Consider the following 144,179-nt stretch of genomic DNA (forward strand, 5'->3'; position numbering starts at 1 on the left):
AGATTTTTTCCACGGTGTGTGGCAATGGAAAACATCAGATGTGATGTTGATGAAAATCTTTGGCCTGACCAACGTGAGTGACAAGATGTCCACCAAGAATAATTTGTTTTTGTTTTTTTTCCCCATGAAAGTTATTTGTTGTTTGTATTTGTGGTAATACACAAATATGAAATGTAAAGTGAAATCTTGTTACTCTAGTCAGTTACTTTACATGTACAGTAAATACACTTGTATTGTGTATATACACATGAAGTACAAAAATAAACACTGTAAAAATACAAATGTTCATAGACTTTTTTTCTACATACTATTGACTTTTCTCAACAAATATGAGATTTTTGTTTAAACCCTTAATTTTCATGGTTGACTGTTGTGGTGAAAAAACAACTAAACATTTTACCAGTGTGGGTCACAAAATGAAAAAAATACTTTAGATTTTGGTGGCCTTGGCCAAATTATTGACACAATAACTAGGTTTTGAAGAATGAATTAAATGTTTTGGGTGAGTAACTACATTTTGCAGACATGCTATAAAGTTTTGAAGTTCCTGCAAACAGTTGTGACATTTGCACTCACAGTTTAGAGAATGTTAAGACTGTTTCGAAAAATGTGCCAAAGCAATTGAGAAAAACTGTAAACTACATCTTCCTATATGGTCTGACTTGTTAAAAAGATCAAACATCCTTTTGACCAGTAAATTAACTTTCAGCTAACCTCTCTCTCACAGGTCTATGTCATAAAGTTGAAATTGTCACCCTTTGATCACTGAAACACAATTTTTTTTTTACTTTAGCTGACCTGCAGCACCCCCATTTACAACGCCAGAACCCCGGCAAAACTAATTCATTTTCAGTTGAGTTGCAAACCCCGAAAACATTTAGATGTTTTACAATCTTCGCTGACATGGTCGTAACAGTAAACACAAAGACATCAGATGCCAGACACCAGACCCGTTTCTATGGACGATTTGAGATGAAATATTTAGCCTTTAGTGCAATGTTGTAAAAGTTTCTTTGGCAAGAAAATCCCATTTTGACTTACCACATTCATTCCTGTTTAATATTTGTATGCGTCTACAGGGTTTAAACTGATATAGCAATGCCAGAAGTTAATATTGACAACATAAAATACATTAGGATTTAGACTACTAAAGTATGTGTGAGTGACTTATTAAAATAAAATAAAACAACACTTTTTTCCAACAAGGACTTTTAAAAAAGAAAAATCGTATAGGTTAACCTAATTTTAAAGTAAAAACATTGGTTGCTTTGAACATTAACACAGAAAGGCATACATTACTGGTAGATTTACAAATACGGTCTGAGATTACACTCAATTTTCATTCACACTCTATGCATAAAACAAAATAAATGTAAAATAAATAAATAAAACAACACTTAAGAAAAAATAAAATATATATAAAGATAAAGAAAAAGTAGGGGAGTAACAGATTTTCACATTAAGAAACCAAAGTCCTCTAATGAAGAATACAAAAATCTTGCTTTGGGACCTTTCATCCCTTTTAACGTCTCCAAATACATCACAAATTCCTCTTTAAACACGACTAAACGTGGGGGAGTTTTGAAAAACATACATTTATGAATGTAAAATTTCATGTCAGAAGTTAATATTGACAAAATAAGACATATTAAAGGATTTAGGCTACTAAAGTAAGTGTGAGTGGCTTATTTAAATAACTTTTAATAAGTTTAATAAGACTTTTGTTTAGATTAAAAATAAAAATCATATAGGCTAACCTAGTTTTAAAGTAACTCATATACACATATGGATCTAACGATCCTGAAACAGGACACATATGTTCCAAGGGTTAGGTATAGTATAGCAAAAAGAACATCTAATTATCTGTCAGTTTATACTACAGAAATGATTGCCATACTTTTGGCTCTTCAGTGGGTTGAACACATTAATATACCTAAAGTAGTAATATGTTCAGACTCATTTTCAGCACTATCAAGTTTAAAGAGTGCCGAATCTTCAACTAGACAAGACATTTTGTCAGTCATTTTACAGAGTTTGTTCATAATACAAACAAAAACAAATATTTATTTTGTATGGATACCTGCACATATAGGAATAGAAGGTAATGAAGTAGTGGATCAGATAAAAACTTAAAATGTCAGACATCGAATTTTATACTCCAATGAGTAAATTAGAAATAAAAAGGGCTAATAAAAATAAATAAATAAATAAATAAAGATATGTGGCAAAAAAAATGGGGTGGTGAGAATAAAGGACGGCATTTATATAATATTCAAAGAACAGTTGGAAAGGAAGATCTCGCCATAGAATTGGACACATTGCACTTAATCAGTCATTATTTATAAGAGGAAATACATGTGTCTGGACTTTGTGTTAAATGTGATCTTCCTGAAACAGGTGAACCTATTTTAATAAAATGTAAAAGATATGACAACGAAAGATTACAACTTACAGAAGCACTTAATATAGAAACAAATCAGATCTCATTTTAGAAATTGTTAAATAAAGATGTGACTATAGAAATGTTCCACAGATTAAGAATCTCAAAGAGTTGATAAACAGGTTTTAAAGAATCACTACTAAGTTTATTATTTGTTTTATTTTTGTATTTCTTTTATCTCTTATTAGATTTATTAGTTAGTTATCTTATTAGTTAGATTTCATTAACGTCAATGCTCCACACTCCCGCCCTGTAGATTGGCGGTAAATGCACCTAAAGCTTTGCATCCAAGAGGAAGAAGTGGTTGGAGTGGGACCGGACGTAAGCATTTTGAGTGTGTCAGCGGTGCTGTGAGGTCGATCCAACGGAGACTTTGCAAACTGCCGGGAGATGTTTTTTTCTTTTGTTTAACTCTCTGTCAGTAACAGTCTCGATTTTTAAAAGTGTAGTTAGAGTACAGCTGGTGCTGGTGTTTTAAAGATGGGGTCTGATGTATTTTTTTTCGGACGTAAATGCATAGCTCTTTTTTCTTTTGTTTTAACTTTTCACCCGGCGTGACAAATGCCAACTTTCTTCGTTTGTAACATTGCTTTACGTTAGCTTCTTTTTTTTTTAGTTTGAGTCGATCTACTTGAGACATCGTAACACCTTTTTTTTCTTTTGTTTAACTCTCTGTCAGTAACAGTCTCAATTTTTAAAATTGTAGTTAGTGGTAGAGTACAGCATAGTTTTGAGTAAGTATCTTGTGCTGGTGTTTTAAAGACAGTGTCTGATGTATTTTCTTCGAGATCAGCGTAAATGCCTACCATCTTTTTTCTTTTGTTTTAACTTTTTCTAACATCGTGACAAACGCCAACTTTTGGTGTGTATCGTTGCTTTACATTCGCTTTTTTTTGTTTTAGTTTGAGGTAAGGTACAAATTTTTATAAAACTCTGTAAACCTAGTTTTCTAATTGGTAATAAACCTTAAAAGTTTTTAAATTGTAATGCTACAAGCTTTGACTTTCATGTGTTGTTTTATCTGATAGTTTTTGACTTTAGTTGTTTTAGATAAATAACTAGTAACCTATTTTCTTTTTATTTAATTTGTAACTTTAACACCTTTTTTAGTATTTTCCAAGTACAAAAACGATCATTACATTGGTTCCATTTTGGCTAGGTTTATAACCTTTTTCTTGAAATGCACTGTGTATTTAAAACCTTAATAAAAACTTCCCTTATATCATTTTCACGATTTCACATTTTAATGTTTAAAAAAAGCACATAGTTCCCAACGCACAAAAACACTTTTCCCTCCCACCGAAATTCCTTCTTAGGTTCATATCGAGGTCACTGGGCTGTACAGGGAGGAGAGGGTCGTCCAAACAGGTGTCCAGAACAGATGGCTTTTATGACCCTCATCAATCAAATTTTTCGAGACAAGCCACCCAGGACTCTCTCTGTACAGATACTTGCATGAAAATATAAGGAGTAGAAGTAAAAAGTCGGCTGAAAAATAATTACTCAGGTAAAATATAGATACTCCAAATTTCTACTTAAGTAAGGTAACGAAGTATCTGTACTTCGTTACTTGACACCTTTGTCCAATTCAAAGGAGATATTTTATTTAACAAGAATTACTTTTCAAAAAATATAATGGATTACTTGTTTGGACTACAACACATATTTTACAGGATTTGTGATATCAGAAATATTGACGAATTGGACGAGACTAGGTTGAACTGCAATTGAGAAGGCAATGAGTGTTGCTGGAGACAGGCTATCTTTTCCAAGACAAACAAATTTAGAGTGGTTACAATCATCCGTGTGTAAATCATGCTCAAATTGATTTGATTTTGACGCAATATTTACAATTGAAGCTCGCAGCAGGTGACTATGGTAAGGGGCATGACATTTCCTGACCAGCTCACAACACACACTGGCTCAGCTAACCAATCACAACACATTTCGTATTTCAGAAGGCGGGCCTTTATTTGATACAGGAACTATTCCAGCCATTCATGCCAGACTGGGGAGAGAGGTGTTGTAAAAGTGTAAAATATGTGAAAAATAATGTTTTTGGAACAACCTAGTATGAGAGCCTGTTCTAGTACACCATCAAAACAAAATCAAGACCTTGTAAAAGAATATAATAGGACCCCTGAAGTCAACCCTCTGGAGTCGATTAACGTGTATAAGCGTTATGAGGCATTTTCTCCTGATAACCCTGAAAGGAACTTAAATGACACCATCAGTTTTGATCGTACAGATAAGAGCAATACATCAATCGAATCTGGGTCTACTTATTTTATACAGACATAATATTAACAACATTTGGTGCACCTATAAAGACAACAAACAAGGTGTGCTGTCTGCAGCCTTTGTCTGCGCTGATTTTCATTTACAAATGCGTCATTAAAATGAACTGTAACTCCGTGAATACTCAACGAAGAGACATGAGAGATATCTATAGAAAGCCTGACATGTCTACTTCAAATATTATGTGATAAAGTTATCCATATGAAAATGCGATGTCTGTTTTTCACGTCTCCCTTCATTATCTTCTAATGTGACCACGCCCCCGCGCTGAACGCTCTATTCAGATTCTAATGTTTCTCTGAAGCGCGCGGCTTGAATACGCCAACACAACAGGAGACAACGCAGCGAGACTGTTCAAGTTTTTTATTTTACTGTTTGCTTCGCGATGAGAGGAATAAGACATAATTCACCCCAAAAAGATGTGATGTGGTTGAGGATTTGAGATTTGGATTTTCTCAGAAAAAAAGAATGAAGCACTTTACCCAGCAGAGATCATAAACATGAGTAAGGCCCAATTCAAATTCTATTTTATACCCCTTCCCCTACCTCTCCGCCTACCCCTTCCCCTTGTCCCTTGAAACAGAGTGTCAAGGGGTAGGGGAGAAAATATTCCCCTAAGGATTGGGACACCACTACTATGCCGTCACACGTCATCATTCGCCGTCTAGCTCTTACAATACACACATATACTGGTGTGCATTAATGCCAATTAATTATCGTTCTGGATTAATGAGCTTCTACTGACACACACACCTATCGGAAATTGCGCAGCTCACATATCCAGGAGAAAATAAACTTGTCAACACTGCCCCAGGACTTTTATTAAATACAGTTTAAATACTGAATAACTACATTATATTTTCCAGCAACGAGAGGATACAATCACTGTTTTAAGTAAACTCACTCTAAAAAGATAAACGCACAGACCCGAATACACGCAACTTCCATTTCTTTCTCTCTCTCTCTCGAATAGGCAGTAATGTATTGGAGAAAATGGTTTAGCAATTTCTCCTTGGATTTGGAGAGAATTGGGGGGATCCCATCAATGTCTATGGCAGTTATCGCTCTGATCATACATATGCTGTGGCACTATCATGCAGTCTGTAATGATCTGACGTTAGCAAATATTAGCGATTTTTTGCATACATTTCTTTGAGTAACATGACCGTTAATATGAACTCACAATTGAATGTAACATGTACAAATTATTAATATTCGTTAAAATCTTTATTTATGCCAAAAAAGCTTACATTTATGTGTCTTTTTGTTCGCTGTAGCAGCCATGTTTCCGAGATAATTCATACACCTTCGTTTGAAGTGTGGTCGCGAAAAATCTTTGTTTGAAGGGCTATCTGGCCCTTCCCCTTACCCCTACCCCTCCAACCAAAAGAGTTGTTTTCGAATTCGAAATCCATCTGTAAAAAAAAAAAAAAAACTTGTTCTTTGTGGTCAAGTTGTGGTTTTTTTTTATAAGAGGCTTAATAGCACCCAGTTTGAAGGTTTTGGGGACATATCCTATTGACAATGAGGAATTAATAATAGTCAGAAGAGGATCTATGACTTCTGGAAGCACCTCTTTTAGGAGCTTAGATGGTATAGGTTCTAACATACATGTTGTTGGTTTAGATGATTTAACAATTTTATACTTGGTGTTTTGAGCTGATTAGCTGATTGGCATGTCACCATTTTCTAATTTGTTGAGATATTGCATTGGTTGGTCTGCCCTCGGTCCAGATTTCTTCCAAGGGGAGGGGTGTGCGATATGACGATTTTTGATCCTGGATGATAAAAATGTCTCCACGATCTGCTTTTGAAGAAATGTCGTTGTATTGAGCTGCAGCACACATTCTATCAGTTCTGGCGCCGCAGAGTTAATATACTGCTACATACATGCAGTACCGCTGCTCCCTATACACAGAGTACACAGTTTGCATAGGGCACCATCTCCCAGATGGCACCATCCCAGTTGCTAAAAAATAAATAAAATTATGTTTTATATGTATCTGAACATATACGTAGGCGTATACGGAAATAAAAAAGTTTCACGATGAAGGCAGTAGACAGGCGAAGCACACGACGCACCACTCCTGCAGCTGCGCACGCTCACTCTCACCTTATGTGTGTGGCTGTCTGCTGACGGCATATTATCATAACTGATGGACAAATTTGCCCTGGAAAAGACAACAGTAGTCCGGGCCATGATCTAAAAAGGCATCACAATGTTTTGTGATTTGTGCAATGTAGCTCACATTTCAGACAAATAGGACTACATAGGAATAAAGATGTGCCTATTATTTTCTCATAACTAATAACTAAAATATGCCCTACACTACTGTAAGTGTGCTGTACAAAAACATTTGAATTCCCAATGTGATGTTTCTGTACTGTAAGTTAAAGATTACTGGATCCACTGTGATGTTTCCTGTTATAACGGTTCTGTAGATTCTTGAAGCCAGTTTTCTTTTACACAGACTTGCAAGATTCAGCTTCTTTGTTCCTTTCACATTATTGAACTGGCGGATACTTCTTTGGCGGATACTACTCCCCTCTATCCTGAGTGGTTAGTGTGGGTGTGTCTCACTCACACTCATCACAGTCTTCTGTTAGAGGAAGGATGCTGTCTTGTAGTTGATTTAGAATATTTAATGTCCTTCCATCATTTATGTCCTGGGCTCAAGACTGTGTGAGAGCTCAAACAGAGTCTGTTGATTGTCAATGACGTGCAGGTAATTGATGTACATTCTCACTTCTATGCTGTCCTTCTGGGACAACATTTTCTGATGGACAAAAATCATTATTATACCGTATAGAAACCAACACAACAGTAGTGAGGATGACTTTTAGTCTACTTGAAACCACTGAACTGGGACAAAACTATTTCTTTAAGTGTAGAGACAGATCTGGGTTATGCAACAATATATGGTCTATGTGTTCATATTTAGGTGCAAGTGTGTTATAGTTTTAAATGCTAAAATACTTTTTGCTCTCCAGGCTTAAAATGAAGAGAGAAATTTGTGGGCCAGGTGGAAACAGTTATTTCTTTGCGTTATTTGGATGTTCTAGTTGGCCCAAGATTATACACCTTATTATAGCAAGGTAAGAAAAACATTTTTACATTTTTCAGTTATTATCTGTGTAACATGTATCCAGACCAGGTGGTGGATCAGCACCTAGAAAGGACCTCTACATCCCTGAAAGAAAGCGGAGACCAGGACAACTAGAGCCCCAGATACAGATCCCCTGTAAAGACCTTGTCTCAGAGGACCACCAGGACAAGACCACAGGAAACAGATGATTCTTCTGCACAATCTGACTTTGCTGCAGCCTGGAATTGAACTACTGGTTTCGTCTGGTCAGAGGAGAACTGGCCCCCCAACTGAGCCTGGTTTCTCCCAAGGTTTTTTTCTCCATTCTGTCACCGATGGAGTTTCGGTTCCTTGCCGCTGTCGCCTCTGGCTTGCTTAGTTGGGGTCACTTCATCTACAGCGATATCGTTGACTTGATTGCAAATTATTATACAGATACTGTTTAAACTGAAATGATGACATCACTGAATTCAATGATGAACTGCCTTTAACTGTCATTTTGCATTATTGACACTGTTTTCCTAATGAATGTTGTTCAGTTGCTTTGACACAATCTGTTTTGTTTAAAGCGCTATATAAATAAAAGGTGACTTAACTAATGCCAGAGGACGAAAAACATTTTTCCATCTGAAGTCAGCTAATTGAAGATTCATTGATGTGATCATCTTCCAGAGCTCCCCCTCAAATGGCAAATAAAAGTGCAAATCTGTGTTTAATTTAATATTTATTCAAGTCTCATCTGATTGGAAATGCATTCATGCAAGAAATTGCTCATAACACGATTACACTTTTCACCAAAATATTTTCAGTAGATCTGGTTGCAAATCCAAAAAGAAATGTCATTTTCATTGTTCATTTGAGGAAATACCACAAAAGTATTTTATAAAGTGAGATCATGCAAGATTTTCTATAAGAAATAATTAAATGCATCTGTAAAAAAAATAAAAATAAAAAAACTTACCGAAAACATTATAGACATGCATTATTTAAACATTAAGGTCTATTGGAATGGGAAACATTCTGTAATAAATCACTATAGTTAGCTAAGATGGATATATTAATATGTGATCAGTACATGTCCCTTAGTGTAATGTCCTAAAATCCATTACTGTCTGGAAGGTCCCCTAACTCCCTGACATTAGGCCTTATCTTTCAATAAAAAGAGACTTATTAAAAAAATAATAATAATTTTTTAGAGATGAATGGCTTCAGGAATATCAGCATTTAGATGAAAAAACTCCATTCCTACATTGCCTGTGAAGTATTTTGCTTGTTCTAAAATCCACAACAGTTATATAAAATATAATTATATACATACGCTAACCATACTGACTAGTCATGAGTTTCCCTAACAGAATACTGGGATGTCACAAATTGCAGGACTCAATTCCATCAACACCACAAATCCAGATTTTCAGTGCTGGCAAATCCTGGATTTTCTCGAATCTTCCAGTAAGTTCCATTTGTCACCCACACCTCTCTTCCAGCACGATCTTTGGTTTTTCTGATGAAATATTTGTACATGGTTTTAAATTAAGTATTTACAATTACACTTTATTAGTTCATGAATAATTATGTTGATTCACTCTAAATATGGAGAAATTCACAGCGATTTTTAAATATTTATATCTTTTGCAGATTATTTCATTAACATACAGGTGCATCTCAAATTAGAATGTCGTTGGAAAAGTTAATTTAAGTAATAAACTTCTCAACAAATTGCAATTAAAAAAATTTTTTTAGTGAATTGTTGGCCTTCTGGAAAGTTGTACTCAATACTTGGTAGGGGCTCCTTTTGCTTTAATTACTGCCTCAATTCAGCGTGTCATGGAGGTGATCAGATTGTGGCACTGCTGAGGTGGTCTGGAAGCCCAGGTTTCTTTTACAGTGACCTCCAGCTCATCTGGATTGTTTGGTCTCTTGTTTCTCATCTTCCTCTTGACAATAGCCCATAGATTCTCTCTGGGGTTCAGGTCTGGTGAGTTTGCAGACCAGTCAAGCACACCAACACCATGGTCATTTAACCAACTTTTGGTGCTTTTGGCAGTGTGGGCAGGAGCCAAATCCTGCTGGAAAATGAAATCAGCATCTTCAAAAAGCTGGTCAGCAGAAGGAAGCAAGAAGTGCTCCAAAATTTCTCTGTAAACTGGTACTGTGACTTTGGTTTTAAAAAAACACAATGGACCAACACCAGCAGATGGCACTGCACCCCAAATCATCACAGACTGTGGAAAACTTAACACTGGACTTCAAGCAGCTTGAGCTATGAGCTTCTCCACCCTTCCTCCAGACTCTAGGACAGGGATAGGCAACTCCGGTCCTGGAGGGCCACTATCCTGCAGAGTTTGGCTTCAGCCCTCATAAAAACTAACCTGCCTGTATCTATCTAGTAATCCCGAAAGCACTGATTTCCTTGTTCAGGTGTGTTTACTTAGGGTTGGAGCTAAACTCTGCAGGACAGTGGCCCTCCAGGACCGAAGTTGCCTATCCCTGCTCTAGGACCTTGGTTTCCAAATGAAATACAAAACTTGTTCTCTTGTGAAAAGAGGATTTTGGACAACTGGGCAACAGTCCAGTTCTTCTTCTTACCCCAGGTAAGATGCCTCTGACGTTGTCTGTGGTTCAGCAAAGTCCTTGACACGTCTGTGTGTGGTGGCTCTTGATGTCTTGACCCCAGCCTCAGTCCATTCCTTGTGAAGTTCACTCAAATTCTTGAATAAATTTGGCTTGACAATCCTCATAAGGCTGCGGTTCTCTCGGTTGGTTGTGCATCTTTTTCTTATACACTTTTTCCTTTGACTCAACTTTGTTAATATGCTTGAATACAGCACTCTGTGAACAGCCGGCTTCTTTGGCAATTCATATTTTTGGCTTACACTCCCTGTGAATCGCATGCGATTTATCGTGCAGCCCTATTGTGAGCCTTAATCATCACAATTAAAATAAGCAAAGACTTAAACTACTTCAGTTTGTGTGCATTGAATTTAATACACAAGTTTCAAAATTTTAGTTGAATTATTGAAATTAACTTTTCCACGACATTCTAATTTACTGAGATGAACCTGTATGTGGTCCTCTGACATATTTGATTATACATCTGACGATGTATTTTCTTCAGATTACCAGCAGATTTTAGAAACAGAAATATAGAATAAATATTGGGACTCACATAAAGAAACGTGGAACATGCTCTTCACCCATCTGGGTCATTTCCTTACATCTTTCACGTTGTTTCTCCTCTATTTCATCCTTATGTTTTTCGGCTTCTGCCACTTTGCCATCTTCAAGAAGCCTACAAGTAAAAAAAAAAAAAAAAAATAGCTAACTCAAATACATAAATATCTTCACTTGCTATGTTATATGAACGAAAACAATGACATTCAGGTAAATTTGACCAAAATGGCAAATAACCAAGCTTTGATAACTGAAATGAGGATACCAACTATAATGAATAAAACCTTATAGGTATACTCCACCCAAAAATGCAAATTGTCTTATTTTCTCATCCACATGCTGTCTCACACAAGTCTCACAACATGCTTTGTAGAAACAAAGTCATGTACATCTGGTGATGACATGAGGAGAGAATTAGAATTTTAGGGTGGAGTTTCTCTTTAAGTATATAATATTGTAAAGTATTGTAAACCTGCAATACAAATTAGTATAACTGTTAGAGAAAGGTGATGCTGACACCAATGTTTACAAATGATTTACAGGGCAATGATGCTTTAGCATTAACTTTAGGAGTAGTTACATGTTATCTGTGTTCAGAGCATCTTACAAACTTAGTTTGATTCAGTGACAAAATCAATTTAACATTTGCTTTAAATAAATAATAAATTTGATGGGTTTTGTTCCAACCAATGTTTTGAAAGTACAAATTACAGTGCAAAATATAAGATTTTTTCATCTCTAATTAGTGGCTGTTGCCACATACCTTTGGTCTGGACGGAAACGAGTGTCTGTCGGGGGCAATTTATCAATTATATCAGGTGTCAGTTCATTCAGTTCATTCTCTGGCATATTGGGAGAAGCCATAGTAGTCAAAGTAATCATCTGGCTGAGGATCTGTGAATTATGATATGAACAATTTAATTCAATATCCATCTAAACAATGTAAATTAGTTAAGACTATTGTGTGCATGGTCACTTACTGGGCTTCCAAATGCATTGTGGGTTGGAAAGTGTATTACAGAAGATGCCTTCATGCCATGATCCCCCGAAGCGGTGACGCACTCTACCAGCATGGTCAAGGACTGTGCCTTGCACTTCATTCTTGCTGTTTTCGTCACCCCAGTAACGCGACTGGACAAATGAGAATTACATTAGGTTTATATACACGTGTGAAGATTTTATGTAAAGCTGGAAATCTAGTCTTAATTGTAGAATGATTCTTGGTTTTACAGTGTCCTCCACAAATATTGGCACTGCCAAACAACTCCTTTTTTACTGCCTCCACATTGTGATGTCACTTGCACCTGATCACCTCCACAACAACACATCAGTTCTTACTTTACCTTCGAAAAGAAGGCAGCAACACTATTTTTAAACATAAGTAGGTCTTTTAGCAAAATCAGTATCACTTTATAATAAGGTTCATTAGTTAACATTATTTAACTACTTTAATTCACAAACTAAGCATTAACAATACTTCTACATTTACTAATTTTAGTTAGTTAATTTCAACATTTACAGTACTAATGCATTGTTAAAATCAAATGTGATAGATCAAATGTGTGTTTTTACAAGTGTTCTGAAGGATCAAAAGTTTGGTAAAAAAAAAAAAAAATACAATTATATTAACCTAAATGTATTTTATATTAATTCTTTAGCAAACATTTCAAATTAATTTAGAAAAAATCCTGACCTTGGCCGATATTCTTTGAATGAGACCATTATAGCGCAGAAATCAAGATTATTTAATCTTGCTTCAATCATTTGATTTAAACAGTTTGAGAAATTAAGTCAAAATGTGACTCACAGCTCCCAGAAATGTATGCATTACTTTATTCTCTAATAAATATCTCTGTTGTTGCAACAGCAAAGATCTAACATTCACATTTGTCAACTGAGAGCCGGAATTCTAGTATGGAGATATTTACATTGGAGAAGAAAGTAAACTTATTTTCACAAACTTAAATGCTTTTGGGGGTTTTCTGGGTGTCATGTTTTATGTTTTTTTTTTTTTAGATAAATCTAGATTACTAAAAGCTGTGCACTTTGCTAATATGAATGTTAAGTCACATACAATGGTACAACAGCCCAGGCCTACAACCAAATCCTATCAAATGCCCAACACTTATGGCACAAATTGTATGCGATTATTCTGATACTTTTGCATTTTTTTGTTAACGCTTGAAGCTGGTCACTATTAACTTCCATGACATGCACCTTTTGTGGTCTGAGAAAGAAAGAAAGAAGGTCCTACAGCATTGAAACATCACCAGAGTGAGTAAATAAATGACTGAATAATTAGTTTAAGTGAAGAAATAAAAAAACAACTAAAACATACTTTGACAAATGTGATCTTGCAGGTGCACTCATCGTTGTTAAAATTACGAATGACAATGTCACCGTAGTGCTCGAGCCATCTCTGTTGACTGAACACATTGTGTATGCAAGTGACTGCTTTATTCCATTCATAATGACCACCATAGCTGAAGAGGAAAGAACAATCAGAAAAATTCATCAGATGCACAGTGACCAGTTTATTTTGCTCAATTTATGGAATATAGTACACAACTTTTTAATATTTTTTTTTTTTAAATAACAGTTTCCTTGGATTTCTTTGGGTCTTGGATGATACAGATGTGGCCTTTGAGAATGCACATTTTTACAAACTGCAGCACTCAATTTTTCAATAAAATATCTTGATTTACTTTAATTGTTCTACTTTAACATTATCCAATAATGCACAAATGGAATGCGTTACATGAACTGACATGTAGTTTAAGCTTGGCATTGAGAAATAGAGATTCAAGGAGACTTATGTAATCCATAGACATGTCCCAAAGATGTAACTTTACATGAATTAAATAAGATGGTCTTAAATAAGTGCATGTTGGAAACAAAACAGCTTACTTTAATGCTCTCTATCATTATGCAATATTCTCTTGTAAAGCTGCCGTTTATGAGTCCCGTTCACTTATTGGGTTGCTCAAGCATGTTGCAGTTCAGCCACCATATGTAGCTTTTAATCAGATCCACTCACTCAAGACTCCCTTAATGACATTAACATGTACTAAATAACCTTTATTTTGTTAACAAGGACCCAAGTACTATGTAAAGGCATAATTAAAAACAGCACCCTGTCAGCCAGTATTTCATAATCTAGATAGACTGAAAATAGTTTTAATATTTCTGAAAACATTACAGTCGGACGACTGGAAGCAGACTGTATCAATTTCCTTAAAGTCCCCATGAAATCAAAATTAAATATTTTTGGTGTTAACAAACATGTTCGAGATTAAGGTTATCTATAAGGCAGTGTACTCTAAAACAGTGTCAAAATGTGCATTTAGAAGATAAGCATTCAAAGCTGGCAGTTCATCTCTTCCACCAAAACAGCTCAACGATTTTTCACGATTTTTCATATGTTTCACCTTCTCATCAAATCTTCTGACCAATCAAATACTCTCTAGAACTTTGTAAATCCATTTTGTGTATTGTTAATATATTATTGCTAGAGATGTAGAACTAGGAGTTGTTTTGTATGCAAAGAGAGAATTACAGTGTTATATACAAATGCTTGTACTAATTGTCAAAAACAGAAGTGAAAAAAATAAATCAGTTCGCGGCCATTTAAACATGCAAAAATAAAATAAATTTGGTCAATCTCTTGTACTTTATTTGATTATCTTCTCAGAGTACATGGTATAGACTGTTTCAACGGCAACAAGATAAACAAACGTTACTGGGCATGTGCGCTTTTTTGGACCTAACTTAACTTCCGGTAGACTTCCAAATAGAATCAGTAACAACAGCCAAGTCCCTCTAGAGTAGATATTTTTTGATAAAATATGTTTGCCGCGTGGATCAGGCGGACTTAATGAAAATGCAAATTCATTCTTTGCCAGCAGGAGATGTTTTAAAGCATAGACATAAAGCGCGAGAAATAGAGGCTTCCCCAGTAACAGCTGTAAACAAAGCAGAGCTGGTACGCTCACACGCTGCTTTATCAGGCATACAACATGCAAGTCTTCCTTCAGAAATACAGCCATATAAAAACACCTGTGCCTCGTTTTGATATTTAAACATGTAAATGTAAGGAATTATTATTATTAAACGTGCAGTACGTAACGTTACTCATGTTTATTCAACGAAGCCTTTTTGAAAATCGATCAGTTTTACAAATGTGGCGAGTCTCCAAAAATGAATAAATGTATGGGAAACACATCCCGCAGCACAACCACCTGACCCCAACTTCAGTCTACTCATCAACTTGACTTTAACTGCTTTTGTAGAAGGCACTGCAGCCAGACCGATATACACAACACAGACCGGAAGTTAACTTAGGTCCAGGCGCGTGCACCCGATGAAACCGTCTATATAATGATCGGAATGGAATAAAGGTGAAAAACTGGTTTCTAGAATCTACAGTGATCAGACTCCGTCCTGCATTTGGGTAGACTACTGCCCAGACTGGCTCCAAATGACAGCAGCCATACTGAGATCTTTTGGCTTCACTTTTCTGTAGTGGAAGAAAGTGGAAATACATCGTCCATCTTTTTTTACAGTCTATGGTAACTACTGTAAAGCGTGGCAAGACATTCATTGGTCAATGTTTCTGCGAAAAAGACTAATGAAGAGATTTAGGATTAAAACGCTGAAGATGAAGCAGATGAAAACATTGCATTTTACAGTATCACTGTACTGTACTTGCAAAAAACGCAGACCATGTGTCTATTTTATTTTATTTAGATGTATTTATTTAGCCCGCACCCTGTAGCTAGAATGCATATTGCTTGTCTGTCAAGATCGGGAAAAAACAATTGATTGATTGGGATATTTGCACTTAGTTATGCATTTTTTAATAATTGGAAGTTTCGTGACATGCACTTATGATAATATGATTTTTACTTTAAAATTGCTATAATTTCGAAATAAGAACATTTTCTAAAGTGATTTTAGCCCTGTGATTTGACAACTCTGTTGGAAAGGGTGTGACTTTTTTAGGCTTCAATGGAAAGCCCTTTGCTATGACTGGCTAAAATCTTTTCATATAAGTATTACACATGGGCCCCTCTCAAAAACTTATGCAGATATAGGACTTGCAAAAGGGAGCAGAATTTCAACAGCCTTCTGACCTATAAGTTGGAACTTCCTCTCCACACCAAACCAGAATTCACAAAGTGTCAGTAATGAGAACTTTTGCCTCATGCTTGAGTCATCTGAAGCAGTGAATGGATCTCTCACCCAGTCAAACTGCAAACTTTTGTTGGAAAAAGTTGTTAAGACTTTCAGAAGACTCTGTATTTCCTTGCTTGAGTTTCCTGCCCCACATCTCCAGTTTTCAGATGAATGAGATAACTAGGTCTGCCATATGTGGTAGGTATTTGTCTTTTGCCCTGCAGCTAGCTGGAGGTATAGTTGATTCAACTTGGAGAAAATGTCACTGAGATAAGTTGTGAAACTGTGTGTGCGGAGAAACAGCACAGCAGTGCAATCGTTGCCAGTCTGCTCACAGAACGCCAATGTCATGATTTCAATGGTCTTGTTTTGATGTAGTTGACGATGATCACTTCAGACAAAACATTTTTTAATGTAGGGCTCAACTGCCATGATCAAGTGCTTATCAATGTATAATGCAGTATGTCCACTGCACTTTCAGTGAGAGACTGTTGAGGAGTGCCTGTAATCCTCCTAGTCCATGCAAATTCCCAAGCAGTCCTCCCATTTACTCCCAGCCTCTGTTGAGTATGAATCTATAATCTTAAAAAGTTAAATCAGCCATTGCTCTTTTTGGGATGTATTTGCAAAACAGTAAATCCTCATTCAGTGACTCAAAAATCAACAAATCGTGCACACGCTATTAACCAACTGTCCTTGTTGCTGTCAGTGGATTCATTACATTTACATTTATTCATTTAGCAGACGCTTTTATCCAAAGCGACTTACAGATGAGGACAGTGGAAGCAATCAAAAACAACAAAAAGAGCAATGATATATAATTGCTATAACAAGTCTCAGTTAGGTTAACAGTACACATAGCATGGGATTTTAAATAATATAATATAAAGAAAACAGAATAAAAAAAATAGAGCAAGCTCGTGTTAGAGGTCTTTACACATACACACATACAATTGCATAATTAATGAAAAGAAAATATAATACAAAAGATTAGAAATGTAGTTAGATTTTTTTTAAAAGTTTTAATAGAATTAGAATAGTGAGTGTTAAAGTTAGAGGGTCAAATAAAGATGGAAGAGATGTGTTTTAAGCCGATTCTTGAAGATGGCTAAGGACTAAGCTGTCCGGATTGAGTTGGGGAGGTCATTTCACCAGGAGGGAACATTTAATTAAAAAGAACGCAAGCTTCTAGAGGGCACATAAGTCTGAAGTAACAAATTTAGGTAAATGGGTGCAGAGCCAGTGGTAGTTTTGTAGGCAAACATCAATGCCTTGAATTTTATACGAGCAGCTATTGGAAGCCAGTGCAAATTGATAAACAGAGGTGTGACATGTATTCTTATTGGCTCATTAAAAATTAATCTTGCTGCCGCATTTTGAATTAATTGTAAAGGTTTGATAGAATTGGCTGGATGACCTGCCAAGAGGGCATTGCAATAGTCCAGCCTGGACAGAACAAGAGCTTGAACAAGGAGTTGTGAAGCATGTTCCGAAAGAAAGGGCTTGATCTTCTTGATGTTGAATAAAGCAAATCTGCAGGATCGGACAGTTTTAGCAATGTGGTCTGAGAAAGTCAGCTCATCATCAATCATAACTCCAAGGCTTCTAGCTGTTTTTGAAGGAGTTATGGTTGATGTGCCTAACTTGATGGTGAAATTGTGATGAAACGATGCGTTTGCTGGAATCACAAACAATTCTGTCTTGGCAAGGTTGAGTTGAAGGTGATGGTCCATCATCCAGAAAGAAATGTCTGTTAGACAAGCTGAGATGCGAATAGCTACTGTCGGATCATCAGGATGGAATGAGAGGAAGAGTTGAGTGTCATCAGCATAGCAGTGGTATGAAAAGCCATGTTTCTGAATGACAGAACCTAATGATGCCATATAGACAGAAGAGAAGTGGTCCAAGAACTGAGCCCTGAGGCACCCCAGTAGTTAGATGTTGTGACTTGGACACCTCAACTCTCCAAGATACTTTGAAGGACCTATCTGATAGGTAAGACTCAAACCATTGAAGTGTGGTTCCTGAGATGCCTTTTGCCAGTTGGGTTGATAGGAGGATCTGGTGGTTAACCATGTCAAAAGCAGCGGACAGATCAAGCACGATAAGTACTGAAGATTTGGATTCTGCTCTTGCCAGTCTTAGAGCTTCAACAACTGAGAGGAAGGCAGTCTCAGTTGAATGTCCACTTCTGAAGCCAGATTGGTTGAGGTCAAGGAGGTTGTTGTGTGTGAGAAATGTAGAGACTTGGTTGAACACAGCTCGTCCAAGTGTTTTTGCAATGAAAGGAAGAAGGGAAACTGGTCTGTAGTTCTCTAAAAGAGATGGGTTGAGGTTGGGTTTCTTAAGTACTGGAGTTATACTTGACTGTCTAAATGATGAGGGAAAAACACCAGTGTGGAGGGATGTGTTGATGATGTGAGTGAGGGCAGGTACAACTGCAGGAGAAATGGCTTGAAGGAGATGAGATGGAATAGGATCAAGCAAGCAAGTTGTAGGGTGATTAGAAAGGATGAGTTTTGAGACTTCTGCCTCAATTCATTAACTTGAATCCCTTTCCTCTCATTTTCTTAATGCGCTGCTCCTCAATGTCATTTGCAATATCACAAATTACTCTTTATTATGGTGTCATTAGACACTGGGATGGTCTTATTTTATGACGCTCGTCTCATCAAGCATAACTAGCACCTTATCTATGGCAACGGGAAGAATAAACTCCGACAATCCAGTGAGATTTTTTGCATTGTGCAATTTGATTCAAGCCAGTTGCGCTATCGCTGTTGCTGCCCATGATACTGATTAAGTTTTCTTTTGAAAAACTCAAGTGGCATTTGAACAATTCAGATGCATGCTCTCAATGTGTCTTCTTAATTTTGTGGATTCATGGTGTATGTTTTAAGACATAGGACACATATAGCCCTTTCCTGACATTAACAGTGAAGCCGAGAGCAAGATATTGTAAATCTGTCATTTTCTGCACTTAGCTTTTGAATGACCAGCATCTGCCTGGGTCTGTGCAACTTCATCTATGGCTTTTCTCTTACCTTTTACAAACCAATTCATTTCCCATTCTACATCTGTTGGCTGTTTACGGTTGTATTTCTTTTTCTGTTGATAGCCCGTGCCCCCCACTTTGATAACCACTGATATTATTTAATTCTAACACTCCAGCGGCTGAGGCCAAAGACACGATGCAGAAATAGGCATTAATCTGATTCTGCAGAAGTGGGCTTTCGTCTCACTATTACGTCATAATGTGAAAATCTGGAACGAGTGGATTTCTGATCTTGGTAAAAAAAAAAAAAAAAAAAAAAAAGGAAAAAAAGCTGTTTTTGAACTAACAAGGAAGTTTTAAGCTCTGAAATTTACAGGACATTTTTATAGTACAATGACATCTTTCTTACATGTCAAAACATGAAGACAAATTTAATTTCTAAATTTCTGACCCCTTTAAATTACACTGAATGTACATTTAAATTAAATTTAATATAATGCTTGATGCACTTATTTTAGATTATGGGCTATTCGGTTTATCAGTTTTTCATATTCTATAGAGAAGAAAAAGCTTGAAGGAAAAATATTTTTCTCGTTTTGGTAGTAAATTGAGCATAAGACAGGATAAAAACTTGTAGTTTTCTGTTCGTTGTTTTTAAATCACACCATCCCATGTTTTAGATGATCTAGAATATATAGCAGTGCATAACTTAATTCTCACGCGGCAGCAAGATTAATTTTTAATAAGCCAAAAAGAATACGTCAAACCTCTGTTTGTCAATTTGCACTGGCTTCCAATAGCTGCTCGTATAAAATTCAAGGCATTGATGTTTGCCTACAAAACTACCACTGGCTCTGCACCCATTTACCTAAATTTGTTACTTCAGACTTATGTGCCCTCTAGAAGCTTGCGTTCTGCAAGTGAACGTCGCTTGATTGTGCCATCCCAAAGAAGCACAAAGTCACTTTTACAGACTTTTTAATTAAATGTTCCCTCCTGGTGAAATGACCTCCCCAACTCAATCCCAGCAGCTGAGTCCTTAGCCATCTTCAAGAATCTGCTTAAAACACATCTCTTCCATCTTTATTTGACCCTCTAACTTTAGCACTTACTATTCTAATTATATTCTTAAAAAAATGTAACTACCTCTCTAATCTTTTTGTATTCCATTTTTTTTTCATTTATTATGCAATTGTGTGTGTGTGTGTGTGTGTGTGTGTGTGTATATAAAGACCTCTAACACTAGCTTACTCTATTCTTTTTTTATTCTATCTGTTTTCTTTTTATAATATTTAAAAGCCCATGCTACGTGTACTGTGTTAAGCTAACTGAGACTTGTTATGACACTTATACAGGTCCTTCTCAAAAATTTAGCATATTGTGATAAAGTTCATTATTTTCCATAATGTAATGATAGAAATTAAACTTATATATATTTTAGATTCATTGCACACCAACTGAAATATTTCATGTCATTTATTGTTTTAATACTGACGATTTTGGCATACAGCTCATGAAAACCCAAAATTCCCATCTCAAAAAATTAGCACATCATGAAAAGGTTCTCTAAACGAGCTATTAACCTAATCATCTGAATCAACTAATTAACTCTAAACACCTGCAAAAGATTCCTGAGGCTTTTAAAAACTCCCAGCCTGGTTCATTACTCAAAACCGCAATCATGGGTAAGACTGCAGACCTGACTGCTGTCCAGAAGGCCATCATTGACACCCTCAAGCAAGAGGGTAAGACACAAAGAAATTTATGAATGAATAGGCTGTTCCCAGAGTGCTGTATCAAGGCACCTCAGTGGGAAGTCTGTGGGAAGGAAAAAGTGTGGCAAAAAACGCTGCACAACGAGAAGAGGTGACCGGACCCTGAGGAAGATTGTGGAGAAGGACCGATTCCAGACCTTGGGGGACCTGCGGAAGCAGTGGACTGAGTCTGGAGTAGAAACATCCAGAGCCACCGTGCACAGGCGTGTGCAGGAAATGGGCTACAGGTGCCGCATTCCCCAGGTCAAGCCACTTTTGAACCAGAAACAGTGGCAGAAACGCCTGACCTGGGCAACAGAGAAGCAGCACTGGACTTTTGGACAAATTTTGCATGTCATTCAGAAATCAAGGTGCCAGAGTCTGGAGGAAGACTGGGGAGAAGGAAATGCCAAAATACCTGAAGTCCAGTGTCAAGTACCCACAGTCAGTGATGGTCTGGGGTGCCATGTCAGCTGCTGGTGTTGGTCCACTGTGTTTTATCAAGGGCAGGGTCAATGCAGCTAGCTATCAGGAGATTTTGGAGCACTTCATGCTTCCATCTGCTGAAAAGCTTTATGGAGATGAAGATTTCATTTTTCAGCACGACCTGGCACCTTGTCACAGTGCCAAAACCACTGGTAAATGGTTTACTGACCATGGTATTACTGTGCTCAATTGGCCTGCCAACTCTCCTGACCTGAACCCCATAGAGAATCTGTGGGATATTGTGAAGAGAAAGTTGAGAGACGCAAGACCCAACACTCTGGATGAGCTTAAGGCCGCTATCGAAGCATCCTGGGCCTCCATAACACCTCAGCAGTGCCACAGGCTGATTGCCTCCATGCCACGCCGCATTGAAGCAGTCATTTCTGCAAAAGGATTCCCGACCAAGTATTGAGTGCATAACTGAACAATTATTTGAAGGTTGCCTTTCTTTGTATTAAAAACACTTTTCTTTTATTGGTCAGATGAAATATGCTAATTTTTTGAGACAGGCATTTTGGGTTTTCATGAGCTGTATGCCAAAATCATCAGGATTAAAACAATAAAAGACCTGATATATTTCAGTTGGTGTGCAATGAATTAAAATATATGAAAGTTTAATTTTTATCATTACATTATGGAAAATAATGAACTTTATTACAATATGCTAATTTTTTGAGAAGGACCTGTTTTTCATAGCTCTTTGTTGTTTTTGATTGCTTCCACTGTCTTTATTTGTAAGTCGCTTTGGATAAAAGCGTCTGCTAAATGAATAAATGTAATGTAATAAATGTAAATGTATTTCCTGTACCAGAGCATTCATAGTGGCCCTGCGTGCTACTGTGACCATGTCATGTGTGACCCTTTCCCTTCGATGTGCATTCTCAATGGCCACAACTATATATAAACCTCAAAACTGAATGAAAACGAATATCCAAAGAATAACATTTTAAATTCAAATAAAATTATTTGCTTCTCAGCTGTGTAGAGAGCTCAGTTGAACCATACTCACTTTGGCAAAGTTACATTAACCATTCCGGTTGAAACAATTTCCACTGACTTCCCCCAGAACTTATACTTCCATCTCTGGTCTGAAAATGAAGAAGGACTGAATGAATGACCAAATGAATCAACAAATAAAATAAAAATGTGTATGAAGAGTTTGGTTCCAAAACACAATAAATCAATTGATTAAGTAAAAATGTGTTTTCTTTACCAAGAAGGTGGCATGATGAAAACCACTACTGTCCATTTCAAACTTTCACATAACATCTTTAGGTTATAATTGACAATCAAAACCTGGATTTTAATTTTTGATGCTAAGATTTATAAAATTGTATTATTTTTGTTCCCAACATGCAATAAATCCATTGAATTAATATGAAAGTTATTTTTCATATTGAAACTAATGAAAATACACAACATAGTAAGTTGATCCAAATATGACAGCCTCTGAACTTGGTCAATATGAATTATATTATAATCATAATATTTATATAAAGGCACTGGACTAAAAATACATTCAGTTATCGCTTCTAGAATGAATTCAACGGTTCTTGTTAACGCTATTAATTAATTCCAGCAATAAAAGAACATTTCACCATGAACAAGAACATGAAAAACTATCACATTAGACCACAGAAATTCCAAATTGACATTTCCCTTCCATTCAACTTCCAAAAGTGCATTCATCTTTGCAAAATGTGTTACATTCATTCAGTTGACTAGTGCTTCAAATAAAAATCACTAACACTGACAAGCTACGCAAAATACCAAAAACTACGACTTTATTCAGCATTGTCTTCTCTTCTCTTTTTGCACCAGTTCACCAAATCGAACTGAATCGTTTGAAACTATTTGAGTCTTCAATAAGCATTAATCCACAAATTGGTTCAGACGCTCTGTGTGTCATTCTGCTTCACACAGAATCACACATGCGCAGTATCATCAGCTCCTCAGTTCTCGAATCGGACGCGTCTGACAGAAACGGTTCTATACTCGAGAATGAGTCATCATCTGGCTGGGCTCGGTGTTCATCTTCAGTTCTCTCTTCACAGCAGTTCAGTCAGTGTACTGTTTGAGTAAATGAATTACTCCGGGATATTGGTTTGTTTGAACTCAGAGGGAGTGTCAGACACATTAAAAATGTTAACAGCTTAAGTCATTTGTGGATTAATGCGTATTGGAGACGCGAACCATTTAAAATGATTCAGTTCGATTTGGTGAACTGGTTCAAGAAGATCCAGTTATCGAATGATTTGTTCATGAACCGGATATCACAAACTGCTTTGTTTTGAACTCTCTCACAACAGACACGGAAGAGAAGACAATGCTGAACAAAGTCGTAGTTTTTGCTATTTTTGGACCAAAATGTATTTTCAATGCTTCAAAATATTCTAACTGACCCTCTAATGTCACATGGACTACTTTGATGATGTTTTTCTTATCTTTCTGGACATGGAGAGTAGACCGTACACAGTTTCATCTACAGCGATATCGTTGACTTGATTGCAAATAAATGCACAGACACTATTTAACTAAACAGAGATGACATCACTGAATTCAATGATGAACTGCCTTTAACTATCATTTTTGCATTATTGACACACTGTTTTTCTAATGAATGTTGTTCAGTTGCTTTGACGCAATGTATTTTGTTTAAAGCGCTATATAAATAAAGGTGACTTGACAGTTTCAATTGAGGACTGAGAGCTCTCGGACTAAATCTAAAATATCTTAAACTATGTTCCGAAGATAAACGGAGGTCTCACGGAGTTATTGATGATATATTTATTAATGATATATTTTTGATTATTGGGTGAACTAACCTGTTAACATTAAACTTCAGCGAAACTATTCACAATTTCTTTGTAATAGTGCTCTCATTATAATGTTCTGTATATAACAGTAGTTATGTTCTGCATTTCTGTTTTGAGCTGCGCGCGCTGAAGAAGACCAGTAGAATGAAGTATTTGATAGCAGGTTTTTAATCAATGGGATTTGACTCCAAGCGTATTCTAAATGAGATAAATGTTAATACAACATAACGTTAATATTATGAAGTATAGGCTATCTGCACAAAATGCCCTGAATACATGAATATGTCTGTGCAGCTATGAATGAACTGCTTTTTGTAGACTGTTTCTTCACGCAACAAAGTGCAGAAACATGGCAGCTAAACTAAAAATTCACAGCGTTTTATAATAGTGTTCTCATTATAATGTTATATACATGAGAGTCCCAGTCATAGTTCTTAATATGTGTTGTTGCTTGTTTTGTTCACACTGCGTGCTGAAGAGATCACTGTAGTACAATGAACGAAGCTCTCTACTGCAGCGCAACTTATACGAGATAAAAAATATATAGACAATATATATATAAACCTGCTGAAATATTTTGAAATTATTTATGCCCTACCTTGTAGAAAAATAATTAAAGTCACTCTGCCTATGTCAATCTGAGTCTTGTTAAAGATTTAAATCTCTGCCTCCAAGATGCTCATCTTTTGGTCACGGACTATAGAAAGTGAAACTTCAATCTATGGGGTGGTTGGATTTAACGCACATATATTAATATTAGCATAATATTAACATTAACAATATAATATTTATTTAAAGCTTTTTTTCAAATTCTAATTTACAGCATTATCTCAATAGGCTGTATATTAACTTCAGGAGAAAACCGGTCTTTTTTCTTTTATTCTTTTCTATAAAGTCTTCATTTTTAAAGTAAGGATTTGCTCATCTGCAAAAACATTCCTTGTCGATTTTAGAATGACATTGTACTGTCAAATGATGTTGAATTTACTGTACTATTATTTTACATTTAATTTGGGTTGAAATTCTCCTTGTGGATTTGACGCTGCAAAACACTAGTACATTGTGTCGGCATTTCAACTATACATGAGACTGCATGGCCTTGTAAGATGATGCTGTCATTTATGCTTGATCATTCATGCCAGGACATGGCGCTAGCCTGTGACAGTTGCAAGAAATCATGTACAGTTGTTGACAGAACCAATAACCATGGGGAAAGTCATGCAATACCCTTGAATTCTTGCCCCACAGAAACACTCACTGTATATGTAAAGATTGAAGTTCAGCATAGTCTGACACAAACTCCAGTCCAAAAGAGGAACCAGTATTTAAAATCGAAAGACCTCCAGTCAGTCATAACTCCACAGGTTCAAGTTTCCATGACCTCTTGCAAGATCTTGGCAAAAAAGGCTCATAATTTAGTTCAACAACATGGCGCATGATGGGATACACTATGCCTCGAATACCGCTCTGGAGATAGAGAAACTCAAATTACAATGAATGGACAAGACTGACGGCATTTTCACATCAATTTATTAAAAGTTTTACAAAAATTACATATCTATGGACCTATGAAATGATTTATTTTATTGTTCCCTCTTTCTGTGTTTTAGCATGTCTAATTATTTAAATGCATAAAAACAACTTACATTTATTAATTTTTTTCCTAAAATAGCCTTATGAAATGTTTTCTGTTTTTCTCAGAAATTCCGTTGTGTATTTGCATTTTTTTTGTTATCAAATGAAGGCTTAAAACATTCATTTAATTTATCTTTTAAATATTGAAAATTAAGCAAACTGTATTTTTTGGTAAACAAAGTGGATTTACTACTAAAAATAAAACATGGAAGAAATGTTGTGTGATTTAAACCTTTAAAAAAATAATGTTTGATTATTTGTACTAGTAGTAGTCGTAGTAGGCTATGTACGCTCTGCTGAACATTTATGGCAAACATTAAACCAGACTTTTATTTTGACGGGTTGACGTGAATACCTTTACAGTTGTGTGTATGTGATGATGCTAGTTTTACTCAAACCAAACGGTCAAATGCTCATGAAGTGACTCTCAGAACAGTTCTGGAGATGTTCTTCATGTGTTCACATCCTCATTTAGTGAGACAACAGAAGCTGAAATCACCGAGAGCGTCACGCGCGCTTCCGTGTGTGTAATGAATGAAGTTGCGCTTCAGTGCCATTCGTTAACAGACATGCAGAACATGCAGGATTCATATTTAAATAGACTTTTCCGGCTTAATATTTACAGATATTAGTCCATATTGCGATTTGATGCAAGTGCAATGACCAACTTAATTCAAAATTTGGCAAATCCTGTGACATTCCACGTTAAACTGCAAATTCTGTTTTTATGACTGGATTCTGCGATTCCGTCTGCATTTTCTGCATCACGGAAATCATAGGTCCCTACGTATTATAGTATGCAGACTGCTCTCACAAAGTTACAAATGACCTGTTATTTTTATCTGGTTAAATTTGACAATATCGACCACAACATAGTTTTGAATAGACCAGAAAATGTTGTTGACAATAGTGGAATTGCATTAGCATGGTTCAAATCGTAACTATCTATCGTACTAATGTAATCAATTCATATCAGTGAATGACGATATACCATTTCGATCACAAGTACAGTATGGAGTGCCACAATTCTAGGACTGTTGCTTTTCACGCTTTACCCATTGTAGATATCATCAGGAAACATGGTGTTAGCTTTCACTGCTACGCTGATGATACTTATGAAACATACCAATTTACAAAAATAATGCATAGTTGATATAAAAAATTGGATGACTAGTCATTTCCAACTGCTAAATTGTGAAAAAACAGGTGTTAATTATTGGACCAGAAACCTCTGCATCCAATAACCTAGGACACAATCTAACAAAGGTGTGCTTTCTGATAGCAATATTTACTTTAAAAAGTCATGTTTCTAGCATTTGTAAAAACACATTTTTCTGTCTTAAAAATACATCTTAATTACAACCTATGCTCTCCGTGTCAAATGCTGAAATAATAATGCGTCCATTACTTCAAGGCTATACTGTTAAGATTATTGTATTGGGTGGTTGTTCTGCTGTTTTGAATAAAATATTAAATGTAACATCCCACATGAAGAATAAATAAAAATGAGCTGTTACCTTGCCAAAAGCTGAAGTTATCAGACTCTGCATGGCAGGCAGACAGAGGTGGGTGATGACTGACCTAGAAAGAAATTTTTTTAAAATGCAATTACTCCAAATACAGTCCTTCATATTGTATGTCTAATATTAAAGTGCTCATACCTGCTCTGCAATATAACGGAAACCACGGTCCTCCCGCACATACTCATACGTTTCCCCTAGAACAGGGTTAAATGGTTTGTAACGATTACGCCAGCTGGCCCAGGCATAGCCTGAAATAGAGAATGCAGCCACATAAACCTGAAAGAGAAAATTACAAAACAAAAACAATAAAATATCTCAGACTAATGCTGCACATGCACTCAAATCCACTAATTGAAGTTTATCTAATACAAAGATTACAATAAAAAAGGCTGTCATTATTCTTTTACATGCATCCAACTCATGACACAGAGCAGCTGCATTTTGAGTTCTGGTAAATACAAAGAAAATATTCTCCACTCTTTAACAAACACAAAGTGCATTATTGCATGACATTAAATATGGGTTTCCCAAACTGAGGTTCATGAAAGAACTTCAGAGAGGTTGAGAGTTGATGAAAAGCTAATTAAAATAAACAAAATTCTACACACACAGAAAAAAAAGGTCATACTTTATTTTAAAGATTCAATTCCAACTATTAACAAACCATTGACTATGACTTTTGCTTCAATAAACTCCTAATTTGCTGTGTATTAATAAAACCCGAATTCCGGAAAAGTTGGGACGTTTTTTTTAATTTTAATAAAATGAAAACTAAAGGAATTTCAAATCACATGAGCCAATATTTTATTCACAATAGAACATAGATAACGTAGCAAATGTTTAAACTGAGAAATTTTACACTTTTATCCACTTAATTAGCTCATTTAAAATTTAACGCCTGCTACAGGTCTCAAAAAAGTTGGCACGGGGGCAACAAATGGCTAAAAAAGCAAGCAGTTTTGAAAAGATACAGCTAGGAGAACATCTACTGATTAATTAAGTTAATTGATATCAGGTCTGTAACATGATTAGCTATAAAAGCTTTGTCTTAGAGAAGCAGAGTCTCTCAGAAGTAAAGATGGGCAGAGGCTCTCCAATCTGTGAAAGACTGCGTAAAAAAATTGTGGAAAACTTTAAAAACAATGTTCCTCAACGTCAAATTGCAAAGGCTTTGCAAATCTCATCATCTACAGTGCATAACATCATCAAAAGATTCAGAGAAACTGGAGAAATCTCTGTGCGTAAGGGACAAGGCCGGAGACCTTTATTGGATGCCCGTGGTCTTCGGGCTCTCAGACGACACTGCATCACTCATCGGCATGATTGTGTCAATGACATTACTAAATGGGCCCAGGAATACTTTCAGAAACCACTGTCGGTAAACACAATCCGCCGTGCCATCAGCAGATGCCAACTAAAGCTCTATCGTGCAAAAAGGAAGCCATATGTGAACATGGTCCAGAAGCGCCGTCGTGTCCTGTGGGCCAAGGCTCATTTAAAATGGACTATTTCAAAGTGGAATAGTGTTTTATGGTCAGACAAGTCCAAATTTGACATTCTTGTTGGAAATCACGGACGTCGTGTCCTCCGGGCTAAAGAGGAGGGAGACCTTCCAGCATGTTATTAGCGTTCAGTTCAAAAGCCAGCATCTCTGATGGTATGGGGGTGCATAAGTGCATACGGTATGGGCAGCTTGCATGTTTTGGAAGGCTCTGTGAATGCTAAAAGGTATATAAAGGTTTTAGAGCAACATATGCTTCCCTCCAAACAACGTCTATTTCAGGGAAGGCCTTGTTTATTTCAGCAGGACAATGCAAAACCACATACTGCAGCTATAACAACAGCATGGCTTCGTCGTAGAAGAGTCCGGGTGCTAACCTGGCCTGCCTGCAGTCCAGATCTTTCACCTATAGAGAACATTTGGCGCATCATTAAACGAAAAATACGTCAAAGACGACCACGAACTCTTCAGCAGCTGGAAATCTATATAAGGCAAGAATGGGACCAAATTCCAACAGCAAAACTCCAGCAACTCATAGCCTCAATGCCCAGACGTCTTCAAACTGTTTTGAAAAGAAAAGGAGATGCTACACCATGGTAAACATGCCACGTCCCAATTATTTTGAGACCTGTAGCAGATATCAAAATTGAAATGAGCTCATTTTGTGCATAAAATTGTAAACTTTCTCAGTTTAAACATTTGCTATGTTATCTATGTTCTATTGTGAATAAAATATTGGCTCATGTGATTTGAAAGTCTTTTAGTTTTCATTTTATTAAAATTTAAAAAACGTCCCAACTTTTCCGGAATTCGGGTTGTAGTAAGGTAGTTGTTAAGTTTAGGTATTGGGCAGGATTAGGGATGTCATGTAGAATACATGCTTTATAAGTACTAATAAACAGCCAATATGTTAATAAAAGGCATGCTAATAAGCAACTAGTTAATAGTGAGAACTGGTCACTATACTAAAGTGTTACCAAATAAATAAAATTCTAATTGTCCACCTTCAACATATTTGCACATTTATCTAAATTATTGCCTGAAATTCTAAAGGCAACTTCAAAACAAATATTCATTTTAGTTTAAAGGGATTCAGCTGACAAATTGTGGAAATTCCTGCAATACTTATAACATGAAAAAAAACTCAATGGCATTACACTGCCCAAGTTTCCCAGGTTTACATATTTCTAAAATAAATAGTGAAGACCATTGGATATAAAAAACACATTATTTTGACATCACAAATCCCATAACATGGAACGGATCAGATGAGTAGTATTTCTTAACTTATAAGATACATTTGGCAATGCAACATCTCCACTACATTCATCTAAATATTTGCTTACTTTTTACATTTGCATACATTTCTAACATTTTTGGAGATGGTTTACATTTTTACCAGTATTCTAGCTGTGCAATGAAAAGCAGTTATAAACCTGTTGTCAACCAAATAGACACTCTATAAGGGTCATGAATTGCATTTTACACAGAACAAATTTATAAACACAACATTTGTTTTTGCCCCCATTTATCATGATCTCAGATCAGATACTCAAATACTTTTTCTATGTACACAAAAGGCCTATTTCTCTCACAAATCTGTCTAAATCTGTGTAAGTGGGCACTTCTCCTTTGCCGAGATCATCCATCCACCTCACAGGCGTGACATATCAAGATGCTGATTAGACAGCATGATTACTGCACAGGTGTGCCTTAGGCTGGTCACAATAAAAGGCCACTCTAAAATGTGCAGTTTTACTGTATTGAGGGGTCCGAACACCAGTCAGTATCTGGTGTGACCACCATTTGCCCAAGGCTGCATTAACAATAGGGCTAGGCAGGGCTAAAGCCCCAGCGCCCAAGCAAGGACGGGGCCCATGATTGGTGACTAGTAGTCAATCTGCTCCAAAGCCTTACCACGCCTCCCACAAATTAACATGGAATCATTATCATTAATATTATAGTGACCATATGCCGTCGCGTTTTTTCTGTTTGTCACGGCGGAGTGTGTGAGATTAAGCAGCATGCATCAGACGATTTTTTTGCACTGGAAAGAACATTTCTAGAAGTCTAATTGTATTGAATACGTTTGCTCATGGCTACAGAAAACTGATGTTTATTTTTCTTCAAATGCAGTCTAAGTCAATGAGTTTTGAATGTTTTGTATTTCTTTAAGTTAAAAATCAAACATATTATAAACTAAACAAATCCATGGTTCATTGTTGTCAAAATGATCATGATAGCCTTTATATTTCACATCTATGTGGTTCAGTCTTGTATACTGATTAGGCCTACTTTGCTATTCTATAAATATATAGGCCTAATAAGTTGTATTATAATATGCTATAAAGTATGAAATATATTTATCTAAATGTATCAATTAGTTTCCACAATATTTACCAGAAGTCTTCATTTTAAATGCTCGTTTTGAGACCATGGTGAAGTTGAGACGGTTTTGCAAAGGCGTAAACTTAAATTAGTACGGACATTTTTCAGGAAAGTTAACCTGAGACCCAGGATCCTTGTGGAATTGTACCGCTCTACAGCAATTGCTCCGCATCTGACCGCAAAGCACTCCAGCGCGTTGGTGATAAAAACCTGGTTTTTGACGCATACAAGCGGACTGAATCTCAAAATCCAGTCATGAAAATGAAACTTACATTTTAATATGGACAGTCCTGTGTGTGATCGAGGCTATTATAAAAGATTAGCACAGTTTCACTCGCTGAACACTGACTGAGCGCTTCAGAGTTCTCTCTCCAAGTTCAGTTCTCTCTCAAGCGATCTGTACTTTTCACTTCATCTCAATGGACACACAGCGCACCTGTATTTGACACTCCGTAAACTCTGTGTGAAGGCACTCAACTCAATATGGAAGGCAAAAAGGGTCAAAAACGTGAATTTTAACGCGTCAACGCGTTAAATACGTGTATTTCACGTGTAAACGACACGTACGTACTATACAGATTTATCAGTACATTTAGGAATTAAGAAAACCTATAATCAGATTGAGAGACATTTCTTTTGGACTGGTTTAAAAACTGACGTTGCGTATTTTTGTTGCACCTGCTGCACCTGTCAGATTATTGGGAAACCGAAACCCGGTGCCTATTGTCCCTATTCCAGGTGTAGGAGAACCGTTTGAACACATCATCGTTGATTGTGTGGGGCCCCTGCCGAAAACCAATTCCTTTTGACAGATGATGATGGATGTGGAGGTCCTGGGCTGGTGTGGTTACACATGGTCTGCGGTTGTGAGGCCGGGTTGGATGTACTGCCAAAATCTCTTAAACGCCTTTGGAGATGGCTTATGGTAGAGAAATGAACATTCAATTCATGGACAACAGCTCTGGTGGACATTCCTGCAGTCAGCAATGCCAACTGCAGGCTCCCTCACAACTTGCAACATCTGTGGAATTGTACTGTATGATAAAACTGCATATTTTATAGTGGCCTTTTATTGTATCCAGTCAAATGCACACCTGTGCAATAATCATGCATCTAATCAGCATCTTGATATGCCACACCTGTGAGGTGGATGGATTATCTCGGCAAAGAAGTGCTCACCGACACCGATTTAGACAGATTTGTGAACAATATTTGTGTACATAGACAAAGACTTCGTACTTTGAGTTCAGCTCATGAAAAATGGGTGCAAAAACAAAGCGGTTGCGTTTATAATTTTGTTCAGTGTAACTTTAAAATGTTACTTCAAAAATTATAAAATAAAACTATGTGTCCTTCAGACTTAAGACTTGTAAACTTCCACCGCTATGATTTGGTAACTTAGTGTTAAGTAACATAACTCCAAAAGAGGACACAACTAGAAATTTGTGGTTAAATTGTAATTACAACACTGTTCCAGAACGGTTCAACCCAAATATTCGATGTGCGCTGCGCATTTTATGAAGGATGAGGACTGAACCAGTAACATTAGCCTACAATGTGTCTGTGGCAAAAAGGCTGTTTCTATAAAGTGGAACAGTTCCAACTTTGCAAGGACAGTCTGGCGCTTCTGAAGCACAGCCTGCAAGTATATTTTTTATATGTAAATAAAGTGAAAGTGAAAAATAATTTGCCACTGATGATTCAAACACGAGTTTTGAGCAGTGTAGAGTATGCTTGTTGGTTCTCCGATCACAAATGCGGACATGATTTTGTTTACGCAGCATGAAACAACGCGTAAAAAGCCAGTATAAGTCATTATAATAATTTATGTCCCCACTGGGTGTCTAGTGATGTCTGAATAGTGAACGAATCGTTCCATTTAACCGGATCTTCTTAGTGTTTTGCATCTCCATACAAACTAATCCACAATTTACTTAAGTTTTTTTATTAAATTATTCAGTTACTCCTAACAGTACATCGACTGAACTTGAAAAGGGAAATGATGATTGGATGTACACGAGCAGAGCAGCTGGTCTGAGTCTTGTCCTGCTGGGAGATGGCATCACAGTGTTTAGGGGTGTACCTTTTGATGTCATGAGCGGGGAGATGGTGGAGGCACAAAGTGGGTGATACCATCATGGACTGGTGTCAAACCGGCCAAGTAGATTCCATGTCGGATCCAGCTATCCTACAGGGACGTACTTTTGGTGGTGGTACGTTACTGTCTGGTTATGCTCAACACACTAACCGCCATTCTGTCTCGCTGTTCTTTCATACAGTAAATCATTCAAAAACAATTTGGGATCCTAAAGTCAAGCCAAAGGGTCTCTTATGTGGTCATTTGAATATAAGAAGTATTATATCAAAAAGTGATGAAATTCATCATCTTTTATTAGACTCTAATTTAGACTTTTGTTTATCTTAGACATGGCTTCATGATAATTCTCCTTCTGCAGCATTAGAAGTACCTGGTTTTAATTTGGATAGGAAAGATAGAGTTGGTTGTAAGGGAGGTGACGCTATGATTTATGTGAAAACTAGCATCCAGTGTATTGAAATCGCTTGGGCAAATTGCACATATTTGGAATGTATTGGTCTGAATCTTGTACTATCGCCACAGATGTCTTTTGCATTAATTGTAATTTATCATCCACCATCTTCAAATATTAGTTTTTATGAAAAACTAAAACAATTACTAAAACAGTGCGATTTTAACAAAGGTATTATTATGGGAGATTTTAATATGATTGGGATAAAACCGTTACTTACAAGTCACTTCGATCGGATTTAAATGATTAATGGGCCTACAAGAATAACTAAATTCAACAAGGTCTGAAATTGATTTAATTTTTAGTAACAGAGCAGAGAGAATCTTAACTTTTAATATGGTAACAGGCCTTTCTGACCACAATTTGATTTTAGTGGCCAGAAAAGATGCTTACGGCATTACAAAATGCAAACTAAATTACTTCAGAAGGACTATCCATCAGATTAAATGTGATTTATTAACCAGAAAAGATCAGGGAGGATGACATTCGAATATTCTCCCAAAAAGGAGCGTACTATTACAGATTTCAGTTGTTAATTTTATCCTAAAAATATAAAAAGATACTGTCCCTTGGATTAATTCAGGTATTTTAGATCTAATGAAAAAACAGGATCTTGCTTTAAAAACTGCAAACAGATCAAAGTTAACTCATGATAGACAAAATTGTTACGTTACGGAAAAACAAAGAGATTTTTTCATGAGAATAATTGAAGAGGCAAGAGGTAGTTCTAAAACAATCTGGAATCAGTTGAACTACTTTAAAAGGGAGACAAAAGAAAAGATAGGTCATCAATTGAATTGATGGTAAACGGGGAGCTGACTAACAAACAAGCTGATGTAGCAGAAGCACTTAATCATTACTTTGTTGAATCAGTTGACAATTGCTCAATGTTTCTCTCTTAAGTATACAGAAGTTTATCCACTTAATACAGTGGAACAAGCACTTACTCTATGCAGTCTCTGAATTAGACGTCAAAAGAACAATTATATCTCTTAAACAATCCAGAGCAAAGGATATATTTGGTATGGATGTGGTAATGCTTAGAGCTTAGTGAGTCATTATGTCAATGTCAATGTCACCTTTATTTATATAGTGCTTTAAACAAAATACATTGCGTCAAAGCAACTGAACAACATTCATTAGGAAAACAGTGTCAATAATGCAAAAATGATAGTTAAAGGCAGTTCATCATTGGATTCAGTTATGTCATCTCTGTTCAGTTAAATAGTGTCTGTGCATTTATTTGCAATCAAGTCAACGATATCGCTGTAGATGAAGTGTCCCCAACTAAGCAAGCCAGAGGCGACAGCGGCAAGGAACCGAAACTCCATCGGTGACAGAATGGAGAAAAAAACCTTGGGAGAAACCAGGCTCAGTTGGGGGCCAGTTCTCCTCTGACCAGACGAAACCAGTAGTTCAATTCAAGGCTGCAGCAAAGTCAGACTGTGCAGAAGAATCATCTGTTTCCTGTGGTCTTGTCCTGGTGCTCCTCTGAGACAAGGTCTTTACAGGGGATCTGTATCTGGGGCTCTAGTTGTCCTGGTCTCCACTGTCTTTCAGGGATGTAGAGGTCCTTTCTAGGTGCTGATCCAGCATCTGGTCTGGATACGTACTGGATCCGGGTGACTGCAGTGACCCTCTGATCTGGACACAGACTGGATCTGGTGGCCACGGTGACCTCGGAACAAGAGAGAAACAGACAAATATTAGCGTAGATGCCATTCTTCTAATGATGTAGCAAGTACATAGGGTGTTATGGGAAGTGTTGCCGGTTCCGGTTTACCTAATTAATGCAGCCTAAAAATCCTTTAACGGATTTGGAAAATAAAAGCATATTAGTATGTTATGTGTATGCCAGGTTAAAGAGTTGGGTCTTTAATCTAGATTTAAACTGCAAGAGTGTGTCTGCCTCCCGAACAATGTTAGGTAGGTTATTCTAGAGTTTGGGCGCCAAATAGGAAAAGGATCTGCTGCCTGCAGTTGATTTTGATATTCTAGGTATTATCAAATTGCCTGAGTTTTGAGAACGTAGCGGACATAGAGGATTATAATGTAAAAGGAGCTCATTCAAATACTGAGGTGCTAAACCATCCAGGGCTTTATAAGTAATGAGCAATATTTTAAAATCTATACGATGCTTGATAGGGAGCCAGTGCAGTGTTGACAGGACCGGGCTTATATGGTCATACTTCCTGGTTCTAGTAAGAACTCTTGCTGCTGCATTTTGGACTAGCTGTAGTTTGTTTACTAAGCGTGCAGAACAACCACCCAATAAAGCATTACAATAATCTAACCTTGAGGTCATAAATGCATGGATTAACATTTCTGCATTTGACATTGAGAGCATAGGCCGTAATTTAGATATATTTTTGAGATGGAAAAATGCAGTTTTACAAATGTGGCTTTCTAAGGAAAGATTGCGATCAAATAGCACACCTAGGTTCCTAACTGATGACGAAGAATTGACAGAGCAACCATCAAGTCTTAGACAGTGTTCTAGTTTATTACAAGCAGAGTTTTTAGGTCCTATAATTAACACCTCTGTTTTTTTCAGAATTAATTTTTAATCATTAGTTAATCCTATCACAAAAATTATCAATCTTTCAGTTTCTCATGGGATGTTCCCTTCTGCTTGGAATTCATCTGTTATTGTGCCCATATTCAGAAGTGGTGATCCTCACTCTGCTAGTAATTATAGACCTATTAGTATTTTAATTGTAGTCTCAAAGGTTGCAGAGAAACGGATGACTGCGCAAATCACTAATCATTTAAATAATAGTTTTTGCACTTGCAGTTTGGCTTCAGAGCAAATTATTCAACTGAGATGGCAAATTGTTACTTCACTGAAAAAGTAAAGTCTCTATTAGATAAAGAAGGGGTTGTTGGGGCTGTGTTTCTTGACCTCAGGAAAGCCTTTGACACTATAAACCAAAGAATTCTTATGTCTAAATTAAGTTTTCATTTTTCTCCACATATTTTAGGATGGATTGAATCATTTGTCAGGTCGCACACAGAATGTTAGTATACAGAATTATAAGTCAGCCCCCCTAAGTATATCCACTGGTGTTCCACAAGGATCTATTTTAGGTCCTTTACTTTTTACATTGTACATCAATGATCTTCCATCCATCTGTCATAATACTAACACTCAAATGTATGCAGATGACATTTATATACACGGAAGTAGTGTGTCACAAGTTGCAAATTAACAGACAATCTCTGGTTCATGTCACAGCTTGGCTAGAAAAATGCTGTTTACAGTAAAACCGTGAGTATGTTCTTTACCAAATCTAATCGTTTAAATGTAGTGCCAGATGTATTTGTATCAGGGGAAAAATTACAAGTTGTATCTGAATACAAGTACCTCAGTATTTTGATTGATTCCAAACTTTCATTTAAGGCTCATGTAAAAAAGATCTGTAACCGGGTCAGATTTAGTCAAATTTTTGATTTATTCGTGATTACATGTCATCCGAGGCTGCTTTGATGTATGTGCATTCCATGATTATTTTTCATATTACTTAGTTTAACTACTTGTTCGCATGCTAGTAGTACTACTCTGAAACCACTAGAGTTTTTGTATAAACCATGACTAAAAATTCTTGATCTGAAATCAGTTCAGTTTCATCATTGTTCAATATTACAAAAATATAATTTGCTAAGTTGGGATAACTTGATCAATTATGTACATATTTGTCTGCTGTTTAAGACTATACACAGCCCAACCTCAACACTAAAACAGTTTGTTAATATTAGAACAACTGCTCACCGATTTACAAGGGGTGGGGAAAGAGGGAACTATATTATTCCTCTAAAAAGATGTAAATTCAGTCAGTCTGTATTTTCAGTCAAAGCTGCAAGGGAATGGAATTGGATTACACACTTTAGGATATTTTCCGTTTTATCTTAAAAAATGGTGCCTGACGACTCAGCACTGTCAACATTAGTATTGTATTCTTGACGACAGAATTCTTACCCCTGTTTCACACCGCAAGCGTGAGGGGCGCAGCGTGTATTTTTTTCGCCGTCCTTGTTAATCAATGAGTGCATTCACACCGGGACCAGGAGCAGCGCGTGAGCGTCAAGCAGGAGCGTCGCGTGAACAGCAGTGCAGCGGGGGTTTCGGCATCCGGTCTATTTTTTGCTGTGCTGCTCACGCTCAATTAAAGTGAAAGCACACTTTTGATGGACAAAATAAATGTTATTTAACACAAAATGTGCTCAAAATGCACAAAATAAGCATGGCAAGAGTTAACAACAATGCCAATGTCTAGTGTTTTAACAATTATGGCAGAAAAGTAAATGAAGTATAACAAATATGTATTTACCCATTTAAACTTTTTAATTAATCGTTTTGGGTGAAAGTATGGTGTATTGTTATAAAAAAATGTTGAAAGAATTGTACCCATTGTTTGAAATGGTTATACTGTCTGCCGAACACGCTTTGCAGCTGCTGCTGTATGTTGTACTTATACGCTTCTAGTGTGAATACTCGCGAGAGTCTGCTGCTGTGACGATGTAGTAGTGCGGACGTGCTGCTCGTGCACCGCTCACGCTTGCGGTGTGAAACAGCCGTTAGTAATAATTGCTCGTCTATGTTGCCTTCTGTTGTCATCTCTCTTTGTTTCTCTCTCTTTCTCCCTCTTATTCTCTCTCGCTTTCCCTCTCCCTCATATTTTAACTTCCTCTAGATAATTTACTTGTTTTTGTATTTTAGTGGTATATTGTGTTGTGAGTATGTGTGTAAAGATGCTTTGTCTTCGTTTTAGGGTGATCTTTTAACATTCTGTCAAGGGACTACAGATGAAAAATAGCCTTTTTGGCTAATTCTGGCACATTTACAGTTATGTTTATTAATGTTCATTGTCCCTGTAAACAAAAACTAAACTAAGCTAAAATTTCCTTCACACGCTTGAGGCATTCGACCAATCACAACGCACTGGAAAGCTGGCCTTTCACAGCACACCTCACTTTTTTTAGAATGATGAGCTTTGTAAAAATTGCAGCATATCAGAAAGGCAAGGCATAGCGGAGAAACAATGTACATTGTATGGAAATAATGTGTTTTTTTAAACCTTAAACAGCATAGACACATTATATTACAACTAATACACAAAATAAATGTTCTTTTTAGCAACATCATATGACCCCTTTAAAATGCTATTAGTCTCGAACGGTCAGAGTCTGAGTTTTAGCAAAAGTACTGATCCATTTTGCTCCTCACCATGTTTCTGCTTATTTTTAAAGCTACCCTGTCATCTGCAGCTCTTAATTGTGCTTTAGTGTCTTTATAGAGGAGCATAACACATAGGACAAGTTTGAATGAAGCCTGTTTAGCTTGAGATTAAAATACTATGAGGATATAATGCCTAAAGATCATTACAATAAATGACCCTGAGCATTTGTGGTGTGAACTACTCCTTTGACTGACATGCTGATCACTATTTAAAAAGGGTAAAATGGTGCTGCCGTTGCCATTATGTTTGCGGTCTGTTTGGAACCAAGCTGAGGTCACAACCCAGACCTGTCTTAGAGCCAATCAGACAGTGATATGATCAGAACTGAAACCAACCAAGAATCAGAATTTCAGAAGACCCCAAAATAAACATGTAGGACTGTAAAACCAGGGATCCTGGCACAAGCAGTCCGAAGCAAACTAACTCCTCACAGCTTTAAAGCATAGGACGCGTGTATGAGATGGTCCAAACGTTGTTAATTTTAGGCAGTTAGTCTGAGAAAAATGGTCTAAAAGACAACACGTCTGCCAAGTCTGCAGTTGTTTTTCATGTCCGCTGGTCGAAGCGACCCCAATACCAATAACATGATGTTTAGCCCCTAAAACGTGAATTTTACCAAGGCAACCCTGCCAAAAAAAACATGTATTTTAACCCTGGGACTCAATTTGTCATTGGAGAACCTCCTGGAAACGCGATTGGGCTAGTTTTGAGAAGCAAGTGGGCAGGATTTGTTTTGAAAACCTGGCAACCCTGATCTGAATGCACGTGCTGGAGATGTACTTCTAATCACAGAAGCGCCTTTACTGACGAGATGCGCATGAAAATCATATTAGATTTTTTGCACAGCCCTATTTAGAGCGCTGCTCTAGTTGAACGTTATGCGTCCGGAGTGTGTGTTTTGGTAGAATCAGGCAATGCTCAGGTCCTTTGCACTGAAGTAATGACTCTACTAAGGAAGGGAGCCATAGAAATAGTTCCTCCCTCAGAAAGCAGATTGGGGTTCTACAACCGTTATTTCCTTGTCCCCAAGAAAGATGGCGATCTCAGACCCATCTTAGACCTCAGGCTCCTGAACCTCTCCCTCATGAGATGGAAGTGCAGGATGTCGACATTGAAGCAGATCCTCAGGCGAGAGCCCAGTCTACAATATGCCTCTACGCCCAAAAAAGGTCAGTCTTCGTTGACTGGTGCTCAGCACAAAACGAAGACCCTGTTGAGTGTGACACATCTCCGATACTGTCATTTTTGCAAGAGCGTCTAGACAAGGGTCTCACCACTTCCACGCTCAAGGTGTACGTAGCAGCCATCGCAGCATTTCATGCTATCGCTGGCCAAACAGTGGGTTGAAACAGCCTCATTGTGTGTTTCCTGAGAGGTTCTAGGCGGTTGAACCCCCCCGCGGTCACATTGAGCGGCCACAGCTGTTCCGGCAACCTGACCAGCTTTTAGTCTGTTTTGGTGGCCGCACCAAGGGGTCTTCAGTCTCAAAGCAGCACCTCTCACGTTGGATAGTCGACGCTATCGCTTGGTGTTACTTCTCTATGGGCCTTGAGTGCCCCATAGGAGTAAGAGCCCACTCCACTAGAGGGATGGCCTCTTCTTGAGCCTGGTCTAGGGGTGTCTCGATCAAGGACATCTGTGAGGCGGCCGGCTGATCCTCGCCGTCCACTTTTGTCAGATTCTATAACCTGGACATCCCGACCTTGCATGCTCTGGTCCTTTCGGTATGACTACGACGGCCTCTATCAGACTCCGTCATCATGCCACCTCCAGGGAGCTAGCTCCCTCTTAGCAATGTAGCGTAAAATGTTCGTCAGCTCTGGCCCCCTCACTTGTCCCCTGGACCCCAAGGTGTCCAAAATAAGTCTTGTCGTTCCCTACAGTGGCACGACGCAGTTGAATTCGTTCCCCATATGCAATATGAGTGAAGTATCGAAAGGAACGTACTCTGTTATGAACGTAAATTCGGTTTCCCTGAGATACGGAACGAGTATTGCGTTATATGCCGTGACACGATGCTGAAGCAATGTCGTCGCTTCAGTCGTAAGACCTGATTTCCTCTGGCGATTTCCTGCTTTTATAGCCATTCGCCCCGCCCATTTTGGCAGGCTTTGGCTCGCTGCTGTCATTGGTTTAAAAAAAGTTTACAGATAAAACCAATGGCAGTGCAGCTGCACTGCATTATTGGAAAAAAAGGCTTTAGTGTCGAGGAAAAAAGGAGTTTTTCCCAATACACAGTACTCGTTTCGTATCTCATGGAACAGAGGCTACATTCGTAACGGAGTACGTTATTAGGATTGTTTCTGCTTTTGATTATTTCTTTGTTGTGGCATCACTCAGATTCCTCTTTTTTCCCATAATTTGTTAAGTCATTTTCTTTAGTGACTGCTAATCTGCACCTCTCAAAAGAAATTGATTTCATATTGAACGTCATTGCCTATTGCCGTATCTTCTTTCATTGTTTGCCCCAGTGCCAGTTGTGTCACTTAAATGTTACGAAACATCCCACAAAAATATCAAGCACATAACAGTATACACAATTTGCATAAAATACATGCAAAGTTTTATACATGATTCCATTTTTCTTACCATTCTTTCAAAAGGGTCATCTGTGTGGTTGGCAATATCCAGGAGTTCAGAATATTCCAGCTCTTCACTGACACGCTGTAATAAACCAAGCGGTTCATTGAGAGCCACTGGCATGGAGACCCGTGACAAATCCTTCCCAATGTTGTTGTACAGGATGGTGAGGATTCCGATATGGCTGTTATCGGTGCTGTGTGCAGGAAGCACTGTGCGTCGCCCAGTGACCTGAGCATTAGAAGGTAAATCATTTGTGCTGGAAACACTGGCGCTGTACTTCATATTTGCAGCTTCTGAAATAGGATATATATACACACACACACACACACACACATATATATATATATATATATATATATATACACATATATACACACACACACACACATTTGTGTCTCCGCCTTGACGGAGGATTTGGCAGCACTCCAGGTGATGACAGCAGAAGAGAACTTGGCACCAGCATTTGACCGTCTACATATAAAAGACAGAGAGAGACTCGACGGACGGATACTGAATAGCACAGTATCCCTCGATGCCTGATACCAGCTGATTATACCTTGATTTTGTAACTTTACTATTGTACTTTTATATAACTTTTGTTAATTTAAATAAAACTTATAGAATTCACAAGTTATTGTCTACCAGAGTAGTAATTTAAGAGCCGTAAGCAAGAACTGACCACAGGGAAGTCTCCTGAGCAAACTGTAAGTACTTTTTTTAGAATGCTTGTAGTTTAGTCACATATATACACATTATATAATGTGTATATATATATATATATATATAAGGATTAGGAACACCGGTTCAATTTCTCATTAATGCAATTATCTAATCAACCAATCACATGGCAGTTGCTTCAATGCATTAAGGGGTGTGGTCTTGGTAAAGACAATCTCCTGAACGCCAAACTGAATATCAGAATGGGAAAGAAAGGTGATTTAAGCAATTTGGAGCGTGGCATGGTTGTTGGTGCCAGACGGGCTGGTCTGAGTATTTCACAATCTGCTCGGTTACTGGGATTTTCACGCACAACCATTTCTAGGGTTTACAAAGAATGGTGTGAAAAGGGAAAAACATCCAGTATGTGGCAGTCCTGTGGGCGAAAATGCCTTGTTGATGCTAGAGGTCAGAGGAGAATGGGCCAACTGATTCAAGCTGATAGAAGAGCAACTTTGACTGAAATAACCACTCGTTACAACCGAGGTATGCAGCAAAGCATTTGTGAAGCCACAACATGCACAACCTTGAGGCGGATGAGCTTCAACAGCAGAAAACCCCACCGGGTAACAGTCATTTCCACTACAAATAGGAAAAAGAGGCTACAATTTGCACGAGCTCACCAAAATTGGACAGTTGAAGACTGGAAAAATGTTGCCTGGTCTGATGAGTCTCTATTTCTGTTGAGACATTCAGATGGTAGAGTCAGAATTTGGCGTAAACAGAATGAGAACATGGATCCATCATGCCTTGTTACCATTGTGCAGGCTGGTGGTGGTGGTGTAATGGTGTGGGGGATGTTTTCTTGGCACACTTTAGGCCCCTTAGTGCCAAATGGGCATTGTTTAAATGCCACGGCCTACCTGAGCATTGTTTCTGACCATGTCACTCCCTTTATGACCACCATGTACCCATCCTCTGATGGCTACTTCCAGCAGGATAATGCACCATGCCACAAAGCTCGAATCATTTCAAATTGGTTTCTTGAACATGACAATGAGTTCACTGTACTAAAATGGCCCCCACAGTCACCAGATCTCAACCCAATAGAGCATCTTTGGGATGTGGTGGAACGGGAGCTTCGTGCCCTGGATGTGCATCCCACAAATCTCCATCAACTGCAAGATGCTTTCCTAACAATATGGGCCAACATTTCTAAAGAATGCTTTCAGCACCTTGTTGAATCAATGCCAAATCAATCGACTACTTTAACCACTAGTCAGCGCTGTCGGAAACAATCGACTAGTCGAGCATGCATTAACCATAAAGCGTACAAAGAGTTTGCAAGTACAACATGAATTTTAGGATTACAAAATTACGTGTAGCGGTTACTTTCTAAGACCTTATCTATGTTGCATGTAAAATTAAAATATGTAATGTAATAATTAGGGTTGTGCCTAAAAGCCGAATTCTTTATTCGGAATGATCACTAAAAGTTTGTCATGATATATCTCTGCTGGCATGATAAATGTTATTTTAGAAATTAATAGATATTTTATTTTAACACAACATACTTGTTCAGTGATAAATATGAACAAAAAAAAAAAAATCAACATTGATTTTGATCTTAAATTTGATCTTAAATTTGATCTTATCAACATTGTATCCGAATGCAGATAAAAATGTAATCTTTACAGACACAAATACTGGCTGTTACAGGAAAATTTAAATATGTAATGTCATAATTATAAAGTTTTGACAATTTATATATGTAATTGTTGCATACGGCTATGAATTAATAAGCATTTATTGATAAAAAAAAAACTATTTAATGTCTTTTCATTTACAGTAGCATGAACCACAAGTAGTCAAGTAACTCGAGTATTTTTTTAAATAAAAAAATCGAATAGTAGAAATCAGTCGTGCAACCCACACACACACACATATATACATACACACACACACACACAAATATACATATACACACACACACACACACACACACACACATACATACATACATATATATGGGGTGGCATGGTTGAACTTTCACAGTTCAGTTTGTTTCACGGTTTCGATACAGTTCGATGTGCTATGTTTATGGAAAAATAAACATAAAATAAACACTTTCTAATAAAATAAAAATATATATTCTATCAAACTACAAGCAACAGCACAAATAAATACAATAGAGTAAAGATACAAAAAAAATAAACCGTGATTTTCCTTTTTTTTTTTTTTTAGGGAGGTCTAGAATTAGTTTTTAGGTATATATATATATATATATATGTGTGCGTGAGTGTGTGTGTGCTCTTGTTTTTGTGTCATATCAGGACACAACTCTGTATAATGTCATGGGTATGACATAGGTATTACAAGGAGAGGGTGACTTAAGAGGACATAACCCATGTCCCCATTTTTCAAAACACTTATAAATCATACAGAATGAGTTTTTTTGAGAAAGTAAAAATGCAGAAAGTTTCCTGTGAGGGTTAGGGTTAGGTGTAGGGTTGGTGTAGGGCCATAGAATATACAGTTTGTACAGTATAAAAACCATTACACCTATGGGATGAACACACTTTTCACAAAAACAAATGTGTGTGTAAATAAAACCTTAAAAGATTATTAAAATGATAACTAAAGAAAATATATACATATTTACTTTTTAATTTGAGTTATTTTAATTATCTGTTAGGTTTTATTATTCATTTTTCATTACATAACCATAAACATGTAAAGCTGATGGTTTAGCTAACTGTAGACGTACTGTGGACTTCCTCTGGTTCAGAGTTGCTTGTGGTGACACTCAATCCAGATTCGTCAGATGTTTCATTGTCAGACAAATTCTCATAAATTACTTCACTGGCATCAAAATACTCTGCTGTAGAGTCTGTTACTGAGGGTGTAGGATTTAGCTTACAGTCTTGAGAGGGGGTGGCCTGCTTAATGACAAAAAGAGATTTATATTAAATAAACAAAAACCATTACTTTAAAACTTCAGACATGAGGAAGTACACACCTGATCCTGGCACACAGTAGAGTAGGACTCATCTGAGGAATCGGATGACAGTGACACAGAGTGAACTCTGGTTAAACGCGACTGCATCTCAAGCTAAAAAAAATAATAACAAAAAAATGGAAAGTCAGTAACTAGCACAATTTAAAAGGTGATAGATGAAATTTTCCCTTTTTTTGAATTTCTTTATTTATTATTATTATTATTATTGCATTTTAATGTTTTTGCATGTAGTTAGGTTTCTTCTGTCTGTCAGCACAGAAATGCTGAAAAGAAAACATTCAGCCAGTTCTTGGCTAAATGTTAAAATTTAAATATTAAAATTTAAAAATAAAAATTTTAAAATACAGGGTTCGTACAGAAACTGCAAAATTTAATTCCAGGACTTTAAGCATTACTTTTTTGGTTTTTAAGGACTAAAATCTGAGATCTCACTTAATATTGTTATCTTTCAAAATCTAATAGACCAATAAAACAAAATGCCACCAATAAAGTGCAACACAAAAGCATGCAATGACTGTGGCAACTTTAACATTTCAAAAGACAGACAAAGTTTCCTTATTCAAACTGATTTTCTTTTTCATGAATGTATGATTGACCTGAAGAATGAAAGCTGTATCATACACTTGTTAAATTATGAGCTATATCCCCACTTATCAACACTTGGGTGCGTGACGATACACTTAGCTCATGAGATATAAAGATAGAATGAGACAATACTTTAATACTTAAGACAAATATTTTGTCATTTTTAAAAATGTTTTCTGATTACAAATCAAAACAATGCAGTGGTATTTTGAAATATTTTAACTAATCAAGGGCTGTAACTAATGATTACTTTGGCAATCAAGTTCTAGAGTTATCCAATATTTTTATTAATACAAATAGACCTAAGTGAAAAAGTATTAATTTTAGTATGACCATTTATACATAAATATAAATATGAACATAAACTTGTTTAATATATTATAACTAGGGCTATAACGATTCACTCGTTTTCTTGATGCATCGATTACAAACCCTGATGATGTATATGCATTGATCTTAAAACATGATTTTTCAATTGTGAATCGCAGATCTCGGACAGTAGTCGATTTAAAACGCTAAGAATAGAATTTATTGCGAATTAATTTCTATAGCGATTCAATGCTTTAAAATATATACACATTAAATTACTACAAGCACGAATTAATGGAGACCTTGAACGGTGTTTGTGCCTTGAATCTATGCCTCACATGCTCCACTGTTACAGTCCGGAGCAGAAATGCGTCTAAATCATATGCATAGTTCTACTGAATGATAAATGCGTCTTAACAATGATAAACTGAATATATGAAGGAAATTGTTAAAATAACCACAGCATTAACAACGTCCTTGAAATAACAGCGCAAGGTTTATCTGATAATCAGATGCATGAAAGTAGCCTTTTTTTGCTTTAGCAAACAGACATCTGGTGCGTTTTCTTTCAGAATCACCATTCGCTGATGGAGAGAAGTTAAATAGCTACTATAGCATTTTCACTGAAAGAAGTGATCTTGCTCTCATAGACGTGCCAGGCTTTGTCTGCAGCTAAACTGAATAAAAGCAGAATAAACTGAGGAAACGTAAAAAACAAAAAAAACACAAATAGATAAAATGTATGAATGATGCAGTGCTAACTGACATTTATTACAGTACAGAAACTATACAGCAAGTATAGCAAATATATGTAAAGCACTATAATATTTTCTACCTTATTCTGTGCATGAAATTAATAGCTAATTAAATGTAGCATATAAAACAATCATAAAATTGCCATTAGGAAAAATATAGATTACAAAATGATTATTGTCAAGCAGTGTATTTGATTTCTTACAGCAAATTAAAAGAAGAGAATTCATTGTAAAAAAGAAATAAAAATAACAATAATTATGATAATACATAGGCTACATACATAAAATGATTGTATTTGACATTTCTGTCACTTCTGAAATTATGGCAACACCCCTGGTGTGACAAAATGTTAGCTTATACATCATTTTAAAAGATCTTTTTTTTTTTATCTTGGCTTACATGCATTTTTACTTATGCCATGTCATAGTATCATTAAACTAGCATCTAGCAATGGACAAAAGTTTTTTTTTTTTCTAAACCATGTTTCTCGAACTAGAGGTCTTCACAGTGCACCCGAGACCCTCTATTATTTCGGGTCCCGGGTCCGTTTACCATTGTGTGTAATACCCGTGCAATTAGAGTCATCGGACTCGGAGAACACACGGCCGTGATCAGACACTGCTTGTGTTTTAACTTGGACTTGTAAAAATTAAAAGAAAAAAAGGCGATTCTCTCTCTCTCTCTCTCTCTCTGCCGTTAGAAGAGCGCACAGACTCAGGGTTAATGCAAGTACGCGCACGGTAATAGTGCAGACTTTACACACTCATATTTCAAATCAGCAACAAGTTCTGAGGTGAACTATCACATGAATGTTTTCTATGACGCTCAAATTGCGTTAAAAAGCATGTTTTAGATTGATCCAGCTCGTACACATGTGCAGTTGAGCGCGTGTCATGTTTCTATGACAACCAGTGAGGGACATTTCGACCGCCAAACCACACTTTATAGTATTATAAAAATGGGAGACAATGTAAAGTAACCGTTTAATCTTAAGGTTTTAGTGGTCAGACTCTGACGTGACACAGAGCAGAGAGCACAGAGATGATAGCAAATAAATAACGTCAGCGAACGATCGTTATTATAGTTCAAAAGGACAGTCAAAGTTAATATGCGAGTTAACTCGAGTCAGAATGGACATGTGCACAATTCAATTTGTCTTCCGTCACCGTGACATCAAGTGAACTTTTGAAGCTGAAATAATGAGTGGATTGAGCTTGGACTTGGAATAACGAGAGGAATAACATGGATAACTTTCTTGTCGGAGGATTGTAATGCATCACAGGCAGTCAGGTACATGGAAGGGAGACTACAGCTCCTTGAATTAGGGAAGACAAAAAGTTATATTTTTCGCAACAGGTTTATTGACTTGTAATAGCAATTTAAGGTGGAATATGTGACAATTGGGTCCAGTCGAGTCTGTGTCTTCCCGGCGGGTTCGGGTGCAGCTTTCAAATAATAGACGGGTCCCGGTCGGGTCCGGGCACACAATTTTGGACCCGTGAAGACCTCGATCTCCAACTATAAAGGCTGTTGTAATTTGCCCCGACTATGCATTTAAAGAATTTAGGGGAAGAATTTAAATAATCCTGTGAAACCACTTAGAGTCTGAATCAAATTGAATTTAATTGTGAATCGAATTGAAAACCTGTGAATCGAAGCCTACCCAAAGATTCAAAGCCCTAATGAATACCTGAAGAGGGCACCAATGGCCTGGCGATGCTTCACTTTACAGCATGATTCAAGGACGTTTAATGTAATTTAAAAATTTGCCCACCTGTAAACTCGGAGCGGGGTTTGAACTTTAATCGCCATGTACAACAAATCGCATACTAAGAAATAGGTTGATGAATTATCCTGTATTGGCACAGGTTAATAAATTTTTTACTTTATAAATCTAGTGATATAAAATGCACTGTTTTCTCAGAAGAATGTTAAGCAACACAAACTCAACACAAAGGAAGAGTTTGTGTCCTGAGCAGATGAGATGGAGATGCACTCCATGCTTGTAAATGCTAACAGTGCAACACAAAATGTGTCAGACTTTATATTCATTGCCAAATGAAACCCAAACAAACAGCACATGGAATTTAAGACCGAATAATATAGGTCCTTCTCAAAAAATTTGCATATTGTGATAAAGTTCATTATTTTCCATAATGTAATGATAAAAATTAAACTTTCATATATTTTAGATTCATTGCACACCAACTGAAATATTTCAGGTCTTTTATTGTTTTAATACTGATGATTTTGGCATACAGCTCATGAAAACCCAAAATTCCTATCTCAAAAAATTAGCATATTTCATCCGACCAGTAAAAGAAAAGTGTTTTTAATGCAAAAAAAGTCAACCTTCAAATAATTATGTTCAGTTATGCACTCAATACTTGGTGGGGAATCCTTTGGCAGAAATGACTGCTTCAATGCGGCGTGGCATGGAGGCAAACAGCCTGTGGCACTGCTGAGGTGTTATGGAGGCCCAGGATGCTTCGATAGCGGCCTTAAGCTCATCCAGAGTGTTGGGTCTTGCGTCTCTCAACTTTCTCTTCACAATATCCCACAGATTCTCTATGGGGTTCAGGTCAGGACAGTTGGCAGGCCAATTGAGCACAGTAATACCATGGTCAGTAAACCATTTACCAGTGGTTTTGGCACTGTGAGCAGGTGCCAGGTCGTGCTGAAAAACGAAATCTTCATCTCCATAAAGCTTTTCAGCAGATGGAAGCATGAAGTGCTCAAAAATCTCCTGATAACTAGCTGCATTGACCCTGCCCTTGATAAAACACAGTGGACCAAAGATAACGGTTTGTCTGTATGAATAGGCTTGTTTGAGATGCATCGGTGACCTCCGTGAACTTGGCACCCCATGAAAAGAAATAAAATCACCTAAATTATGCCATTAGTTTGTGCTATGTTTGTGCTGATTTTGTGTTTGAGATATTAAACAATCTTTTTGGCCGTATGACGTCAGTCTCCACTCCATGTTGCCCAAATCACTACAAACCAGCATAGTTCGTTTGTGCTTGATTTGTGCCCATTTGTGCAATTATAACAAACAGTATATATATATTTTCCTTCCGTAGATATAATCATACTATTTTCGGAGACAGTGACGTCACTTTCCACCCCAGTTGGTCTAAATCACACAAAAATGGTGTCATTCGTTTGCTCGATTTGTGCTGTTGAAATGAACGTCAAATATATTTCTCCTTAGAAATAACAAAAACAACTCTGGGCAGTGACGTCACCCTCCATCAAATGGTGTCCAAATCTCTCCAAATTGGTGCCATTCATTTGTGCTCGATTTGTGCTGTTAAAAGAAACCCTATAACTATGACCGCTTTTATATAACAAACAATTAAACCTTTTTTGAACAGTGACGTCACTCTCCACCCCATGCAATCTAAATCATTCCAAAAATAATTCTAAATCATGGTTTGTGCCATTCAAGTTTACACTATTTCCAGTCCTCAAATTAAGAAATACAAAACGGGTCAGTGACGTCATTCTCCACCCCATGCTGTCCAAATCCTCCAAACCAGTGCCATTCGTTTGTGCTCGATTTGTGCCATTAAAGGAAACAACCATGCCCTCTTCTTAAATAACAAAAAAAAAATTGTGCTGCTTTGAAATATGGAGTCAGTAAAACGTGGAGCTGACTAAACTTAAAATTTTAAAGTTGACTAGGCTTAAATTTCAAGGCAGCATTAAGTTGAAACTGTGACTTTTTTTTGTGTTTTTTTATTTTTTACTGCAAGTAAAAAAAATTCTAATTTGTGCTTGATTTGTGCCATTAGCATACTAAACATTTCTCCAAGGAATAACAAATATGCTAATTCAGGGAGCTCTCAGTCCATGCCAACGGCTCCATTCGTTTGTGCTTAGAGGTTTTAATTTCTACTCGTTTATATGCATCTACAGTAGGCCTAGCAATCAATTTGTGGTCTTTTTCCTTTTCTTCACACGTTCAGTATCGCTTTAATATTATAAGGCTATTATATCTTTGAGCACTTTTCTACAGTCCATGTCCTTTTTGTCTTATTCAGTGCGATAAATCGTTTGTAGGGGGGCAGAAAAAAAAAGTTAACATAATATTAATATAATAATATTAGTTGTTAAATGCAGTAATACCATGCAATTAAAGTTACATATAGCCTATAGATAATGGCATATTAAAAGGTCCGGTTCAATGTGCTGCCAAGAGTATTATACTTGTTTCAATCTTTGCCAGTGCCAATACCGAAGCCACAGTTTGTGGAGTGGAATAAAAAGATTTCAAGATTTATTTGGAACGGGGCTAAACCTAGAATCAAGTTCTCAACACTTCAACTACCAAAGAAAGAGGGAGGATTGGCGCTGCCAAACTTTGAAGAATATTTTATCGCCGCTCAACTCAATCATATGATTAACTGGTGTATTCCGGATTTTACAGCAAAGTGGAAACAAATAGAGTTGAACACTGATGAGTACCAGGTACGGGCCATGATTGCCAGTAAAAAGATGCTCAAAGAAAATGAAAACAAGTTGGATTCAATAACCAAATTCACCTTAGAGGTCTGGCTCAAATTAGTAAAAAGGTATCAAATGGAGAAGGAGATAAAGAAATTTAGCTGGTTGGCGTACGATTCAAATTTTAAACCAGGAGTTTTGAATTCTAAATTTAAAAACTGGACTAATAAAGGTTTGAACATACTAAGTAATTTTATTAAAAAGGGGAAATTATAAGCTTTCAGAATTTAAGACAGAAATTTGATTTGGAACATCAAGACTTCTATATGTATCTTCAGGTTAGAGACCATTATCAAAAGGAGATAAGGCCAGAACTCCCGGGTAAAGTAAATGTTATAACTGAAATTTTGGGGTGTGCTTATAGAAACAAAGGAGAAAAGTTGATATCTAAATTGTATCAGGGATTGGTATCCAACAGAAGAACTTTGACACTTTATATTAGAGATAAATGGAAAAAAGAGTTATTAGTAGAAATATGTGATGACGAATGGTATGACATATGTGAAACTCAACTATCCACATCTAGTTCTAGAAACTGGAAATTATTTTGTTGGAAAAATGTGGTAAGATTTTTTATAACACCAAAGATCAAGAGGGCTACCTCATCAATATGTCAGCCCTGCTGGAGGATGTGCGGTGAACAGGATGTGGGTCATGCACATATTTTCTGGCATTGCACAAAAATATCCCAATACTGGGATAGTATCTGGGAGGAATCAGGGAAAATACTTGGATATAAACTACCAAAGACATGCTTAGTACTGTTCTTCGGAAGTCTAACAGAAAAGAAAATACAAAAGAAAGACAAATACTTAATTAAAATCCTTCTGGCAGCATCAAAAAAGGCCATTACACGAAAATGGTGTAAAAAGGTCCCCCCAACCCTGGAAAACTGGAGAGACATTGTGGAGGAAATTCACAACATGGAAAGACTTGCATATATATTAAGACTACAGCAAGAAATGTGTGAAGAGAGATGGAAAAAATGGACTTTATACACAAACTTGATTCACTATGACCACTGACACTGTGTTGTTAATGTTCTTTTTGTTGTTGTAAAATTGGAAATATCATTAATAAACCTTAAGTGAAAAAAAATAAAATAAAATAAAAGGTCCGGTTCTTCGTGATCCCATGTTTTAAACTTTAGTTAGTGTGTAATGTTTTTGTTAGAGTATAAATAATATCTGTAAAATTCTAAAGGGGCATGGTCTTGTTGCGCTCTGACAGAGAAGGAAGAGCTGTGTTTGTGTTTGTCTCCATGTCGTCGAAACGCTGTTATTTTAATCTCGGAGTCCAATCATCTTTGTTTGGGCTTCCCGGGGACGCTGTACTTAAAGATCAATGGTTACAATTTATGTTTAACTCTGTTCCCGAAAATTATAATCCACATATAAAACTATGTGCAGCACATTTTGCGGAGGACAGCTTCCTCAATCTCAATCAGTTTAATGCCGGATTCACACAAAGATTATTCTTGAAAGATGGAGCAGTTCCCTCTTTGTCTGTTGAAGGCGTTGTTTATGGACCACAACCGGTAAGTGTATTTTATTATTTAAGTTGGTGCGTTTAACAGTTTCTGTAACTTATTACACAAAGGGCAATGCTGTTTAGCTTTGTTAACTAGATGGTAGGGCTGTGCAAAAAAAAAAAAAAAAAAAAAAAAAGAAAAAAAAACACCGAACGCGATTTTCATGCGTATCTCATCAGTAATGGTGCTCCTGTGATTAAAAGTACATCTCCAGCACATGCTTTTAGATCAGGATTGCCAGGTTTTCAAAACAAATCCTGCCCACTTGCTTCTCAAAACTAGTCCAAAACTAGCCCAATCACGTTTCCAGGATGGCATCGTGTGCTAAGCTGCTGTCGAATCACAAAACAGGAACCGCTGGCACAATCGCAACTCATTACGTATTTCTGAAGGAAGGACTTCATAGAACAAGGAAGTAATCAGGCCGTTTTTATGACAGTGAAAACAGCGGTATAAAAGATAAGTGAATTGTGTGAACAATACTGTTTTTTTACACGCGAAACATGAACATGTTATATTGCACACTGTAAACACAATCAAAGCTTAAAAAAAAAAAAAAACACGAAAAACGTGACCTTTAAGAACTTCAGTGTGTTACACACTTAATTTTGGAGTCTTTGGAAAGAAGACCCTTTGGGCTTTACTTTTCAAATCAACCAGATTTGATTATGCTCCAAAATATTATAGACACTGAAGTACCTTGAAAAAAATGTTACCACACTGAATTTTCTCTTTTCATTTGATATAAAAATACAGTCTTGGAGCAATCTAGAAAAGTAATGGGTTGAAAGTCACATGTCTCATGAGTTTCTATTTCAAATCTGAAGACGACATCATGAAAAATGAGATTCCTGCAAATATTTTTCTGAGACTATGTCTATCAAAACCGCTGAGGAATTTTAACCAAAATGTATTACAGATTATGTCAGAAATAATCTAAAAAACACGACAACTTGTGTGAAATGGGCATCTGATGTCACCTTCATAAAAAGGCATGAGAGCATACATGACAATACAGGCATAGACATACACACACACACACACACACACACACATTATATAGATATATACATAGAATTTCAATTAATTTTTCAAATATCAGGACATAAAATGGTAAAATGGTATTAAAAAAAACCTCTTACTGAACACCTCTTACCGAATAAACAAATTATTCTAAAAGGTAAGGTCTATCATTATTTTATTTACCACAAAATATTAATCTTATTTCTCATTCTGCAGTGCTTATAGGTGATACTAGTAGTAGTAGCAGCTCAGTGTTGTCAGAAGTGTACAAGCTCCATCTTAAACGGGAAGGAAAAAATAATAATAATAAAAATAAAAAGATTACCTCTGAGATGGTTGTGCACAATGTGGCCAACTGATCGGAGGTTGACTGCCGAAGGTCAGGTCCAGCCCAAGCCTGTCTGACTCGCTCAAGCTCCAGAGCCAGGGATTCATGGATGGATTTGAAAGATGAATGTACTATAAAAAAGGGAAGAATAAAAAAAAAAAATATATATATATATATATATGGGAACCTTCTAGCTTCCAAGTGAGTTAATTGTAAATTATATCCTTCTAAAACTACTAGACATGTCAATTTACACACATTTCCAATTAATATATAAATGTCTGGCCTTAATACTGCAAGATACAGATTCGAGTTGGCCACCAATGGATATAGCTATGGAATCTAATGTGTTCTGACCCAATGGTATGTCTTTGTGGGCCTTCTCTTCAGAAAGAAAACCAGTTTGCAAAAAGATGCAACTTCGTGCAGCTGCCTTGTAGAGGGGGCTCTGGCTTGAGGGATTGGGTTCATTACCATCACCATGCCACTAGGCTAGATAGTGTTAAGTGATAGCCAACTCATGTCTTCCATGTCCTGTCCAGAGGTCTGGGCATTTGTGCCATACCACAGAGAAAGAAGGTCCTCCCTCAGGTTAATTTGTCAGAGAGAGAATGTTGACAGGAGCTTGAGCTCCAAGAACCAAGCCTTGGTGGGCAAGCAGAGCACAACCAACAGGACCTGTTCTCCTTCCCCCTGACCTAACCCAATATTTGTGCAACCAGGCTCACTGGAGAAACGCACACTTGCACAGTACCTGCGACCAGCTGTGTGCCAAGGATTCATCAAATTGAGGCAGCTTATTTTCCAAAGCAGCTAAGACCCTGTCCAGTGTCCTGAGGCTGCACACCTGTTGATATCCACCCGATGTGTGCTGTGCACCTAACGCTGTTCGGGAGGCAAACACACTCTTGTAGTTTAAATCTAGATTATAGGCTCACCTCTTTAACCTGGCTTACAGATAACACACTAATGCGCTTCTAATATCCACATCCAGGATTTTTAGGCTGCATTAATTAGGTAAACGGGGACCGGGAATACTTCCCATAACACCCTATGTACTTGCTACATTATAAGAATGGCATCTACGCTAATATTAGTCTGTTTCTAATTGATGTTGATAGTGTTGAAATTATGCAGCCAAGTGATGATATCTCAGATCATTATTTAGTTTTGTGCCAACTTCATATAGCCAAAATTGTAAATTCTACTTCTTGTTACAAGTATGGAAGAACCATGACTTCTACCACAAAATACTGCTTTTTAAGTTATATTCCTGGTGTATCCAAATTTACAGGAAAAGTATAATAAAATGCAATGTACTGCAAATGTATTCTGTTTTATTCTTATTCTTCGTGAATAAGATTCCTTAATAAGCTTTGTTCGGGACGTTAAACTACTTTAGGAGCCCTAAGGACTGCCATGGTGAAAACATTATTTGAAATCTTGTGAAATTTGCTAGAGTATGGGTCAGTGTTTTGATTGCAGAAGAGTTTGACAAAGAATTACTAACACATAATAAAACAAAACTCCAGGTGTTTTTGATGAGGATATGACAATGCAAAATGGTTCAAATCTCTAGAAGTCTATGTTGAATGATAAAAACCCTTTGTTAATAATTTATTTGGAAAAAATGGGCAAAACTAAAATATAAGTACATAAAGATTAATCGTAAAAATAATCGACAGATTAATCGATTATCAAAATAATCGTTAGGTGCAGCCCTAATATTAGTCCATATCGTGATTTGATGCAAGTGCAATGACCTATTTTTGATTCATTCAAAATTTGGCAAATTCATTGCCATTCTTAAACTGTAAATTCCGTTTTTATGACTGGATTCCGCGATTCCCTCCGCGTTTTCTGCATTGCGGAAATCATAGGGCCCTAGTTGTGGTATGTCAGCTCTATCTTGCAATGGTCACATGACACGACGTTCTCTTGACGTTTGTCCGTGCCCTCAAATCAAAACACTGCTGACTCCTTTGCAGTAAGCGATTTCGGACACAGCACTTGTCTCCTTCCGCTTTGTGGGTGACGTAAACGCGCGTCACATAAAAAAAAATAATTGCGAAAGATCCTGACATGAGATTTAAAATAAATTAAAAGAGGCTGAGGCAGAGGAATTTGCCTGGATCATTTTTTGTAATCGAGTTACTCTAGGATTCGTTTCAGCCCTACTTCTGACTATTATTAATTCCTCATTGTCATTAGGATATGTCCCCAAAACCTTCAAACTGTATGTTATTAAGCCTCTCATCAAAAAACCACAACTTGACCCCAAAGAACTAGTTAATTATAGACCGATCTCGAATCTCCCTTTTCTGTCCAAGATACTAGAAAAGGTGGTATCCTCACAATTATATTCCTTCTTAGAGAAAAATGGTATATGTGAGGATTTCCAGTCAGGATTTAGACCATATCTTAGTACTGAGACTGCTCTCCTTAGAGTTACAAATGCTCCTATCATCTGATCGTGGTTGTATCTCTATATTAGTTTTATTGGATCTTAGTGCTGCGTTTGACAATTGAGCACAACATTCTTTTGCATAGACTTGAACACTTTGTTGGCATTAATGGAAGTGCATTAGCATGGTTTAAATCGTACTTATACAATATGACCGCCATCAGTTCATAGCAGTGAATGAAGATGTATCATATCGATCACAAGTGCAGTATGGAGTACCTCAAGGCTCAGTACTAGGGCTGCTACTCTTCACGCTTTATATGTTACCCTTGGGAGATATCATCAGGAAACATGGTGTTAGCTTTCACTGTTATGCTGATGATACTCAGCTCTATATTTCTTCGCAGCCCGGTGAAACACCAATTTGAAAAACTAAATGGAATGCATAGTCCATGTAAAAAACTGGATGACGAGTAATTTCTTACTGCTAAATTCTGTAAAAACAGAGGCGTTAATTATAGGACCTAAAAACTCTGCTTGTAATAACCTAGAACACTGTCTAAGACTTGATGGTTGCTCTGTAACCTAGGTGTGCTATTTGATCGCAATCTTTCCTTAGAAAGCCACGTTTCTAGCATTTGTAAAACTGCATTTTTCCATCTCAAAATATATATCTAAATTACGGCCTATGCTCTCAATGTCAAATGCAGGAATGTTAATCCATGCATTTATGACCTCAAGGTTAGATTATTGTAATGCTTTATTGGGTGGTTGTTCTGCACGCTTAGTAAACAAACTACAGCTAGTCCAAAATGCAGCAGCAAGAGTTCTTAATAGAACCAGGAAGTATGACCATATTAGCCCGGTCCTGTCAACACTGCACTGGCTCCCTATCAAGCATTGTATAGATTTTAAAATATTGCTTATTACTTATAAAGCCCTGAATGGTTTAGCACCTCAGTATTTGAATGAGCTCCTGTTACATTATAATCCTCTGCGTCTGCTGCGTTCTCAAAACTCAGGCAATTTGATAATACCTAGAATATCAAAATCAACTGCGGTCGGCAGATCCTTTTCCTATTTGGGGCCTAAACTCTGGAATAACCTACCTAACATTGTTCGGGAGGCAGACACACTCTTGCAGTTTAAATCTAGATTAAAGACCCATCTCTTTAACCTGGCATACACATAACATACTAATATGCTTTTAATATTCAAATCCTTTAAAGGATTTTTAGGCTGCATTAATTAGGTAAACCGGAACCGGGAACACTTCCCATAACACCCTATGTACTTGCTACATCATTAGAAGAATGGCATCTACGCTAATATTAGTCTGTTTCTCTCTTATTCCGAGGTCACCATAGCCACCAGATCCAGTCTGTATCCAGATCTGGATCACCGGATCCAGTACGTATCCAGACCAGATGGTGGATCAGCACTTAGAAAGGACCTCTACATCCCTGAAAGACAGTGGAGACCAGGACAACTAGAGCCCCAGATACAGATCCCCTGTAAAGACCTTGTCTCAGAGGAGCACCAGGACAAGACCACAGGAAACAGATGATTCTTCTGCACAATCTGACTTTGCTGCAGCCTGAAATTTAACTGCTAATGTTCTTTGTTGTATTTTGTTGTTGTTTGAATTTAAAGCAGTTAATGCCGAATTGCTGCTAAAAGTTAAAGTAAAATACGCACGGTGCTTTTGCAAGCTATTTAAGCCAAGGAAAGCAAGACAAAGAGGAAACACTTTAATTATATATATTTTGTATGAATCTTCAATGTGAATCTTTAATATGATAAATGAAACCGTATTATCAAATGCTTTTAACAGCTCCACGTTTTTACTTCGAAATGTACAGTGACATTTAATGACATTGCCTTTTGCAGTTTAACAACATTAGGCTGGTTCATGTTTTTTCCCCATCCCCAAATTTAAGACCTCTTAAAATGATAAACTGTATAACAACTAAGATATTTAAGTATTAGTATGAAATAGTAAGAAGTATGACCTCGCAAGCTCGAGTGAAATGCTTGAACTGTTGAGCATCAATGCCTACATGCATCAGTTAGTGAAGGAGACCCTCTGTATTCACAATAGTCAGACATAATACAGGTGCCGGTCATATAATTAGAATTTCATCAAAATGTTGATTTCACTAATTCCATTCAAAAAGGATTTCTTGCAATTTTGATAGCTGACAACTAAGAAAAATACCAAATTCAGTATCTCAGAAAATTAGAATATTGTGAAAAGGTTCAATATTGAACACACCTGGTGCCACAGTCTAATCCACTAATTAACTCAAAGCACCTTCAAAGGCCTTTAAATGGTCTCTCAGTCTAGTTCTGTAGGCTTCACAATCATGGGGAAGACTGCTGACTTGACAGTTGTCCAAAAGACGACCATTGACACCTTGCACAAGGAGGGCAAGACACAAAAGGTCATTGCAAAAGAGGCTGGCTGTTCACAGTGCACGATGTCCAATAACATTAATAGAGAGGCGAAGGGAAGGAAAAGATGTGGTAGAAAAAAAAAAAAGTGTACAAGCAATAGGGACCGCACCCTGGAGAGGATTGCAAATAAATGCAAAGACACTATTTAACTGAACAGAGATGACATAACTGAATCCAATGATGAACTGCCTTTAACTATCATTTTGCATTATTGACACTGTTTTCCTAATGAATGTTGTTCAGTTGCTTTGACGCAATGCATTTTGTTTAAAGCGCTATATAAATAAATAAAAATAAAGGTGATTCTGAAACAAAACCCATTAAAAAATGTGGGGGAGATTAGTCAAGACAAATAGTGGACTGCAGCTGGAGTCAGTGCTTCAATGTCAATGTCAATGTCACCTTTATTTATATAGCGCTTTAAACAAAATACATTGCGTCAAAGCAACTGAACAACATTAATTAGGAAAACAGTGTCAATAATGCAAAAATGATAGTTAAAGGCAGTTCATCATTGGATTCAGTTATGTCATCTCTGTTCAGTTAAATAGTGTCTGTGCATTTATTTGCAATCAAGTCAACGATATCGCTGTAGATGAAGTGTCCCCAACTAAGCAAGCCAGAGGCGACAGCGGCAAGGAACCGAAACTCCATCAGTGACAGAATGGAGAAAAAAACCTTGGGAGAAACCAGGCTCAGTTGGTGGGCCAGTTCTCCTCTGACCAGACGAAACCAGTAGTTCAATTCCAGGGTGCAGCAAACCAAGAACCACTACACACAGACGTATGCAAGACATGGGTTTCAGCTGTCGCATTCCTTGTGTCAAGCCACTCTTGAACACCAGACAGCCTCAGAAGGGTCTAAAGACAAAAAGGACTGGACTGCTACTGTGTGGTCCAAAGTTATGTTCTCTGATGAAAGTCAATTTTGCATTTCCTTTGGAAATCAGGGTCCCAGAGTCTGGAGGAAGAGAGGAGAGGCACACAATCCTCGTTGCTTGAGGTCCAGTGTAAAGTTTCCACAGTCAGTGATGGTTTGGGGTGCCATGTCATCTGCTGGTGTTGGTTCACTGTGTTTTCTGAGGTCCAAGGTCAACACAGTCGTATACCAGGAAGTTTTAGAGCAGTTCATGTTTCCTGCTGCTGACCAACTTTATGGAGATGCAGATTTCATTTTCCAACAGGACTTGGCACCTGCACACAGTGTCAAAGTTACCAGTACCTGGTTTAAGGACCATGGTATCCCTGTTCTTAATTGGCCAGCAAACTCACCTGACCTTAACCCCATAGAAAATCTATGGGGTATTGTGAAGAGAAAGATGCGATATGCCAGACCCAACAATGCAGAAGAGCTGAAGGCCACTATCAGAGCAACCTGGGCTCTCATAACACCTGAGCAGTGCCACAGACTGATCGACTCCATGCCACGCCGCATTACTGCAGTCATTCAGGCAAAAGGAGCCACAACTAAGTATTGAGTGCTGTACATGCTCATACTTTTCATGTTCATACATTTCAGTTGGCCAAGATTACTAAAAATCCTTTCTTTGTATTGTTCTCAAGTAATTTTCTAATTTTCTGAGATATTGAATTATGGGTTTTCCTTAGTTGTCAGTTATAATCATAAAAATCAAAAGAAATAAACATCTGAAATATATGTCTGTGTGTAATGAATGAATATTATATACAAGTTTCACTTTCTGAATGGAATTAGTGAAATAAATCAACTTTGATTATATTCTAATTATATGACCAGTACCTGTATATTCAAACTCAACTAAGGAACATCACTTTGAACTTACAAAACCAAGTGATTCAAATCTTGAAAGTGTTCGGGAGTGACCCCAGATCTTTCCAGACTTCTTTTTGGGTTTCTGAAGACTAAGGTCCTGAAAAATAAGCACCATGTTAACCTCTTTGCCATTTAACACCGCTAATGCCATCAAATAATCACTTATACTTCTCACATTTGCTCTGTGTTATGCTGGCGGCTGCACAAAGATAACATATCCTATCCATTCTGTGTCAGATTTAGAACAGCAGACTCACCTGCATGCCGATTCGACGTTCAAGGTCCGCGTTTGTGATGGGAAGACCACCCTCATGCCAGTGAAGTTTCTGGATAAAACTCAAAAGCTCAGCTATATCCAGCTGACACCTGGCAAGTTCTGTGCATGAGAGGCTGAATGTTAGAGGACGTGAACATTTTGAAGCCTTCTGAAGCAAAAGCAGTCTACATAGTACACTAAATAGGTGTCAACTGACAACAGTACAATTTGTGTGAAATGAAAGGGATCATGTTTTTTTTTTGTTTTTTTTAGAAAGGTTTCAAATAACATTAAATGAGGTGATGCTACTTACACCAGTTTCAATTTCTTATGGAAAAAAAAAAAACTCGGAAGGTTATGATAATTGCAAGTTGTTCATCTGCATTTTTGGTCTCTTATTTCTCATTTTCCTCTTGACAAATGCCCATAGAATCTCTCTGGGGTTCAGGTCTGGTGAGTTTGCTGGCCAGTCAAGCACACCAACACTAAGGTCGTTTAACCAACTTTTGGTGCTTTTGGCAGTGTGGGCAGGTGCCAAATCCTGCTGGAAAATGAAATCAGCATCTCCAAAAAGCTGGTCAAAAGAAGGAATTATGAAGTGCTCCAAAATTTCTTGGTAAATGGCTGCAGTGACTTTTCACTGTGTGCAGGTGCAAAGTCCTGTTGGAAAATGAAATCTGCATCTCCATAAAAGTTAGTCAGCAGCAGGAAGCATGAAGTGCTCTAAAACTTCCTGGTATACGGCTGTGTTGACCTTGGGCCTCAGAAAACGCAGTCGGCCAACACCAGTAGATGACATTGCACCCCAAATCATCACAGACTGTGGAAACTTAACACTGGACTTCAAGCAACTTGAGCTATGAGCTTCTCCACCCTTTCTCCAGACTCTAGGACCTTGGTTTCCAAATGAAATACAAAACTTGCTCTAATCTGAAAAGAGGACTTTGGACCACTGGGCAACAGTCCAGTTCTTCACCTTAGCCCAGGTAAGATGCCTCAAGAGTGGCTTAAAAAGAGGAATACGACAACTGGAGCAAAATTCCTTGACACGTCCGTGTGTGGTGGCTCTTGATACCTTGACCCCAGCCTCAGTCTATTACTTGTGAAGTTCACTCAAATTCTTGAATCCAGTTTGCTTGACAATCCTCATAAGGCTGCGGTTCTCTCGGTTGTCCATCTTTTTCTTCCACACTTTTTCCTTCCACTGAACTTTAACATGCTTGGATACAGCACTCTGTGAACAGCCAGCTTCTTTGGCAATGAATGTTTTTTGGCTTACACTCCTTGTGAAGGGTTTCAATGATTGTCTTCTGGACAACTTTCAGATCAGCAGTATTCCCCATGATTGTGTAACCTAGTGAACCAAATTGAGAGACCCATTTTGAAGGCTAAGGAAACCTTTGCAGTTATTTTTAATTGATTAGCTGATTGGCATGTCACCATATTCTAGTTTGTTGAGATATTGAATTGGTGGGTTTTTGTTAAATGTGTGCCAAATTCACAATTGAAAGAACCAAAGACTACTTCAGTATACAGGTGCTGGTCATATAATTAGAATATCATCAAAATGTTTATTTCACTAATTCCATTCAAAAAGTGAAATTTGTATATTATATTCATTCATTACACACAGACTGATATATTTCAAATGTTTATTTTAATTTTGATGATTATAACTGACAACTAAGGAAAATCCCAAATTACTAAAGACCAATACAAAGAAAGGATTTTTAGAAATCTTGGCCAACTGAAAAGTATGATTATGTACAGCACTCAATACTTAGTTGTTGCTCCTTTTGCCTGAATTACTGCAGTAATGCGGCGTGGCATGGAGTCGATCAGTCTGTGGCACTGCTCAGGTGTTATGAGAGCCCAGGTTGCTCTGATAGTGGCCTTCAGCTCTTCTGCATTCTTGGGTCTGGCATATCGCATCTTTCTCTTCACAATACCGAGTCAGGCGAGTCAGGCGAGTTTGCTGGCCAATTAAGAACAAGGATACCATGGTCCTTAGACCAGGTACTGGTAGCTTTGGCACTGTGTGCAGGTGCCAGGTCCTGTTGGAAAATGAAATCTGCATCTCCATAAAGTTGGTCAGCAGCAGGAAGCACGAAGTGCTCTAAAACATCCTGGTATATGGCTGTGTTGACCTTTGACCTCAGAAAACACAATGGACCAACACCAGCAGATTACATGGCACCCCAAACCATCACTGACTGTGGAAACTTTACACTGGACCTCAAGCAACGTGGACTGTGTGCCTCTTCTATCTTCCTTCCAGACTCCAAAATGATTTCCAAAGGAAATGCAAAATTGACTTTCATCAGAGAACATAACTTTGGACCACTCAACAGCAGTCCAGTCCTTTTTGAAGCAAGACGCTCCTTATGCTGTCTGTTGTTCAAGAGTGGCTTGACAAGGAATGCGACAGCTGAAACCCATGTCTTGCATATGTCTTTTGGACACCTGTCAAGTCAGCAGTCTTCCCCATGATTGTGTAGCCTACAGAACTAGACTGAGAAACCATTTAAAGGCCTTTGCAGGTGTTTTGAGTTAATTAGCTGATTAGAGTGTGGCACCAGGTGTCTTCAATATTGAACCTTTTCACAATATTCTAATTTTCTGAGATACTGAATTTGGGATTTTCCTAGTTGTCAGTTAGAATCATCAAAATTTAAAGAAATAAACATTTGTAATATGTCAGTATGTTTGTAATGAATTAAATATACAAGTTTCACTTTTTTGAATGGAATTAGTTAAAATCAACTTTTTGATGATATTCTAATTATATGACCAGCACCTGTACTTATTTAATACACAAGTTTCACAATTTGAGTTGAATTACTGAAATGAACTTTTCCCCGACATTCTAATTTGTTGAGATGCCCCAGACAGAATACCACCTGTATAGTGTATATGCATATTCATTCTCTGCCAGCAGGAGAGATTGTAGTGTGCGAGAGAGAGAGGTTTCCCCTGGTAATGGCTGTAATCAAATAAGCGCTGCAAATCAGCTCACAATTGCTGCTCAGACATTATGGACGAGATGAAATGAAAATGACAATCATTTTTTGAAGACAGTCATCTTCCTTCAGAAATACAGTGACATAAAAACACCCGCACCAAGTTTCCACTTTGACACGTTTTGAAAAATGTGTTTGTGGCTGTCAGTTTTGATATTGTGGTAGACCACCACAAATAAATCAATGTATGGGAAACAGTAAAGCTTACCAAAAATGACCCGGCCTCAAATTGCTTATAAATTACTCATTATGCTATATTATCACCAAACATTGGATTCAATCTTTTTGTCAACTTTTTTCATTTAGGACTGGTTTTGTATTTATATTTGCATCTGATTAATAATAGGAACCTACTTTTGAGTGAAAAAAATATGAATAGCTTTCATAATATTACATAAAATGTGGAGAAAATTTGTTCTGTTTATCACAATAGTGTACTTTAATGTTTAATCAATGACTTTATTTTGTACAAAATGGCACAAAGTCATGCTTGTGGTGTTCCCGGGCCAAAACGGATGGCCATTTAGAGCGAATGGGAAAGATCACAAAAAACAGGACCTTTATTTTCTGAAAAGTAGCACAAAGTAACACTTTCGCTGTTCCTCGTCAAATCTGAACATTGTGACATACGAGAAAGAACACATTAAAGGGTTAGTTCACCCAAAAAGGAAAATTAGACCGTTTTACTCTCCCTCAAAGCATCCTAGGTGTGTATGACTTTCTTCTTTCAGACGAATCCAGTTAGAGATATATAAAAAATTGTCCTGGCTATTCCAAGCTCTATCATTGCAGTCAGCGGATGGACTATTCAACTGTAACACAAGTCATCAAATAAAGCATGTGCATTCATAAAACATGCCTTACACAGCTCCGGGGAGTGAACAAAATATCAATATTTCAAACGTAATAAACACTTTTCTGTCACGATATCTGTCATACACTGAAATACGGATATTTTTCTTACAAAAACAGAAGACCTTTATTCAGCCCCCGGAGTCCTGTGAGGCACGTTTTATTATAGATGGACGTGCTTTATTTGACGACTTATGAACGATTTTGGATCATGGATTCATCTGAAAGAAGAAAGTCATATACACCTAGGATGCCTTGAGGGTGAGTAAAACACAGGCTAATTTTAACTAGTGTGATAAACAGTGCAAAGTTTCATAGGTTTTTATTTAATATAGTGAAAAATGTATATATATATTTTTTTTTAACTCAAAAATTAGGTGCCTACTCTCAGATAAATGAGGCTTATGATCCTAAATTAAAGAAAATAAATTTACAAAAAGATTGAATCCAATCTTTGGTGATAATATAGCATAATGAATGATTTAAGCAATTTTTTGAGTCTGGGTCATTTTGGCCCTGGAACACCACAAGTGTAACAAGGAAAAAAAAAAATCTCCCTAAAAAAAGTACAAAAATTCTGAAACAAAAATTGAGAAGTAGTTATAGCTTTTGTGAACAAGGTCACTAAATTTCAGTCCAATGCGAACACCACATGAGGATTAAGAGAGCGCATCTGCACACCTTTCGGATAGCACATCAAGAACCAGGTTGACCGGGTACAATGTACTATCGGTTCTCAAAAAAACCTGGTACCGTAACTTTCACTTTTTTTGGTACCGATGTACTGGATCTTTTGACAACACTAATTGCAAACACTGAAGTTTCTCAAAATGCATATCTAAAAATTGTCCCAAATGTTTCTAGTGTTTTATAATGTTGATTTAAATGATAGTTCTTCAGGACCTACACTGACTCCATATACTCATGCTGAATTAAAAGGTATTAGTATTGCATACCTTGCTGGCAGAAGTCAGCTTCCTGTGTCTTTTAGAGCCAATCAGATACTTTAGTATTTCCTCCAGATGAAGAGGCTGATGGAAAACCCTGCATCTCTGACCCAAACAATGATGGTGAGCTCTGATAATGTGGCATCTAGATAAGAGAAAAATTCATAACCTCTCAATGGAGAAAATTCAAGTTACTCATTTTTTTTCAAAAGCAAATCACATTAAAGATGAACATTAATGCCCACCATCGCTCTGTTTCTCTGTGCAAGACTCGCCATGGCAGGCAAAGTGCTGCCGTTTCCTGTCGAGAGTGCTTGAAGGACCCCCTGGTGTAGGTTTATATCCTGGTTCTTCTTGAAATGCCGATGGGCAGTCAGTTTGGTTAGCCAGATGTAGAAGATATCATCACTCTTTGCCTGGAAGGAGGAGACAAGTCAACGCACCCACAAACAAATGGTTACAATTAGAGAGTTTTTCACAAGCAAATCCAATGTGTTATAATTAAATTATATTCTATCATTTTGCATGTCATCGCTGTCAGAGATACTCCCCTAGGAGAGGCCTCACATCCCACAGTTTAGGTCTAATGATAAGCGGTGTTGCCAATCTCAGAATCGTCTGTTCATCTTTTGAATGAACCAATCAAGTTAGTGTTCAAGTTAGTCAAGCAAATGCTCTGCTGGAGTAGCTCCGTTAAGACTGTTGAGGAGAGACTTCCGGTGTAGGAAATGACGGAGTGAGTCGCGTTTCTGCCCTGCTCCCAACCTCTACGTTTATAACTTTTATTACAGTCCAGCTAAAGTGTTAAAAACGATCCCCAACGTTTAAATATATTCGACAGTGCATCGCCGCTTTGAGAGAATGACCAGTAGATCGAAAAAGGGGACCAGAAAGGAGAGAACGACCCTCCGAACACCGTGCTACCCGTGCTAGCAGATATGCTAGCTAAACACGAGGTTTCTCTTATGACAAAGTTCCAGGCGGAATTTAACACTGCGTTCTCCAAACTCGAGGAGCGGGTTGATAAATTCCAGAATACCTTACTCGACCACCAACAGCGTCTCTCGTCTTTGGAGACATTTGCAGACTCCACGAGCCAAGACATGAAGGCCATGGAAGCAGAGCTGACCGCAATGTCTGAAGCGAACGCTAAGCTACAGTCTAAGCTTGTTGACCTGGAAGGCCGCTCTAGAAGAAACAACATAAGGATAGTGGGCCTTCCAGAGAACATCGAAGGCACCCAACCCCACGGCTTTTTTCTCTCAGGTTTTGGTGGAGATTCTCGGCGATCAAATATTGAACTCTACCCCTGAACTTAACCGAGCCCACCGCACCCTAGCTCCAAAGCCGGGGCCTGGCGGCAAAGCCCGGCCCGTCATCATTCGCTTCCTTAAGTTTCAAGAGCGGGAGTTGGTTGTGCGTGAAGCTCGACGTTTACGGGGCAGATTAAACTACAGGGGCTCTCAGATCCACATCTTCGAGGATTACTCGCCTGAAGTGGCAGAACAACGCTCTGAATACCGGGCCGTGATGAAACAGCTATACGACCTGGGCCTTAAACCGACTCTCCTTTTCCCGGCCAGGCTGTTCATCAGGCCCGAAACCGGGCCGCGACGCCACCTCCCTTCCCCGAAAGCTGCTCAGGACTTCATCGCTTCTCAACGTCAAAGCAGCACGGGACCCACGGAGGACGGGTAACGTAACTCGCTTAGCTTTGAGATGGCGGAGCTAGACCTACACGACTGGTGGTTTACTGTGCCAGCTTCACTCCCTTTCCAAGGGCTACTGTAAATTGAGGTCCCTTGGATGTGGTCCACTTTTAACTAACTTACTGGATGGCTAAGACACGACAACCCACTTGCTTTATCGTTTATTGAGCTGGTAAGACTGCTCCAGGACTTGTAGCCATAAACAGCTAATGTTACCAGCTATGCTTATGCGACTATAGAGATGTGGGGGTGGAAATGCAACTTTACATGTGCGTGCGCGCGACCGTGTGTGTATGGTGGTGTGAGTATACACGCGCTACATTCTTTTGCAACATATTACTACGTTTGTGTGTGTGTGTATATGTGTGCATAGGTGTGTATGTATGCATATACATGTAATTCTCTCTTAATCTAGAGCTAATTTTTTTATTTACTTTTATTTACCCATTTATTTATTATCTTTTTTTGGCAATGTTTGTGTTCGACTTTATGGTTGATGTTAATATTTTTGTTTGGCTGCGGTGATTCCTTAACTATGTGTGCGCGGGCGCGACCGTATGCACGAGCCACATCTTTTTGCCATACTGTCTATGCTTTTTGCAGCCTATTTTATTTACTTTTACTTACCTATTTATTTATTTTCTTTCACGGTCAATGTTTGAGTTCAATTTTATGGTTTACATTAGCATTCTTGTTAAGCCGTGTTGGCGGACTATGGAGAAAGATGCTGTTTGAATGACGAGTTTCGGTTTGTTTTGGTAATGTTCGGTCACTGGACTATTTTGTTGCTCACAGGAGTTGGGGACACTAGGAATCCATGCAGAAGTGTAATAGACACACCGCTGTGCAATGGACACTGAAAATATTGCTTGTTATTGGGGTTTTCCAGGCCAGAGGGTTGTTTGTGTGTGTTTGTGTATGTGGTTGTCATCCGGTGTGCCCCCATCCCCCCCTTTTTTTTTCTCTCTTTCCCTTATTTCTCTCTTTCTCTCCTTCACCCCCAAATCCTGCTTCGCCTTCTCAAGGAATATCAATAAGATATGTCAAGCATGAACAATATAATTAGATTTATCTCATGGAATGTGCGGGGGGTGGGTGGCCCCACTAAGAGCGATAAGATAATGACCCACTTACAACAACTCAAAGGTGATGTGTTTTTTATTCAGGAGACCCACCTGCGCAACAGGGAGGTGACACGACTAAAAAGGGGTTGGGTTGACCATGTTTTTCACTCCAGATTTAACGAAATGGACAGAGGCACCGCCATTATGATTCGTAAAAACGTCATGTTTGAACCAGGTAAAGTGGTATCAGACCTTAATGGTCGATTTGTTATCATCACTGGCAAATTACAAAATACACCCGTCATCTTGGCCAGCGTTTATGGTCCTAACTGGGATGACTGTTCATTCATATCCAAACTATTCACGTCGTTACCAAACATTGATAATCATCATATAATTATAGGCGGGGATTTTAATCTGGTTCAAGACCCCATACTAGACAGATCGTCAAACAAACCGCACTCTGTAAGCAAATCTGCCAAAATTTTACATGACTTCGCCAAACGACTGGGCCTCTCCGACCCATGGAGGCACACTTCTCCCATGACCAAGACATTGTCTTTCTTTTCTCATGTGCACCACACCTACACACGCATAGATTTCTTCCTTCTAGATGACAGACTGCTCTCCATGATTAAGTCCAGTGACTACCACAGTATCGCAATATCGGACCATGCTCCTACCTCCCTTGACTTACACTTTCGTACTCACACCAGCCCCTTCAGACAGTGGAGGTTTAACTCATCTTTATTAGCGGAAGATTCCTATAAGCAATTTATACACTCCGGGGATAAAGCGGGGAAGCTTCTGGCTCATCAGGCTAGAGCTGAAGCAACCTCACGGCTTATTCCTGCCATTAGAGCCAGCTCAGGCGAGTTGCACACTGATCCTGTTATTATTAATAAAATGTTTGCTGAATTTTACGCTGACCTATATACCTCTGGTTGCCCCCCTATTGCGGACGAGACGCCTAACGATTTGACTTTCCCCCAAATAGACGCAGAATCAGTGAAAGACCTAGGTGCCCTTATAACCACTGCTGAGGTTCAGGGAGCCATTAATTCCCTACAGAGCGGTAAATCCCCGGGGCAGGATGGCTTCACTGTAGAGTATTACAAAACTTTTTCCGCTTTTCTCGCACCAGCCCTAAAAGATATGTACAACGAGGCTTTTCATCACCGTCGCCTTCCGGATACCCTATCTAAAGCCACCATCTCCCTAATTCTTAAGAAAGGGAAAGACCCCCTGCTCTGTGGCAGCTACAGGCCAATCTCGCTTCTCAATGTAGATCTCAAGATTCTCGCAAAGATTCTTGCACTCCGTCTTCAAAGGTTAATGCCCTCCATTATCTTGCCAGATCAGACAGGGTTTATGCCGGGCCGACAGTCTTTCCATAACACGAGACGGCTACTCGTCATTATTCACTCATCAAATAATAATATCCCGAAAATTGTGGTGTCCCTCGATGCCGAAAAGGCATTCGACAGGGTCGAGTGGGGATATCTGTACGCGGCAATGGATAGGTTCGGTCTGGGTGAGAACTTTATCTTATGGGTCAGATTATTATATTATATTATATTATTATATTATTGGGCAGCTAACATGCAAAAACTTTTATACTGGATGAGTGGGGACCCCTCTCCTCCTGCCTGGGTACATTTGGAGCGATCAAGCGCACGCTTCCCGTTGCGGTCTGTCCTATGCTCCCAACTCCCTTTGACTTCAGGACCTGCAGGCTCGTGCCCGATTGTATCCCTCTCACTCAAGATCTGGAGTCAGATTAGGAAGTGCTTAGGTTTGCAGGGTCCCTCCATCCTGACACCACTGCTCCAAAATCATGTCTTTACCCCCTCAAGATCAGATTTGGCATTCAGGGCCTGGCATAGTAATGGTATCACTAGTGTTAAGGACCTATATAAGGATGGCATATTTGCATCCTTCACAGAGCTCTCATCTCTTCACAACTTGCCAAAATCACATCTCTTCCGCTTTTTTCAGATTAGAGATTTTGTTAAGAAAACATTTCCCCACTTTCCAAACCGCCCCCCGAAACATTGACTGACTCCCTTTTGGCGATAGACCCCAATAGTAAAAAATGCATTTCCGTATTGTACCAGTTACTGGGATCGACCTCTGCAAACCCTGGTGCCCTTTCCAAAGCCGCGTGGGAGGGCGACCTGAACATGGCTATTACGGACGAACAGTGGGGCCATGCTCAGGTTATGGTTCATTCTTCTTCCATATGCGCCCGTCATGGTCTAATCCAATGTAAGATCCTTCATAGAGTTCATTACACAAATGCAAAATTGTCCGAGACGCCTGTAATAGATGTAACCAGTCCCCTGCCAATCATACGCATACGTTTTGGTCCTGCCCTATACTGACAACTTTTTGGACTAACTTTTTTGACACCTTGAGTAGAGCCTACGAACACACGATCCCTCCCAGCCCTTTGTCAGCCATTTTTGGCATTTCCCCAGACACTGACCTCCCTGTTGCGCTGAAGCGAGCCCTGGCATTTACATCGTTGCTAGCCCGAAGGCTGATTCTGTTCAACTGGAAGCTTCCCCGCCCCCCCACACATGATCGTTGGATTATAGAAGTGCTTGACAATCTGAGGTTGGAAAAGCTCAGATCCTCTTTGAAAGGCGCCACCTCAGCATTTCTGGGCACGTGGAGCCCTTTCCTGGGGCTGGTTAATTCTCTCAATCTGTCCCCTGATTTGGAGGTTTGAATCCCTACTTATTTAATTTACTTACCTTTTTTTTGTGTGTGTGTGTGTCTGTTCTGATGAATGTCTGTTGGTATGCTCGGATTTGTGTGTTTGTCTTCGTTTTTGGCCTGTGTTGGGTTAGTTCGTGGGGTGGGGTGGGGAGGGGATCGGGTCCAGGTGTCACTTCGGTCCCATTTTGTAATGTTTATTGTTACCTATACATCTGTCACCTGGTGTTGGGAAAAAATGTAAAATCCACTCAATAAATAAAGTGGGAAAAAAAAAGACTGTTGGGGAGACAAGAAGCCACTTTTTCAACCCACTCCCACTTTCTAGTGTTTGATTAATACCAGGGCTTGAAAACGAAAAAAAAAAAAATCTAATCGGTTCACTCAGAGCAGAATCGATATTTTAACGTTTCTGTTCCTGTGTTCCTCTGATATTATTACCGTTCCAAAACCGGTTCGGGAGGAAGAAATACCAGTTAATAACGTTATTTTTTAATATCAATCTTCTTTGCCTATAATTTGCCTAATAATAATAATAATAATAATAATAATAATAATAATAATAATAAACAGCATTTTCTTTACTCAAAAAGAAAAGGAAAAAAGATAAAAATAAATAAATAAATAATAATAATGGTGAAACTGATGCCTACCACTCTCATTGGGCAAATGGTCCCATGTTCCCGATGTATCTGTATGCTAAAATATTTGTACTTCCATTGACATAAAACATCATCCTACACATCGGCTATATCTGCACAGTGAGCCGCGGTCACACTAAACGCAACATTGTACAACGGAGCAGTGTTACTTTGTTTTTGTTTTTTTACTGTATTTTATTTTGATAATGAACAGGCTTCAATATAGCAAAATTATGTTATGTCGGCGCGTAAGGTCATACCAACGCTGTTTGGTTTTACAGAAGCAAGACATTAAAGCTGTCAAACTTCTGCTAAATAATTTAAACTGTAAAGCTTTTGCAAAATAAAGAAAACATTTCTCTTCGGTTTCATTTTCCTTTCCGAAAATTTTGGAACGCATCACAAGGAACCGTAATTTAGCACATTTTTTCTTTCATTTCGTTAATCTGTAAATATGAACTAGATTAAATATATTTAGTGTATATGCCTATATTCCTTTTTATGTAAGCCTATAGTTTTTCTGTTTTCTTCATACACAGAAGCGCTGTAGGTGTGATCTGTTGAATTCATCTTACACTATCTTCAGATAAACTCTAAGGGCGGTGCATTGCCATTGAGACTTGCCTATGATGAGCTCACAGCTGAGCGGACATTTCACTGGTTGACTTCAGCATCACATTTGCTTATGATGGACTACTCGAATTTGTGATCGGTTGACAGCAAATTTCAAATGGAACAATAAAATAAAGTTATTAACCTGTAAATGGCCTGTAAATTGATTCTGTTCAGAACTATAAAAGTTGATTTAGTTTACGTTTGTCAAAATTTCGTTTGTTTCCGGTTTTCGTTCCTTGAACTGGTTCAAAGCCCTGATTAATACTGCATGTCTAAGACTTTTGAGCATCATTCTACAGACCCGAGAAGTAGCCTTTAGCTTTTTTCTGCGACATGCTATATTGCTTCCATTGAGGAACATTTACTGTCAATTTGCTGACGTAAAAGGAATGGGAACTGGCTTGACTGACGCTCGGCTTGACATTTTTTATGTGCCATGTTTTTGAAGTTACTTTTAAAAAGCCGGTCTCAAGATGCAGCAATCAGTTTCATGCATTTTTGTACGGTGTTTTTGTGCTCTTTCTGAGTGAATGCTTCCGGTATGTGTGTGTGTGCTCCTACAGTACATGCATCCTGTATATGGGTGCATTCGTGCTGTTTACTGCAAAAGATTTATTTATAGGCTAAATTAAAAACAAGATCCTTATCGGACTTACACTAAGTAGACATCCAAAAGGCCCTTTTTACCACCACACATACCGCCGCGGCGGCGGTATAAAGTGCATTTGCAGCCTTTGACCGCTGAGTGGCGCTTTAACCACAAGTTATCAAACAAGCGCATCAAAGCACATTTTCGCTAATAGACGTCAGTTTTGCCTCGCTGATGTGTTAGATTTGATGGCTTCAGTCAGGGAAAATGAAAGAAAAACACTGCAATTAAAATATTTAATATTTAATATCCACAGACGAAAGTTTGGTACTTATGAAGTTATGTGCATTTCTTAGAACGAATTCAAGCAGGATAAATGTCAAGCCTGAACCTGTGATTATATTTTCTCTAATCTACATGGTATTAAACCATATTTTAGATTTGACACATTTAAAAGGTGTGCAGTATTATTTATATTATATTAATTATGCGTTATATTATTCAAAAGAAATTGTGGTTTACTTAAATTAAAAGTGGTAGACTATTTTAGGGGGGTTGGCTACATGGATTAATATGCAAAATGTCAATATTTTCATATATTATGCCTATATATTAATTTATATTTTCAATATAAATATATTTTGTTGTTTTCATAAGGATTACTTCATCACAGAATATCTGTTTTCAGCGGCACTTGTTTAGTTTAAAAGTAGACATGTCAAGCTTTCTATAGATATCTCTCTCATGTCTCTTCGTTGAGTATTCACGGAGTTACAGTTCATTTTAATGACGCGTTTGTAAATGAAGATCAGCGCAGACAAAGGCTGCAGACAGCACACCTTGTTTGTTATCTTTGTATGTTATAAGTGCACAAAGTTTTGTTATGTCTGCATCCAAAAAAAAAAGTAGACCCTTTACAGATTCGATTGATGTATTGCTCTTATCTGTACGATTAAAACTGAAAGTGTAATTTAAGTTCTTTTCGGGGTTATCAGGAGAAAATGACTCATAACGCGTATCCGCGTTAATCGACTCCAGGGTTAATAAAACCCTGCACATGACCTTGTTATTCGTTACCTGTCCTTTAACTTATTGGGGAAAAAACATGTCTGTAAACGGATTAAGAAATTGTTGCATGTTTAAACATGAAGCACTGTATAATTTCGTTCCCATTATTAATGCCTAATTAGCCTAAAACAAGAAACAAATAAAATTAAACCTGCACGATTAAATCTTTGAAACTATAACTATAATAAATGGACGGATTAATAAACTGTCCTCACGATTAAACTCAAGTTCTCTCATTATAATCGACAAAATACACACGATGTAAAAAAGAGCTACATTAACTGACAACATAAGTGATAATGACTTTATGAACTACTTTACTTCTAAAATCGATACTATTAGAGATAAAATTGCAACCATTCAGCCGTCAGCTACAGTATCACATCAGACAGTGCACTATAGACCCCCTGAGGAACAGTTCCACTCATTCTCTACTATAGGAGAGGAAGAATTGCAGACATGGGGACTTGTGACTTGGTGACTTGGACTCGAGTCGACTCGAGTCGCTATTTTTATGACTTGTGACTTGACTTGACAAAAAATAAAATACTTGAGACTTGACTCGGACTTGGAAGTTAAAGACTCGGGACTTGACTTGACTTGAGACAGGATGACTTGAATGACCTGAGTGTTAATCACATTAAGTTTTCAGTTTGAATATAAAATATATAAATTATTAAAAAAAAAAAAAATTGATTACTCAGCTGGAGCGCAGGCTAAGAATCGCGTTGTCATGTCATGACATCATCAGTCATGCCCTCTCTACCTTACGCAGACCACGCCCACTTAGATCAGATATCACATCACATCAACATCTCAGCTTGAGGGGTACTGAGGGTCATCGCTTTTGTCGTCAATAATTCGCGCCTAAAAACGCGTGGAAATCGCTAGTCGCGCCGCTTTCTCATTGTTTCCAAAGCGCTCGGGCAGTTGCGCCCCTGAGGCGTCGAGCGCGTCGCGACCGCGTTGCTTCCATTATGAGCGCGCATACCGGTGGCGCATACATGGTGGGATAGGCCACATCGTGCTCGGCTTGCAGACAAGACTCTCGAATCTTATATTTTGCAAGTGCAATACCTTGTAATAGAGGTAATGACTTACGGATGTACTCTGAGAGAGAGATTGTGTGTGTGTGTGTGTGTGTGCGCGCGCGTGTGTGTGTGTGTGTGTGAGAGAGAGAGAGAGAGAGAGAGAGAGTGAGAGAGAAACACACTCGTGCTTCACCTGATGAAGGAAACCCAAACTGAGTCTGACTCCAATCACAACCCCAACATTCAGAAACTAATTGACAAAAATCTGAAGTATAATTATGATGAAAAATGAAAAAATGAATTTGAGCTCCAAACCAAACTCCAGTGTTATTCGGCCCTAAACAGAACCACAAAACTGGCAAATTACTTATCACTTAAGCAATTAAAAGAAAGACAAATCCTTTCAAAATATCGACTCCGTGATCATGATTTGGAAATAGAGATTGGTAGACATAAAAGATCCTGGCTACCGAGAGAAGAGAGGCAAACACTGTGAGCTGAATCAAACAGAGGATGAGAAACACTTCCTTCTGGTCTGTCCCAAATACAGCACTACAAGAGAAACATTCTTCTCACAGTTTGAAGCTTTGAATCCTTCATTCTTGTCTCTAAATGACTCAGAGAAACTACTCTATATACTTGGAGAGAATGAGACGGCAGTCACAATAGCTGCTAAATATTTATACACCATACACACCATACGAAAGGGATAATTTATTGTGTTCAACTGTTTTATTTTATATTCTTAATTCTATATAATTACTATTATTAATATTAGAAATATTATCTGCTGCTGCTATTTTTATTGTATTTTATTGCAATCATATTTTATTCTGTATCTAAATGCTAAATTTGGCAATACTGTAACTCAAATGTCATGCCAATAAAGCAACTTGAACTTGAGAGAGAGAGAGAGAGAGAGAGGAGAAATGTAAGAAAGTTTAATGTTGTATGTAACCTGTGTTTGAGGGGAAGTTGTGGCCTAATGGTTAGAGAGTCGGACTTGCAATCGAAGGGTTGTGAGTTCGAGTCTCGGGCCGGCAGGAATTGTGGGTGCGTGCATGTAAAGTTCTCTCTCCACCTTCAATACCACGACTTAGGTGCCCTTGAGCAAGGCACCGAACCCCCAACTGCTCCCCGGGCGCCGCAGCATTAATGGCTGTCCACTGCTCTGGGTGTGTGTTCACAGTGTGTGTGTGTGTTCACTGCTCTGTGTGTGTGCACTTCGGATGGGTTAAATGCAGAGCACGAATTCTGAGTATGGGTCACCATACCTGGCCGAATGTCATGTCATGTCACATCGTTAGAGAGAGAGGTGTTCAGAGAGGAGTCTGTTGGATGTTTAGCTGTTATTTGTTTAATGGACTCAATGTTGAAAATGTAAAACATTTCAAACACTGTTGGCAGAAGTGAAAAATAAATAATTTTATGAAGTTACAATTTTGTTTGATTCCATGATGTATTTTACTGAACATGAGTATTTACAATGCAAATCCAAATTATTTTAATTTACTGTTACTTATATCTTGTCTTTTAACTTTATTAAGATCAGATTCTGCAGGTAAAATTACAATAATAAGGTGACTTGATTTGGACTTGACTTACTACAGGACTTGACTTGACTTGACATAACTTGTTACTTGACCTGCCCAAGAAAAAAATACTTGGGACTTACTTGAGACTTGAAGGTTAAGACTTGAGACTTACTTGAGACTTGCACATGTGTGACTTGGTCCCATCTCTGAAGAATTGTATAAACTTGTTAAATCATCTAAACCAACAACATGTATGTTAGACCCTATACCATCTAAGTTCCTAAAAGAGGTGCTTCCAGAAGTCACAGATCCTCTTCTGACTATTATTAATTCCTCATTGTAGGATATGTCCCCAAAACCTTCAAACTGGCTGTTATTAAGCCTCTCATCAAAAAACCACAACTTGACCCCAAAGAACTAGTTAATTATAGACCAATCTCGAATCTCCCTTTTCTGTCCAAGATACTAGAAAAGGTGGTCTCCTCACAATTATATTCCTTCTTAGAGAAAAATGGTATATGTGAGGATTTCCAGTTAGGACTTAGACCGTATCATAGTACTGAGACTGCTCTCCTTAGAGTTACAAATGATCTGCTCTTATCATCTGATCGTGGGTGTATCTCTCTATTAGTTTTATTGGATCTTAGTGCTGCGTTTGACACAATTGACCACAATATTCTTTTGCATACACTTGAACACTTTGTTGGCATCAGTGGAAATGCATTAGCATGGTTTAAATCGTATTTATATGACCGCCATCAGTTTGTAGCAGTGAATGAAAATATATCCTATCGATCACAAGTGCAGTATGGAGTACCTCAAGGCTCAGTACTAGGGCCGCTACTCTTCACGCTTTATATGTTACCCTTGGGAGATATCATCAGGAAACATGGTGTTACCTTTCACTGTTATGCTGATGATACTCAGCTCTATATTTCTTCGCAGCCTGGTGAAACACACCAATTTGAAAAACTAATGGATTGCATAGTCGATATAAAAAACTGGATGACGAGTAATTTCTTACTGCTAAATTCCGAAAAAACAGAGGTGTTAATTATAGGACCTAAAAACTCAGCTTGTAATAACCTAGAACACTGTCTAAGACTTGATGGTTGCTCTGTCAATTCTTCGTCATCAGTTAGGAACCTAGGTGTGCTATATGATCGCAATCTTTCCTTAGAAAGCCACGTTTCTAGCATTTGTACGGCCTATGCTCTCAATGTCAAATGCAGAAATGTTAATCCATGCATTTATGACCTCAAGGTTAGATTATTGTAATGCTTTATTGGGTGGTTGTTCTGCATGCTTAGTAAACAAACTACAGCTAGTCCAAAATGCAGCAGCAAGAGTTCTTACTAGAACCAGGAAGTATGACCATATTAGCCTGGTCCTGTCAACACTGCACTGGCTCCCTATCAAGCATCGTATAGATTTTAAAATATTGCTTATTACTTATAAAACCCTGAATGTTTTAGCACCTCAGTATTTGAATGAGCTCCTTTTACATTATAATCCTCTACGTCCGCTACGTTCTCAAAACTCAGGCAATTTGATAATACCTAGAATATCAAAATCAACTGCGGGCGGCAGATCCTTTTCCTATTTGGCGCCTAAACTCTGGAATAACCTACCTAACATTGTTCGGGAGGCAGACACACTCTTGCAGTTTAAATCTAGATTAAAGACCCATCTCTTTAACCTGGCATACACTTAACATACTAATATGCTTTTAATATCCAAATCCGTTAAAGGATTTTTAGGCTGCATTAATTAGGTAAACCGGAACCGGAAACACTTCCCATAACACCCTATGTACTTGCTACATCATTAGAAGAATGGCATCTATGCTAATATTTGTCTGTTTCTCTCTTGTTCCGAGGTCACAGTGGCCACCAGATCCAGTCTGTGTCCAGATCAGAGGGTCACTGCAGTCACCCGGATCCAGTACGTATCCAGACCAGATGGTGGATCAGCACCTAGAAAGGACCTCTACATCCCTGAAAGAAAACGGAGACCAGGACAACTAGAGCCCCAGATACAGATCCCCTGTAAAGACCTGTCTCAGAGGAGCACCAGGACAAGACCACAGGAAACAGATGATTCTTCTGCACAATCTGACTTTGCTGCAACCTGGAATTTAACTACTGGTTTCGTCTGGTCAGAGGAGAACTGGCCCCCCAACTGAGCCTGGTTTCTCCCAAGGTTTTTTTCTCCATTCTGTCACCAATGGAGTTTCGGTTCCTTGCCGCTGTCGCCTCTGGCTTGCTTAGTTGGGGTCACTTCATCTACAGCTATATCGTTGACTTGATTGCAAATAAATGCACAGACACTATTTAACTGAACAGAGATGACATCACTGAATTCAATGATGAACTGCCTTTAACTATCATTTTGCATTATTGACACACTGTTTTCCTAATGAATGTTGTTCAGTTGCTTTGACGCAATGTATTTTGTTTAAAGCGCTATATAAACAAAGGTGACTTTGACTTTGATTTGACTTGCTTTTAGTGCTGGGCGATAGCATATGGCCTAAAAAAATCCGACTTATGATTTAAATCGATTTTAAAATCAATATTTAAAATGACAGACATTTTTCAAAACAAGTTTTAATATAGTTATAAACTTATAACTGAGACAAGATGATGAAACAACTGTGATGTTATTACCTTAATGCTGGAAAGACCTTTATTTTATTTTATTATTATTATTATACAACCCGAATTCCGGAAAAGTTGGGACGTTTTTTAAATTTTAATAAAATGAAAACTAAAGGAATTTCAAATCACATGAGCCAATATTTTATTCACAATAGAACATAGATAACGTAGCAAATGTTTAAACTGAGAAATTTTACACTTTTATCCACTTAATTAGCTCATTTAAAATGTAATGCCTGCTACAGGTCTCAAAAAAGTTGGCACGGGGGCAACAAATGGCTAAAAAAGCAAGTAGTTTTGAAAAGATTCAGCTGGGAGAACATCTAGTGATTAATTAAGTTAATTGATATCAGGTCTGTAACATGATTAGTTATAAAACCTTTGTCTTAGAGAAGCAGAGTCTCTCAGAAGTAAAGATGGGCAGAGGCTCTCCAATCTGTGAAAGACTGCGTAAAAAAAATTGTGGAAAACTTTAAAAACAATGTTCCTCAACGTCGAATTGCAAAGGCTTTGCAAATCTCATCATCTACAGTGCATAACATCATCAAAAGATTCAGAGAAACTGGAGAAATCTCTGTGCGTAAGGGACAAGGCCGGAGACCTTTATTGGATGCCCGTGGTCTTCGGGATCTCAGACGACACTGCATCACTCATCGGCATGATTGTGTCAATGACATTACTAAATGGGCCCAGGAATACTTTCAGAAACCACTGTCGGTAAACAATCCGCCGTGCCATCAGCAGATGCCAACTAAAGCTCTATCATGCAAAAAGGAAGCCATATGTGAACATTGTCCAGAAGCGCCGTCGTGTCCTGTGGGCCAAGGCTCATTTAAAATGGACTATTTCAAAGTGGAATAGTGTTTTATGGTCAGACAAGTCCAAATTTGACATTCTTGTTGGAAATCACGGACGCCGTGTCCTCCGGGCTAAAGAGGAGGGAGACCTTCCAGCATGTTATCAGCGTTCAGTTCAAAAGCCAGCATCTCTGATGGTATGGGGGTGCATAAGTGCATACGGTATGGGCAGCTTGCATGTTTTGGAAGGCTCTGTGAATGCTGAAAGGTATATAAAGGTTTTAGAGCAACATATGCTTCCCTCCAAACAACGTCTATTTCAGGGAAGGCCTTGTTTATTTCAGCAGGACAATGCAAAACCACATACTGCAGCTATAACAACAGCATGGCTTCGTCGTAGAAGAGTCCGGGTGCTAACCTGGCCTGCCTGCAGTCCAGATCTTTCACCTATAGAGAACATTTGGCGCATCATTAAACGAAAAATACGTCAAAGACGACCACGAACTCTTCAGCAGCTGGAAATCTATATAAGGCAAGAATGGGACCAAATTCCAACAGCAAAACTCCAGCAACTCATAGCCTCAATGCCCAGACGTCTTCAAACTGTTTTGAAAAGAAAAGGAGATGCTACACCATGGTAAACATGCCCCGTCCCAACTATTTTGAGACCTGTAGCAGATATCAAAATTGAAATGAGCTCATTTTGTGCATAAAATTGTAAACTTTCTCAGTTTAAACATTTGCTATGTTATCTATGTTCTATTGTGAATAAAATATTGGCTCATGTGATTTGAAAGTCTTTTAGTTTTCATTTTATTTAAAGTTAAAAAACGTCCCAACTTGTCCGGAATTCGGGTTGTATATTATTTTTTATTATTATTTATTTTTTGTTAATACTAGCCCATCAGCTGTGCAAATTTTGTTTGTGAGGAAAATAACAGTACCTTTTTGTCAGTTATTTTATCTAAACAGATCGATTAACTTCAAGATTTCAAAATCAAATAGCCTACTGATAATGTAGTAGCACTGTAAGATTACATTTGTTTGAATGCATTATTGCTAAAGCGATTGCGTGTGAATGTGCTTTATCTGTTTAAATCATGCTTTAACCCGAAAATAATCAGTAAAAGAAACAGACAAACTCATATAGCCTTTAACACCCCACTCGACTATTGCAGTCATTATAACCTGATCAAGCCATAGCTAAATATGTTTAACATGAATTCTTGCTGAATATGTAGTTATATCACGGGCTCCAGTCAGAATCACACGGCTCAGCTCATCATCTGCTCGGCAGCGTGTCTCTGTCTCAGACGCGCGGGGAGGGTTGAGCCACTCTGAACTACGGGAGCCTGAGTGGTGCGTCGGTGGATGTTAAAAAGAAAACCGATTTTCATTCAAACAAACCGATGTAAATTACAAATTTGAGTTAATTGATAAAATCGATTTATCACCCAGCCCTACTTGCTTTCATATTATTTAATGAAAAAAAAAATGCAGCTGCATTTAAATGCAGGTGTGTAAAATATGTGCAAGATTTGCACTGCACGTGTGATGGTAGATGTGCAGCTTTTATTCTTATTTATTTTATCTTCATTACAAATCTTGTTTGGTTTCATTTTGGATAATTGCATGTAAAAAATAATTATTCATATTCATTAATATTAATATTCATAAGTATTTGTGCAAAAATTATTAATTCGCATTCATGACAGGGCGCATTAATATTCAACATTCAACAATCTGTGAATGTTGCATTTCTCTCGTCGGAGAGAGCCAGCACTCTGAATTTCATCTTGCAGCAGACAAGAAAACATTTGTTTATTAATAAATAATTAAAATGTCTCGTTTTTCACAATTATTAGACTAGTTCATGTACTTTGTGGCAAACTTAATGGATGTGCTTGAGCGCAGAATATATTAAGATTTGATTATGTAATTTTTATATAAACCTCTGATTAGTTGAATATAACAAATGAACGACTAGAACTAGAAAAATCTTACTTGGGGACAGACCATTTTTGTCTAACCAAAACAACATTCCTATATAAACCGGTTCAGCAACTTTGAAAGCCTCAAAAGACACTGTCCATATGAAAGAGCAATTCACACCTTTATCTCACCCCCACAAGCCACACATAACTAACCTCAAAACCCAACCCCCTCCAGCTGAACAGAATTCGGTCTGTGTTTTGGCTCTGAGGAACGGTGTGTTACTGGGCTGAAACAAGCACTACTCTTTGTATTCATTATATTCTCGCAGCTCATATTATTATAGAATAAAACTAAACATATGCACACAACTTTTTAGCTCATAAGTACTGGAGGTTTCGATTTTTTCTTGACTGATACACACACATTCACACAACAAGCTGGGTCGGGCTTTCGCAGCGACAAACGCTTTGATTGCGTCCTCAAGTTTAACTTGTACGTCGGAGATAATTTTTAATCAGTTTAAGCTTTGAGAAACCGCGTTCTCCAGAGATCACAGTGACAGTGAGAAGCACTGGAAAATTTATTCCATCCCTTTTTCACAGATGAATTTAAGCGCATCCAGGGGTTTAGCAACCAGGCTACAGCAACCAGGCTCCAGCAACCAGGCTCCAGCAACCAGGCGTCTGCCCAAAGTCAGCTCTTCGAACAATTCATGCCCATCAACGTCCCGCGAGTCTCCATGAGTCAGGGCCTTTTCTAGTCTTAAGCAATCCTGAAGAGTCTTAAGCAATCCAGAAGAACTATTGTATTCTCCTTTTCTTTGAGAGATGCATGTCATTTTAAAATCCAAATACGCGCCCATGGTCTCGAAGCAGCAAAAAGCGCTCTTTCACAGAACAGAGGCGATGAATTTCAAAAAGGAGCCTCATTGTTTCTCATTTAAAAGCGGTCGTCTTTTTTACTCATGACTAGATAGCCTAATTTTATCCATTTTGACATTTTTGAATATACATTAAAGTATTTTGCAGTCTATTATATTATATTATTATATAACCAGTCTATGTAACTTAGAGCTCATTATATTGAAGTACAAATCCAAAAACCAGAAACGTTATGCATTTTATGAATAATGAAATGTTATGAAAAGTATGCATTTTATTTATTCACATGCAGTATGGTTGTTGGTGTTTAGCAGTAAAAACCTATTTTTAAACTTGGATTTAAATACTGTTAAACTAACTTTAAATTCTCAAGGAGTTTATAAGTAAAAAAGGGTAAAATGTCACCTTGCATGTTAAATAGTCTAAATGAACTAGTGTTAACAATATAATTAGAACTAACAATATAATTAGATTTTTTTAAATGAACAATTCCTGTATAAAATGGGACAGCAACCTTTATATCAAACATTTTTAAATCGTCCACAGCTGAGCATCGCGGGAGGCTGATCAAGTCATTTTCAGATGCAATGAAAGAAAAAAAAAACTGGATAGCCTATATTAGGCCCAGACTCTGCTCTGAAGTATAAAGTTTTAACGGATTAATCGCCTATTTTCATTTGCTGTATGTCTATTTTATTTTTTAAACACGCTAAAAAATAAATTAAGTTTGTCAGAGGAAAAAATATATGTCGTCTACAGTTGCATTTTAATGGATTCATCACCTATTCTCTGTTTGCTGTATTTTTTTTTTTTTTTTTTTTTTTTTTTTTTTAAAATCAGAGTTTGTGAGAGGAAAAATATAAGTCAAGTATAAGTAGGGACGTGTACCGAAACCCGGTATTAAACTGTCCCCTTGGCTAAATTATGAAAGACCGTATCAGTAGTCTAAGATCTGACGCTATAGGTTCTGCTTTCGGTACTGGAACAAGGGGGAAAAAATAACGTACTATGTATTTTTCCTTAATAATGTTATCATGCACATCTTATCTCACCAAACATATCTAATGTGCGATTATATTAACACGTTTGTCTGTGAGATCTGCGAGATCTCTAATGCGTGCCGCGGAGGCTGTCTCACACACACACAACGAGCACGGAGCACGCACACGCATTAACGTAAACTCCTGCTTAATAATAAAGAGTGACGATGGCGAAGAGATTTGCTTAGTGTTATCGTGCACATTTTATCTCACCAAACATATATAGTGTGCGATCATATTAAGACGTTCGTCTGTGAGATCTGTGATTGATAAAAATAATAAAACCTATATTTCCCTCAAGACTAGTCATGTTTTTGTGGTTGTTTTAATTTAAACGTGTCTGCTTCTATTTTAGCCAATTTATTTTCAATAAACTAAAACAAAAATAATAATAAAAAAAGGAAAACGAATACAGCTCGCTATCAGACTGTAAAAAAAAAATACGATGAAAAAGTCATGACAACACATTTTTAAGGTTGGCTACTTTAACTTATAGAAATAATCTAAGCAATTTAATGCGTTTTTATACTAGTTTAAATCTGAATTTTTAATACTATTAAACTGAATTTAAAATCTCATGGAATTTTAAGTTTAAACGGGTGAAAATGCCACAGTGAATATTAAATATAGCCTATATAACAGAAGACCTTGATTGCATGTTACCATGAAACTAACAAAATTCGATTTTTTTTTTTTAATTAACAAATTCATGTATAAATGGGACATCAACCTTTATATCAAACACTTTTACGTCGTCCACAATTGAGCAACGCGAGAGGAAGGTATTGTGCAAGAGCGCACAAGTGAATGTGAAGAGAATTTTTAGGGGATAGGAGGATTTTTTTATTCTTAAATTTTCATATTCAATGAAAAAAAAATGGGATAAACACGAAATAAGTAAATAAAATAAATTGATATACAGTATCCACTTAGCTTAGGCTACCTGTTGGGTTTACCTCTCTCATTCTGGACAAATCCAAATGTTTCCATATTCGTGATGTTGCATATTTGCAGCTAAACAATTATTTATTAGGTAAAATAGGCTTTGTGGTTCACGTGTGTTTCAGTATCGACGGAAAAATATTATAATGAGTAAAAATATGCCACAGTAGACCAGCTGCTCATGCTGAACTGCGCTGTTTACAGTGAACATGTGCGTGTGAGGCACCAGCGCATAAAACAGCTGAAATATACCATACTCAATTTTTGCTCACACAGTTAAGGCATAATTGGAGACAGTTTGAAAAATCAAGAACAACACCAGTTAATAAGAATTATTGCTGTTAGTGCGGTCTTAATGCTGGACCGTTCTCATTTCGTTCCTCATATGGAACTTGAAGGATTGTATTTATTTATTTTTGCTAAGAGCAAACCAGAATTAAAATATATATATTTTTTAATCCTTGTGTGTGTGTTCCTATAATAAATAAATAAATAAATAAATATATATATATATATATATATATATATATGTAGGAACACACACACGGATTAGAACATTTAATATTTTTATTCTGGTTTGTTTATATATATATATATATATATATATATTATATAGTAATGCCTGTTTAATGACATAGACCTTTACACAAAGCCTTACTGCATGCTTTTTCATTTTTACTGCAGCCTAAAACTATCCCACGTTTTTAAATTAACTCTTACTTTAAATTTTATAATGGTTTTAAAGGATGTTAAAATATGATGCTATTGATGCTTTACTTGTCCTTTCATCTTCGTTTACAAACCCTCGTTTTATTTTTACAGTCAGTTCAAAATTCGTCCCTTTGCGCCACCTGGCGGTAGTTAAACGAATTATTTGAACACGCAACTGAATTCAGTTAATGCCGCGGCAGTAATGCCCAAATAGGCTGTCAACCTACTGTAATTGTGTAGAGTTTAAATACAGCAAATGGTCACTTTACACAATCATGAATGGCCATCGTTTACATCACTGTCCTATATAGTCCTACTATGTATCATATGTAACTAGGGTAATTAGGGAAGTCGTGGCCTAATGGTTAGAGAGTCGGACTCCCAATTGAAACATTGTGAGTTCGAGTCCCGGGCTGGCAGGAATTGTGGGTGGGGGGAGTGCATGTACAGTTCTCTCTCCACCTTCAATACCACGACTTAGGTGCCCTTGAGCAAGGCATCGAACCCCCAACTGCTCCCCGGGCGCCGCAGCATAAATGGCTGCCCACTGCTCCGGGTGTGTGCTCACAGTGTGTGTGTGTGTGTGTTCACTGCTGTGTGTGTGCACTTCGGATGGGTTAAATGCAGAGCACAAATTCTGAGTATGGGTCACCATACCTGGCCGAATGTCACGTCACTTTCACTTTCCAGTGTAGTTGTGATGATTAAATATAAAAATTTATTTGAAATAACCCAATAAACATCAACAATCATAACTATTTGGGTTTTAAGACAAGTCTGGGGCTCTTAAATTTAAGTTATTTACATAGATTTTTAAAAATATTCCTTTTAAGAATAAAGTCTTAGGAACAATCATAAGAAAAAATAATGTTAAGAAACATTTTGGGAATACAAAATTTTTGTACATTTTTTTATTAAATTTAAAATAAGAAAATGGTCAACCTTTTTTTCTTAAGAACGTTCTTGTGATTCCGGCCCCTGGTTTATTTGTTTTGGCTAGTAAAAGTTCTGAATGGCTGTAGGGCCCTATGAAATAAGGTTTTTTTTTTTTTCAAATTCCGTTTTTTCCATTTAAATTTTTCTGGATTCCATTTTTTTTTTCTCAATTGCATTTTCATTTCCTCTGTTACAGCAGTGTTCATGAGTGGAGCTGCTTTGATTACAACCATTACCTGAGAAACCGCTGGTTCTGCCGCTCTTACAGCGCCTTCTGCTGGCAGACAGTCAGTTTGCATTTTCAATAAGCCCGGTCTCCAGCAACATATGTTTGTGTTGTTGCTCAATTTTTGTTTTCTGAAGCAGCTTGGAGCACGTTTCAAACTCTTTAGTCTGGCTGAAGCACATTTCAATCTATAAGAATAATCAGCCTACAAAGGTTTTTAAACAATACAATTTTACTGGGTTTTTTTTGTTTGTTTTTTATCATCTTCTGCTCACCAAGCCTGCATTTATTTGATCTAAAATACACCAAAAGCAGTAACATTGTGAAATTTTTTCAAATAACTGCTTTCTATTGGAATATATTTTAAAATGTAATTTGTAAAATGTAAACATTACTCCAGTCTTCTGTGTCACATGATCTTCAGAAATCATTTTATTATGACAATTTGCAGATTGTCAATATTTAAAACAGTGGAGTACATTATTTCAGGATTCTTTGATGAAAGTTCCAAAGATCAGCATTTATCTGAATTAAAGCTTCAAAAGCTTTTTTTATATTATTATAGAAACTACTTCCATTTAACAAGGATGCTTTAAGTTGATAAAAAATTATAAAATACATTTATAATGTTACATAAGATTTATATTTCAGATAGAAATATGATTCTGTTCTTCTAAACTTTCTTTTCATCAAAGAAACCTGAAAAAAAGAATCTACGCAAATCAATATTAGAATGATTTCTGAAGGATCATGTGACTAAAGTAATTATGTTAAAGCTCAGCTTTGAAATCACAGGAATAAATTATATATATTTTTTATATTTTTAAATAGAAAAGTTATTTTAAATGGTAAAAACATTCCAAAATGTTAATGTTTTTTGCTGTATTTTGGATCAAATAAATGCTGGCTTGGTGAGCAGAAGATAATTCTTTAAAAAACATTAAAGATCTTACTGTTCAAGAACTTTTCACTGGTAGAGTACAGTGTGTTAGCCTATAGTTTGAAGTTAAAGATATTAATAAGGCGAGTCGGAGATGTTTATTTGACAGTGATTCCACATTTCTTGTTTGTATGAAGGCTAAATACTAGAAGGTGAGTATTTATTTATTTGTGCCATATTTTCCCCAAAAAATAATATATAGTTTTATAGGAATAGGTTTTATCGATCTGGCAAATTAGTTTTTCATAAGTTTGTAGGTACAGACATCAGTTGTGGCTGTTCTTGGCAGTTTTTGAGGCTTTTTTTAAATAGGCTACTGTTCAAATCGATATCGGAATTTTATCGTATCGAACAAAATTAAGAAAAATATCATGATACAAATTGAGCATATTTTAAATTTCTGTGCAACACATTCAGACACTCGGCAGACAGCAAATATTACAAAACAGCTGTCATTTAAATTGTAAATAAAAATAATCTCTTTATTAATGCACTGTTTTTCTTGAAGCATAGAATGAATGTTGGTTGTAATGGTTTGAGTGCAATTTGGACACTTGTTTATTTATTGAGGATTTATTTACTAGATTCAGACTCAGCTAATGTGGGCGACATGAGCTACTGTAATGATTTACAACAGCAATCACTACTACTATAACATTCTTAGTTATACATATACATACCTTGACATGGTACAAGCTGTCGCCAGCATCAAGATCGATGCGCTTAGATTTCCTATTCACAGACATGACCGCAAGACTAACATCTAAAGCACCATAAACCTTGCCTCTGACAATCTACGGATGTGAGAAAAAGACATTACTACATTGGGATTTTAATCACTATAATAAGAGATAGTAGTTGTGCTTACATCCTGTTGAGTCTTTGAATATTGGAGAACCCCCTTATCCAATACAAAATATCTCTAAAAGAGAAAAATATTGCATTGGAACAGGTCACTAGGTGGTCATTCTTTTACATGGATATTTTCTTAGTTCATGCAACTCACCTTATGCCAGCCCTGGAGAGGATACTTGCGCTTTTTCATGAGGAAACCCTCACAAATGCCTGGAACAGTGTTATTGGCCAAACTCGCTCCTGCAACAGATGCAGAGCATTCTCCATCGGATATTACTTCCCAATCCCTGGAGTTCTGCATTGGAAGAGAAAAAAATAAGTATCAAGTTATGTTACTAATTGATATGTTTTTAAGAGGAAATTACAGTTCATACGTTAAGAACCAGAACAAAAAAAATGCTGAGAGCGGTTGACTGACCTGTCGTGAGTGGCGTAAAGACCCTGTGCTGCCGTTACGGGAGTGTGTGGGTTTAACAGCAGAGAGGACCGCACTCACTGATTGGCTGCTCCCCAGAGGATGTCTGAAGTCAGCCATTGGTATAGTTCGTATATGTTCAGAAGTCGGGCTGGATGCTTCCATCAAATAACATACGGTCTGAGATTCATCATTCAAACATACAAATTAGTGCAAAACATCCTGTAAGAAGCTTCACAATGAAAGAACTCAGAAAAACATTTAGAATACATTTCAGACACATTTGCCTTTTTTTTTTTTTTTTATTACAATTAATTACATTTAGTCCAATGGAACTGTGACTAAGACCGTCTAATCACTTCAGACACCACAAAAATAAAATGGACTAACTCACTTGTTGATATTACCAATAATGCATATCTTAAGGGAATAACATCACTTTATTTATTAAATATTACATACATATATGGTATTAATTATTTTTCTGGTAAATGAATTACATAACACTAAATTGTCCACTGGGAGAAGACAAACGGTTGTCATTACTTGTACTGCATTAATACAAAACCAGAAAAGGTGCTCCGAACAGGATTTTTACAGACATTCATTCAGAGCCTGGATTTCATTTATGAAAATGGGTGAATTCCCCTCTTTAGTTAACTCCTGTTGGAGGGTATTTTTTTTAATTTGGGGGTGGAGGGATAGCATTTTTTTTTCCAAACCTTAATGTGATCTTATGTGTGCATGAATGAACCGTCGAACGGCGAAACTTAAAAAGAAATGCAAATTTTAAACTTTGTGATGGACGACAAAATTGATTGCGCTAACAAGCAATTCCTGTGTCCAATGTGCAGCTCACTTCTAGTGCAGACGAGATGTGGTCATTTGACGCTATGGTATCTGAGCATTTTTAGAGGAAAAGAGGGAGTGCGCGGTTATTAACTCGCACTGTTTGTGAAACTATGTCTCGCAAAAGTTACCAAATTTCTCCCCTTTAGCATTATAGGGTGTAACACAGGTGTCTTTAGCTTGAGATACATTTATGAGATCGGCTGCCGATCAAACTTCCTAAAGCGATTATCAGCTGATAGCGATTGGCTGCCAATCAATCGGAGCACCCCTAAAAATAGCTTATTATAAAAAAAAGAAAGAAAGAAAAAAAAAAGAAATTATATAGCGCCTGCAGGGGCAGAAACCTTTCTGAAATAGCCACGCATGCATAGCTACTACACAGACTCATTCTAGCATTTGATGTGGAGCAGCACTTCAGATTCGAAGCCCTGAAGAACTAGTGTAGGAAGTGATTCAGCAGCCATTTGAACAGCACCCTGTATTTCACGAGAAGCCTCTCGCTGCAACCTGCGGTGGACATCCAACCCGGCCCACATCCAAGTGTGACGTCAGAAGCCATTAGGCCGGCACGCCCATGCCCAAATTGGACACATTCTCATTAACGAAGAAGCATCGAGAAGAGAAGACAAGAAGACGAAGGTAACTGCGAAACAAAATGCACAAAACACGCGGTTTTATAACAGTATAACCACTGTTCAACATTATACGAATGAGTTGTATGAGAATGAAATGTTACCTGTTGAAAGCAGCTCTAATTACTTTAATAATAGTTTATGAGGTCAGTGCAGTGCGACTGATCACTTGACTAGCATGCCTACTCCGCAATTAGCGCGAAAGTCCGCGATATGTAATAAATTGTCAAAATATGGATGTAATTCGAATGAATAAGATTTGATGATTTTGTTTTAGATCTATGAATTAACTTCAACTTCCATATTTGGTCATAACTCTCCTGTGATGTCTCTTAACTGAGTTGTGTGTTACATTGGCTGAGTGTATTTCGTATCGGCAAGTTAACGTTAACTAACGTTAAGGGTAGATATGAAAATTATATTATTTCAGTGCTTATGTGTGACGTTACATTCTGTAAATCTTATTCTGCTTCTAGAGAATTTGAGAATTGATTGTCACTCTGTCAGTTGTAACTGCATATTGAAAAATTTGAAGTTGTTAAGTCATTGCTATGTAAATAATCTACGTTCAGTCATTGCTATGTAAGTGTATTGGTTATGTAAATAAGCAATACACGTTTAGATAATGTAATGTGATGATAAACTGTTGTAATATGCATAAGTTTTATTAATGATTCATTGTAAATACAGTGACAGCAAGCCAGCCATCACATCAGCAGTCTTTTAACTATATTATACTTCTTCTTTCAGGAGTACTACAATTTTGAAAGCAAGTGATTGTTTGTCATGTCGGTAAGTAAAAATAAACTTTGGGGTTTGTATCCTAATCAAGTTTGTGTACTGTTAACTGTCAGGCCAAAGGTTTGTCTGAAATGGAATTAACAATTTAACGATAGCTAGGTTAAGTCTGATCACTTATCACTTACAACCCTTGCAAAGTAACTTGATAGAGCAACTGAATCATTTCACTACATCTTACTTGATAACTGTGCGTGTTGCAAATGATCTGTGTATTCTTCTATCTATTCTAGATTAATGGAAAGATCACATAATTACTGTCATTGCCATGTTTTACAGCATCCTACACATTTTCAGTTCAAGCCTGATGCAGATCAATACTGCCTGCATGGGGGGTTCGAATGTCCATGCTGCAGTTTTATGACTAAAGAGAAATTCTCATTTTCTATTCATCTTGAGAACCATATAAGTCATGCAGTGAAGCATGGAGGTATGGTGGAGCATTTCTCTAGATATTGATACATTTTTGCGGTTTTAAATCACAAATATGTCTGTATAATCTAAATATGTTCTTGCATCTCAAAACAAAGACAAACAAGATGAGCTGTAGTTTCTTGAAGTAGAAACACTGAAGTAGGGCAGGTCTTTTATGGCAAAAAACTAAAATCTTGATTTTTCCTGTTCAGAATTATTGACCGATTTGATTTCTTTAAATGTTTAACTAGTCAACGTAAAAATCACATAGCCCTACACTGAAGCCCTACAATGTTGTTACGTTTATTTATCTATTTCTGTGTTTTGTTAAACTTACTGTGTACACTCTGCACTGTTGATAACATAGTTGCTATAATTTTGCAGGTTACTTCATCTCAAAATGCAACAAACTATGCAGGACCACAGCCCATTTTCACTGTCTGTACTGCAGCCAGACAGTAATACGGAAGGAACAATTCATAAGCCATGTCTCCAAATGCTCTAAGACAGAAGTATTTTCAGCACCTACCCTATCTCCAGCTCTTTCTGTAGCTGCATGCCCGACACCCTGTCCCCCAGCTACATTAGTTACCAAGGCTCCAGTCTCTACCCCCCTTTCCTCTGATCTTGGCTTTGTACCATTCCCACCCCCACAAATACAAAGAAAGAGAAAGATGTCTTTAGTTTCTAACTCCCTTACCTCTGATCCTGGCTCCTTTGCACCACCCCCACCAAAAATTGAAAAGAAGACAAACACAGTCATGTGTCCTCATTGTGGACTGTTACTTAACAGACGTAATGTAAGGCTACACATTCTGAGACGACATACACCAATAAAAACGGATATTAGCGCTCTGAACCACCTTACATCACAGTGTGTGGATTATAGAAATGGTGTCTATGCAGTAACAAAAGCATTTTCAGCACCCAACACTCCAATACACATAATCAGAAAGACGTGGGGCTCAGAACAAAGAACAGCATGTGAACTTGATATCTGCAGAATTAATAAAGAATTTGCAGAAAGATCAAACATCCGTTCCTATGAGTGCCATCACCTTCGATCACTTGCATACTGCCCACCCGCCGGAAGGGAGATTTCCTTACTGACAGAGCAAGGTTTACAGGCCATGGTGATAGGTGGTTTGGAAAGGACAAGAAGGAGAAATGTTTGGCACGCCAGAGAGAGGCAATTGACGCAGGAGTCCCTCTCTCCTGCCTAGTGACCGTTTGTGGGCCCAGCCATAAAAAATACATTTCTGTGTTCGAGCCCACCATTTCCTACTACAGCAGGCTTGGTCGAGTCATGGTTTCCTATGATGCCAAAACAATTTCTTGGCATTGTCCTTGTGCTAAACCAAGGCAGTCATGCCTTCACAAAAATGTTGCAAAGTGGCACCTATTTGAAGTGGACAGGGCACTCTTCCGGAAAACCAGAAGTGTGGAGGAGGATAGCATTGCACAACAATTTCCCACCAATGTAGAAGGTTTTGAGGCAGAGGACGGAGCCCAGTACCCACCCGAAGGCCAGAATCTGTCTCGGATGGTTAGGTACATCTTTGATAAAAAGAAACTACCTGCAGTCATCCCCTCAGATGTGTTAAACTCTTGTAATTTTCCTCTGAGCTTCACACCATCTGAAGCCTTTTGCACAGAATGTTCTGAGGTAATTCCACTGAGTGAACCATTGATCATCACATCAAAAGCCAAAATCCTGACGATGACCAGTGTCATAGAAGGTTTGTTATGTTTTATTTAAATTTATCATTAATTTAACATTTAATTCCTTTTTACATGTACTGTTAAGTGTTGATGACCATGATTGTCAGGGTCTCCCTCTCCACTTGTAGGCTTAATAGCATCTCCATGCACTCATTTTAGTGTTTAATGTATTAGGGTTGTACGGTAAATCAGTGACAAAAAAATTGGTAACCTCTTTATTGGCACTTGCTTTTGGTAGGAATATCAATGTACAGGAAACAGTGCTATAGATGTGGCATGGTATATCGATATCAGGAGTGGTGCGATGGTATCTATAATTTTGACGACCACATACTTCTGTCAATACACTTGTGCCATTTTCTGCGCAACAGTCTCCAGGTAAAGAACCTTGTTGTATTGAATTTGTGGTATAAAACAACAACAAAGAATTTTGCATGAATATGTATTGTAAAGTTTACATAATGTGACCTCTATTTGGCAGACTCACCAGGCTGTAGGAAGTGCAATTGAGGTCTTAGAGAGAACCTCGGGTAAAGTCTTTCCTTCAAAAACAAGGATCCTGCATGCCTACTTGAGTTTTGAGGCACTATCCGACCACACCTACACTTTTGCATGCGTAACATGTGGTTACCATCCAGTGTCTGTCGTAATGGACCTTCATAAGAAGGGTGTTTTTAGTATGCCTGGTAAGTCCACACATTTATTTATTTTTTTACTCGTTTGTTATGTCATGTACATTGCATGTCCAACTTAGGTAAGACTTGTGTTTAGTAAAGTCTTGCTTTTTAGTGAGCAGCATTGAGGAACCACCAGAGGATTTTGATGGAAAGGTGAATGCTGAAGATTTCTGGGAACATGTTTCTCTGGAAATGATCAGCCGTGGCTTGGTTCCAAGTGAGTATGATTCCCTGATACAGCTGGTATGACATATTAGTGTTTGCTTTCTTTACTATGGAATTATGATGGAATATTCTATTAACAATTTCTTATTCAAAGACAATAAGGCAAACCCCTTTGTGGTTCGTCCGAGCTACCATAACTGGGCTCCATGGATTGGTCCTCACACAAGAAGCGGGAATCATCTTCTCAATACAGAATATCAGAAGGTGCATTCTCCTTATAGTGTAAAGGAGGAATCCGAGTTTACCCTCACAGAGGACCGGCTAACAGATGAGCTTCTAAAACTCAAGGTATTTGAGTCATTAAATCATTTACTGTGAGCTATGTCAGTTAATATATGTGTATTACTGAATCATACTATGTGTTAATTATTCAAATATGCTAATGTTCACTATAGATAGAGGCAGTGCGTTCCTTATGTAGGGAGTGTGGCATTGACCCCAAGGGCTCGCGAATGGACTTGGTTGGACGACTGCAGCAAGAAATGAAAAACAGAGCCAGTTACGACAAGGTGTTTTCACAGATCTGGGGAGCATCTGGTATGTTGTGTTGTATAACAGAAAAAACTTTTCACACTTTACAGGCAGTTCTTTGTTTACGGTTCTTTCAAACGGGCCTGTGATTTGTGTTTTCCTTCAACAGGTGGATGGGCTGTGGTCACCTGTCCTTGTGCTGTGGTCTATGGGGTAAAATTTAGCATCAGAGCTGAGAGCCCACGGGACTTCACAGACCTTTTGTTTTCAATGAAACATTTTCCAAATATTTCATTGTATGATTTTGCCAGAGGGTTGGCAACACACACTAACATTAGAAAACCCGAAACCTTCCATCCTCATGGGGGCAGGCTGCTAGAGCCTACAGAGGAAAACATTCAGCTTGCAAATTCTGGGCAGATTAAAGTGAACTTACCGTGGCTACTCACAGAAAAGTCAGTGCCAGATGTAAATGGCCACCCTATAACAGGATCATCTGATCATTATGCCCTATATGATCGTTTCCATGAGGCTAATTCTAAGGATGCCAGGGATACCTTGCGTAAGGTGGAACTGGTCCCGGAGTTGTGTGGTTGGCTTAATAGCCAGTGTGCCGAACAGCTCTTCTCTGGAATGAGAAAAAATAACCATTTTCTTAATATGATGACTCCCTCCTCACACATCTTTCTGATGCGGAACATCTTGCATCACCACAACATCTACAAAAACTCCAGAACCATAGAGAACATGAAGACTAGACTGGGCATGGGAGTGGACATAGCGTTAAATTCCAATGGTCAGACAGTGTTGGGTATGTATTCCACCCTCATTATTAAGTCTTAGTGGTAATGATATTATTGTGAATATTATATATTTATATATGTGTCTGTTTTTATTAAGGTGAGGATGTTTGTTTATGTGTGTTTTAGGTGCAGCCATGGCTGTGAATTCTCAATCCTCCTCTGTTGATACTGCAGCATGCAGTCAAATTCCAGGTACGAAGGTCCAGTTGTTGTGGTCGGAAGATCAATCATCTTTGATTGTGAATATTATATATTTATTTATGTATTTTTTTTATAAGAGTGAGGATGTTTGTTTGTGTTTTAGGTGCGACCATGGCTGTGAATTCTCAATCCTCCTCTTTTGATACTGCGGCAACTGGTGAGTAATGAGGGACTCATTCTGCTTTTCTTTTGTCAAGCTTTTCATTTTGTTTTTCTGTATGACAGAATGCTTATTTTATGGGTTTAAGGGACCCTTACAGTCATTTTCTGTTTTAGTTACAGCAAAGTCAGTGCCCAAGCCATCGTCCCTCGCTGCGCCCAGTCCAGCTTCCCTCGGCTTCTCAGGACTGAGTAAACCCTGGGAAAAAGAATTGAATCCTATCCAGGACAAATTGGTAAGCTAATTATTAAAATGTGATATGTGTAGTGGTGCAACGGATCATCATTGATCCGTGATCCGTTTGGATCAATATCTTCGGTTCTGCACAGTTATGGGTGTAACCGATATTTGATCTATGATCTCTACAGGTTACACCCCAGATTGTTCATGTTACCCACTCTATAATTGATGTTAAGAAAGAAAAAAAATCCTCTGGCCTTTATAACTTTAGAAGCTTTTAACAAAGAATGCCATGTATTTTGCTCTTGTACTAATAATAGTCATTTTCAGCTCAACTATGTTCTGGACATGAGACGGCCTGGAGCGGAAATTATTATAAAAGAAGGGCCCATATGTGTTACCCGTGAAGAGTTTTGGAGCCTAGGGCTACAAAGATACATGGATTCCCAGGTGAGTAGTGGGAAGTTTGTTCAAAATAGGAGGGGGGAAAGCCCTGTTTGTATTAGTTTTTTAATGATTACTGATATTTGGAGACAATTAATGATAGTCTTATATTTTATTTGGTTGTTTGTTTGTAGATTGGGAATGCCTGCTTTAAATTGATCCATGAAGCAGCTCAGCAACACGTATGTAACTTCTATATATGTATTATATATACACTAGACCAAAGCCTAAATTCAACATAATTTATCAGTTACTATATTCTTTCATTTTATTGTCTACTCTCAAAGTAGTTATAAACTTTTTACTTAGAAATATATTTACTTTTTTTTTGTACTTTAGGGAAAAGACATATATATAGAGAACATGTACGTAGTTCCTACATGGAAGCGTACACCAAATAATGTGGTTGTCAACTTTCCAGTAAGTATGCAAAAAGTACAATGTGTATGTTGTTCCAAAAATTTAGATCTGCATAATTACAAGACATTTGATTAATGTTAGGAGGATGTTGACATGAAAGACTTGTTGGTGTTTCCGGCATGGACAGACTCAATTGGGCCAGATCACTTCGTTCTCTGTGTAAGGGATTGGTACTGTTCTAAGATATTAGATTGTACATGTGGCGGTTATTGTTAAATCATGTAAATTGAAATTGTGAATTCCATAATTTTTTTTCTAACGACTTGTACAATGTTGTGTATCTTTATCTTTTACCAAATACCACATTATAGGTCATGAAGCCACTCATGAGAGAGATGTTATTTTTAGACTCCCATTACACATTGCATGAGTCTGGATTTGGTGATGCTGATTACAGAGCCATTTTTAGGTTCACAAATGAGGCATACTGTTTGACATGTTCATATAACAATTTATACTTTGGCTATGTTCTTATAGCCTGTACTGATATATTTCGGCTACGTTCTAATAGCCTGTACATACATATTTGGCTACGTTCTTATAGCCTGTACTGATATATTTCCGCTACGTTCTTATAGCCTGTACTGATATATTTCCGCTACGTTCTTATAGCCTGTACTGATATATTTCCGCTACGTTCTTATAGCCTGTACTGATATATTTCGGCTACGTTCTAATAGCCTGTACATACATATTTGGCTACGTTCTTATAGCCTGTACTGATATATTTCGGCTACGTTCTTATAGCCTGTACTGATATATTTCGGCTACGTTCTAATAGCCTGTACATACATACAAAAGGAATCGCCGGTGCAGCACAGATGTCTACTGATTAAATTATTTATTAAAGGTGCATAACAAAAAATAAATGACTAACGTTTCGATGTGGTTACATCTTCATCAGAGTCCTTGGACTCTGATGAAGATGTAACCACATCGAAACGTTAGTCATTTATTTTTTGTTATGCACCTTTAATAAATAATTTAATCAGTAGACATCTGTGCTGCACCGGCGATTCCTTTTGTTTGAATTGTTTTGTCCTGCCCTGGTTGCACCAGTTTGTCTGTGGATTACAGAAGCGCAGAGAACTCTCTTTTCTATAGCCTGTACATACATATTTGGCTACGTTCTTATAGCCTGTACTGATATATTTCCGCTACGTTCTTATAGCCTGTACTGATATATTTCCGCTACGTTCTTATAGCCTGTACTGATATATTTCGGCTACGTTCTAATAGCCTGTACATACATATTTGGCTACGTTCTTATAGCCTGTACTGATATATTTCGGCTACGTTCTAATAGCCTGTACATACATATTTGGCTACGTTCTTATAGCCTGTACTGATATATTTCCGCTACGTTCTTATAGCCTGTACTGATATATTTCGGCTACGTTCTAATAGCCTGTACATACATATTTGGCTACGTTCTTATAGCCTGTACTGATATATTTCGGCTACGTTCTAATAGCCTGTACATACATATTTGGCTACGTTCTTATAGCCTGTACTGATATATTTCGGCTACGTTCTAATAGCCTGTACATACATATTTGGCTACGTTCTTATAGCCTGTACTGATATATTTCGGCTACGTTCTTATAGCCTGTACTGATATATTTCGGCTACGTTCTTATTCTTTTTTTCTATTTCTTGTAGAAATCTTGCACAAAAAATTGATCCTGGGAGCTGGACTGAAAAAACTGGACATGATATTGTGGTGATTAATAAATGCATATTTAGCTACAAATATTATTAATTCCCATAATCTGCATATCATAGATGTCATAATGTAACCGAGATGGTAATGCTTTCATCTATTTGACATGTATGTTACCTTTTTTTGTTGCTTTTTAGGGATTGCCACACCAGATCTGTGGAAATGACTGTGGGGTTTTCATGCTTATGGTAAGGTCAGTTTATTTGGCAAGTCTGTACAAGTTTCTGTCAACATTGTAAATAAAATGTTTTCTGTCTTTTATATTTCAGTATACCCTTTGCATTGTGACAGGTGTGGGGTTTGACTTCGAGGAGGTTAGTTGATTTTAAAAAAAAATGCAAAAGGAAATTTCTCACTTTACATGTTGTCTGAGTGCACACTCTTCATCATGAAGAAAATGGATACATTATGAACTAAAGATTCTCCTCGTCACTGTCACACATCTTTCAGATGGACATGTCTTCCATTCGAAAGTGGTGGTGTCTCATTCTGATGGAGCGCTTCAAAATAGAAGGGTATGACGCCACTAAACAATGTGTATATTCATTTCTGTAACTTTTTCTGGTTTTAATACCTTGTGCTGTTTTTTATTACATTTATGTTTCCATTTGCAGTCTATTGTTCATTTTGTGCCTTGGCTCATTTATTCAAATCGATATAAATCTGTTCACTAGATATGAATAATGACTATCATCCATTTAGCTACATGTAACTAAAGTAAGGTGAATGGGTAATGTTTACCATAGTTTCCTCACTCTGTATGCAGCTGCAACTATATGGTACCATTAGTGATGTAGGACCAGACTCGAGACCAATTTCTGCTTTCTCGGGCTCATTCCTTCAAAGACTCGGTCTTGACTCGGTCTCGGACCACAGTCATAATTTCGGATCGAGTCCTTGAGATTTTTTTTCCAACGCATTTTTTTATGTTCAAATAAATAAACGCACAACACTTAACAGTAATAAATAAATGCAATGTTGACAGGCAATCATCACTCAATGACGGTCTCGTCCCCATCACTAGGTACCATGGTCACAATTGTTTATAGGTATTGTATTAATTTTTATTGAACAAACAGACTGGAAATATCTGTGGTTTAAACAGTTTTAAACCACACCTTCCACTTAATCAGACATTTTGTGTATGCTTTTGCCTATGCGGTGCTTTAGATTTACCTTCTTAATGTTTGAAAGGCATGGTCAGCGGTTTGCCTTCTGGACTGATGAGGCCAGAAGCTTGTTACAAGGAACTCTTCAGCCTGTCTACAGAGTGCCAAGACAGAAAGCTATCTCTGAGAAAGTCCCAGCCCACATTGAAGCTGTCAATGTCTGCACAGCTGAGGAAAAGAAGCTAGTGGACTTTATTGTGAAGTTACAGGGATCTGAGGAACATTTGGTGGTACTTTAACAATGTTCACATTTATTCATCTTTAAAGACTAACTCCTAGTAAAGATTCTCCAAGGGCCAATGTTTTAATTAGTGACTATGCAACTATGCTGCAAATTATTGTATCTTTATCTTAAATGTATTTATTCCTTAAATAATTGTTGTTGTACCATGGTTTGACCCTAGGGTGTACTCAACGGGAAGCCATCTAAGTGGTTACGTAAGGTAACTTCTTCCCGGGTGCCTGTCTACCTCGACAGTGAGGAACAGCAGGACATCTTGTTTTCATATCTGAGAGGATTGCTGGATAGGATACCAACACAATTGAGCGTTAAAGATGAAGTGCAGTTCATCTGTGGTGTTCTTTTTCCAGAGGTATGCTGAACCATGTAATGTGTTTGTGTGTCCTGCTCCTGTGCATATAAAATGTACTGTATAAACTGTATGCTAGCACTACTATATAATGGCTGTTTAATACTGATATTATTGTATATTTATATTAATGTTTTTCATAGGCCATCATAAATGCCCTGGCTGTCCTCCGGGATATCTCCTTACAGGAGGCTGAGCAGGTCTTCCTTTCTGGTCCGAATTATCATTGCAGGTCAGAGTAGATTATTAATTATTTTTGCACAATGCCCAGTGCTCCCTTTTGCTACTGATATTTCTGTTAACACAACAGTGACTGTTCTCTGATAACTATTTCAGTGAAGTGGAAGATTTTAACAGACAAATAGACAAACAATTGAGGAAAGAAGGGAGACCATTCAATTGGTGGGTATTGCTCGTTACATTTACACAAATTAGGCGTCAGTAACATTAATATTCTATTTGACTTTCTCTCTCTACAACTCCCAACGTTCCATAAGTGTTAGATCAGAGAAATATATTTCAGTTGAACATGTTAAACACATTTCTATTTCTTCTCTCTCTCACTCTCACAGAGTTGAAGCCTACAGCCATTCTTGCAGCAACTGAAAGGGGGATCTTTTTGGTGCTTTTGTTGTAGCACAATATTTTGTTCTTCCACAAATAATTTTTTCATATAATATAAATAAATGCATGTATATATAAATAAATTCATTCTTGAATCATTCTCGAGTTTTTCCTTCTTATATCTGGCCATATCATTTAGTGACTGCATATGATGATTGCATCATTATTTTACCTGATAATGAGCAAATTAGTTAAACTTAAGGAGGTTAATCATTACAATTCAATAAACTAAGACTCACTCCAATTTTTCAGTTGTTTAAAGATTGATATACATTTTTTAATTGTTTTGTGTAAATTAAAATTTACCCATGTGTGTAAACTTGATGTATTAACACAAAATATTAATTTGTGACCAAGATATTTTAAACCGATGGTATTTTGATATGTTAAACTAGCTTACTTAAATAAGTGAGGGATTAACTGGTTTTTATGTGTTAGAAAATTGTGCAAAAGTTCCTTTATTTTAGTAATTCAACATAGCTGTAAGCCATAATAATCAAATTTAGAACACAAAGGCTTGAAATATCTCACTTTGCATGTAATGAATCTATATTATATATTAGTATCAGCTTTTAGTTGAATTACTGAAATGAACTTGCACAATTTTTTTTTCAAGTTTCACCATATTGTTTTTTTTTTACTTAAGGTTTACTTAAATTCCATTCTGCTGTTCTATTGTTTTATTTGCTATAACAGGCATTAATAAGTGAAGTCTTAATTTGGTTGTAAAAATGCAATATTTCTATAACCACATAGAAAGAAATGTAAAAAAGTTTACATTTATTTTTATTTAGAAGGGGTAAATATATAAGAGTCCACATATAATTAAGAAAGTGACAAACTCGTTTTAGTTTAAGTATATGAAGAGTTCAGATGCAAAAGCCGTTAAGTGCCATCTGAAATTTTCTTCTAGAATGATCATTTTTATCAAGGTCGTATATTTAAGTTCAGTAATTTCACTTAAATGACAATTAATAGGTAATTTTCATTGCCATTTAAGTGAAATTACTGAATTTAAATATACAAGCTTAATAAAAATGATCATTCTAGAAGAAAATTTCAGATGGCACTTAGAGGCTTTTGCATCTGAACTCTTCATATGCTCCCTTAAACGTTTATTATAGCAAAACCATGATTATTGATTACTACCATTTGTGTAACAGAAATACAAAAATATTGTTTTAACGTACATTGTTTACTTGTATTACCATGTCATTGACTTACAAAACCAGTGAGCAATGCAGATGTAACGTATGACCATGTGGGCCTACCATTTTTATTATAAACCAATAACTATGATAACCATATGATAACCGTAAACAGACTACAGGAAGTGCAGCGCCATTTTGCACATGCGAGTCACGTGCCGTATTTGGATATGGGCGTGTCTTCTGACGTCACACTTGGATGTGGGCCGGGTTGGATATCCCCCGTAGGAATTGAGTCACGTGCCGTATTTGGATATGGGCGTGTCTTCTGACGTCACACTTGGATGTGGGCCGGGTTGGATATCCCCCGCGGGAAATGAGTCACGTGCCGTATTTGGACATGGGCGTATCTTCTGACGTCACACTTGGATGTGGGCCGGGTTGGATGTCCACCGCACGATGCAGCGAGCTGTACTTGTATTTCACCAGTGAATGGTTCAACCCACAGACGGTTTCAGAATCAACCCTAAAGATCCATTTCGTTTTAAGAACCACAGCATCAAATAATTTTCAGCATAATTATAGCCTCTGAATTTATACTGAAAAAAAAAACTCATAACGGATAATAGCTAGTCTACATTTAGCAAAACGCGAAAGACCATAAGCAGCAGGTTAAACATTTATGCTAGAATGCTGAAAGGTACGAACAAAGCTCAAAATAAACTTTATAAATTACAAAAAGTCCAAAATCAAAATGTTTTAAAATTATAATAAGTCATTGTCGACTCGTCTTTGACAATGAATTTGAGCAATGTGAACACACAGGTTTGGGAGGGGGCGATAGTTGTTTTACTTGAACTAATTGAAACTCTAGTAAGCTATGAACAAATAGCGGAGTCCAGCAGTATTTGTTTTTAAGTTTCTCTCACACATTTCTACAATGAAGCGAAGTAATGAAACAGCACAACTGTAGGCTACTGTGATCTAAACATACCACTGAGCTGGAGTCTGAAAGAAAACAATAAATAAATGACATAATATGTGTGCTTTGGTGACTGGTCTGAAGAGTGTGTGTGGAATGTGAGAAGACCGCTCAGATGACTTAAGGTTTCAAAGTTTCACTGCACACACACACACACACACACACACACACACACACGTGCAGATGGGTTTACGCTCTATCGGCATGGTCTTTTTAAAATCCCATAATACAAGCTGATCGCTCTAAAATAGGCTAAATAACACAAAAATCATTTGACAGCACTGAAGACACTTGAAGAAAGGCTATCAGATTCATCAAATCTTCTGATTAAACGGTTTCCACTTATTTATTGTTATAAAATGTAACGAGTTACATTTAAAAGCAGTGACACGCAGAGCTCTTACAAATACATCAAAGCTCAAATACATCAACGGTTCATAAGGCTTCGGTAATCATTAATTACAACAAACCAGCCAATTAATTACGTAACTTCCACAAAATACGGCTTGTTTTTTTTCAGTACCCATACAATTATGACATAAAATCACATAAACCGATGTCCCACGATTCATAATATCGACACTGAAACATATTTCGAGCACACATTTTCTTACCTCCCGCAGACGAGCAGCTTCATGCAGCTGTCTCCTTCACTGCAAACGCGCTCTTACCAAATCACCGTCGTGACGTCACACAGGTGTGTTCACGCCTGCGACATTTCAGAAATAAAGGATCAACATTAACAAGCTTTTAATTTAGTTTTCGCCAATTATCTCTGTGTTGTACAGAGATCAACAGAACATAATACTTCAAACTCCCTTTTCATTTACTTTGCGTATAAAAGCTCTTATTGTTTAAAATTCAAATAATATTCAGACTTATTTATCAAAAGCAGTTTAATTTCTGTTTAATGTAGTTTGATCAGTGGTTAAGTGTATTGTGTATGTGTTTTCCACATCTTCACAACAGCAGAGACCGGGGGTATGTGATAACCGGGTATTTTTAAGCATAAGTGAGAGGATAACCTCAGCTGTGGGTTCCAAGATCGGAAGTGACTTTCAGGGTGTGGAAGAACCATATAACTTTCTCTCTGAAGATAATCTGCCTCTGTTAGTTCACTTCAGCGCACCTTCAGTGGGCATGACAGATAGCGCACAACATTATATAATATTATAATATGTAAAATAGCCTATTATATATATATATATATATATAGTACAGACCAAAAGTTTGGAAACATTACTATTTTTAATGTTTTTGAAAGAAGTTTCTTCTGCTCATCAAGCCTGCATTTATTTGCCATATCTGTGTACAAGAATAAACTTCACACTTCAAGCTGTACTTTTAAACTTCCCATTCTGGCTTTTTCAACCTACCTCCAAATTTTTTATTTTTTATTCACACTGGTTTGTGCATTTAATGTTTGTCCATCAGGAACTTTTATTTTTCATGAGCTGTACATTTTAAGATGTACTCAGTGTTAAATCACTTACACTGAATGTAAAGAGCTAATGTCAGGACTCTCAGTCCTCCTCCTGGATGGCCAGTGTCCTGCAAAGTTTAGCTACCCCAAATAAACACACCTAAGCCAATCAAGGTCTTCAGGATCAGTAGCAATGTCCAAGCAAGTGTGTTGGAACTGAACTCAGCAGAACATGGTTCTCCAGTTTCAGGACTGGGTTTTAAATCTATAAATGAATTTGTACAGTTGGGTGTCTGCATGCAGAGGTGTACTTCAGTAAGTAAGTACAATGTAAACTGTAATCTATAAAGACAACATCTTCAGATCAGCATTTAGGCCACTGCCTTGAGGTCTCCATCCATTGGTCAAAACAGACCTCGCACCCCACCACACTCCTGCTAGCTGTCAATATTAACTGCGGCTGGTGCCAAATAAAAATTATTATGTATCCCTTGTGCATTGAGGGAAGTCGTGGCCTAATGGTTAGAGAGTCGGACTCCCAATCGAAAGGTTGTGAGTTTGAGTCCCGGGCCGGCAGGAATTGTGGGTGGGGGGAGTGCATGTACAGTTCTCTCACCACCCTCAATACCACGACTTAGGTGTCCTTGAGCAAGGCATCGAACCCCCAACTGCTCCCTGGGCGCCGCAGCATAAATGGCTGCCCACTGCTCCGGGTGTGTGCTCACAGTGTGTGTGTGTTCACTGCTCTGTGTGTGTGCACTTCGGATGGGTTAAATGCAGAGCACAAATTCTGAGTATGGGTCACCATACTTGGCTGAATGTCACGTCACTTTCACTTCATTGTTCAAATTCACTACCCTTTCGTTATGTTCGGGATGAAAACATCCACTCAATTAAACTGCTATAAGCATTAGATTAATTTTTTTTCCCCCCTAATGTATTGTTGGTGGCTGTTTTTTGCCCCATTGACTTGACATGCAAAGCCATGACACATAATCATGCATTCTTGATTGTTTGTGGTTTTCCCTGTTGGGAAGAGGTAAAATTTTGTATTTTTTACAGTTGATCACTAGGTGGGACCATCAACCCTTTAGATAGGCCTGTGCAAAAAAAGGCTTAGTTTCTGGCTTGTATATGAAGCTATATTGAGTATAACAGCATATTATATTGTGTGTATGTGTGTAAGAGAGAGAAAGAGAGACCTTTGCGCACTGACCTTGATGTATTTAAGAAAATCTAAATGTACACCTCAGCTCTCAGAACTACATGGAGTAAACAAAAGTTTATTTATGCACCTGCTGCCTTTTAATGGTGGTGATAAGTATAGACTAAACAAAAGCAAAGTACATGGATTTAAACACTTGCATGCCATCCTGCTGGTCATTTGATGGTGAGAAGAGCAGCAAGCAACACGAGAAAGGGCTTGACTTGAACCAAAGTTTTAGAAATGATTATGCAGCTTGACCCCTCCAGCGAGCTGCAGCTTATGTGAAGTTGGTATTGCATTTTGGTTTATAATACATTATGTTCAAAGTAGTTTTTTTTACAGGATTTAAAGGTTTTAAACTGGCTTTACCATCAAGAAAAGACAAGCATTTCACACATAGGCCATCCGTACTTTTCACCATCAAAAGGCTGAGAGCATGAGGTGCATATTTGGATTTTTTCAAATGCACAAATGCTAACAATACATCAAAGCCAGTCTTGTTACTAATCTTTGACATGCCCAAGACTGTCATAAAAGGTAAAAAAATATCCAGTCCACAATAACTTTTTATATTGAAAATACGTAATTTTGTGTGTTTTTCTTCCCAAATCAGTGACATAATTTATGAACTTGGTAATTAAAGAGTTAAAATCTTTAGATTTATGCAAAAAATAAAAAAAAATCTTTATCTGGTACATTTGTACAGCAGTTTAATTTAGTGGGTGTTTTCATCCCGAACATAATGAAAGGGTAGTGAATTTGCCCACAGTGTACTGTTGAGTTTTTGAAACATTTCAAGCATTTTCCCAAAATACGTCAAAATAAGAGTTGTCACCAAAAATCATTACATTAGCTCAAACACAGAGAAAGTTGTGGCCAAAATAAGACTCAACTTTACCCCCTAGTGGATGAAAACGTCCCCAACAACGCATAAGGGGTATTATGTAACAGCAAGTCATTTGTGCAAGTACATTTGACTTGCAGTTTTCCAAAACGTAATCATTTTTATTTGGCACCAGCTGCAGTAGTTAATGTTGTTTTATATTATACAGCTATCATTGAGCTAAGGTATACCCCCCTCCCACCCCATCTATCATTGAAGAACCTGTGTTACACAGAAATGGCATATTCATGGTAGTACACATGAAATTAATGTATTTATCTGTCATTTAAACTTACGTAAACAGAAATCCTGTCACCCCCCTCTAGTGGACATTAAGTGTAAGACCTTCATTGCTCAGATAATGAAAGTCACTAGGATTTTTTGAGAAGGAAAAAATCTGACCAGTTACAGCAATGAGTCAGACGAGTCTGAAGATCTGAGCTGAATTTGGTGAAACATTAAAATTTTAGTCGTTGTCAATTACTCTCATAATAAATGATAATAATATTCAAATATATGTTGGCTTTCTCAAGGCCAACAAAGAAGACTAAAAGAGAAACATCATTCAATTTAGTATGTAATAAAACTAATAATTCTAATTTATTTAATAAATATAACTATATTAATTTCCACAATTAATTATTAATGTCACACACACCTACCTAGTGCCTTTAGACTTAAAAGACGAGAGTGGTAAATGTTACAGACATATTATCATGGAACTGTTCAGTCTATTATTGATTTTTATTTCCACTTCACTTTTATCCAAGGAGACAGAATTATTTGCACTGTATTTATCAGTGTGACAATATTCATACAATACTATAACCTAGAAATAATTTAAAGGGGATGTTGCTGCGCACATAATTCGTGCTGCTGTGACTTGCGCAGCACATCTGATTCAAATATTATGTTAATTAACAGTGAGCGGTGGTTTCAGACATTACTCTTATAAGACTCTTATTCTGAAAGATTGAAAGATCGAGTTGAAGGCGGAGCGATTCGACCAATCAGATGAAAGCAGCGTTTCAGCTCCGCCCACAAGTGCGAATGAAATATTGAAGCCATAAACCGTTTTTTAAACCACAAACGACAAAATGAGAAATCGAGCCAAAAACTCAATTTCCGTTTGTTAGCTAGCCATTTTCCCATTTCTCGTTATTGAATTCATGTTCTCTCACTTGAATCCTCTTGAGTCTTTCGTTTTCTGTTTTTTAATTGAAAACGGATTTGGAATGGATACAAATCAGGGTATCATTTGTTCATTTGTTTTTGCTTTCAAATATGGAAACGAGAAAAACTAGAAAACAACTCAATCCGTGTATCATTTGTTCTTTCGTTTTTCAGAACCAAAAATAAAAAAATGAATAAAATTAAAAAAAAAAAATTTCATCTGTTTCCAAAACCAAAATGAAAAAACAGATAACGCTTCGTTTTCCGATTTTCAATTTTGTGCAAAGGTAAAAATCTAGAAAAACGGATAACGAGCGTGTGCGTTCATTTTGAACGAATCTTTAATGTGACTCGGGAAGAGCGAGTCGTCTCAGGGGATGATTCATTTAGTCGCGCATTTGCAATACTCTATAGGTTCTGTACTGGAATTAGCATAGACAGTAAAAGAAATGGACACAGCGACCCCATTGGAACTCAATTGAGACAAGTGAAGCCCGTTTTTAGCTATTTTTAGCACTTCCGTTTCTGACGCGCAGACTCAAACTAAGCTTGATGACGTCAGCAACCTGTCTGACAGATGTAAATCTTCTAGTAGCTGTGCGTGCAAACTGCCATCGTTAATCTTGCAGAGACGGCGAGCTTGAGCGGGGAGTTCTTTGGCGTGAGTGAGTAGTGAGTAGGAGTAAGTATTCTGATTAATTATTTTGTATAGTATTTTAAAATTTAACGCCAGTACGCCATATTAAGTTATTTGCTGCAAGCTTCTCCTCCTGTCTGTACGGTAATGCGACAGAGAGTCGAGTGGTTATGACGCAATCGTTAGCCTATTTTTACAAAAACTGTTTCTACGGGGCCATAATGTAACATAGAAGGTAATGGAGCCCTTTTTACATTGTCGTGTATCTTTAGAAATAAATAATGGACAAATGGAGTCTTTAAATGCCTCAGATGTAAAGTTTTTCGCTGTCAAAGTGACGCAAAATGAATGGGAGGTCAATGGGATGCTAACGCAAGTGAAGTTCTGCTACAAGATGGCGGCACGCGGCCGACTTCAACTTCCGGTTGACTTCCTTCCCGCCTGGAAATTAGTCAAGTTCACCCCTTTCAGTCAATGCAGTCTGAGCCGGAAAGAGAATTGATAAGTTCATCTCATGAGTCTTTCGGGTTTGAGTCGTTCCTCAATCACGTGACAGACCCATAAGCGTAACCAATGCAGTCTGAGCCGGAAAGAGAATTGATTAGTTCTTTTTTATTATTATTATTTTATTAATGCCAAGGTACCAAAGATAAAAGTACAGAGAATGTCAATATGGCATAGAAAGAAGTGGCATTACATGCAAAGCACAATTTACAAACGTATGTAAACATAAAAATAAATAATACTAAACAAAAGCTTTAACAAAATAAATTAATAAGATTAAACCGTTTTAACAGCCATAAGATTTTTGCAAGATTAAATAGTTTGGATATACTGTTGAACCTCTTTTTTAAAAAACAATATATAAAGGATTTTGATGAATGAATTTATTGTGGTGAATATGAAATTTTGCAAGAAGTAATAAGAGGTTAATAATAAAATATTAAAGAAGCCAAACCGTACATCCTTAAAAAGCAGAGAGAAACCCTGGAGCGGACTGCTATGGATAACAGAGAATTCAATCCAAAATAGCTGTGTGTGAGGACAATCCCAAACGATATGTAGATCAGTTTCAATAGGGTCACCACAAAAACAACAGCTTGTATCTATGTCTGATTCAAACCTTTTCAAAAACACTTTAGCTGAGTAAAATCTGTGTAACAATTTGAATGAGATTTCTCTAAACTTGTTAGTTATTATGTATTCCGAAGATAGAGTCCGTACTTTTTTCCAATTAATGATCAACCACATTCCTCCAATAAGACATCACACATGGAGTTGATACAAGCTCCTTTTGAAAAAGTGATCTAATCTTATCGTTATGTGATGAAGGATGTGACAAAAAGCACAGTTTTTCTACTGGGATTTCAAATGGGTCTAAAGATAAAGATAAAGTGCTGAATGATCTATGAGTCCCTTAAAAGCAGAACAGCTCCTTTAGGAAAAGTGTCTTTGACAATGGAGAATTCTTTGGGAGTTACTGGAAAATTACATTTACATAACTTAAAATAAAACCCTCCGAGTTAAATAACTGGGAAACAACCAAAAAATAATATTCTCAAACCAGTTAAAAAAACAGTAAAAAAACAAAGTTTTTCTCTGATATAAAATAGTGGCACTTGATTGTTCCAAATAATGTAGCCTACTGGTGAGGGGTGCTTAAAAATGAATGACCATGCAAGTAATGCCTGTTTATGAAATTTTGATAAATTGTAAGGGATTCTAGCAATATTATAATTACAGATCAATAGGAAAGGGAGACCATCTAATTTGGAAAAATAGTAATTTGTGGATAAAATTCCAGATTGAGTTTGGAACACAAAAGCTGTCTAATCCAATTAATTTTGAAAGTGTTGTCCAAATAAGAGAAATCAAGGAAATAAACCCACCATAATCATGTGTTCATTAATAAATACTCTTTATTACCTTTGTTACAACATTCAGTGTATAGAAAATAACTATCATGACAGAAATTCATAGATTTATAAACTGTAAGAAGTAAAAAGCTACAATTTGAGACCAGAAATGCAGCAACTGTAAGAGTAAATAATAATTATAATGATGATGATAATAATAATGACTATGCACCCATTTGTGAGGAAGCTTGTAAAGTAATTATTATTATTATTATTATTATTAAACAATAGAAACATTAAAACATTAAGAAAGTACACTTAAAATCATAAAGACAGAAAATAATAATAATAGTAATAATATACACAGAGATTTGTTGCCAGAGTAACTCCAGTCTATAGTCAAAGCTTATGGGTCTGTCACGTGATTAAGGAACGACTCCAAAACTCCAAAACCATTTGATAAATTTTTTGGGAACCAAACAAGAACGTTCTGGGAACGTTCCCTGTAGGTTATTGTTAGGTTATCGTATTTTCCGCACTATAAGGCGCACCTTTAATGAATGGCCTATTTTAGAACTGTTTTCATATATAGGCACTCCAGATTATAAGGCGCACTGTCGTTTTTTGAGAAAATTAAAGGCTTTTAAGTGCGCCTTATAGTGCGGAAAATACTGTGTATTTTTATAACTTTAAGGGAATATTCCCAGAATGTTCCTTCTAGGTTATTTTTAGGTTTAATTTTATAACCTTAGGAGAACGTTCTGGGAATGTTCCATGTAGGTTATTTTTAGGTTCTGTTTTTCTTAAACCAATTGAAAGGTTGAAAATGTTTTGTGCTTTAACGGCAGTGATCAAATGCTTAATTACATGACCATTATCAGACAGTAGATGGCGCTCATTGATTGGCAAAGTCTTTTTTTAGTTAATTAAATATTTGTGAAGCCTGTTTTCTTTTGTATTTACTTTTAAAAACAAGAACTATAATTGTCACAGTGTCTGGGTTCTGTTCCCTGGGTTTCCACTAGGTGTCCTCCTTTTCCACGGTGTCTATCATATTATCACTTCCTGTCTCCTTATTTGGTCACCTTCCTCCTTGTTTAGTTAATTGATTGTTCCCCACCTGTCTCCTGTTTTCCCATTATCCTTTTGTGTATTTATACCTGGTCTGTCTGAGTCTTTGTCACGGAGTCCTTGTTGTATGAGTGATACTTCCCAGAGTCTGCTCTTCCTATGTGTTCTTGTTTTGTTTCTATGTGTTTGGATTTTCTGGTTTTGACCCTGCCTGGACTGTTTACCCCTCTGGATTTGCCCTTGTAATAAATCTCACACCTGCAATTGGATCTCTCCTGTGTTTCTTGTATCACCGTACGTGACAGAAGGACTCCGTCTTGCCTAGATCCAGCGGTGTTGGATTTCGAATCTGTCCCCCAGCCACCATGGAGGAACGGAGGGGGAGATTCCGAAACTTAACCACCCTTCGTCAAAGGGGGAGTGAGGTGGATGGCCTGGCATAATTGTTTTGGACCATGGCGGTCGGATTAGGGTATAATGACGCAGCACTGAAAGACTTATTTAATGATTGCCTGGATGACCCTTTGCCTCAATGGGAGATGAAGGGGTTGGAGATCCTGGACTTTTGGGGGTTTTCCCATTACCTGTGCCATCGTGCTCAGTGGGATGCAGCAACCACACCTGAGTCTCCAGACAAGATGGCCGCCAGCCCAGTGCCACAGCACAAGATGGCCGCCAGCTCAGAGCCACAGCACAAGATGGCCGCCAGCTCAGAGCCACAGCACAAGATGGCCGCCAGCTCAGAGCCACAGCACAAGATGGCCGCCAGCCCAGTGCCACAGCACAAGGTGGCCGACTCAACGCCTGAGTCTCCAGACAAGGTGCCACCGACTCGCCATCATAGAGGGCGGAGGAGGAGGAGACAGGCGAGTTCCCGAGCGGGCGGTCGCCGTCCCCGAGGCGGTGCCCGATGCTGTTCCGGAGGCCGAGGCGGTGCCCGATGCCGAGGTGGTGCCCGATGCCGAGGCGGTGACCGATGCTGTTCCGGAGGCCGAGGCGGTGCCCGATGCTGTTCCGGAGGCCGAGGCGGTGCCCGATGCTGTTCCGGAGGCCGAGGCGGTGCCCGATGCCGTTCCGGAGGCCGAGGCGGTGCCCGATGCCGAGGCGGTGCCCGATGCCGAGGCGGTGCCCGATGCCGAGGCGGTGCCCGATGCTGTTCCAGAGGCCGAGGCGGTGCCCGAGACCGCTCCCGAGGCCGTTACCGAGGCAGTGTCTGAGGCCGTTCCAGAGGTGGTCCCAAAGCCGAGGCGTCTCACGTCTCCACAGGCAGTCCAAAGTCAAGTCAGGTGCCCATTGACTTTCCAGAGTTGAGTCAGTTCCCGGTTGACCCTCCAGAGTCGAGTCAGGTGTTCATGGACCCTCCTGAATCAGGGTTAGTCACCGTCGACCGTCGACCATCTATTGTTGACTTGGCGCCGGTACAGGATGGCTGCCTCCGTGACGTGCTCTGCATATGTTTTTGTCTTTTTGTTAGTTTGTCCTGTCTTTAGTTATATTCCTGCAATCAGTTTCACCAGGGAGGAACTGCTGAACATTCGGCAGAACGCACCACAAGATGTTTTTCCGGATTTCAATTATTCAGACATTTTACTGAATATTGTTATCGGAGGAGCAGCGGCGCTGATCAAACGCTTCAGGACGCGCAGGCGGGGAAAGCGAGCTGGCGCGCTCGTCAGACTCAGGAAGCGCGGATTTCGAACGCCGTTGCCTAGCAGCCATCTGGCAAATCTACGCTCTCTACCCAACAAAACGGACGAACTCCTTCTGCTTTCTCGGACAAATAAGGATTTCACACACTCTGCTGCTCTGTGTTTCACGGAAACCTGGCTGAATGACGCCATACCGGACAGCGCGCTCCATCTGCCGGGCTTTCAGCTGTTTAGAGCGGATCGCGACGCAGAATCAACGGGGAAATCGCGCGGCAGCGGGACATGCTTTTACATCAATGAACGGTGGTGTACAGATGTAATTGTGTTAAAGAAGATGTGCTGTCCTGATCTAGAAATGCAGTTTGTCAACTGCAAGCCGTTCTATTCGCCGCGGGAGTTTCACTCGCTCATTCTGGTTAGTGTTTACATCCCTCCGCAAGCGCAAGTAAGTCTGGCTTTACAGAAACTCGCTGAGCAGATCACAGAGACAGAACAACAACACCCGGACTCTGTTTTAATCATTCTCGGGGACTTTAATAAAGCCAATCTCTCCCGTGAACTGCCAAAATACAGACAGCATGTTACATGTCCCACCAGAGACAGTAATATATTGGATCACTGTTACACCACAATAAAGGATGCATATCACTCTTTGGGACGTTCTGATCACCTTCTGGTTCATCTTATACCGACCTACCGGCAGAAACTAAAATCAGCTAAACCTGTATTAAGGACTGTAAAAAGATGGACTAATGAAGCAGAGCAGGATTTACAATCTTGTTTTGACCTCACTGATTGGAGTGTTTTTGAAGCTGCTGCCACCGATCTGGACGAACTCACAGAGACCGTAACATCATATATCAGTTTCTGTGAGGATATGTGTATTCCTACCAAGACTCAACTAAATTACAACAATGACAAACCGTGGTTCACTGCAAAACTCAGACAGCTCCGTCAAGCCAAAGAAGATGCTTACAGGAAGGGGGACAATGTCTTGTATAAACAGGCTAAATACACACTGGAAAAGGAGATCAGAGTGGCAAAGAGGAATTATTCTGAAAAAATAAGGACTCAGTTCACTTCGAACGATTCAGCATCAGTGTGGAAAAGTCTAAAGAAGATCACTAACTACAAGACACCACCCCCCAGCAAATCAACGACTGGCAGACGATCTGAACGAGTTTTACTGCAGGTTTGAAAGAACACCCATCACCTGCCCTGAACACCTCTCCACACAACCGTTCACACCAATAACAACTCCTGCAACCAACCCTGAATGCCTCTCCAAACAACCGTTCACACCATTAACAGCTCCTGCAACCCATCCTGAACACCTCTCCAATCAAGCACTCTCACCATTCACACCTCCTGCATCCCCCCTCTCCCCCACACCTGCAATACAGATCAGCGAGGATGCGGTGCGCCAGGTCTTCCGGAAGCAGAAAAGGAAAAAAGCACCAGGCCCAGATTGTGTTACACCAGCCTGTCTGAAATCCTGTGCTGACCAGCTGGCCCCCATCTTCACAAAGATTTTCAACAGATCGCTGGAGCTGTGCGAAGTCCCTTCATGCTTCAAACGCTCCACCATCATCCCCATCCCAAAGAAATCCAAAATTACAGGACTAAATGATTACAGGCCTGTGGCTCTAACGTCTGTAGTCATGAAGTCATTTGAAAAACTGGTGCTGGCCCACCTGAAGGACATCACTGGACCCTTGCTAGATCCTCTTCAGTTTGCCTACAGAGCAAACAGGTCTGTGGACGATGCAGTAAACATTGGACTGCATTATGTTCTGCAACACCTAGACAGACCGGGAACCTATGTGAGGATCCTGTTTGTGGACTTCAGCTCGGCTTTTAATACGATCATGCCAAACCTCCTCCTGCCCAAACTAACTCAGCTCTCCGTGCCCACCTCCGTCTGTCAGTGGATCAACAGCTTCCTGACAGACAGGCAGCAGCTAGTGAGGCTGGGAAAATACACATCCAGCACCCGTACAATCAGCACCGGAGCTCCCCAGGGCTGTGTTCTCTCCCCACTGCTCTTCTCCCTGTACACTAATGACTGCACATCTAAGGACCCCTCTGTCAAGCTCCTGAAGTTTGCAGATGACACCACACTCATCGGCCTCATTCAGGACGGTGACGAGTCTGCTTACAGACAGGAGGTTAAAGAGCTGGCTGTCTGGTGCACTCTCAACAACCTGGAGCTTAACACGCTCAAAACAGTGGAGATGACTGTGGACTTCAGGAGAAACCCCCCTGCACTCCCCGCACTCACCATCATGAACAGCACTGTGACTGCAGTGGAGTCATTCAGGTTCCTGGGCACCACTATCTCTCAGGACCTGAAGTGGGACATTCACATTGACTCCATTGTGAAAAAGGCCCAGCAGAGGTTGTACTTCCTTCGCCAGCTGAGGAAGTTTAACCTGCCACAGGATCTGCTGAAACAGTTCTACTCCACCATCATCGAATCCATCCTCTGCACTTCAGTAACTGTCTGGTTCCGCTCAGCTTCTAAATCGGACCTCAGAAGACTACAGAGGGTAGTCCGGACTGCTGAGCGAATCATCGGTTCAACTCTCCCATCTATTCAAGAACTGTACTTATCCAGAGTGAGCAAAAGGGCTGTTAAAATCACTCTGGACTCCTCACATCCAGCACACTCCCTCTTTGAACTGTTGCCATCTGGTCGACGCTACAGAGCTCTGAGCACCAGAACGACCAGACACAGGAACAGTTTCTTCCCTCAGGCAATCCATCTTATGAACAGCTGATACACACTGAACACACTACACTTTATATTTATATACACATACACTTAATTTATCTAACACACATACTTAGTATACACTTAAATTTTGCACATAATATACATGTACATACATAACTGCATTTTTGTAATATACCTGCCTACAATTGTCAATTTGTATATTGTCATTCCTTGTCTACTTATTTGTATTTTTTGTATTTTTATATTCTTTTATTATGTGTTTTATGTTCTGTCGCTGTCATTCTGTTGTACTGCGGAGATTCTGTCACGAAAACAAATTCCTCGTATGTGTAAACATACCTGGCAATAAAAGCTCATTCTGATTCATTCTGATTAGAGTCAAGGCTAGTTCCTGTTGACCTTCCAGAGTCGAGTCAGGTTCCAGTGAACTCTCCAGAGTTGAGTCAGGTTCCAGTTGACCCTCCAGAGTCGAGTCAGGTTCCAGTTGACCCTCCAGAGTCGAGTCAGGTTCCAGTTGACCCTCCAGAGTCGAGTCAGGTTCCAGTTGACCCTCCAGAGTCGAGTCAGGTTCCAGTTGACCCTCCAGAGTCGAGTCAGGTGTTCATGGACGCTCCAGAGTCGAGTCAGGTGTTCATGGACCCTCCTGAGTCAGGGTTAGTCACCGTCAACCATCTAGAGTCAGGGCTAGTTCCTGTTGACCCTCCAGAGTCGAGTCAGATGTTTGTGGACCCTCCAGAGTCAGGGTTAGTTACCGTTGACCCTCTAGAGTTAGGGCTAGCTCCTGTTGACCCTCCAGAGTCGAGTCAAGTTCCTGTTGACCTTCCAGAGTTGAGTCAGGGGACTGTTGAATTTTCAGAGTTGAGTGAGGTTCCGGTTGACCTTCCAGAGGCTAGTCAGGTGCTTGTGGACCCTCCAGATTCAGGGTTAGTCACCGATGACCCTCCAGAGTCAGGGCTAGTCACCGATGACCCTCCAGAGTCAGGGCTAGTCACCGCTGACCTTCCAGAGTCAGGGCTAGTCACCGATGACCCTCCAGAGTCAGGGCTAGTCACCGCTGACCTTCCAGAGTCAGGGCTAGTCACCGATGACCGTCAAGAGTCAGGGCCAGTCACCGATGACCTTCCAGAGTCAGGGCCAGTCACCGATGACCTTCCAGAGCCAGGGCTAGGTACCATGGACTTTCCAGAGACAAGGCTAGTCATCGTGGACCTTTCAGAGTCAGGTCAAGTCACTGATGACCTTCCTGAGTCAGGGCTAGTCACTGATGACCTTCCAGAGCCAGGGCTAGGTACCATGGACTGTCCAGAGACAAGGCTGGTTACTGTTGAACTTTCTGAGTCAGGTCAAGTCACTGGGTGGCCTTCTGCTCCACCCTGTTGGACTCCGGCATCGACCACAGGGGCGTGGTGGTCATCTGCTCCGCCCTGGGGGACTCTGGCATTGACCACGAGGACGTGGTGGTCCTCTGCTCCGCCCTGGGGGGCTTCCGCTCTGACCACACGGACATGGTGGTCTTCTGCTCCGCCCTGGGGGGCGCTTGCCCTGACTACACGGTTGTGGTGGTCTTCCGCTCCGCCCTGGGGGGCTTCATGTTGTTGTTTTTTCCTTTTGTTTTTGTGTTAATTTCTGTCCCTGTTCCTTTCTGTTAGTCTGGCCCTCCGTCCTTCCCCCTGAACCTCCTCCGGTCCTCCTCCCTCCTGGTCTTCCTGTTTTATGTTTACATTCTGGTGCCTGTTCCCCATGTTTTTCTTTTCTGACCCTCCGTCCCTCCCCCTGAGCCTCCACCTGTCCGCGTCCCTCCTGGTCTCTGTTTTGTGTCTGTCTTGGAGCATCTGGGAGCCGCTCCGTAGAGGGGGGGGGGGGTACTGTCACAGTGTCTGGGTTGTGTTCCCTGGGTTTCCACTGGGTGTCCTCCTTTTCCACGGTGTCTATCATATTATCACTTCCTGTCTCCTTATTTGGTCACCTTCCTCCTTGTTTAGTTAATTGATTGTTCCCCACCTGTCTCCTGTTTTCCCATCATCCTTTTGTGTATTTATACCTGGTCTGTCTGAGTCTTTGTCACGGATTCCTTGTTGTACAAGTGATACTTCCCAGAGTCTGCTCTTCCTATGTGTTCTTGTTTTGTTTCTATGTGTTTGGATTTTCTGGTTTTGACCCTGCCTGGACTGTTTACCCCTCTGGATTTGCCCTTGTAATAAATCTCACACCTGCAATTGGATCTCTCCTGTGTTTCTTGTATCACCATACGTGACAATAATTAGATAAAAATAGATTATTGCAAAGATAGCTTTCAAAAACTTTTTTTTCCCTTTAGCAGATCTCTAAATGAATAGTTATATTACATTTGATATTGACAAAAATGTAGTTTTTAGTGTTTCTTTTTTAAAATAGTGTATCAGACATAAAAGATGGTCATTCACAATGTTTTAGTGCCTTACCATTTTCCTTGAAGGCCCCCAACATTGCGATCAGGTCTTAGCAAATTACCAGTCATTTTAAGAGTTGCCGGTTTAGCTGGCTAGCCAGGTAAGATTCAGTTAAGTTTGCACCAATCCTGTACCATGAAAGTGGCTTGGCTAGCTGCGTTCATTGCCATAGCTGCTCCGGGGCAGGTTCTGTTCTGAATTAGAGATCGCAAACTGAAATTGGACCAAACAGATGCGAAGAGATGAGAGAAGTGACACATGTCTGACAAAACAAGTCACTTTGTTCATATGCCATCATGGTGCAGTCCAGAATTTACAAACATATGTTAAAAACATATCACCTCACAGCACAGAATCACAATGTGCTTAATATTTATTTGCAGATACTTCTTGACAGTTTTACAGTGCTGAATACATCACCTGATAACTGTAACATAAGTGGAATCAATAAGACTACATAAAATTATATTAAGTGTTTATTATGTGTTTTATGTTCTGTCGCTGTCATTCTGTTGTACTGCGGAGATTCTGTCACGAAAACAAATTCCTCGTATGTGTAAACATACCTGGCAATAAAAGCTCATTCTGATTCATTCTGATTAGAGTCAAGGCTAGTTCCTGTTGACCTTCCAGAGTCGAGTCAGGTTCCAGTGAACTCTCCAGAGTTGAGTCAGGTTCCAGTTGACTCTCCAGTGTCGAGTCAGGTTCCAGTTGACCCTCCAGAGTCGAGTCAGGTTCCAGTTGACCCTCCAGAGTCGAGTCAGGTTCCAGTTGACCCTCCAGAGTCGAGTCAGGTGTTCATGGACAGGGTCAGGGCTAGTCACCGATGACCCTCCAGAGTCAGGGCTAGTCACCGCTGACCTTCCAGAGTCAGGGCTAGTCACCGATGACCGTCCAGAGTCAGGGCTAGTCACCGATGACCCTCCAGAGTCAGGGCTAGTCACCGCTGACCTTCCAGAGTCAGGGCTAGTCACCGATGACCGTCAAGAGTCAGGGCCAGTCACCGATGACCTTCCAGAGTCGAGAATTTACAGAATTTACAAACATATGTTAAAAACATATCACCTCACAGCACAGAATCACAATGTGCTTAATATTTATTTGCAGATACTTCTTGACAGTTTTACAGTGCTGAATACATCACCTGATAACTGTAACATAAGTGGAATCAATAAGACTACATAAAATTATATTAAGTAAATGCCTTTCTAAAATGAAATTATATGGGATACTTTTTTGCAACATTTCTCTAAGAATTTTTTTCCAGAAGATGCCCACAAGCCCGCTATGATCGACAGTTGAAGGAAGTTATAATGTGTGTTCTCCAACAAAACAGTGATGCTATTAGGACAGATTTAGGTTGTAATAAAGTTTTACAATAAAAAAGTTTAAAATAAGAAAAGTCAGCACTTTACTGTTAGACAGACAAGCAATACACACTTATCAGTGCAATCATGATCTCCTTGGCTGCAATGATGGCTTTTTTCAAGGAGGAAAACAAAAGTGTTCAAAGGGGTGAAAACCACTTCAGATATGGTCATGTAATGTTAGTTTGTTTGTAGCGTGTCCAATGGTCAGCTTGTGGGTTTTGTAAGGGCCAGCATGAGGGAAAAGACCTACAAAGTTTTGGTGAGTTTTGCAGGGAGGTTGGTAACATTACTTAGCATTATCGTCCACTTCAGCTTGGTTACTGTAGCCTTCATATGGTATGAGTCATATCAAGCATTTTTTGATGCTTGTACAAAATTCCCTGCCTCACGCATGTGCGAGTCGAGCTTGTCCAGACTTGTCTGGTGCATGCGCAAAAGTTTTCAGTTCGACAGCATCCAGCATAGTAGTTTGATACGGAGTTTCCCTGGCTTTATTCCTTTAAAGTCTGTTTTTCCTTTGTGTGGTATTGCTGTGCGTTAATAACTCCGTAAGTAATAATATTTATTATCATAGTAGATGTGTTTCAGAGTGTGTTATAGCGTAATTCAATTTATTTTACCTCAGGAAAATAATTGCATCGATATAAATACCATAGCTGTAATCCTCATGTATGAGACAAATTATTTGTTTATTTGCAGTCAAAGATGCTTATTTATTTGTATAAGAGCATTGCTTGTCATGTGTGTCAATGTAAATATTTATTTAGTCTCTGACAGGGACGTGCGGTCAGGGTAGGCAGGGTAGGCAGTGCCTCACCAAAGGAAATGTTGACATTACATTTATTAATTCCAAGAGCTTTATTAATTCACCACATTATTAATTGCATTAATTTTATTCCAAATATTATTTTTTTGTAACAAAAATTTTCAGGAATACACATAATATACTCATTTTGCCATTGTTTGCTCCTAAAAACCGTTGTTTCATGCAGGAAATTCAAAAGCCATGGCCATTGAGGCAGAGGTGAGCGGTGCCTCTTTGGTCCATAGAACGTAGTTTATGTAGATTTGCGCATGCGCAGTCAGTTCTCATGCTGTCTTGAATTATCAACATTGAGGCAGAGACCGAGCTTGCTTCATGTCACGTGATCTACTCGCTCTCACTCAATCCGCGCGCTTCCCGAATACTAGCATCTAGCACCCCTGCTGTGCGCTGACACCAAAATGTTATCTTCGATACCCTGCGCGCCGTCACGTCACCTCAGCCACATTTGTACTTTATGTCTAAGGGTTAAATGCTGTTTTGTAGTTCTCTTTTTTAATCCTGGTGTGCCGTCGCCAGACGCTCATTGCGTGTTGGTGTGTGCGCCTAGCAGTTTGTAGGAGCGAATAAGCTGTTTTTGTACTTTAAAGCTGTACTGCTGACGCATTGTTTTCTGACTGTAGCCTGGTGCGCCGTCACCAGACCAAAAGTGTGTGTGTGTGTGTGTGTGTGTGTGTGTGCGCCGTGGCTGTCTGTGCGCGTTTGCGCATTTTGATGGAGTGACTAGGCTGCCGCGCCGCCTCCTTCTCTGTGTCCCGCACAAAACATTTGTTTGTTGTATAAGTCATAAGATAGATGTGTCCATTAATTTGATTATTATATTTGATTGTGCATTAGCCTCACATGACTGACTTTGCTGAATGCAGGCAGCGATCTGATGATGCCTGATATGAACTTGGGTTGCTAAATTAACTGAATGAACATATGAACATATATTCCACACATTGATAGGTCACAGCCTACCCATGACAAGATTTCACCGCACGTTACTGGTCTCTGACCAGCATTTTAATAATTATTACAATGAGCACACGGGAGCGCTAGAACAGCGCGCGCACACACAGTGTAATTTGACACCACTTGTAAGCAGCAGCAGTCCCGGTCTGTTAATAAAGCTGCATTTAGTGTTCATATGTGAAAATAAGCTCTTGTTTATTTTGTTTACTATTGCCTCAGGCAATTAGTTCTATATAGAGTTCCTATAGCATACAGTATATTGTTTTATCTTTGCATCTGTCATTTATCATTTCATATTATAACATGTATATTTATCATCTTCATTTGTTCTCTGACAGAAACCACATTTTGTGCATATTCACACTAATAAACATTGAGACTTGACATGTTCACTCTGGAGTAGCTGCAGTTCTTTCTAACCGGAGAAATAGGCCAGCTGAGTTCCAACCACCCAACTGCGCACAGAATACCCTACAAATTGGTCCTTCGAGCCGGATCGGGACATCAGCTGCGCTATGGCTACATCCAGAGATTACTATGAGGGAGAACAAGTACCAGATCCTCGTCCAAGTCGTACCCGGCGGGTACCCACCTACTTGGAGGATTATGTGCTTGATTATCCACCTCTAAGGCATGCTCATCCATCACCAGCAGATGGCACTCAAGGTATACCTAATGTAAGCCAGGACCCTTATAAGGGCTATATTACTCCTCCTCCCTTGGACAGAGACTTTGCTGAAGAGGAGATATGGACACCTCAGGGACATTCCTTTACAAAGCTTCACCAAAGTACAGCCTCTGCTGCTCATAGGATCAGATTATCCGCAGCTGATTACACCAAACTGCCCAATTCGTATGGGTCCGCTTGGTAGCCCAATAGCAGTACACACACTGCTTGGCTGGACAGTTCAAGGACCAACAACCTTTTCCCAGCAACCCTCAAACAGAAGCTCATGCCTTCACACCACATTCCTTTCACCTACACAAGAGTTACGTCAACATGTTGAGCGATTGTGGCAGCTTGACATACTGCCATCAAGAAACGAAAAAGAAGTAGTCCGTTCCAAACAAGATAAAGCTGCACTTGCCATGTTGGAACAGAAAACAGTACAGGTTACAGTTGATGGTGTGAATCGCTACGCTACTCCACTGCTGCGAAAAGTGGATGCACCCAAATTTCAGGCATCACCAAATGCTGTCATGGCTCTTTTAAGAGCCACAGAACGCCGCTTGATTAAAGACACTAACCTGGCGAATGTGTATAACAAGGAGATACACAAACTTGAAGAGGCTGGCTATGCAGTCCGAATAACCAGTGCAGAAGCAGCCAATTCCACTGAGTCATGGTTTGTTCCTCACCACATTGTGCACCACAATGGCTAAGTCCGTGTGGTGTTTAATTGCTCTTTCAGCCATCCGCAGACAAACCTAAATGACAATCTACTGCCTGGTCCCACCCTTGGTCCACCACTGCTGGGAGTCCTGCATAGATTCAGACAGTATGCTGTTGCCATAAGTGGAGACATACGAGCCATGTTTCACCAGATCCGACTGCTACCTGAAGATCTGCCACTGCTCCACTTTCTTTGGAGGGACATGGAAAGAGAGCGCACCCCTGACATCTATGAATGGAGAGTATTACCATTTGGTACCACATGTAGTCCATGCTGCGCCACATATGCTCTCCAGAGGCATGTCAGAGACAACACTGAGGGCAATGAAGAGGTAGTTGAGTCTATCCAGCAGTCTTTCTATGTGGACAACTGCTTACAGTCACTTCAGTGTCAGCATCAGGCTAAGAAACTGATTGACAAAATGAGAACATTGTTGACTACTGGTGGTTTTGACATAAGGCAGTGGGCTAGCAATGTTCCAGATGTGATTGCTCACCTACCCTCCGAAGCGAAATCAGAGGGCTGTGAACTGTGGTTGTCAGCAAATAAAACTGATCCACAAGAGTCAGCACTTGGATTGATGTGGCACTGTTCACAAGACACTTTCAGTTACAAACACAGACCTGTCCCTACAAATGGTGAAGCCTCAATGAGAACTGTTTATCGCATCCTGGCAAGCCAGTATGATCCACTCGGATACATCATCCCCTTTACTACAAAGGCCAAAATTCTGGTTCAACCATTATGGAAGAGGGTTGGAAGCTGGGATGAACCTCTACCAACTGACCTCCTTTCAGAATGGCAGGCATGGGAAGAAGAGCTTCTAAACCTACAAAAAATAACAATACCTAGGTGTTACACACCAGCATGTAACAACACCTCCTCAACTCTTGATATACATGTCTTCTGTGATGCTTCAGAGAAAGCATATGGCTCTGTGGCATATTTACGGGTAGAAACGGATGACTCCATCCAAGTTGTGTTTATCATGGCGAGGTCACGCGTGGCACCTAAGAAGCAACTCTCTGTGCCACGCCTTGAACTCTGTGCAGCATTGTCTGGGGCTCAGCTTGCCAAAACACTGAATACCGAACTTACTCTCAACATTAGACAGACAGTCATGTGGTAAGACTCAACCACCGTGTTACACTGGATAAAGTCTGAGTCATGCACCTACAAAGTTTTCGTAGGCACACGAATTGCAGAGATTTAAGACCTCGTTGGATGTGAAAACTGGAACTATGTAGATTCAGACAACAACCCTGCTGACGATATAACCCGGGGTAAGACCCTCACAGATCTGTCCCACACCTGCCAATGGAACCAAGGTCCAGAATTTTTGCATCAGTCTCCAGACCACTGGCCAATCCACCCCTCAGTGCCAGTTGAAGACTCAGACGAACTCCACAAATCCACATTTTGCGGTAATGTTTCAATCAGTCACACCTCTTTTCCTAATGTAGATGACTTCAAATCATGGGACGACCTTATCATGACCACATATGAGTCTCTGCATGGTGCTGCAGCACCCCCTATGTCTGCCACAGAACGCATAGAGACTGAAATGGCTATACTCAAATGTGCACAGACTGAAAGCTTTCCTGATGAAGTGCATGCCCTTCAAGCCAACAAATCTGTGCATTCAAACAGTCGATTAAGTTCCCTTGCTCCAGCATTAGACCCTGATCTAGGACTGATTAGAGTTGGTGGTAGATTACGCAAAGCTGCAACACTACCAGAGGATGCACTTCACCCTATTGTGCTGGCCCCAGAACACCCCGTAACCAAACTGTTAATCCAAGACTTTGATAACCGCCTGATGCATGCAGGTCCTGAAAGAGTCTTCACTGAGTTAAGACGAACCTATTGGGTTCTCAGAGGCCGTCAGATGGTCAAAAAGCACCAGAGACAATGTGCCGCATGTAGGAAATGGCGTGGCAAGCCTGTTATACCTAAAATGGCAGACATTACATTTACATTTATTCATTTAGCTGACGCTTTTATCCAAAGCGACTTACAATTGCTATATATGTCAGAGGTCGCACGCCTCTGGAGCAACTAGGGGTTAAGTGTCTTGCTCAGGGACACACTGGCGGTTCACAGTGGATTCGAACCCGGGTCTCCCACACCACAGGCATGCGTCTTATCCACTGCGCTAACACCACCCCTGTCATACCAGCTTCTCGTCTGAGGATTAATCAGCCTCCATTCTGGTCGACAGGGATGGACTGTTTTGGTCCCTACATGATCAAAATTGGCAGACAACAGGAAAAGAGATGGGGAATAATATTTAAATGTCTCACTACAAGGTGTGTACATCTAGACTTGTTATGCAGCATGGATGCAGATTCCTCTTTATAAGACCTCAGACGCTTCATAGCGAGAAGAGGAAAGCCCTTTGAACTTATCTGCGACAGAGGCACCAACTTCAGAGGGGGAGAGCGTGAGCTCTCTGAAGTTTTGCGTAAATGGAACAATCCCTCCGAGAGCAGCTAGACGACCAAAAAATGTCCTTCATATTCAACCCACCGCACGCACCTCACTTTGGAGGAGTATGGGAGAGGGAAATTAAATCTGTCAAGGCCTCCCTCCAAGTTGTTCTAAAAGATCATACCTTCTCAGAGGAAGTCCTGAGAACAGTGTTGATTGAGGTGGAGGGTATCTTGAATTCGAAACCCCTGGGGTATGCCTATTCTGATATAGCGGATCCTGACCTGATTACCCCCAATTTGCTGCTTATGGGGCGGCGAGATGCTTCCCTACCTCAGGCTGTCTATGGACCCAGTAATCTGCTTGGACGGCGTCGCTATAGACATAGCCAAGTGATCGCTGATCACTTCTGAACCCAGTTCCTCAGAAACTACCTACCAAGTCTTCAACTTCGACAGAAGTGTCAGAACATCACACCAAACCTAGCAGTCGATCAGGTTGTATTGATTGCAGATTCCCAACTTCCCAGAGCCCAATTGCCTGTCGGTAAGACAACCAGAGTCCTACCAAGGGATGATGGTGCAATCAGAGCTGCTGAAGTGGACATTAAAGGCAACACATACATCCGCCCTGTGGCCAAACTGATTGTGCTACCAGAAATGCCTGAAGATTAGCTTGTAGCACCAGTCGCTAAGCTGGACATTTTGTGCAGTTACAAATTTCCTGTGTAAATTTGTGGGGCGGCTGTACAAAATTCCTTTTTGAAAAAAACTTGCATGCGCGAGTCGAGCTTGTCCAGACTTGTCTGGTGCATGCGCAAAAGTTTTCAGTTCGACAGCATCCAGCATAGAAGTTTGATACGGAGTTTCCCTGGCTTTATTCCTTTAAAGTCTGTTTTTCCTTTGTGTGGTATTGCTGTGCGTAAATAACTCCGTAAGTAATAATATTTATTATCATAGTAGATGTGTTTCAGAGTGTGTTATAGCGTAATTCAGTTTATTTTACCTCAGGAAAATAATTGCATCGATATAAATACCATAGCTGTAATCCTCATGTATGAGACAAATTATTTGTTTATTTGCAATCAAAGATGCTTATTTATTTGTATAAGAGCGTTGCTTGTCATGTGTGTCAATGTAAATATTTATTTAGTCTCTGACCAGCATTTTAATAATTATTACAATGAGCACACGGGAGCGCTAGAACAGCGCGCGCACACACAGTGTAATTTGACACCACTTGTAAGCAGCAGCAGTCCCGGTCTGTTAATAAAGCTGCATTTAGTGTTCATATGTGAAAATAAGCTCTTGTTTATTTTGTTTACTATTGCCTCAGGCAATTAGTTCTATATAGAGTTCCTATAGCATACAGTATATTGTTTTATCTTTGCATCTGTCATTTATCATTTCATATTATAACATGTATATTTATCATCTCCATTTGTTCTCTGACAGAAACCACATTTTGTGCATATTCACACGAATAAACATTGAGACTCGACATGTTCACTCTGGAGTAGCTGCAGTTCTTTCTAACCGGAGAAATAGGCCAGCTGAGTTCCAACCACCCAACTGCGCACAGAATACCCTACAATGCTATTGTCAAAACAATATTTAGCCTAGGCATACCTCTTCATGCATTTACTGATCATTTGTGTAATAATTCACGTCAAGTTAATAAACTGAATATGATGGTGGTCTAAGAGCAGACCATGCACCGGTCCATGCATCAGACCCATGGCGTGGTGCACTTTCTGGTTTGCTGACCATCACTTCTTAATTTTCACTTATTGTGGTTATTAAGAAAATACATTAAATGTTATTAAAATTGTTGAGGCATTTGTCAACAACCTGCCCGTGGGCCTCTGAAACTGATACACGATGATAAATATAAAATTCAATACACAATACCTATATAAAACACTATTATTTACACTATTACTACTGAAAGAACTACTTTTAACTGCACATTCACTATATAAAATTCACTGGAGGAAAAAGTTTGCGTGGCCGTCGTCAGATTAGAGGTCACATAGGCTCTTTTACGGTTGTGGCTTCAGTTGACTTCAGTGAGGCACGGTGGTTTATGGGATGAGTAGTTTCTTCGCTCGGAAATGAAAATATGTACACAGTCTTGTACCTTTGACTTTTTTTGGATTTTCTCTTCATTTTTTCACTCGAAATGATATGTTGTATGCTTATGAGTTCAGCCGTAGCTGGTTATCCTCAGATATGCTCTAAAACTCTTTAGATACGGATTTTTCCAAAAATCAATGGGAGAAATGAATGGGAAATTTACTTCTGGCACCTAAGCTCTCTCGGGCTGTGGGCGGGACTGTGATGCTCTATAGTCATTGTAAAAGACAGAGAGCCACACACTCACACACAGACGTTTTTCACGAATTTCAGAGATTAAGCGTTTTCAGTGTTTAAATATTTTTACAAATATATTCTTTCTTTTATTCTGTCTCCCAATGTTGTCTATGTCTATAAATAGCCTTCAAATTATACGATGATAGCTCAAGACCACACACGAACTTGGAATCGACGCTTACCTCTCAACCATCAACAGTGATCGCGTTCAGCGCGGCTAACGTTAGATGCCTCATCTTTATCCATTGCCTTAATGCCTGCTCATGTGCATATCGTCGCCTAAGGTTGCTCAATTATATTTAACAAAGTGGGACTCTCAAACCTGCAAGAAAAAGAAGGGGGGGAAAAGTATATGACATATTTTTGGTAACGCCATTGCTTTGAACAAAGTATAGTAAAACACAAACACTGCAATATTAGAAAACACAATATTTTATGTTTAATGCCAAAGTAACGTGGTGCGCCATTATATAAATGTACATAAATGTTTTTTTTAATTAAGATTTTTCCCCCCTCAATATTTAAGTTATTAATCGCGTGCCAAGCCCGTGAAACCGGGCAGCGGGCGTATATAAGCTGGGGTCTGTGCCCACCGCACGCACATTTGGAAGGCCGTATTGCTAAATATGTTTTAACATGTAACGTGTACAGACATTATAACGCGTGGGTGCGTAATTGCGTCTAAACGCATTATTTTTCGTGTACAGACGTTAATGTTTTGGTCAATGGTAAGGCCGAAGATTTGGAAATTTGCATAAAATGTATTAAACATATAAAAGTGATGTAAATATCCACCTACAGACATGTCATTACTGAATAATGCATATAAATGTAAAGTGCCATAGTACGTGGTCGCATGTCAGCTCTATCTATGGTCACATGATAATGACATCATGTTAGGAATGAAGGAGGAGTAGGTATTTCAAAATACAGGTGGCAGAGGAACCATGGCGTTGAGAAATTTTGTGAACAATTGCAAACACATTTTTCAGGAATGTAAGCATTGACAACTGAGTAAAAAACTAAAGATGTGTGTTCGGTTAGCTTTTTTTAAGTAAACTGAGCAAACTACTAAAGTTTTTTTTTTTTTTTTTGAGTGAGGGGAAATAACATTTAAATTAAGCATACACCGCAAAAAAGAGATGTGTCACAAAACAACAAAGGTGTAGAGCGTTGTCGCCCGAAGTTGGTCCTCGGGAGGATTTCGCCGCATTTATTGAGTGGAATCTGGTGAGAAATGGGTCCCCTCTTATGGTTGGCCCAATGGAGGATCTCGCCAGGTCCACTCTGGACCCAGAGCCCAGCCTACAATCTCCCCACGGTACGAGGCATAAGCCCGAGCCCACCGATGACGGAGAGCCAGAGAGCATCCCGTCAGACCAGGTGCGAGAGCCGGCGACACTGCCCACCACGAGGGAGCAAAATATGGAGCGCCAAATGGGTCAAAATGAGGGGGGTTCCAATTCACCTATGCCAGATCCTCCGTTAAGCCCAGGACGGGCTCCTGATCTTCCGTTAAGCCCAGGACGGGCTCCTGAACCCCCGTTAAGCCCAGGACGGGCTCCTGTTCCCCCGTTAAGCCCAGGACGGGCTCCTGTTCCCCCGTTAAGCCCAGGACGGGCTCCTGTTCCCCCGTTAAGCCCAGGACGGGCTCCTGTTCCCCCGTTAAGCCCAGGACGGGCTCCTGTTCCCCCGTTAAGCCCAGGACGGGCTCCTGTTCCCCCGTTAAGCCCAGGACGGGCTCCTGTTCCCCCGTTAAGCCCAGGACGGGCTCCTGTTCCTCCTTTAAGCCCAGGACGGGCTCCTGTTCCTCCTTTAAGCCCAGGACGGGCTCCTGATCCTCCTTTAAGCCCAGGACGGGCTCCTGTTCCCCCGTTAAGCCCAGGACGGGCTCCTGTTCCCCCGTTAAGCCCAGGACGGGCTCCTGTTCCCCCGTTAAGCCCAGGACGGGCTCCTGTTCCCCCGTTAAGCCCAGGACGGGCTCCTGATCTTCCGTTAAGCCCAGGACGGGCTCCTGATCCTCCTTTAAGCCCAGGACGGGCTCCTGATCCTCTTTTAAGCCCAGGACGGTCTCCTGATCCCCCATTAAGCCGAAGACGGTCTCCTGAACCCCCGTTAAGCCCAGGACGGGCTCCTGAACCCCCGTTAAGCCCAGGACGGGCTCCTGATCTTCCGTTAAGCCCAGGACGGGCTCCTGATCCTCCTTTAAGCCCAGGACAGGCTCCTGAACCCCCGTTAAGCCCAGGACGGGCTCCTGAACCCCCGTTAAGCCCAGGAAGGGCTCCTGACCTTCCGTTAAGCCCAGGACGGGCTCCTGATCCTCCGTTAAGCCCAGGAAGGGCTCCAGCCCCAGAGCTTACTCCAATGCCTGCTCCTCCAAAATTCCCACCCTTCCACCCACTCCTGCCTCCTCCTCCGCTGTCGTCTGGCTGCCCCTCTGCTCGCCCTCAGCCTACCATCATTGTGGTGCGAGCTCAGCGGGACCGCCATCCTCCAGCGACGCCTTGGTCGGCGTCTCCCTCACCTCCGCCTCCAGCCTCTGAGGCCTGGACTCCGCCTCGGCCCGTTGACCCGTCGGCTCCACCATGGCTCCTAGCTCCTTCCTCTCCGCCGTGGCCCGGCAGTCCGCAGGCTCTGCCTGGCTCCCTCGTCCCTCCGGCTCCGCCTTGGTCTGGCGTCGTCCATCCTATGCCTCGGGACTCCACTCCTCCGGCTTCGCCTCATCCCTCCGTCCCTACGGCTCCGTCAGGCTCCTTCATCCCCTCGGCTACACCTCAGTCCTCGGTCACTCTGGCCTCACCGCGGCCTTCCGGATCCACATCGCCGCGTCAGTCACCAGAGCCATCTGTTCCGCCTAGGACCTCCGGCTCCTCCCCGTCACCCTGGCTCTTCGGCTCTCCGTCTCCGCCTCGGGCTCCTCCTCCACTTGCTCCGTTGCCGTGGGTCGAGTCCCTGGAGTCAGTGACCATTCCTCCTCCATGGCTCCTTCCACCGTCGGCCCCACCTTGGGCCGTTATGGCTGTGGCCTGGGTCCTGCTGGGTACCTCCTGCTTCACATCCTTCCTGTCTCCTCCCTGGCTCCTCCCTCCGTCATCTCCTCCCTGGCTCCTTCCTCTGTGGTCCCTGTCTGCTGGCCCCCTCCTGGGAGGCTGTCCTCCACCGGAACCTCCTCCCAAGTTCCCACCCACGCCTCCCTTTGTTGTTTCTACGGTGCGAGGACGCACCTACCGGGAGGGGGGAGTACTGTCACACACCTGGACTTATTTTGTGTGTTTTTTCCCCTGTGACCCAGTTTCTGTCTTCTGTCTCCACCTGTGTTTCCCCAATTATCCCTTCTATAAAAGCCTTGTCCTTTCAGTTCTGTTTTGTCTGGTCTACTCGTCTAAATGTCAACTTGTCTACTTGTCACCTGTTACTTGCCACTTGCCTCTTGCCACCTGTTATTTACGACTTACCTTGTTTATGTTTTATTTAATAAATCCTTGTTTCGTTTATCCCTCGGCTCCGTGTTCCTTCCAGCAGCATAAGCCGTGACACCTGCACTCTCTAATTCAAAGAAAAGCAGTAGTTTTACCTGAGGTACACAGTAAAACAAAGGAAAACAGGATCATTTAGGTTAAAGTCCAGGAGACTGCTTGTCAAAGTTTGCATCAGTCACTTGGTGGCGAAGGTTGAATTGTAAGAATATAAATTAAAATATATATATATTCGACCACACTGAATTTTAATCAGTGGTGTCTGCCATGTCAGATAAGTGTTTCAATACATGCTGTTTTCAGTTACTCATGAAGTGCTCAAAGGCTTGTTTTTGTCCCTACTTTCACATTGTTGCAGGTTTGGATTAAAGGAAAAGGTGAGGGATCTGTAAGTAATATTTAATGTAAAAACAGCCAAATGTGTTTTTTATTCTGAAAGAACATTTTGGTTGTTGCATTCCATGACTGTTGTCAGTTGGCCTTTAAATATCTCACGATAAACTAACTTACAGTTTACTACGTCATCTGACTCTTTGATAGATATTCAAAATAATTAATAGATACATTGTTGAGATCAATACTTTGTTCTTAAATTTTTTTTCTTTTTATTAAATCAGCAGCAGAGATGAACATCAGGCATAGGTCGTGGATATCGAAGGGGACTTCCAAAATTACCCATTCTTCTTAAAATATATCAAGTGTGGTAGGTCTCATTGTAGTTCAGTCTTATTTTCTTCCATTTCTTAAAGGGATACCGTAGTTAAACCAAAAAAATGTTCTTCTGTTGAAGACAAAAGAAGATATTCTAAAGAATGTTGCTAATCAGACAGTTGACAGTAGCCACTGACTTCCATGGTATTTTCTTTTTTTCTTTGCAACTATGGAAGTCAAAGGCTACTGTCAACTGTCTGATTACCAGCATTCTTTAAAAATATATTTTATGTTCAGCAGAAGAAAGAAACTCATACAGGTTTGGAAAAACATGAGGGGGACTAACAGCACCGTTAAAAAAAAACATAATTTTCATTTTTTGGGGAAATATCCCTTTAAGATATTTTAAGGTACAATGCAAAAGTTCTGATATTGTTAGTAACACATATATATATACTGTGTGTGTGTGTGTGTGTATGGAAAGATTGAAAGCTGAAGCTAGGAATGGAAAGGAATGACTTTGCAAGATGTAATGTATGTGTGAACTCTTTAAAAGTATCTGACTTTCTAATGAGATTAAGTTTATCTTATTTTATGAGAAGTGTTATCCTCTGGTCTCGTTTCTGTTAACGTAAGTGGAATTGACGTCGGAAACACTTTTTAATGAATACTGTGGTTAATAGCTAGCGCATTACAAATGCTTTTATTATAAAAAATATACTATAATTCTAAACATACTATAGGTTTTTAAAATTGACAATTTAAATTGCTAAAATGTTTACATCTGTCTGTTTTATTTCAATTTTGTAGAATTACAAATTGATGGTAATGCTTACTTTTGTCATATTAACACAGTATTAGCAGTTTCTGATCACTTTAGTTACACATAATGTGTTTTTATGGTATGTTGTGTGTTAAATTACATTACACGGTAGATGCGTGATACATGTTAACACACGAATTGTGTTAAATTTGACACGTGTTGTCCCTGAGTACACTCACCCACATATTAAAATTCTGCACAACATGTCATTTTTAACATCTCTTTTTGCAGTGTGTATATTCTAATGAAGCTTAAATGGAACTGCAAAGTAAAGATTTCTTTTTCACAGCTATACTTCTCTGTAAGCTGATTTGGAGCATCATTAAAAGCAAAATTTAAATAAACTGAGTTGATTTGACAGAATGCTTCTTTTGCAACTAATCTGACTGACTTTTCCTGCTTTGTGACCTCATCAGACACCTTTTTTTAATTACTGGCAGGCACACCTCTCTGTGTCTTTCTTTTCCATTGTCTATGCATTCTGTAAAATTGTAAAATGAAAAAAAAAATCATAATAATTAGTTTCATATAAGGGAATGGTTGTAACACTTTTTAACCTCATCCGTCCCTCACGAACCTATAACAAAAGTATCCTTCACAGGTCAAAAGGACCCGAAGGCTAAAAATGTCCAGAAATCTTGTATTGATCCATTTTTATATATTTTTTTCTAAACATATATATTTTTCTAAACTATGTAGGTTTTCTATTCTTTTTTTATGATTTTTATTATAGTTAAATGTTTTCTGGATATTTTAAAGAAAATATGAGCAAATAAGCAGTTTTTGAACATTATTTTAACAAAGAGATGGCCTCGGAGTTAAGTCACTGAGTGTCTCTGGTTGCCATCTGGTGTGGGAAAATGATAAAAACTTGCATTTGCAATTCTGATCTATAATTATTGTAATTATTAATCCCAAAATGATGTTATTCTACACGATTTAATATTTAGATTATTTAGGTTAAATATTAAAAAAAAAACAATGTGTAGGGCTATATAATTATAAACTGTATCTATAATGATAAATCTCTTATAGATCAGTGAGTGGGTGTGACTTATTTTGATAGCGGAAATCTTGTGCTTACACGTCTACACGTAATTACGCGTCAGAACGTCTGTACACGAAATAACGCGTACAGACGCAATACCGTGTCCAGGCGTTATAACGTCTGTACATGTTACGTGTAAGACTTATTTAGAAATAAAGCCTTCCATACGCACAGAGCCTGTCTAACGTACCCTTTGAGTGACATCACAGCAACTGCGTTTTCCTGAGGTGAATTACTTTTTACTTAACCAATTTCGTTAAATTACTTTTTAAAAGTATGGTCTGAAAACAAAGTAAATTAGATTTCAAACTATGAAGAAAGAAAGTAATGAAATGCACAGCGCATTAGCAAAGTTTAAAGGGTTAGTTCACTGAAAAATTAAAATGATGTAATTAATGACTCTCCCTCATGTCGTTCCAAACCAGTGAGACCTCCGTTTATCTTCAGAACACAGTTTAAGATATTTTAGATTTATATAGATAATAGATTTTTGAAGCATCGAAAATACATTTTGGTCCAAAAATAGCAAAAACTCAAAAACTTGTCTGAAATCATTTTCGTTTTTGGGTGAACTATCCCTTTAAGCTTCCAAAAAGCTTCTTTCTCAGACTCTTGATTGAGCAATATAAGGACACAGGTTTTCCCTTGCTAATTTTACAGTTTACTAGAGCCTCAAATGCTAAAATAGCTTAATATTTTACTTTGGTTTTCAATGCTTATATTTTAGTTGGTAAATCTTAAAAATGTTTTAAAAATAGTTTGTCTACTAATTTTTGTATATGCTTAGTTAGTATTGCTTCTTGTGATATGCTAACGTTACTGCTTTTTCACTCCGTTACAGCTTTTCCTCTTCAAAGTTATTGTCACCTCAAGATATAAGGTTGTCACCCTGCAGAGAGTCGATTAACGTGGATACACGTTATGAGTTATTTTCTCCTGATAACCCCGAAAAGAATTTAAATTACACTTTCAGTTTTAATCGTACAGATAAGAGCAATACATCAATCGAATCTGTAAAGGGTCTACTTTTTTTGGATACAGACATAATAACAACAAAACTTTGTGCACATCAAAACATCAAAGTTTCACTAATATAAAGAACTAGAAGAAAGGTAGATGAGTGGTATAAAAGAGGTATAGAAAATGTAACTGAGGGGAGGAGAAAAAGGCATGAATTGTGGAAAAATGAGGAGTGGCAGGCCGTGTGTAATGATACAAAATAACGGCTCATCAATCACTTTAAAGATTGTAAGTGTTCTCTATATAAACAAGTACATGTAGCTTTCTGACCTTTGAACTATGTCGAACAATACTCATGTAGTAAACTCTCACTAAAAGCAGTAAGAACACACATGTGGAATTGGTCTATTTCCAATGAATGCTCAAGGGTTTTTCCTTATAAACACCTGACCAACTTTCAGCATTTGAGATTCCAGATAAAGCAAAAAAAAACTTTAATATTTTGTTATATTTGTACATGATATTATTGATGACATGTTTAAGCACGATGTGTAGTGTAGTACTTAGATTGACTGACAGTCTAAAAAGCATTTTAGTATAAATTATTACTGATTGTGGGATAAAATAATAATAATAAATATATTGTAATCGAAAGCTGATTTACTTTTTCCCTACAAATACTGCTCTACAATGAATTCAGTATCATCAGTACATTAACAAGATTTAAATATATTTTCTTACATCACACATCTTGATTATCTCAGAAGTCTCCTCTGAAAGGAAGCGTAGAAGGCCAAGTAAGGCAGCTTTTCTTCTGTTCCAATTTGTGTCCTACATACAATTATAAACAAGACTGAGTGACTCCAATATATATATACATTAGAACACTTATATTAGTGCAAACTGATCAAATTGGGTTCATTTTTATTCATACCTCCTTATCACGGCACTGTATAACTGCTAAGGCTCAAGCTCCTGCTTGATGATACAGATGCTTTGTACATCTCTAAAAGACACCAAGGCATCTAGTCCATCCAAGAATGACTGCAGACGATCAGTGGTGACTACTCTATTGAACTCTCCCTTACAAAAAAATAACCATGGTTTTATTATAGTAAAACTGTAATAAACCATGGTTTTTTGGCGTGTTGACTACCATTTGTATAACCACAGATTTACTACAAATACCATGGTTAAACTATGGTTAATTTAGCAAAACCATGGTTTATTTGTGGTTACCATGGTTTAACTATAGTAACCATGGTTTTTTGGTTTTATTTGTAGTAAAACCATGGTTAATTTTCATAAGGGCTGTGCTTCTCTGAAACAGACACAAGACAGGAGGAAAGATGGAGCCAAAGAGAGTAGTGGGCAGCAAGTACAGATGAAAAATAATCACATACCTGTATGTAAATCACATGCCATCTTATAACATAAATGACAAAAAATGAACTTGCAAAACTTGCTGCCAGATTCTTCTTCAAACAGTGGTACAGGAGGATGTGGTTCTGTCCGTCTATAAAGCCTGTAAAAGTAGGTCTTCATCTATTTTCCTACACTTCAGTTTGTGATTCTTATTTAGAGGGGGTCATTTTTTAGATTCTTTACCTCTGTTTTTGGCTTATTTTATCTGTAAAAGAAAACGTCCCTAATAATTATGCACAACTGAATAGAAGGCGTTTTTCATTTCCAGCCTTGTTTAACAATTATATATCACTTATAAATTATTAAATACAAAATGAATAGTAGTTATTAAGAATAATGTAGTTTGGAATTGGTCAAATGTGCCTGAAAAAAATATGATCAGAAAATCAACGTGTCACGTTTATGAACTTTTGGTTTCCTTATTTGGTCATCTTCCTTTTCTTGTTTTAGTTAATTGATTGATCCTCACCTGTCCCTAGTTCCCTCATCACCTGTGTGTTTAAATACCTGGTCTGTTTAGTTCTCCCTTGTCCGTGATTATTGTTGTTTAGTGTTGTTGATGTGTTCGTTGTATGTATGCTAAATGTAATCCTGTTAATATAGTCTGTACCTTCTTCATCAGTAAACTCCTTATTTGTTCCAGTTCCTCTTCTCTCCCTTTGTTTTACGTTTAGCACCACCACATCTGTAACAGAATCACGGACCAAAACAGTATAGTTAATTTAGCGGCGTTTTTCTTTCTTTTTGGTTTTTTATATATTTTTTTCCCTCTCCCGGAATGGCCATCCCAGCAGTCCGTCTCCTATGCCTGGAGCAACTGGACCCACTCCACTCCCGACCCAGAGACCAGCCAGCTACCATCAAGACAAACGGAGCCAGAGCCCACCGCAGCCGCAGCCGCAGAGCCCGAGCCAAAGCAGGACCTTGAGAGCACGACTGACCAGGTGTGTGAGCCGGCAACACCGTGCATCATGGGAGTCCTCGTGGAGATCGAGGGCGTGGAGGAAAGCCCTGCCCACACTCCTGCGACTGAGGGTGAGCTGTATCCGGTCTCGGGTAATATGGAGCATCTTATGGATCTAATGGACTGGTCTATGGAGGTAATCCCTAGTCTTCCTGTTTCTCCGCTGGTTCCGTCCAGCCCTGATCCCCCTGTATACCCTCTCAGTCTCCCACTCCTACCTCCTCCAGTCAGTTCTTATGCTCCATTTCCGCTGGTTCTGCCCAGCTATGAATTTTCTGTTTCTCCGCTGGTTCCGCCCAGCCCTGAATTTCCTATGTCTCCGCTGGTTCCGCCCAGCTCTGAATTTCCTATGTCTCTGCTGGTTCCACCCAGCTCTGAATTTCCTATGTCTCCGCTGGTTCCGCCCAGCTCTGAATCTTGTGTCTCCGCTGGTTCCGCCCAGCTCTGAAGTTTCTGTGTCTCCTGTATTCCCTCCCAGCCTCCCTCTCCCACCTCCTCCTAGACCTGCCAGTCCCTCTGCTCCACTTCCGCTGGTTCCGTCCAGCCCTGATCCTCCTGTCTTTCCTCCCATCCTTCCTCTCTCTCCTCCTCCTAGACCAGCCAGTTCCTCGTCATCCCTGCTGGTGCCAGTCAGTCCCGCAGCTCACCCTCAGTCCGCGCCATCTGGGCGCGATGGATCGCCGCTGGACTGCCAGACTCCAGCTCCGCCTTGGCGCATTAAGGCCCTGTCTCCGCCTCCAGCCTCCGAGCCCTGGACTCCTCCTCGGTCCTTCCACCCAGCGGCTCCGGCTCGGCTCTTAGCTTCCTCGTCTCCACCGTGGCCTGGCATCCCACCTGCTCCCTCGTCCCTCCGGCTCCACCTTGGTCAGTCGTCAACCATCCGCCGCCTCGGGACTTCACTCCTCTGGTTCCACCTCGTCACTCCATCCCTCCGGCTCTGTCAGGCTCCTCCTTCCCTCTGGTTCCACCGTCATCCTCAGTCACTCCGGCTCCACAGCGGTCTTCCAGGACCCCGCCTCCGCCTTGGTTGCCAGAGCCTTCTGCTCCACCTAGGCCCTCTGGATCCTCGACGTCACCCTGGCTCTGCGGCTGTGCTGCTCCATCTTGGGCTCCTCACCCGCCGGTGCAGTCTCCGCCTGTCGGTCCCCTGGTGTCGTCGACCCCTTCACCATGGCTCCTCCCGCCGTCGACTCCACCATGGATCTCCGTCCTGGCTGGTCTCTGGTGGACCATCTGGCTCCTCCTGCTCTGGGCTCCTCCCTGGCTCCTCCCTCCATCCACTCCGCCCTGGTCCCTACCTCCATGCTCCCTCGTCACCTGCTCCTGGCCTGCTCCTCACCCGCCTCCAGAACCCCCACCCTTCCTCCGCTGGTATTCCTCTTGCGGTGCGAGGACGCACTTTTCCGGGAGGGGGCGAACTGTCACGTTTATGAACTTTTGGTTTCCTTATTTGGTCATCTTCCTTTTCTTGTTTTAGTTAATTGATTGATCCTCACCTGTCCCCAGTTCCCTCATCACCTGTGTGTTTAAATACCTGGTCTGTTTAGTTCTCCCTTGACCTTGATCATTGTTGTTTAGCGTTGTTGATGTGTTCGTTGTATGTATGCTAAATGTAATCCTGTTAATATAGTCTGTACCTTCTTCATCAGTAAACTCCTTATTTGTTCCAGTTCTTCTTTTCTCCCTTTGTTTTACGTTTAGCACCACCACATCTGTAACACAACATGTCTAATAATTCTGCACACATTCTATGAACCCCCAGATGTGTTTGAGAACTTGAGGATTGATATTGATCCATTTTGGGACTCATAACTCATTTCTGTTTGTCAAAAAAAAAACATTCTGTGAAATGTGTTGGTAATGCTTTACTGGAAGAGGTGTGCATAAGACTGGCATGACATCATCATATTCGTGCCATGACACATCTCATGAATATGAAGGAGGTTTTATGCATGTTTAGGTCCACTGTCATTAAATGGCATTCACTCGATTATGACATTTTTGAAATGCAAATATGACATTGTTTGAGACAACTTGGCATAAACTAATATATCCTACACAATATATCAAACACAAGACAGATGTCATCCACATTGTAAAAACAGATGTTCCACTCCTTCTGCTAATGAATTAATTGTAAGCATCCAGACTGCGATAGGCTTTTATCGCATCTCTCGAGTACATGCAAGCAGCCGCAACATGCAATCAGACTATTCAGGCAATGTTTAATGTTCCGTGTAAAAAGTTTACGCATCAAAGTTTTATTGAAAGGATCCTGCAATTCCAATCATCGTTTATTTTCAATTTATGGAAATACCTTAACTGTTGCCTTTTCACTAGACTTAAAAATTATACGCTTGTTTTGATAAACCTGAGATTTAAAAATGGCACCACCGCAGTAGAGAGTTTATTGTTTACGTCCTTGAAATGGTCTATATATTAAATATATTTTTACATAATATAAATTATATGGATATGTAAATATCTGAAGATATTTTCAATATATATATATGTTAGTGGTGGGCCGTTATCGGTGTTAAGGTGCTGCGTTAATGTGAGACTCTTATCGGGCGATAAAAAAAATATCGCCGTTAATCAATTCTCAAAGTTGGGTTGGGAGCTGGGTCTATACTAAGCAAGCTATGATGACTTTCACCTTGATATTTTATATAACCGACTGGCTGAGGCCAGCCTAAAAAGATGCTCAGGACAGTTGACGGGCCACTGCTGCACATTGTCACGAAAGCTTATCTTTTCACGTGTTTTTAAGCCTTACCTTTTGTGGATTTAAACATTAAAGCATGCTAACACAAGATGCACGAAAGCTGAACAAAGCTGGTTACTCGCGCGCTGTGTTCAGTGCGGAGAGAGAGCTGCGTATCACGGACAGCGACACTGAACCGAGCTCTCTTCTGCGAAGTTCTCCTCGAAGTCCCTCCTGCACCTGAACGAACAAATACAAATCGCAGTTTGAACAAACAAAAAGATGTGAACGAGCCTAATTCAGTACTCGCGGTGTTCTGGTGTTCAGGGCTCACGCAGAGAAAAGCGTCTCAAAACACTTGAACATCGAATTTGCTTCTTTTTGCTCTTATGCCGACAAATACATACAAAATATGTCAAAATATCCACCTTAGAAATTATGCTTGAAAAAACTGTCAGTTATTTCTTAAGTGAAAGTAAAAAGTTGAGGAAAAAAATGGGATGTGTATTATACACAAATCCGCCGCGAACTCTATGGGCGCCGCCATCTTGCCTGCCGCCATTACTGCGTGCCTGTGAAGTGTGACGGTGTGACACTTGCCGGTGCCCTCTAATGACGTTTCAATGAAAGCGGATCCTGCTCATTAAAGAAAATGTCTGGTGAAAGGGAACATTTGGTATATGATGTCAGGCAGTGGCCAAAACTTACTGATAAAGGTAATTTATTGACAACATAATGTAATAATGTAAAAATATGTAATGTAATTAAGAAGTGTATTAATTTCTAACAACAATAAAACCGAACGCTGTCATTACAAGCTGTGTTGCTAATATGTTGCTAATATGTTCACAAGCTTCACAAGTTTCAAATAACTATCAGGCCATCCTTAAAAATATTCTTGTTTGTCAATAACCCGACCGACCCAATTAATTATTTTGGGAGTGACTTGCCGACTGTAATTGCGTTACGACCACAGTCTATGGTTAAGACCCATGTATTTTTTTTTTACTCTTGAAACAACTAATACAAATGCAATAAACGCTTTTCACATGCTCTCACACCACACATCCATTTTCTCACACACAGAAAAATCGCGAAGCAAAGAGGACACGGAGACTGACAGACCAGACAGAGCAGGTTACTTATGATAGGAAAAAAAACTCAGCTCTTCGATTCTGTCAATTTGATTACGAAATTCAAACAATAAATACTCCTCCGCTCGACCAGGAACTCTGTGTAATCCGTATCGCTGTAATCATGTGCAGTCAATGTGCAACAAATGCTCGCGAATTTCACAAACGGTTTTATTCCAGGCCTGTAGTTTTGTGCTGTTGTTAAAACATCCAACCACACAACACGCTCTTCCCAGCATCACTGGACAACATACGTACTAAAAAAAAGAAATAAAAATAACTTTTCGTACAGTTTGAGCTAACATCTGCTACAGCTGTCTACGGGACCAACACGCTACTTCTACAACTTCCTTAGCAGCAAAGGCACGCAGTAATGGCGGCGCTGCTTTACTTCCGTGTTTCGCCGGATTTGTCTATATTGGATGCGTTCAACGTCTCTTAAAGTGACAGCGCCTAATTTAGCTACTGGCTGCTGTAATGTTAATCCAAGAAAATGAAAATGAAAATCACTCACTGAATCTCACATATTCTGAATGCCTTCAGCAGAATTCTAATGAGCCATTTCAATCTAGATGAATCTAGATTAATTTCAAGATCACAGTGAGATTAATCTAGATTAAAAAAAATAATCTATGCCCACCACTAATATATGTATGTATATATACTGTATTTGTGTCACAGAATGCTCAAAAACGCCTCCTCCTGGTTTCACCAGATCCCTCTCTCCTGCGGATTAGGACTGCTTTTCCCATTATCTGCCTCTGCTCATTATCTCCGGATTAGTCTCCTTATCATTGCAATATGATCACCTGTGTACCCTTAGCTCTCCTTGGAGGTTTGGGTTGAGTCCTTTGTGATACAGGAGCTTTAGAGGTTCCTCCTCCCATCCAGCTTGAGCTGCAAGGGTCCTAAAAGAGAGTGTGTAGTCCGCTGCGGTAGAATTACCCTGGCGTAAAGTGAGCAGTAGTTCTCCTGGATCCTTTCCTCCCGCTGAATGTTCAAACACCTCTCTAAATCGAGTTAAAAACTCATCATAAGAGGGGAAAGAGAGCTGACCTCCATACCAGAGTGCTGTAGCCCATTCCAGAGCCCGGCTGGTGAGTAGGGAGCATATGAAGGAAACGCAGCTCTCATCAGTGGAGTAGGACTGTGTCTGCTGATCAAAATACAAACTGCACTGCAACAAAAATCCCTTACAGGCAGAAGGAGAGCCATCAAATTTCTCGGGAAGGGATAATTTAGGCTGGTTTGGATTGTTTGATTATTTAAATGAATCTACTATTATACTATCTAATATTTTTCAATATTTAATATTTAGCATATTTTTCCAGACTCTTACACTAAAGGTCTTCATAAATGCCGCCGAGTAGTGGAGACCTCGAATGTTGAAACAGAAGACTGCTCCAACGTGAACAAAAAGAGGGCACATAAAAAGCCACCAAGATTTGTGTCGGTAATTGATTCTTCCTCAGATGGTAACTACTGTTTGAGGCTCACGATATGTTAACATGTACAGAACTCTTATTATTCATCTATCCCTAGGTATATACAGTTTTACATTCTACACCACCTTTAAAAAAGCTCCTCCTACCAATGGCCATCATCATGAAAAAAAGCCTTCCCATCATTTTAGAATAGACCAACTTTGCATCTTATCTTCTCAGTCTCTTTTTTAGCTGGTCAGGGGTGGCAAGCTCCACCTTTTCTCATGAATATCTCAATTTTTGTCATTCCGTCTCTGCCTTTTTCTCCATGTACACCAATAAAATAACCTTTTTGGCAATCATAATGAATATGACAGCCTTAAGAGTGCCAGATGAATCACCTGTCCATAAATTACTAAAATGAAAATTGGCTGATAATGGGCTCACCCTCAGGTCATCCAAGATGTACAGGAGTTTGTTTCTTCATCAGCTTTAGAAAAATGTAGCCTTGAATCACTTGCTCACCAAGTGAATGGGTGCCGTCAGAATGGGAGTTGTTCCATTGCGGAGCAAGTGATGAATTTGTGATGGACTGTCGAGGCATATTGGGAAACACATTTAAAATGATAAATTATATTCTGTGATGCAAGGACAAATAAAACAGTCCAATTGAATTTAGCCAACATATAGAAAGCAATTAGTTCACAACATGAGATGCATACAAAATATCTGCAGTGCTTCTGGGAAGTGGGTGTTCAGGTGGAACCCTTGAGGCGGAGACTCCGATTGGCAGAAGAATTTATAGCGTCATGGGCAACAGATTCAAGTTAATTCTTTAAACTGAGCTTAAACCAAGTTCACAGTAGTTTTCTTCAAAGGTTAAGTTAACCTCCCTACTGAGAAGGGAGCTTTTCCTTCTAGAAAGAGAAAAGGGACAGAATGATTACCATTTTCCCCACATTTAGGGAGGAGACACAACTCCTGGCTGTATGGTGGTAACCATCTCTGAGGACCTGTCCTGTAGGGACCCCCCCAGACCCCACTTTTTTTTTTTAAATGTCCATTTCACAAGTGTAAGTGTTCATAGTTCTGCTAATAGTGTACATAGACTTATCACACAATCCACCTGTCCGTAGTACACCTATTTGTCTATCAAACAGAGACATAATTCAAAAGCTTGGCGAAAGAGATGGCTTTTTAATCTAGATTTAAACCGAGAGGACGTGTCTGAACATTATCAGGAAGGCTATTCCAGAGCTTGGGAGCCAAATGCAAAAAAAAGCAATAGGGTTTCCAACCCCCATTTATTGAAGTCCAGCTAGAGTCTTCTGTCGCCCTTGAACAATTACAGGACCGAGTGAGGCCTTGCCTTCCCACTGAACGCCTATTGAAAAAGGCAAATACCCAAGTCAAGTAGAGCACATGAAGTGTCAGAAGAAATCTTAAAGCAGCTACCTACCCCCAATAGGAGCATCACTTCCCCCTTCAGGACCACATGTTGAGTCACAGCAAGCACAGACCTGGTGGTTC

At 38.9% G+C, this 144,179-nt stretch overlaps 1 protein-coding gene and 2 pseudogenes across 1 annotated transcript in view; 1 reads left to right on the top strand and 2 right to left on the bottom strand.

Annotated features, from left to right (window-relative positions):
• Positions 1 to 9,216: 9,216 nt before the first annotated feature.
• On the bottom strand, positions 9,217 to 89,515 carry LOC132104578 (oxysterol-binding protein-related protein 7-like; annotated as a pseudogene).
• Positions 89,516 to 92,765: 3,250 nt separating this feature from the next.
• LOC132104579 (uncharacterized) lies at positions 92,766 to 99,440 on the top strand (annotated as a pseudogene).
• A 44,482-nt stretch (positions 99,441 to 143,922) lies between these two features.
• The window catches only part of LOC132104554 (zona pellucida sperm-binding protein 3-like), a 2,347-nt gene continuing 2,090 nt past the window's right edge, over positions 143,923 to 144,179 (bottom strand). The window contains exons 7-8 of the mRNA XM_059510113.1: positions 144,109 to 144,179; positions 143,923 to 144,033 (exon numbers count right to left, since the gene is read on the bottom strand). The exon at positions 144,109 to 144,179 is cut by the window's right edge and continues 18 nt beyond it. Of these exons, the coding sequence (XP_059366096.1) occupies positions 143,954 to 144,033; positions 144,109 to 144,179 (151 nt within the window). The 3' untranslated portion in view covers positions 143,923 to 143,953. The remainder of the gene's footprint in view (positions 144,034 to 144,108) is intronic.

The sequence above is a fragment of the Carassius carassius genome, chromosome 25 (assembly GCF_963082965.1).
Source record: "Carassius carassius chromosome 25, fCarCar2.1, whole genome shotgun sequence".
In the NCBI taxonomy this organism is placed as follows: Eukaryota; Metazoa; Chordata; class Actinopteri; order Cypriniformes; family Cyprinidae; genus Carassius; species Carassius carassius.